The sequence below is a fragment of the Osmerus eperlanus genome, chromosome 1, assembly GCF_963692335.1.
Source record: "Osmerus eperlanus chromosome 1, fOsmEpe2.1, whole genome shotgun sequence".
Lineage (NCBI taxonomy): Eukaryota > Metazoa > Chordata > Actinopteri > Osmeriformes > Osmeridae > Osmerus > Osmerus eperlanus.
The window spans coordinates 18,170,707-18,312,725 of NC_085018.1; the positions used below are offsets into that span (position 1 = coordinate 18,170,707).

Consider the following 142,019-nt stretch of genomic DNA (forward strand, 5'->3'; position numbering starts at 1 on the left):
AAGGGGCAAACGTCACACAGTGGCGCGACAGATCTTGAACTATTGAATTACTGCTTGGAATGCGGTCAATAATACGGAAATCCCCATGGACATTATTTTACCAATTAAACACATTAAAACCTTATTTCATTAGATTTTTTTCCTAAACTAGTTTTTGCAACATTCTTAGAAAACAAGTTACAGATCATCAAAGGTAGACCAAAAAAACAAGCCAACTTGCCATCTACTACCAGCTTTCTTACATTAGGCCCTTGCATTGAATGGACATTAGGGTCATTGCATTGAATGATGAGCTTTGGGATTAGTTTTAATAAATAGGTCTGGCACCGTTTTACATGATGTTACATTAACTACATAGCAATACCATTAGTAATGACATTGGAGTTACATAGGAACTGCTATAGTTACACTTCATTATGGTAGCCTACCAGTTACTACTCGAGTGCCACTTGGTATGGGGGAGGTTGGGCTTATATATGTTTATATTGATCTTGTTTTGGGAACACAACATTCAACTGCCCCTCTGCAAGATCCACCTCCACCCACCCCATGCTGTGCCTTCACACAATTTTCTATTTACCTGTACCACTAATACTTATACTTGATATATACAATTGTATTACACAGCAATTCCTATGCACACTATTTTTACGATGCTGCTTGTTAGTTACATGGAAGGTAATGTAACCATAATGTAGTGTTGCTCAGGTCTTCATCAGTTGGATGCCATCAAGTGTTTTCTCAGGTCAGGGTCTTCGAAACACTGAAACTTGTCTTCCCCTTTGCTTGACTCTGCCTCCCATCAAGACAAGATATGGGACTTTGTTCTTGTCCAGGGGTGCGTTTCCCGAAAGCTTCGTAAGCCTAAATTGATCGTAGAATCCATCGTGGGACGAATCTTAGTTTTACGGGCCGTTCCTAAAGACATCTAAAGTGTCTCTTGAAAATTCGTAACTATTGAAAGTGGCTAGATTAGCCTACTCCTTACGAGCATGTTTGGGAAACGCACGTAAGAAATATCAATGGTTTCGTTTTTTGCTCGATCGTTGCTACGATCCATCGTTATCGGGAAACGCAGGCCAGTCTGATGGGAAGATGGGTTTTGGGGGTGCAAATGCTTGTTACATACATTTACCTGAATAATTGTTGTTTCTAATCAGACAAGTATTTTTTTCAGATAGTTTCCCAGAATGGCAGTGCCTAGTGCTTAGTGTTTACTAAGTAAAGAAATCAAGATAGTTCCACAGTATCACTCCTTCAGTTTAATACAACTTACAATACTTGATTGGCCCTATGTAATAATAAAATATGAACTGTTGCTTTTTTAACGTTAAAAGAAGACCGACCTGACAGCATGTGATGTGGTAACAGATCTAACGCTCTAAGGCTTGTCACCATAGGGATGGAGGTCAGAATTAAGACTAAAGGTAACAAATCATCAGGGTACCTGCTGCCTAATCCGAAGTGACCCGCCATTCCTGTTGTGTCTATGGACAGGACAGTCTTCTCTGTTAAATCCACTTTTCTGCTTATTTAATTATACCAACTACCTTATGCTCCATAGTAAAGGCGAGTGTACTTCCTCATTAGGGGGATGCCACAACCCTACAGATTTCACACATGTCTGGTGGCATTCCCCCTTCACTTCCTGCTCAGTGCGAGCCTTCTCGTTCATTATGGGCCACAATTGGAGTGGCCAGCATAGGAATGAATGCCACTACTCTTTTAGATAAGTGGATAACCACTTCTGTGCATCACATGATAAACATTTAATAACACACATAAATCTGGATCATGGCCACTGGTGACACCTCATCCACTTCTTATTAGCCATGTGAAGCCCTCACCAGTTTACTACCATACTTCCTCTGACAGACACTAATGACTGACAGTACAAGATGAGATGCAAAATATATGACAAACGTAGCAAGCGTTTCCGGGATGGCTTTCTCACACATATTTATTAAAACAGACTTTAAAGAATGGAATGTACATTTAAGAAAAAATATAGATCATATTAGTATCAAAGGCTAACATGAGTATCCTATTAGTACTCTAGAGATTTTCTTTACATAAACACGGCAATCAAACTACAAACCGGCCTCTCATTCGTAGACTGAATAAGAAAACATTCATTCTTGTGCTACAGGCAATATAATATTTATATATATATAACATAAATGATCAGTGCTGAGGGTCTAGATATAAATGAATGTATATAAAATATTAGATTTTCATGACATAATTCAGTGCCAACATATCCAAAAACAGGAAGATTCCATGGTCTTACTTCCGTGTGTGGTGTGCTCCCAATATGTGACTGGACATTTACCACATGCCTTCCTTTAGAGTGACTCCTTAACACTGGTCAAAACACTACAGGCCTACCTAAGACCTTAACCTAGAATCCGTTCTTCATACAGTGCTTGCTTATATGTGAGCCACGCCCCTCACACCATCCTCTGAAGGTTAAGTGACGAAAAGACACTTTATGACACACCATGGCTTCTTTCTGAACTGGAGTGTGACACCACATCTGAACATAAGGTGGAAGGTAAAACTATAAGGGTATTATCATAATGGATAGATGGAGATTTGAGGGTTTAAGGACTCTAACTTTGCTGGCAGCTTCATCACAAAACTCACAGGAGAGGGATGGTACAGTGTTGTTTCATTTATGTATCATTGTTAGCGTAGAAAATATTGAAGATTCATTTTCTTCAGATACATGAGCTCTTGATATGAACGCAAATACCCATTTCTTCATTTTTAGAAATTAACTTCGGGTTAACTGTGGTTTAATCTCTCTTCATACATAAGACATGATGACCTGCTATTTTCCTGACAGATTTTACATTCAAAGCCACCATAAACGTTTCAAGTAACATGACTAAAATCAGATTTCAGCACTGGTGCAACATTGAGGCTTCAAGCTCCCCCAGTTCAAGGCCACTGAATAGGAGCAATCCCTCCTTCACAATGACAGGACTTTGGCACACGTCAAAGCAGTGAATAAGATGAAGAAGAAGGCATTGAGGCTAAAAAGACATCTTACAGTAAGGCATTTGAAAGTCAAGAAGCCAGTACGTGAACTTACAGAACAGGCCACTTCCTCTCATGTCTATGAACAACCACACATCCACACGTTAACGCACACAGTGAGTAACACACTCAGACGCAATGACAATAATTCAATCAAACATACTACTGTGACTGCATTCACACACATTGGCATTCTTCTGTGTACCACATGGACTGTCAGAAGTGTCCAGGCAGTGCAAGGCGGGTCCCTGGTTCATGCAGGTGACTCTGGACCTCACGCAGGCTGCTGGGGGTTGACGTTCATGTGGGGGGGGTGGGGGGGGTGGCCCAGCAGACCTATCCTCTGTTTCTGTTTCCTCTGCTCAGTCATCTTGGGAGGGGGGGGGGGGCAGATAGAGAGGGTGTCTGTGAGTATATCACTATGTTGTGTAGCTCTCAGAAAAGAACAGACCCTGTTCTGGCCCTCTTCCCCACATCCCCGGTGTCAGAAGGCTAAGCTGTGTGTGGTAAGCCGCATGGTGTCCACTCCACTCCATTCTACATTCTTCTTTCCTATACACTCACCCACACTCCCCTGACACAACACCCACCACAAATAAAATGACCAAAAACATACCTGCTCTTTGAGCTCAGTGAGCTGTCCAGACAGGTTGCCCACCAGCCTCATGGCTGACTCCAGCTTCTCCTGCAGGTTCCTGATCTCGTTCTGCTCACCCTCCGCATCACTGCTCACAAGAGACATTGCACGCATCCGAGGGAACCAGTCCAGGTTGTGTTCCTGCATGGCAAGGATGGTTGGAGACACTGAGGTGAGACTTGGGCTAGGTATAGATATTATTTAGAGGGTGTGTGGGGTGCTTGTAACTGGTCCAAGATCTGTGGTTTGGAGATGTTTGTCTGATCGTTAGTTTGGAAAATTCGCTGCATTTACTCTACTTACTTATATAAAAAAATATACAAATAGTTTTCTCTGCCTACTCATATTTCTAAGGTTCCAGGCAGTAAGAGTAGCGTCTCGGGTGTTGGAATCTTTCCTTTTACAGTATTTGTGTTTCTAGGAGACAAGCACTTGAGGCGTTGCAGACTGAACAGACTGCTATGACATCATTGCAACTAAAATAACAACTGAGACAATATGGGAAACTACACACACACACACGCACACACACACATAACCTCCCCCAACCCACACACACACTTAGATCCATTCATTTATAACTGTAGTCAAAGTCTAATCTGTCTGGGCAGTTTGGCAGCGACTAATGCTAATTTCTGCTTCTCTGTCTTCCTGTATGGTTAAATCTGTTGTATCATCAAATGTGTGTGCGTGTTAGTAGTAGGGCGTATTGTATGTGTGAATGTGGTTATTTACATCTGTTCAAGGTGTGGGGGTGACTGACTGAATGAGTGTGCTGCTGTGTGTGTGTGTGTACATTCATATAAGTTCAGTGAGACTAAGCACGTCCGCAAGTCTGAATGTGTCCTGACCCGGCTGAACTCTGACCTTGAGGCAACGTGAAGTTAGACACACACCCTTTATTGGCCAACCTCACACCAGAAAGGCGTTAACGAACAGGCTGGCTGTGCGCAGCCAAGGCACATCCACAGGGCATTTCCAGCAGGTGCTGACAGTAGACACAGGCTCAATGTTCCCTTTCAGTTTAAGTCAACATGTAGTCAAGGGACTTGACTGTATAACTAAACAACACAACTCTGTGGCCCCCCCTCCCGACCTGAAGCTACCCAAGACGACCTACTCTCCTACGTGCAGCCACTACTCTGCCCTTCCAGGTCACATTACCTGTTACATACTGTCCTCTGACATGGGGAGAGGACAGTATGACATTCTCTGTTACACAAGTGAGCAAGTGTGTGTCTGTGTGTCTCACCTTGATCATCTCTGCTACGTAGCTCTCAGGACCTGTGTACTCAGTGGAGTCTTTCACCTTCACCAGGACTATGAAGAACAGATAGTGCCACATGTTGTGTTCCTCTTTGATATGCTCCTCAAACGTCACTGTCTTGTTGTCAAACTTGTCTCTCTCCAAGCCTGTAAACACACACGCCCACACACACAGCTTAGGATCACAAGTAATTCAAGTTAAATGTTACTGTTATAACAGCCATTGCAAAATGTATGTGTCATTGTTGGTTAACTTGCAGTGCTGCTTTGAAACCTTCCAAGAAATGGGGAATGAGCAACTTCCAGGAAAACATGCACTTTTGACCCAGTGAAGGGTTGAGTTTAAGGTAACAATTCAACTCTTGAAGTCTCTGAAATTCCTCCCTTCTATCTCCCTCGGGCGGAAAGAGGTGGAGCACCAGACATGACTTATTGTCTACCCTCCAGTAAGTACTTCCCCCAAATAATGTTACCAGAAATGCCCTATTGTATTGCCAAGTCATGAGCTGGAAGGAGACTCCCTTGTACATTTAAAAAGTATGTTTCATACATTTTATGACACAAACGTTTGTGGACAGTTTGACAATATGTAAAATAATCCTATTCGCTACTTGGTCAACGTCCTTCACCTGACGCCTGTGACCTATACACAGTGACTGCTGGGTATCTTCAATGATGACTGCAGCAGTGTTCAGGTTATAGTTTCTGAGGCTTTTGGTATCAAGTTCTCTTGGATGTAAAACACATTCTTGTATTCAGATTGAATGACTGACTTAACCAGACAGGAATTTGCCACTTTCTGGCCAAGAAAGATTGCTTGGTTGCTCTGGCAGAGTATTTGGGTTCATTGTCTTGCATGAGGATGTAGTGCCAAACAATGATTTTGGAGAAGACCACATTGGAATATGGAAGCCATCCTGCTAGATCATGGGAATTCATTTTTTCATTCAAGTGCTATTGGTGCTCACTGTACATAGCACTTCATGCATGTCAACAAGAACGCATCTCTCTAGGAGCCTTGATCCTTTAGACCTCAACCCAGTATCTCATCTCATACTGCCGGAAACCATGGATACGGCCATTCCCCCTGTGGTCAGGCTTATTCAAGAGGCGAGTCAGAGATGGCCCTCTCTACTCAACCAAGCTTAACACCATCTGCCGCCTACTGGCCCTGACTGCTGGAGTGGCCTGGCACACACACACACACACGCACACATGGCAACACAGGGTATGGGCAGTGGGAGAGAGACAAAACAACACATGCATACAGAAAGCGAAAGAGCGAGATGCACAGAGAGCGAGAGCCAATGGAAGAGAGTTTACGGTAGCCCTAGCTGGAAGGTCAAGCTTTGAGGAAAAGGATGTGGGTCAAGACAAAGAGGGGAAAAGGAAAGGAGATGGGATAGGAATACTGGTCTACTAGTTCACAGCAAGGTCTCTCCACAGTAAAAACAAGAATGCTAATTCAACACCTACAGAGTTAAATTTAACTCTGTTTCAGATAATATTTGGTCCCACTCGAAAATAGTGTTAAATTTACTCTTTGGTCAGTGTTAATTTACTCAAAATTGTGTTAGAATTTACACTGAAATGTGTACACATATTTAACACTGTGGTTTAATTACACTTTTCAGAGTGGATATATCACAAGGAAAGTGTTAAAATTGAAATGTGTACAAAATATTGATTTGTATGATTTTCTTGTATATATACATAGTGTTATTTTAAAACTCAATGGCATGACAGTGTTATTGAATTACTGTAATGTAATGAAGGTAAAAAGCAAACAGATAACCATACCAGTATTTATTGTAACTGTATAGGCTATTTTGACATCAATGAACATCAGAAATCACATGCTCACCAGAGAAAGCAATATGGAACCACAAATAGAGCTGTGTCGTTTGTTCCATATGACATTTGTATGTCAAAGGGCCTATGATAAAGCAAGTTTTCAACATAAAAGTAAAGAAAACCATGTTTTGACCTGGTCACTTCATATGCATGAAAGTTTTCCTGAAAAGCTACAGTAGCTAAAGGCAGAGTGAGCAATAACAATCTTTCATGCATTATCACAACAGATTCAATTTAAAAAAACTGAGGTATTTCAGATTCTATTTTTCCACAGATAACCAGATGTGGGCGATAAACATACCCGTGATATTTAGCCCAATGCACTTTAAGAACCTGAGTGCTACTGGGCAAATGCATTGCCATAGCAATTTCACAACCTCCTTTTACCATGTTTAAAGACACCATTTTCCCTGGACCTATGTCTAAGCAATTAAAAGTTGTTGAAGACTGCCAATGGTGTGCCATATAATTCTGATGTTTTTTTGCCAATGTTTTAGTAAAATTTTTAAACAATTTAATTTGTTTTTTTGAAAAAATTATGCTTGCCTTCATACCGCATACACCAACTATGAAGTACAGGTCCAATTTTTTGTATGCATGCATTTTTGTTTGAACAGTTTATGGTGTTCCACAATCAAATGTTTTAAGTAAACGCATAAACCTTGAGATAACATGGGAGAGAATATAATGTCTACTATTTGAAGTAACAAAATAAGTAGTTCCCAGTGTTGGTCAGTAGAAGTTACCAAATCTCCAAAGATAAGAGCAACATTCTTCAGAAGGCACCATGACTGAACTGCATTCAGTCCCAGATCATTTGATCCTTCACATAAATTCACAGCCACTGGTTTATTGTTTCTCTCCATGAATCCATAATCAAAACTTTGTATTCTTAAATGCAATTCTCCTAATGTTAAATGCTTTTCCTTCAAATACAAAAATAACAACTTCAATTCGTACTGGGCCACCCCTTCTAACACATCATGCATCACATCAACTGAAAAGTTCTCTGTTGTGTGAAAATACTTTAAGGAGTTCAATAAACATGGTCTTTTCACACCAAAAACATAAAGAAGAGATGGATTCCTGGTCATTTCTTGACAGTGAGCAGTATAGTTTTCTTTGGTACGCAACACTATCTTGGAACAATCTTCAGAGAATTCTGTCTGAAAGTCATCTTTTTCTGCTAAACAAAACCTACAACAGTACCTTGCGTTAAAAGATTCCACCAGACCAAACAAACCATGTAAACCCAGTTTATCGCCAGTAACCTGTACTACACTGCCACGTACACGACCACTGTATAAAGGAATCTCAATCCCATCACTCTCCAAAACTTTAATATCTCGAACAATAGGAGCAAGAATTTCACTAAAACTATACCGTTTCAGATCTTGAACATGAAACAAGGCACACAGGTGGATATTAGCCAAACAAGAATTCCATTTTGGAGAGAAGTTCCTTAAAGTAAAATATATACCACCCAATTTATGAATACCTCGCTTGGAGCCCAGAGGGTTTGCAACCTCAAAATCCTCATAAAACATCTGGATCTGCACAGTGTGCCTTTCTGTGGAGAACAGTGGGTGGTTCTTAACAAATGAACCATCACAAATATCTCCAAGTCTTGAGTTGCCAGTTCCTGAGCTTTGCAACATTTCTGCAACATGTTGACTTTTAAAAATTGACTGCAATGTAGATACAATTGGAACATACAGTTAGGTCCATAAATATTTGGACATTGACACAATTTTCATCATTTTGGCTCTGTATACCACCACAATGGATTTGAAATGAAACAATCAAGATGTGCTTTAAGTGCAGACTTTCAGCTTTAATTTCAGGGTATTTACAAATCAGGTGAACGGTGTAGGAATTACAATACATTTTATATGTGGCCCCCCCCTTTTTAAGGGACCAAAAGTAATTGGACAATTAGCTGCACAGCTGTTCCATGGCCAGGTGTATGTTATTCCCTCATGGGAGTTCGTTATTTCATTGACAAGGAGCAGATAAAAGGTCTAGAGTTCATTTCAAGTATGGTATTTGTGTTTGGAATCTGTTGCTGTCAACTCTCAATATGAAGTCCAAAGAGCTGTCACCATCAGTGAAGCAAGCCATCGTTAGGCTGAAAAATCAAAACAAACCTATCAGAGAGATAGCAAAAACATTAGATGTGGCCAAATCAACTGTTTGGTACATTCTTAAAAAGAAAGAACGCACTGGTGAGCTCAGCAACACCAAAAGACCCGGAAGACCACGGAAAACAACTGTGGTGGATGACAGAAGAATTCTTTCCCTGGTGAAGAAAAACCCCTTCACAACAGTTGGCCAGATCAAGAACACTCTCCAGGAGGTAGGCGTATCTGTGTCAAAGTCAAAAATTAAGAAAAGACTTCACCAGAGTAAATACAGAGGGTTCACCACAAGATGTAAACCATTGGTGAGTCTCAAAAACAGGAAGACCAGATTAGAGTTTGCCAAAAAACATCTAAAAGACCCTGTACAGTTCTGGAACAACATCCTATGGACAGATGAGACGAAGATCAACTTGTACCAGAATGATGGGAAGAGAAGAGTATGGAGAAGGGAAGGAACTGCTCATGATCCAAAGCATACCACCTCATCAGTGAAGCATGGTGGAGGTAGTGTTATGGCGTGGGCATGTATGGCTGCCAATGGAACTGGTTCCCTTGTATTTATCGATGATGTGACTGCTGACAAAAGCAGTAGGATGAATTCTGAAGTGTTTCTGGCAATATTATCTGCTCAGATTCAGCCAAATGCTTCAGAACTCATAGGACGGCGCTTCACAGTGCAGATGGACAATGACCCAAAGCATACTGTGAAAGCAACCAAAGTTTTTTAAGGCAAAGAAGTGGAATGTTCTGCAATGGCCAAGTCAATCACCTGACCTAAATCCAATCGAGCATGCATTTCACTTGCTAAAGACAAAACTGAAGGGAAAATGCCCCAAGAACAAGCAGGAACTGAAGACAGTTGCAGTAGAGGCCTGGCAGAGCATCACCAGGGACGAAACCCAGCGTCTGGTGATGTCTATGGGTTCCAGACTTCAGGCTGGCATTGACTGCAAAGGATTTGCAACCAAGTATTAAAAGTGACAATTAGATTTATGATTATGTTAGTTTGTCCAATTATTTTTGGTCCCTTAAAAGGAGGGGGGCCACATATAAAATGTGTTGTAATTCCTACACCGTTCACCTGATTTGGATGTAAATACCCTGAAATTAAAGCTGAAAGTCTGCACTTAAAGCACATCTTGATTGTTTCATTTCAAATCCATTGTGGTGGTATACAGAGCCAAAATGATGTCCAAATATTTATGGACCTAACTGTACATGAATTTATCCTGAACTACTTTCTGATCATATGTTCCAGTCTGTTTGTTTCGTCTTGTGTCAAATCTGGAGCCAATAACAGATTCAACTGGTTCTACCGTTTCCCACTTGTCTGACAAATATTTTGATCGCTTGTATTCTGAATTTAGAACTGTAAAAGGATTCTCTAATTCCTCAAAACATGCCTCAAACTTTTTGCACATTTCAGTTTGTCTTTCATCAGAAAATACATGCTTAATGACAGCTTCTTTAGCATGCTGATGGATATCAGAGATCTCTGCACCCCTTTAAGGTGTCAATCTGGGCTTACTCGTGGGGTTGTGTGCACATTTTAACCACTCTCACATCCATTCAGCAGAAGAGTGCAGGTCACAAACTAGCCATTTTGGACAAATAACCTGTGTGTCCCACCCACCGCAGATGAAGCAGGTCGTCTTCAAGACCTCCTCTTTCTTCTGCTTCTCACTCCTCAGGTCCGCAAAGGTGTCGATGATGACTCCAAAGATGAGGTTGAGGACAATGATGATGACCATGAAGAAGAACAGCAGGTCATAAATGACCCGAGCAGCAAACAGGGGTTCCTGGAGAGGAGAGATGCCATCAAGCTGAGGAGTTCTGTGTGCTCTTCCTGAGCTCACCAATAATGATCCCAAATCATGTGTTTCAATGCATTGTGAACCTTGGGTGGGACACATTACAATAGGTATACTGTTATATCATAAAAATCAACACATTGTTTAGCCTAACCTAATGACATACTTAGAGAAGAGGTCCGCCTGTGGTATCATGGTGGGATAACATAAGAGGATTGGCCTGTTGACGCTGAAGGAGGCCTAAAAGGTCCTAACAGGGCTTAGGTTAATCCACCCTATCACTGGTGTTTATGGGAAATACAAGCACCCAGGTGCAGCACAACAGATGCTACAGTGATAAAGCAGTGCTTACACAACCGCACTCATAACCCAGAATCTCCTCACACACCTCTATAGTACCTGTTAGTCCTGAAGACTAAATACTTTACACATACATTGTAAATACATTGTAATACATTCTATTCAATCTGAGAGGGTTTACCCTGCTTCAGATCCTGTGGTGAGACATATTCAGACCATATCTAGGAAGTAGAGTTAGTCATTCGTTCTGTGTGGCGCTGTGTTGCATCTGATGTGTGTATGACAGAACGGGGGTAGACATTCAAATCCCCTCTGTCATCAGTCCCTGGCTAGGACTGTTTCAGAGGAAGGCTATTTTGGGCCTGACTCCTACTCAGGGAGGAGGTTGTGCAACTGGGGCTGTTTACAAGGAAACCCTCCAAACGTCTGTGGTGTGAGGAGAGGAATAGAGGAGAGGGCAAAGTGCTTCCCATCAACTCACTTGACCCAAACATCCCGCTGGCCCAGGCGTCCTCTTAAACCTCTGCACTGTCACACACACACACACACAATACCTCTTTGGAGGGCTTTCGTAGGACGTCTCCGACCCCCCCTCCACTCCTCAGGCCGTGGCTCAGCACGGTAACGATACACATGAGCAGAGAGTCACATGTCCTCTCCTTGTCGTCATCCTCCCCCTTGTCCACTGAGGAGTCTGAGGACAGGCAGAGGATGAGCCACACGCACACATCCAGTAATACGAGAGCTCACATGGAAAGTCACCTAACCGGTTACATGCAAGCCCAGACCTTGGAAAGGAGATCACATCTGAACCATCTCTTTTACCCGTTTATTTGCAGGTTAAAAGGTGACAACACAGTTGGACAGAAACGGTATATTTCCACCCTGGTTCTGTGTATGGAACCACAGCTGAGAGGCAGAGAGGAAGGGAGGTGAAGCACTCACATTGAGCAGTGGGCCTCTGAGACACAACCCTCAAACCTCTGGGATCTCGCTGCAGGGGGATGTAGAAGAAGACTCTAGAGTGCAGCAGTATAGTACCTTGCTGTAGGACGGCTGTGGTGCAGTTCTCTCCAGTGTCAGGACGACACACACTGCTAGACAGCAGCTCACTGGCCATGCTCCCGCTGTTCTCTACACAGGAAAGAGGCAGCGGACAGAGGCAGCGGACAGAGGCAGAGGACAGAGGACAGAGGCAGCGTTAGGACCTAGACAGACTCTAGCTGAGGGGGGGGGTCAAGGCTTTCATCTTTGTTTTTAGTTCCAAATGTTTTCTTTCAGTTTCAATGTCTTACAAAAACAGGTAGCAGGATATGCCATGGAAATAGAAACACAAGTCACATTTAAAGATATCAAATAACAGCCATTAAGTGCGTGTGTGAATAGGAGACTAAGATCTTGTTGTATGTAGGGCCTTCTGGTGAAGTCAAAGTCCTGTCAGTCTGTAGAGGGTTAACTGGGATGATGATGCGCTGCTGGGTGTGTCCTCACCCAGCGTGGGGGAGGTGGTATTGGGGATGCGGTCCACCTCCAGGATGAAGTCGTCCTTGAAGAAGATGTAGCCCACGATGGAGAAGAGGTAGACCAGGATGAGAGCCAGCACAGCCGTCAGCACGATGGAGCGCCCGTTACGGGTCACACTCTTGATGACGTTTAGCAGGGTCTCCTCCCGGTACACCAGGTCAAACAGCTGGGGGGGGGGGGGGGCGAGAGGCTTCAGATGAACGACTGAGATCCATTCACATGGTGAGACGGCTGGACAAACATTGGTGATAGTTGGTCAAACAGGCCACAGATTGGTTATTTGAAGCGGCAACATACAAACTGTCTGACAAACCTTGAAGGTATGATTCTTTCGTAAAATGTTTGGTACTCATCACTCATCAGAAACAAAACAAAAAAAAATGTTTTTAAACAAATTCAAAAACCCAAAAACATTTCACCTTAATTTTTTGTTTGTTTCAAAAACAAATTTACAAACACAACCATTTTAGTATTTTTTTTTACCTTTCAAAACGTTTTTTTCCAAAACAGATTCACAAACAAGACACTTTGTTATCTATTTATTTTTTAAACCTTTCAAAAAATGTTTTTCGAAACTTTCCACCTTTCGAAACTTTTTGAGGAAAATATTTGTAGATATTTGTAACATACGTAGACTAGCTTACGTTTTTTGTGCGTGATAGCCATGAAATGAAAAAAGGTGCGCAATGACAAGAATTTATATTGATCATGGCACCAAATACAGATCAAAACTAAAGTAATGATCCTGTGTAAATGTAAGAAGTAAAAAAGTACATATATTTGTGTAAAAAATTTAAGGAGTGAAAGTAAAAGTTTGTCAGAAAAATAAATAGTGAAGTACAGTACTGATACCAGAAAAGTACTTTGTTACTTCCCATCTGTGGGTATAGATCCCTTACTGCAGCCTGTATTGAGTCATCGATGACGCTAGTCATAATGGTAGGGAGGTGATGGGGAGGAGCGGTTGACTCCAATTTGTAATTTTGCTTGTATTTTTGCTCATTCAAAAATGTTTGGGGGATAACCCACTTCCTGTAATGTGGACACTCTCAGAGCAACATTTGCGTACGTTCCACAGCTCTTGCTGTTCTATTCAGTTAAAGTGTTTTTCAACCGGATCTCATTTACATGGAAACATCAACAAGAAAACAGACAGTTGCGTCATTTGCACTGGCTGCTTGTAGTCTGAGAAGAGAACGGAAACCATCCTGGCACTTGGAGGTTACATTTTAGAACAACCCAGAAACACATCATCCAACACCTAAACAACTACCCAACAACAACAGAATCAGTCACACACTATATATACCCTGTCCTTGTGTGCACCATTAGGCTGTTCATAGGAAAGACTTTGGAGGAGAGAACATGTGGTTTGGAGAGTGACTCCTCATTCTGCTGACTCAGGAGCAGGTTTTGCCCCCAGGTGTTTCCTGCCAACCCGACCAAAGTCCAGGGTTCCAAGACACTTGTGGGAATCTCCTTTTTACAGTGTTTAAACAAGACGTGTGTGTGTTTAATTTATACTGCTAGCAAGTATACATTGTGTGTGTGTCTCACCAGCAGGCTGTAGAAGAAGACATGGACGAACACCCCGAGGCTGCAGATGATGAGGTAGAGCAGGTGGTAGAGGAACTCCACGTCCAACACCATAGCCTTGTAGCCCCGCGTGAACGTCCCTCGGTTCCCCACAAAACTCATCAGGAAGATGATCTTATTACACACCTGGAAAGTAGTGAGAGACACTCATTATTTAATGTGTGTATGTTCATGGCTGCATGTTAGTAAGCCGTTGCTTAAGAAAACAGGAGGAGGTGAGGCTTGGGTCAGCGTTAGTAGCTCATTATACGGCAGGGTAGGTATGTCCACACTTGTGTGTGTGTGTGTGTGGGGGCGGAGTGTGGGGGTGGAGAAGGACTCATGTGGGCAGGTAAGGACGAGGTCTGGTGTTAGGAGTGTGAAGTCCCAGTTCCAAATCCCTCTTGACGGCTACAGGGGTGGAGTGTGTCAGTATCTAGTGTTCAGTGACGCACTTCACACCCCACCAAGCGCTGTGCCTCTGCCAGGGAGGACTTTTGGTAAACCAGTGGGTGACGCCACTGGCACCCTGGGTACTGGCTGGGAGAGGGAGGAGGTATAGAGTTTGCGAAGACTGCAGAGGGTACAGACACACACACACACAGGGAGGTGTAGTCCCACTCACGTTGAAAGCTCCCAGCAGGAAGAGGGTGGGCTCCAGGCCCACAGAGAAGATGAGGCGGAGGATGGTGGCTAGGATGAGGGCCCGGATGCCCAGGGGCTGGGGCATGACGATGACAATGGATAGCGATACCACCATACCTATCCATAGCAGGGCAGACAGGTGGGGCTCCAGTATACCTAGAAAAGGCACACACACCATCATTAAAAAAAACTTTTCCAAATAGGATACGTCCACATTGCTAAAATTAGCAAGGCTGACAACTCTCCAATGTCCTCTTTAGTGCTAAATATTCATCAAAATCATTCCCCATTATCTTCATGGGAAAGGTTTATCCATAGCAGGGCAGACAGGTGGGGCTCCAGTATACCTAGAAAAGGCACACACACCATCATTAAAAAAAACTTTTCCAAATAGGATACGTCCACATTGCTAAAATTAGCAAGGCTGACAACTCTCCAATGTCCTCTTTAGTGCTAAATATTCATCAAAATCATTCCCCATTATCTTCATGGGAAAGGTTTATCCATAGCAGGGCAGACAGGTGGGGCTCCAGTATACCTAGAAAAGGCACACACACCATCATTAAAAAAAACTTTTCCAAATAGGATACGTCCACATTGCTAAAATTAGCAAGGCTGACAACTCTCCAATGTCCTCTTTAGTGCTAAATATTCATCAAAATCATTCCCCATTATCTTCATGGGAAAGGTTTACCAAGGAGGAAGAATGAGACTGTGAGCTCACTGTTGTTGGCAGAATGACTGTGCAGTTCATAGCTTAGCCCTGGAGATCAGCACACTTCCCACTTTCTAGCAGGCAGGCCCCAGGACTCACATCAGGACTTTCAACTCAGAGAGCAGGTTACATAACTCCCAAAAGTATGCCTGTGTGCGTGCGTGTGTGGGTGTAAGCGTGTGTGCTTGTTCCTGAGCCAAGCTTTAATAAAAGCCTACCTGGCGTCCCCCTTGAACCCAGGGTAAATCCTGTATTAGGGTTACATCAGGGGGTTTCATATGACTGAGTGGCCAACCAGCCCCCAGTTCCCTGGTCCCTGCCCATAACCAGGCCACACAGCCTACTGCTTCTGTTTATAGCCCCATTCCTTAAACAAGGGTTTAATACTGCGTGTGACTCTCTACATGTGCATACTGTGTGTGTGTGAGGGAGGAGAGGGGACTTGGATGAAGAAAAAGTCATCAAGGTAAGATGGGAGTCAGGTGGCTGAGCGGTTAGAGAATTGGGCTAGTAATCAGAAAGTTGCTGGTTTGATTCATGGCCGTGTCAAAATGACGTTGTGTCCTTGGGCAAGGCACTTTACCCTACTTGCCTCGGGGGGAATGTCCCTGGACTTACTGTAAGTTGCTCTGGATAAGAGCGTCTGCTAAATGACTAAATGTAAATGTAAGATGAAAGATAAAACGATAAAGAGGAGAAAATGGGTCGGTGGCAAGGGGAGGAAGGCCATTCTGGTTGAGGGAGAGATAACTGCCCCTCCTTCCCCTTCCTCCTCAATCCTCCACCCATCTCTGTGGAGGTCACATGACAAGTGCCACTTACATAACAGAGCTGCCTCTAAAAATACCCCCGTTGAAAGATTGATGAGGCACACGGGCCCCCTACAGAGGTACGCTTCTGGGGGACTTTTCATGTCTGATGTGTGTGAAGGATCAGAGATGAATTTGCATAAACATCTGTCTTGAATCTAGTTTTGTCCACAAGTGGTGTCATGCGTTTTAGCTTTGTGGCTTCGACCTGCTGCTCATCGACCTGCAGCGGGAGAAACAGAGCCAGTTCCTCTGCTCTAATCTCCTTTCCATCCCTCCTGCTTCAGGAAAGGATGGGAGAGGAGCAGAGGAGGCCGTGTCAGGGGTGCTAAGCCATCTCCATGCTTTTAGAACCACCAGAGGCATGCAGACTGTCACTTTCTTCCCATGTGCACGCACAGATGCGCACACACACACACACACACAGAACAGCGCAACATAGCTGCATTTATACTGAATATTTATAATAGTTTGTTGCAAATGGCTCATTCAAACAACTTCTGCACATCCTCGGTTCCTGAGCAATACACTTGGCAAATTTCAACTTCATACAATGCCCTGTTCCCGAGATAATCGAGCCACAGACATACACAGACACAGACTCCTTAGATGTAGTGAGATAGAGGTATGATCTCCAATGTCAACATGAGAAATGTCACTCTCATAAATACCAGCGCTCATAACCCCAAGATAATGATATAGATTTTCATCGAGCTGATAGACTCCTCGAAACCCACTAGCTGCCTTCTCGATCCCCTCCCTGCTAAACTCTGTAGGGAACTTCTCCCTATTATTGGACCACCCATGCTTAGTATTATTAATGAATCTATTGTAATTGGCCAAGTCCCCAACGATTTCAAACAAGCTATTATTAAGCCCCTTCTTAAAAAAACAAACCTGGATCCAGGTTGTCTTAGGCCAATTTCAAATTTGCCATTTCTTTCCAAAATTTTAGAGAAGGCTGTGGCACAACAGCTCACTGAGCACCTCTCCTCAAATCAGCTTTATGAACCTCTCCAGTCTGGATTTCGTCTCCACCACAGCACTGAAACTGCATTAGCCAAGGTAGTCAATGATCTACTGTTAGCCTCTGACGCGGGTTCTATCTCTGTCCTGGTTCTTCTAGACCTAAGTGCAGCTTTTGACACGGTGGATCATGAGATTCTCTTGGAACGTATGGAGAACTATGTTGGGATTTCTGGTACGTCACTTCAGTGGTTTAGATCGTATCTATCTGATAGATCACAATATGTCCACTATGATGGCTGCTCATCCAGGAGCTCCACTGTAAAATACGGAGTACCACAGGGTTCAGTTCTAGGCCCTCTGTTATTTTCTCTCTATATGCTGCCTTTAGGAAACATAATTAGAAGCTCTGGGGTAAATTTTCACTGTTATGCAGATGATACTCAGCTATATATGTCTATAAAGTCTGGAGAATTTCCACATGCTATGGAAAAATGTGTTTCTAGGTTGAGAGCTTGGATGACTGCAAATTTCCTTCTTCTAAATTCAGATAAAACCGAGGTTCAAATTTTCGGTCCTAAAAAATATAGAAATAATTTTTCCAATCTGACCTTAGACCTAGACGGCGTCAAAGTCTCTCAAAGCCAGCTAGTAAAAAATGTAGGAGTCACAATGGACCCTGACCTTTCGTTTGAGTACCATATTAAGCAAATTACCAGAACTGCATTTTTCCATCTACGTAATACTGCCAAAATACGAAAATTTCTCTCAAAGGATGATGCCGAAAAACTAATACATGCATTTGTTACGTCCCGATTGGACTATTGCAATGTGTTGTTCTCTGGCCTCCCAATTACCCACCTAAAAAATTTACAGCGGGTGCAAAATGCTGCTGCTAGACTATTGACCAGAACAAGAAAGTTTGATCACATAACATCTACTCTTGTCTCTCTACACTGGCTCCCTATCCAAGCCAGAGCTGACTTCAAAGTTCTACTACTAACCTACAAATCTCTGCATGGATTGGCACCACTGTACCTCTCCGGTCTCCTTGCACCCTATTGCCCCGCAAGGACACTTAGATCTCAAGATGCTGGCTATCTGGTGGTTCCCAAAATTAAGAAAAAAACAGCTGGAGGTAGGGCGTTCTCATATAGAGCACCTCTTCTCTGGAACAAATTACCCGTCTCAATTAAGGAGTCTGATACTGTTTCGACATTTAAAATTAGGTTAAAAACGTTATTGTTTAGTAAATTCTACGACTGTTAAAGGTAAGTATGTTACTAGTTGGAGGCAACGGGGGACGGGTTGTTTCCATCCTTATTCTATAAGTCTAACTTATTTTAGAGTTCTCTTCCCCTGGAACAGATTTCATGTTCCAAATGAGGGGGGCTGTCGCTGTCTTGGTGTGTGGGGTTGCATCAAATTCCCCTTTTTTGCTCTGTTAAATTGCTGCACCAGTCCACACTTGACCGGTGGGGATCTCATTCTATTATGACTGTAACTGTTAGCTGCTCCTGGCATTCTCTAATCCCTGCTCTCCTCTCTCTGTCCCCCCCACACACATCCCTTGTGGTGTGGGGGGTTTGAGTTGTCAGCACCTGCCTGGTCGTCGGTCAGCCAACGCTGGACCTGGTCGCGAGTCTCCCGGTCCTGTCCTACATCTATAAAGTTGAACAATGGATTTTGGTGTTTTAAAAACCCATCGACACTGTATGACTATGTTTAGCCTGTGTTCTGCTGCTCTCTCTCACCAACCGTCTCTGGAGGAGGGGATCCCTCTCTGAATTGCTCCTCCAAAGGTTTCTTCCATTTTTTTCTCCTCTTGAGAGTTTTTTGGGAGTTTTTCCTTGTCTTCCTTGAGGGTTTAGGTTGGTTGAGGGGCAGTTCTATGGGCATATGTGAAGCCCTCTGTGACATGCTTGCGTGTAAAAAGGGCTATACAAATAAATTTGATTTGATTTAGATTTTTTGCTAGGTGTTGTGAAATATACAGATACGAAAATGTGTATGAAAAGTCCTTAAAAATACTAAATCATATATTAGTCAATCTAGAAGTTGTTCATATTCTATTGACGGTCATGGGTCAGAGGTTCAAGTTTTAGGACTGGGTTGAGGAGTTGGGTTAGGGTGACTGACCTTCTCTGATGCCCTCCAGAGGGTAGAAGAAAGCCACCAGCAGGTTCATGAGCACGGCCAGATTGAACGACACGTTGCTCCACAGGGACATGTTGCGGGAGCACCAGTACAACACTGGCTGGGCTGGAGGGAGGAGGGGGGGAGGGAGGAGGGGGGGAGGAAGACAGATGGTTGAAGTATTGTCTTAGTACAATGAAATCCTTCTTGTTGTGAGGAAAATAATATAGTACTTCTTCAGCTAGTGATACCATGGTTTTGTAATGTTAATGACTAGTACAACAGCACCCTTTACAAGACGCTTTGATGATAGTGCCTCATCAGGGAACCGGATGAAACAGAGGACATGACCAGGACCTTAGGTTAGTTCACTGTGACCTTGTCTTCACTGTAGCTCCTCTCCCTCTCTCTAACCCAACCCACAGCTGACACCAAGGCCCTGCTCACTGTAGCTATTCTCGGGTCTCTTTCACTCTTGTTTTATCGGGAAAGAGGAAACAGACAAAGGGACTTTTTTGTCTTTGACTGCAACATGAAGTGTGTATGTGTGTGGGCATGTGTTTGTCTGTGTGGATGTGGTGCGTGTGTGTGTGTTTATGTGTGAGTGTGTAAGTATGCCATAGTTCTCAGTTCTGATTCATAAAGATACAGATGCTTCACGGCTCAAAGGATGTGGAAAGCCCCTGCATACTGACAGTGGAAACACATCAAATCACGTAATAGGGCCAAAACACAAACATGCAAAGACCACAAGCACAAGCATACAGCCTGATATACATTATATCAATATAATATATATATATAAAGCCAGATATATATTTCAGTAAAGTAAAGTAGAGAGTACAGTTTAATACCATGACATACCTAGTAAGTCAAACCACTTTGTAGATGCACATTTTTACACATATCTTCTATTTCAGTCAAAAGGTAGTAGAATCCTCTTTTTTTTCTATGTACATGAATATATAACAGAGCCACGATCTACCTCTGAGTTTCTTCTGCCAGTTCATCTCGTTGAAGAGGTCCTCTGCCCTGAGGAAGAAGTCGTTGATCTTGCTACCCTGCTCGTCTCGCTCTGTGGTGTAGTATATTCGCAGCTTGGATTCGCGGGTCAGGAACTCACATATATTGGGTACTGGGAAAACAATCTCCTCCATGGTGCGATCATGGCGCACTATCTGAAGGGGGACATACAGGAGTACAAGTCACACCCAGTCACCTCCCGGGCTGTGGGCCAGACATGGCACCACAGGGTTTAAGTCATGAGGTGTAATAGGGGAGTCAAGTCACAACACTAGACTAGCTACTTCGGCTCCAGGGTAGCACAAGGTCTTCTATTCAGTTGAGGGCAGGTAGAAAAGTCACTATGTTCAATAAACATTTGAGAGGCCCAACATCTTTATTGCAAAGTTGTGTCCTGACCTCTATCTGGGCGGTGTGTTTGGCATAGTACTCCAAGGCCTCGTCTCCCTCAGAGCCTCCTGGCTTCAGCATCACCTGCAGTTCCTTGTTGTGACGTGCCAGCTACATGACCAAGGGCAGAGAACAGGAGGCTGAAAGCACTCGCAAATTACCCAGCAAAGGAAAATAAGACATCTATTTGGGTGACGCGTCCTTGACACAGTCCCTTTAAACCAACCTGATGTGCCAATATGTAGATGTTGTGTCCCACGTTCCTGGGGGAGGCGGCATCGTGTTCCTCCTCCTCCCCAATCTCCTCCTCCTCCTCAGGGTCTTCAAACTCCACCTCGCCTTGGAGGTAGGCCTTTTTTATAACCTCCACCTGCAACCCCATATCATTATAACACGGCATGATTTTAGGTGACTGAGAAAAAAAACTCAAAGAAGGACAGATAAGAAACGGGTCATTATTGGGCTTCTGGAGTGTATTAGGTGGTAAACGGGGAGATCTGCAGAGATATGCTGAGACGGTAGCTTCTCACCAGCTCCTTGGGCCTCATGTTGTAGAGGATCCTCTCAGCGTTCTCACTGTCATGTCGGCTCTCCATGATGGCCAGGAGCAGCTTGGAGGCATTGTTCTAAGAGAGCGGTAACAACAGAGAGAGAGAGAAGGAGTGAGAGAGAGAGAGAGAGAGACAGACACACACACAGAGAGAGAGAGTGAGAGAGACACACAGAGAGAGAAAGAGTGAGAGTGATAACAACAGAGAAAGAGTGAGAGAGACACACATAGAGAGAAAGAGTGAGAGAGAGACACACAGAGAGAGAAAGAGTGAGAGAGAGACACACAGAGAGAGAAAGAGTGAGAGTGATAACAACAGAGAAAGAGTGAGAGAGACACAAACAGAGAGAGAAACATGGTGGGTGGGGGGGGGGGGCAGGAAGAGAAGGAGTATTCATCATGTCTTAGTCATGAGGTACCTCAGACATGAAGATAAAATCTTTTTAAGCGCTTTCTGTTTTTCCTTCCAAAGTAAACAGGCCCAATCCCCGGTGCTAGCGGAAAATGCAGATATTTGGTTTGGCAGGAAAGTTGCTAGCTCAGTAAAGATGAATGACTTGTCCAGTTTTCACAGCAGCAGCACACTGTTTTGGAAATTCCACCCCAGTATAACGTAGCCATGGGTGCCCAGTGTGAAGCCCCAAATCTCAGCCCCTACCCCAGACATGGTCCAAGTCTTAGCCTTAGGTACTGTATACCAATAACTCAGTCACATCTAGCTCCCAAACAACTCAATATCAGCCCTCAGCCCCCAAGCCTAACAACCAGTTTCCAAACCAATCCCATGCCCTAGCCCTCACCTTAAGCTCCAGGACCAGGTCCATTCTCTTCTTTCCAAGAGGGTTGATGTCATTCAGGATCAGGGCGATGATGATGTCAATCCCATTGGACTCATGGGTGGCAATGCAGTTCTAGAAACATGGCAAGTTGACAGTCAAATTGGTTTTCACTCACTGCTTGTGTAGTCCTAGTGGGCTGGAGGACAGGGTGACGTGGTCATTCTACTGACCGATGCCCAAGCTGTGCCTACCTGGTTCTCGTGGCAGGGCCCCTGGCAGTACTCCGTCAGGCTCTCCACAGTCTGGTTGATGAGGGCCACGTTCTTGTCGTTGATGTAGAGCCCCAGCAGCCCCAGGCCTCCGGTGGTGCTGCCACAGATGCAGTCCAGGAACTGCAGCGTCTCACACACCAGGTTATAGTTGTTCTTGTTGTTTTGACAACGCAAAAAGTTCTGAAGGAGAGGAATGAAAAGACTTGAATGGTTTGTCTGTCTGTAAGTCATTTAGTAAATAAATATGTAAGTACACAAAAATGAAGAAAGTCAATACTGTGTTGGCAATTTTTTATTTTTTTGTTCTGGCCTCAACAACACTATTCTATATAGTAGGAACAATTTGTACTGAAATAAGCCATTTGAGATCCGTTTCTGTCCCAGTTTGAATGTGTAAGAGAGAGGCCAGTTTTCCAGTGTCAGACTGAGTGACCGAGAGCAGGGGAATGGAATGGTTGTGAGAAGTTGGCAGATCGCTGAGGACAGTGCAACCCGGACTGCCCTCACCTCTTACACTGTGATGCACACGATTTACTGCATAGGCGTGCGTGTGTGTGTGTGCGTGCGATTTACACGCACACACACGCACGCACGCACGCACACACACACACACACACACTACTAGAACCATATGTAAATGCCACCAGCTACACCAGCTGGAGGGCATTTCTATGACTCTTTCTATGTTCAGTGTAATTAGTAAGGGTTCCTTCTGTAGGTGTAAGGTCTGACCTGCAGGTCACGGTTATGGTTCTCACAGAGCAGCTGGAGGAAGCGCAGGATGGGCTGCATGATGACGATGATGAAGCTCATCTCGCCCTCGTCCTGGGTCTTGTCGCCGGCGGTGAGTTGGCCGTCGGCTGCTGAGAAGTGGTCTTCGGGGTCCGCCTCGCGCCGGTACGAGTTGAAGGCCTTCTTGGTAGCGGAGGAGGCCTCCAGCAGCTGCCCCCTCACGTCCTCCGTCACCACCACTGCTGAGTCTTTGGCTGCTCGTGAGTTGTGTTTGAAGACAACTCAATTGGTTAACTGGCACGATATATCTCTTCCTCGCCAAACAAACCATCAACATCTTGAGCTGAAGTCATTGTGTCGATTTTGATTTGACCCAAGCCTGTTCATTAGTTAATAACCAGGAAGTTACATGACCGTAGGCAAATAACACAAACGGGTTTAGGGTAGACCGCTGACCTTTTTTGCGTACAGGCAAGTCTTTATCCTGGGCATCATCATCCTTCTTCCTGTTACCCAGGTCGCTGGTGTTGACAGTGACGGTGGCCTTGATCTCGAGCTGGGCCAGCTTCATACGGTCATAGAACACCCGGAAGAACTTCTCCGATTTCTTGTCCTCTGTCAGACGACAGAAAAACGAACGCTGGAAGAAGAGGAGAGCAAACACCAAGAGCACGGGCCAGTCAATTCATCTCAACAGAAAGCTACAATATAACCTTCTGTTTTGTCATTAAACAGTATGGACAAAAGCAGTTCTTCATTTTCTTTTAACTTCCTATTACATTCATTTAGAGCAGTAGAGCAGTTTGTTTCAACAGGTGAATACAGGCCAGTTATGTTTAAACAATCCTTTGAGAATCACCACGGAGATGACCTCAAGTTACCAATACAGTCATCTGATAAATGTTGTCTCATCTGCATACTTGACTGCTGGGAGACCATAGAAGACATACAGGCTGTATTGTTCACCAGCTCTGACTCTGCAAGCAGGGACAATGACAAGGACTCTCTTCTATGATCTGTTCTCTATGAGGTCACCATTACCAGAGTTTGAAACAAAAACACCAAAAGAGAAAGACACACACATTTACATTTATTCATTTAGCAGACGCTTTTATCCAAAGCGACTTCCAAGAGAGAGCTTTACAAAGTGCATAGGTCACTGATCATAACAACAAGATAGCCACAAAACATTGCGAGTAGCCAAAACATGAAGCACACATTGTGAACAACCAAAATAAGTGCCAAAGGGAAGAACCATAAGAGCATGTAGTTAAACAAGTTACAATTAAACAACATGAACTGCTATAAGTGCAAGTGTACCTGTGGAAAAAAAGCAAGCAACAATAATAAAACAATATATCACAGCGAGTACAAAAATTTAAGTCAGTTACCACTAACCACAAGAGCAACAAGTCTCTAAGCAAGAGTCATTGTGATCCTTGAGGAAACTAACATCGGGTCAAGCGAACCATTCCTAAGTACCGTTGTACTCCCGGAACAAGTGCGTCTTGAGCCTTTTCTTGAAGGTGGAGAGACAGTCAGTGTCTCTGATGGAAGTGGGGAGTTGATTCCACCACTGGGGGGCCAGACAGGAGAAGAGCTTGTGTTGGGACCGGGCGGTCTTGAGCGGTGGGACCACCAGGCGGTTGTCTGAAGAAGACCGTAGGTGACGGGTGGGGGTGTAGGGCTGCAGGAGAGACTTGATGTAGACGGGTGCAGTCCCGTTCACTGCTCGGAAGGTCAATACCAGGGTCTTGAATCTGATACGGGCCATGATAGGTAGCCAGTGGAGAGAGATGAGGAGCGGGGTAACATGGGAGCGTCTGGGTAGATTGTAGACCAGGCGGGCCGCTGCGTTCTGAATCCTCTGAAGAGGGCGGGTTGCACATGCTGGGAGACCAGCGAGCAGCGAGTTGCAATAGTCCAACTTGGAGAGGACAAGTGCTTGGACTAGCAGCTGGGTGGAGTGCTCAGACAGGTATCTCCTGATCTTCCGGATGTTGTAGAGGGTGAATCTACACGACCGGGAGACCGCAGCAATGTGGGCCGTGAGGGAGAGCTCGTCGTCCATGGTAACCCCAAGGTTCCTGGCAGAGGATGAAGGGGTCACCACACACACACACACTACACACACACACACACACACACACACTAACTCAACATGTGGGACATGTTTTCGTGGTGAGTGTTCTGGCTGTCCTCATCAGAACTGGGTCAGGCCAAATGAGAGTACTTTCTAACCCCTAAGAGGTTGCCATGGATCCTGCTTGTCCCATTTACCTCAAGGCCCCGTGTTTTGATTATGTAAGAGCTGCTGTCTACTCTCTGATGCCTACTACAAGAGGCTTTTCCCTCTCTCTCCCTCTCTTTATCTACCTCTCTCCCTCTCTCCCTCTCTCTCTTTCCCCCACCCTCTCTCTCCCAATAGACACATTCGCAAAACGAGTCCTGTCACACCAGAGGTGAAAAACAAGCGTGAGAGAGGGAGGAGGGAGAAGGCTGGCCTATTTACACAGATAGAAGAAGAGAGGGAGGAAGAAGGGGACAGAGAGAGAGAGAGAAATAGCAGAAAAAGAGTCAGCAATAGGAGGAAACAGAAGGGGGGAAAAAAGAGTGAGAAAAAGAAAGAGAGTGAGTGAGAGAATGATAAGGGAAAACAACAGACAGACTGTTATCAGCTGGTATCTAGGGCAGGTCTGAAAAGCCTGTTGCGTAACCTGCCATGTATCCAGGTTAGACGGGAACCTTGATAATCTGGCCTAGCGTGGGACAGAGTGGCTACCATTCACTCGCCAAAAATGAATGAGCAGCACCACTCCCCCTACCTAAACATGGTTGGACCTTGGCTCTCACAAGACTGGGCTGACACAACACTGGAAGGTGATCACAAACCAGGAACCAAACCGAGGGACACAGTCACAGCACGTGTACACACGTACACTAACGCTAACAGTATGTGTGCACAGAATACAGTAGCACAACACAGTGCCCTCAGAGTTAGCCTCTCTATCCCTCCACTGTATTCTGCCAAACAATGACATAGTTGTGTGCTTGTGCTCCCCCCCCCCCCCCCACCAGTAGATTCCAGAGCCCCCTGCCAGCCCCGCCCTCCTCAGGCACCACTGAGCGGCAGCTCTCTCGCACGTACACATTCTGCCATCAGCGGGGATGAGATGAGGAGACAAGAAAGGGTGGAGTGTGAGACTGTGTGTGTGTGTGCGAGGGGGGGCTGCCAATGAGACTCAGTGTAATAAATAAACTGAAGTTGGATGGTGGTGCAGGAGGGGGGGATTAACTGCACCGCTGGCAACCCACTCACAACCCACTGCAGGGAGGGCTAGCACAGAGAAGGGGGGGGGGCTGCCTCTCTCTCTCTCTCTCTCCCTCTCTCTCCCTCTCTCTCCCTCTCTCTCCCTCTCTCTCCCTCTCTCTCCCTCTCTCTCCCTCTCTCTCCCTCTCTCTCCCTCTCTCTCCCTCTCTCTCCCTCTCTCTCCCTCTCTCTCCCTCTCTCTCCCTCTCTCTCCCTCTCTCTCCCTCTCTCTCCCTCTCCCTCCCTCTCCCCCTCTCTCCCCCTCTCTCCCCCTCTCTCCCCCCCTCCATCCCTCCCTCCCTGCTCACGTAACCCTGTCCTCTGTTAGACAGCTTATGTGTGGGTGGGATGCTGGGGTCTGAAGGGGTAGGGGGGGGGGGGGGGGGGCGCACAGGGCTGGGGGCCAGGATAACACACACACCGATTAGTCTGATCCAACCAGAGACAAGTGCTCTTCTCAGCTCCCCCTTCCTCCCCCTTACACCATGCTCCATTCCTCCACCCGTGGAGATCTGCGTCGCTTACATAACACACACACACACACGGAGACTCAGACATGCCCAGCACAAACACAACACACATACACACCCTGATACATGTACACACGGACAAATACCTATTAGCAAACACACACGCCCACACACACACGCACACACACACACACACACACACACAATCATTATAGCTCTCTCTCTAACACTGGAACAGACCCAACCACACCACTTTTTTCTTATGTAATCATGTCTATGTTCCCCTCCCTACCTGCCTCTCTGCCTTCAGGGGGCTCACTACCAGGAGAGCCCCACCGCTAAACCCACAGCACTCCCTGGACTAAGCTGCCGGTGAGGGCTGGGATAGGCTCCAGGTGCAGGGGTTGGCAGGGCTGCTGGTCGAGGACCAGACTTGGTAACACGAGGCCGGGGCACTAAGCCTTCAAAGCGGTGTGGTTTGGTGTGTAAGCGTGTGTGCGTCATCCAGGAACTAAGCTCTAACTGGAATCACTATGCTACCGTGCAGGGACATTCTGGGCACAGACTACTGTGCTAGCAATGTATATCACAGCATGTACTTGCACCAACAACTTTACTAACTATGACATACAAAATACTGCACACAGCACTGACGTGTCAATTTGTCTAGTAGCTTCACAACCCTAGCCTAGGTCATGTGAGGCCCTCATGATGCAGGGAGGGAGTGTAGATCAGCGTCTCCAACATGGTCTCCACTCTACAGGAAGTCAGCTTCATGGACGTCTGTGTTTGGATGGCACCTACAGATGGAGGGCCGGAGGGATGGAGAATGAAGTGTGATGCTGGGAATGAAGCAACACAAGGGACGGAGTGGAGACTAGACCGTAAAGTGATGGTGGGACCGAGAGAAAGAGAGAGAGAGAAAGAGAGAGAGTGCAAGTGGAGGTTAGAGGAGAGAGGGACAGCGGTCTCTGGCCCCCCTGCAGTGTTGGGTAAACAGAGAGCCTGTCTGTATCCATGGAGACAGCCCCCTAGTGGAATGAGAGAGGGAGCGGGTGAGGGGGGGTGGGGGTGAAAAAACAAGGTCACAGCGCTTTCCCTTCTCTCCTTCCGTTTTGCTACTTGGCATCAACAAAGGGATGTTATATAACAGCTATTTATACCCAAGCAGCCTCCCTCCCTGGCTCTCATTTAGTTTCGTCAGGCAGTGCCACATTTCAGACCAAACTAAGTTTCAGTAATCTTTTCCCTTCTATTGTCTTCTTCTTCTTTCCAACGATGGCTCTCTGTGAGTCAGCCCTCCGCTCTCTCTCTCCCTAGCGGTTACATCACCAGAAATCTAAGTCAATCCGACCTCCAGACCTCGCCTCCCCTGACACTGTGTCTTAACTACTTTCCAGTCTAGTCAGGGCCGATCCTCAGGAGACAAGTCTCTGCTCTCAGCATTGCACCACTCCAGCTCACCCGCCGCGACACCGTTACCGGCCCGAATCAGCCTTCACTGGTGTGGCGTCTCAGGCTCTGAGAGCGGAGGGCAGCATGACGGCTGCTTCCATGCTGATGTGTGACCAGAGAGAATGTCATGAGTTGCCATGTCACAACTTGATTTATAGCCAGTTGGACTCTTCAAGGATGGCTGGAGCAGGAAACAGGCAGGAACACTCCCCTCTGTTACAGCAGTGTGTGTGTGTGTGTGTGTGTGTGTATGTGTGTGTGTCATGTTTTATTTGTGGCCAGTATGTAGGTCATGAGCTAATGGTTAACTATGTTACGTGAGTGCACCAACGCAAAACTGGTGCACACCTCGACATCAAGAAGAGGGGCACACAGACAGAAGCCACCTCACTATGTTCTACGTCTCTCTCGCTCTCTCTCTGTGTGTGTTATAGAGCGAATGGGGAAAAATTAAGAAAAGCAATAAATATTTCACAACAAAAAAGAAAGGTGTTTTAAATATGAAATATACCAGACACATACCATTCCTTCTAGAGTGAGTTGTTCGAGTGAGCATAGTAGGGACTGAATAGACCAAGAAACTTCAGCTCAGCTCATCAGTTTGAGAAGTGAAATACTCTTCGACACACACATGCACTGGCACACACTACCTGTATTTTTGAACTACTGTAACTGTGCTTTTGTTAAGTGACAGGACCAAAAAACAAATATGTAAGTATTTACAAAACTTTTGAACTGGTCTGTGTGTTCCTCAAGAAAGATGTTCTTAATTTATAGTAACGTTTGGTTCTCTTACTGAGAAAAACTTAACTCTAAGCATTCTTTCCAGAACAAATTGTGTCAAAGAGGGAGCTCTAATTTCTCTCTCAGTTCCCCCTACAACCTCCTCTTTCACCACACTCTTCCTCCTCCCCCTTTCTCCCTCACCCTGTCTCCCCACTGCCCCAGTTCCGGAGGCCACCATGACCCAGTTTGGGCTGGGAGAGAGGGAGAAGGAGAAAGGGAGGAGAGAGGGAGGAAAAGGGAGCAGAGAAGAGAAAGAGGCAGGAATGTTTTGGAGCTTGAGACATTCCTCATTGTTCATTCACACAGTCCTTATGTAACACGGGCAGGTCACGTGACAGGGCTCTGCAGCAGAGGCAGCAGGCAGCCCAGCTAGCTGTGGGAAGCCAGGGCATTATCTACGCTACAGCGCCTTCTTCACTCTAATCTGATTATACAAGCTGCCTTCTTATGCAACAGCGTAGACAGATGGGTAGACAGGCAGACAGACGTTTAGACAGGCAGACAGATAGGTAGACAGGTGGGTAGACAGGCAGGCAGACAGACAGACTGGTAGACAGGCGGGTAAAGAGGCAGACAGAGGGGTAGACAGGCAGACAGACGGGTAGACATACAGTGGGGCAGACAAGAAAATAAAATATGTGCAGCTAGGCAAAGAAAAACAGAAAGAGAGCGCACAGAAAATCAGGCACGCACACACAAATATGTACTGACACACACTTATAGACAATTTTCCTTTCCCATCCTTCTGAGGGGTAAGCCACTGGCCTACGTCAATGTTGGTTGCCAAAGCAACCATTTATCAAGGCTGTCTATAAATGATGATGGGAAACTGAAAGCAGAGGAGAGGTGATGATAGTGGTGTGTTGATGGAGTGGCCTGCACACCTACACACACCTACACACACCTACACACACCTCATACATATGAATCAATTCAACCATCACCATCATGTGCTGCCCTACTGTAGAAGAGCACTATTAGAAAGAGACAAACACACACACACACACACACACACTGATAGGTGAGTGTGACTGACCTGGATGGTAGTGTTGCCACCTTCCAGCAGGGCAATGGCCAATAGGATGCTCTCCTGGAAGACACGGTCGCTGGTGGTGTTCATGATGAGGTCAATGACCAGGTCAGATGCGCCCTCCTTGTCCAGGTGACACTGTACCTCTGCCAGGCTCATCTCTCCCCGACTCAGCGCCCCCGGACCACCCAGACCTGGGGTGAAGGCACCTTCATATGGCCATTGCAAGAATAATTTAAGGTATATGGATTGGTATTTTCAGTACATCATTTATATAGTGTAGTGTTAAGCCCTTAGTCACATTCTCATCTGAACAAGCATAGGCTAGTTGTGTGTTGCATGTAGGCCTGCATAGGACCATGCAGACAGACAACATGTAGGCCTGCATGGCCATGCAGACAGTTCTCAGGGTAAGACAAGCTCTAGGACAGGACTTCAACAGGTGCAGCATGAGGCTGCTTACACAGGAAGTAGCAGCCCATCACCTAGCAACAGCTAGAAATGGATCAGAGCGGGAAGGGGGAGACTTCCTGTGGTCTGGCAGCGGGCCAGGCAGTCAGTGCTGGTGCACGAGAAAGTCAACCAGAAACCTTCCCAGGACCAGCCATAGTGCTCCAGCTGTACCAAACTGTATTTGGCATGAGAACCAATAAAAAAAATGCATCTTGACTAACATGATTACACCACACACATGAATATTCAGTGCCGTCTGGTTTTTGTGCAATGTGGCAACAACGCTGAATGGGAATCTACACGGCCATCTGGCCCACACATGACTCCTGTTCATGACTGTTCCACATATATGCTGGCTACTGGGTCAATATGTTATCACTGCATTTCAAACTTCCTAGACTCCTGTTCATAAAAATACTATGAAAATAAGGCTTTAAACACATACTTGAACTATATTTGTGTTCAAATCAAATAAAAGCATACAAACAGAATCTAACAAATTGTTTTCAGATATATTTCTAAAACAGACGCCGTTTTATTTCTGGTGATGAAAGCATTATGGCTAGGTGAGCTGGGTCAGTGTTTTCACTCCTAATAGCAGACAGGTGTGAGACTGAAGGCCTTATCTCCTGTCTGATAACAGCTGTGGTGCGGTGGGAGGGACTGTAGGAGAGCCAGCACACTGGGTGTTTTCCCTCTCAGGGCCTCCTCAGATACTCCACCTGCTTAGTTAAGATAGAACACTAGGAGGATGATCACGCCACAGAGGAAGTCTCGACACACAAACACAGCACTGTGCTGAGGTGGACCCGACCCTGGGACACAGCCCCAGGCAGCAGAAGGGGAATGTGCTGCTGCTGCTGGAGGCTGAACAGCAGGGGACAGGGTCTGATGTCACTAAGATGTTGGAGGTTTGATACTGGGGTTCCCCATACTAGAATGGGGGCTAGCTCCTCTAAGGATTTCTTTTTCCTTGTCACTTTGTGACATGATGATCCACAAGCCAAAGCATATTAACATGATCAAGTACTATTGACTGGATTGAGTTATGATAGTGTGAAGTAGTCAGCTCAAGAGATTATACTTCTGTGGCCTTGCTCCCCCAAGTATGAACCATCATATAAAACCCAACGGTCAGAGAGACAGAAAGGAGGATGATAAAATGGAATCCAATAAACAGCAAACCATACCGTACCCTGACAACAGCAGATTCCCCTCACCTGATTGGCTCTTTCCAGGTCCTACAGGGCTCAGGGGTCCGTTGCTGAAGGCAGTGATGCTGTCCCTCCGCCCACCCCCACTCCGGAAGTTGCCATAGTAACGATTCACCAGAATCTGCCGTAGTGCCTCGCCCTTCAGAGAAAGAGGAGAGAGAGGTCTTGGCTGTCATGATGCCAGACAGAGGAGAGGGCGAGGAGAAGAACCATGTGACTTGGTTTGTCCATATCACTTCCTGTAAAGGCCGAGGCATGAGTCAAGAACACCCCTTTGAATGGAATCGCACTGTTTAGAGTCATTATGTTTTGCAATGCATGGATTTAAAGTGAAGTATCATACTGTAAAGTCTGAAAGTCCGTCTAACAAGACAGCCTCAGATATATCACTCACACAAGACAGCTGTGAAGCTGGTCTCTATCTAGGAGTTGAGGTCCTGTTTTAAGACTGATCAACCTGCGGCCACCCCTCCCACAATGTGACTCATCCTCTGACGCAGGAGAGTCAGCACGACACGGCCATTGCCATGACAACAACGATGGCCCACAGTTACCTGACAGACCACTAATTGTAAAAAGTGAAGGAAGTGGCAGGGTGGGACTTGAAGAAGGAGAATGAAGGAGACGTTATGCAAGTCTTGTTCTTATGGTTACATGTTGATAGTAACAGGACTGCCTTGTCCCAGATAGCCATTGAGAGACCGGTAATTCAGGCTTTCATTGACAGTGGGCCGAAAAGCAGTCATGAGTGTGAGGATAAGCACTGAAGACCTGAACAGGAGAGCACATCCTTGACTTGGGTCCCTGTTTTCCCACTTGAGACTGCAGCTGGTCTGAGCTGTGAAGGTGGAGGCTGTTAGAGAGCCTCATGCTGAGGACAGGCAGCTCAGAGGAAACACAAATGTTCTCCACCTATACTGGGTCCAAGTCAGGTACTGTGGTCTCTCCTCCCTCCCCTCCACCGCCCTGATGATCCAGCTGTGCTTCATGCAGTTGGTGAAGTACAACTGTATTATTTCAACTCAGCTTTGAGGGAATTTCCTCCCAAATTAGGTTAACGGATAAAGAGTCAGATTAGGTTTAGCGTTAAAAAAAAAACTTTCCTAATTTTGGTGAAGCATGACCAAGTATAATTTGAAGCAAAGTTCGGGGCTGACATGTCTGAACTAATCTCTACGGTTGTTGAAGCTGATGAAGTGTGCAGGCCCAGCAGTCAGTGTTGAAGTTAGGGTGAGAGGGGCTTCTGGTTCTGGTGATGTTGAGATCAGTACCTACCCTCCTCTGGTCCTCCAGTAGCTTCTGGGGCTGGTTCTGATCCAGCTCCTGGGTGCAGTGAGGAAGGTTAGCACAGCCAAGCCAGCGGGCCAACAGACACAATCACAGGGTTAGTCATCATGCAACATGGAATTAACAATGTCCATACACACAGAGTTAATATTTACTAGAAATATATTCCTCTATGAATCATAGGATTTAAGCATGCAAAGTGGAAGCTGTTGTAAGCAATGCCATGCCTTTCACCGGGGGTTAGACCTGGGTCATTCCAGGGGGAGGTAAAGGTAAAAAAGAGTTGGGAAGGTTTAGTGGTCGTGACTATCAACCAGGAAGTGAAGGGTGGAGTTACAGGATATGAGCCTGCTTACAAGCAGAGACAAATAACATGCTCAGTTACTATTCCATTGCCTAACTAAGTATTTCCCCCTGATTCCTAGTCAGTAAGTAATTAACATAAATTCCCTGAAACACAGTACCAACTATCCTGTCTGAGTTCCTGTAAACAGTGCCAAGCACAGCAAAGTCTGGCACAGTCTGGAAGCTACACTCCACAAGCAGAGCACAGTCTGGAAGCTACACTCCACAAGCACAGCACAGTCTGGAAGCTACACTCCATTGAAATCCTGTTCATTACATAAACAGGACCAGTAAGGGGGGGAGGGGGATTACATAATGGCCACCAAAACAGTGGCACACAGGAGATTAGAGTGCTCATCTGTCACCTACACAATACAGAGATGGAGAGCGAGAGAGAGAGAGACAGAGAGAGAGGGAGAGATACCAGAATAAACACCAGCTCTGCCAACATGACACACAGGAATCTGGGTCTCTCTGTGTCACGGTCAGAGTCAGAATACAGGACAGTAGAGTAGAGGGTCTAAAACGGACAGAGGTTTGAGGTGCCATAGTGCTCTCCAACAAAGAAACTCATTACAAACAAATATTCTGGATCATTAAGCAGCAATTATGTGCAGTGCAGTCCATAAGTATTTTGACTTGAAATGGATATTGGATTTGGAGGAAACAATTACTATAGGCTAAAGTACATACTGTCAGCTTTGAGGATGTTTACATCCATAAACCATAAACCATGTAGGAGTTACAGCCATTTTACAAACAATTCGCACTTGAGCAGTCACTGTTTAATTTCCAATCTAACGTGCTGGAGCACATATCAAAGACAATCCAGAAGTGTCAGTCCAAGTAGACTGCACTCTGTGTAGTGTGCCCTGTGTGTGTGGTAGAGCAGACACCACTGACAGGTCTAAAGAAGTTGTCTGTGTCAGTCAGCCAGAAAGCTTGAAGAGGCCATACCAGCCCCCCCCCCCCCCCCCCCCCCCACCACATCAAACCCAGCCGGCTGCCTTTAGAAAGGCTGCGAATCTGAGCAGATACGTGCTCCCTGACGCCCCCGGTCTGACCACAGCCACCGCAGAGGAACCCCTGACGGTCACCACATCCGCCTAGTAACTGTTCCACTCAGCTGGAATCTCCCCGTGGCAAGCCCCTGCTCAGACACCTCCGAGACATTTCCATGGCAGAGGAAACAAGCAAGCACGAGCACACGAAAACCTTTTTAGGTGTTTTTCTTCTTCAGAGTGCTCTGTTGGTGCATGTGTTTGTGTTTGAGCAGGCGTTGGCTGACTCATGTTTCGACCATTTGTGACTGAAACAGATCCTGGGGTTCACCAGCCTGTTCTGTCCGAAGCCATAAAGGCGTAAAGGAGGCTAAATTTTACTGTGCTTCTCTGTCATTTTCACTGAATTTGACCCTACTTCTCTCCTCCTCAGACCTGTAAAGTCTCCAAAGTCTGTTCATCAATGATGGTACAAAAGTCCCCAGACACCATCCCTGGAACTCAGTTAAGAACGTGAGAAGTACATTGCAAGCCTGTGAAGTAGTATATAGTCGTCTAAACTCCCCTGTTTCACACTGCTGAGAGAGAGGCAACACTGACCTCAGAGGGTCCAAATAAATCACCCGTCTGACATCAAGCTCCGGCAAAGAATGTCTGCAGCCCTCAATCTCATCTATCACTGTCGAAATGGTACGAGCCTCATGGCAAACTGTATAACAGGCATGCTAGTACATAGCTCCATAACTATATGATCAAATAAAGTGGATCAATGCACTAGATTGTAGTTGAACATATTTTATAGCCAGTTGTTCATGTTGTGTTTTGTAGGTGACCTAGATTCCCAGTTCCACCCAGCCATCCTGCTCCAGAGCACTGTGCTACTGTGGACATATGCAGACAGAGAGGACTGACAGAGGCTGTCTCGAGCTCAACTGTGTTTCTGTCCACGGACAACACACCAGACTGTCTTCACTGGTTGGGAGAGAGAGAATGAGAAACCTTCATGAAGAGAGGAATTTTGTTTCATGTCATGACATTCAAAGGTGGTGGGAGACAGGAAGAAAAAGAGAAACAGTAGGAGAAACTGGCAGAGAGAGATGGAGTAAGAGAGAGAGACAGAGATGAGAGCGAGAGAGAGCGAGAGAGAGCGAGAGAGAGCGAGAGAGAGCGAGAGAGCGAGAGAGCGAGAGAGCGAGAGAGAGAGAGAGAGAGAGAGAGAGAGAGAGAGAGAGAGAGAGAGAAGGAATGATAGAAACGGGAGAGAGTGGGTGAGGTTCCTGCTTCCTTCCTCCTGCCATAATTGTTACATCAGAGCTGGGCTACCTGCAGGGCTGGAGATAGCTCTCAACAGGCACATAATCCACAAACACATCCACACACAATCGCACATGTAAACATTTCAACACACATACACAATCAGACACCAACGAACAGACACACACGGACACACAAACACCCAACGTGAACCCCATCCAGCAGGCCTCTACCCCCGCTTAATTACAACCATGCTGTCAAACAGACACACAGTGCTCACATACGAGCACACACAAACACACACACCTACACTCTCACACACACCACCCACCTAGCACCCCGTCTTCAGCACCCCAACCTGCCCCCTCCCCAGTGAAGGCACAGCCAGTATCTCTGGGTAAACAGCTCCTACACACTTTTATTGGCAATTACTGTTGAAGGTCACACATCAGTGGAGGGGCTGAGTTCCAGGAAAAAACCCAGCCTGGCTCTTATGTAACCACGGCCCGGAGCTGGCAGGGGCCCAGAAATCGTGCAGCTCGCAGGCAAGGAAAACTAGGACACGGCCTCACTGCCTGCCACAGCCCGGTACACACACACACTGACATACACACACACACCGTTACAGTGCCCCCTACCGGCTTTCTCGGGTTACCCCGGGAAACAAGCAGAAACTCGGCTCATTATGGAAAGAAGAGAAGTACAGCGAAGAAAAAATGAATAGTGTGGCAGACGGCAGGGAGAGGTGAGGGGAGTGGTGATTGAGGGCAGGTATCTGGCCGCCCGTTGGATCCACCCCCGAGCCATATAGGGACTTCCTGCTTCAACCAGACAGGCTGTGTCTCGTTGGGAGGTTGATTGTTTGTGGGATGGCCTATAAAATTATGTATGTGACGAATTAAATTGCCTGATACATGGAAAGTGGACTGGGTGTGCTGAAGTCTTATTCAACTTGTTATTGTGGAAACCCCACACCCCTTGACCTGCTACAATGGATGGGGAAAAATACTTTAAAAAGACTTCATGGACATGAAATCAGGAAAATTATGATTGATATTCTTGTCACAAGTCAATGATCTGCAAACTCATTCCCTCCAGATTGAGGTCATACGGTCTCTCAGCTTGGTGAGGTATGCATATTAGAGCAGACATCATCACCCACTGACCAGCACAGCCCTTACAGACACAGAACATGGATACTGGCAACCTGCCCTGCTTACATGTGACTCACCCTGGCTGATATAAAACAGTAATGCTGACACACCACACACACTTTACTTTCATATTACTGATTTTGATGGAAGGAAGAAGGAGCAGGTGTAGATGAGAGAGAGAGAGAGAGAGAGAGAGAGAGAGAGAGAGAGAGAGAGAGAGAGAGAGAGAGAGAGAGAGAGAGAGAGAAGCGCAACTGAACCAAAACTACAGCTCAAACCCTGTTTGTTCCGACAGCACCATTGCACCCCTGCACACTGCTACAACACTAGAACTACAATGCTTCTACAACACACAACTATGGGGACAGGTAAAGCACATTCTGAAATTAAATAACAGATAGAAACAAGGAGATCAAATTTAAAGAAAGAGGGACAACCTCAGGCATATCCATTTCATCATCAAAGGCCCTGAGCTGGAAGAGAAGAGAAGAGAGGAGTGAGGAGTTAGAAGGGGGCGGACACAGGGGTGGAGGTGGAAGCAGAATAGAGGACAACATTACAGAATCACATGTCAGTAAGATCATGCAAGTCCATTAAGACTAAGGTTGGTCTGTTGTTTGAACTTGGAGCACTTAGCAGCACACTGCCAGCTCTACAACTCTCTCTGTTGTGTGTGGAGCTACATGTTTATGGCTGACCTCAGACACTCATGCGTGGTTATAGGCTTGGCCAACAAAGTATGAACCCAGAATGTGTTGCCAGTTCACTCCAGGCTTACACTCAGTCTCTCAATCTCTCTCTGTATGTGTGTGTGTGTGTGTGTGTGAACACCAAGTGTCTCTTTGGCTACCTTCTCTCCATAGCCACGGTCTTTGGTCATCATCTCTCTGAGGGTCTGCAGAACCTTGATGCAAAGGCGCTCCTCGTTCTCCTCCAGCAGCTGCTTGGTGTGCTTGATCAGTCTAAACACACACACACACACACACGGACAAGAGCACAAGAGGAAATGATGAGCCGCGTGTTTGTGTGCGTGAGAGAGACGATGCATATCGTACACGCGCGTGCTTCCATTACAATAGCAGCAGTGAGGTAGAAACTGACTTGCAGATGAAGCCTCCGCTCTCACACTTCCTGCGTGAGTCTGTGTTCTCCGGGAACAGCAGCTCCGGCCGGTGCAGCACGTCCACCAGGACAGACAGCTCAGCCTGGACCAGGGGCCGCAGGCGGTCCTCCAGCGCAGACACGATGTCCTGCAGGGGCCAGAGAGGGAGGCTGTCAACACACCTATACCCCACCCCCCCAAACACACACACACAGTCTCTCTCTCTCCCACCTGCAGTCTCTCGATGATGTTCCTGTAGTCTCGGGATGCGGTGAGGACAGAGTCTCTGCGGGCCGCGTTGCGGGCGGACATCCTCCAGCTCATGGCCGTCTTCTGGACAATGTTGTTGGACTTGACAAACAGGTTGTTCACCTGGCTGTCCAGGTCCACTGGGATAGCTATGGCTCTGCCTTTGGCTGCGGGACACGACATAGCAACTTCCTCAGTCACAATACTATTCACTAGTTCATCGTCACTTGGCCTTAAAGCCTATAAACCTCTTATTACACTAAATGCTACTTGTATTTCATAAGCAGTCATTTTTGGGATCATCTGCTTCTCTGAGGTGCTTTAATTCATGCAGCTAAATGGCTGCTGTTGGTGTCTTCAGTCTGTGTTAGTGTGGTATAATGAGCCATCGTAGTGTTGTAATTATGGTGGAGGGTGGCTCCAAAGTGTCTAGGTCTTGTCCTTACCGACATCAGATAGCACCTTGATACAGCTCTCCACTGAGCCCTTCTGAACAGGTACAAGCCAGTTACAGTGGTAGACCCTGAACACCGCCTGCAAGAGCTGCACAAACACTGGCTGTCTGGTCTGAGAGCACAGGGGGAGAGGAGAGAGCACAGACACCAAACATCTTATTAGGATTATTAGTGTGGGAGACAAGAGAACATTTGTGAAAGTGTTTTTCGTGCTCGGTTAGATGGTGTTCTATTTTGATCCCACTTCCCCAGAGAGTGCTACTGCAAAACCAACACACGGTGGTCCCTTTGGAAACACCTACCCACCCCCCTTCATCCCCAAAAACATTCTGGACACTTCAGCACATATGCAATTGCACGCACACACATGAAATTAAAAAAATCTTTCCCCAGTGAGAACAACCACTCACATTCTTACTGCAACTTAAACAAACATAGGATACAATCCTAGCTCATATTCAGAGCAGCCAGCACCCTTGAGCTGACCAACATTGAAAGTGATATGAAAGTGTGACACACAGGTAAGAAAGGCTATGTTTACACACACACACACACACACACACACACACACACACACGTTAGCGCCTAACCATGTGCAGACCTCAGTCATGTTGAGTTGCTCATTCCAGTAAACATGTTACAAATACCTCTGTGATTTTCCCCAAAACTGAGGCCTGCAGCAGAGGACACAAGCAGTACAAATATACAAATTATCATAACACACTTACAGAAGAAAACCTAATTGATGACTAGCTTTGACACACTAGCACTTGGTCACATGTCCTAAAAAAATGTTCAGAAGAGGAGGGCACTTAAAAAAACGATAAGGGACTTTAGAAGTAGAGTCTGAAGCTTAAAACACACAGAGAATTAAAGATGTTCAGGACCTTACATTATCTGTTGTAAGACAGACAGGCAAATAGAAATAATTTTAGATAGCACTATATATCTCATAGAGGAGGAATCTTTCTGATATACGATGATGTTACTCAGAGGACCCAGCGTAGGCGAGGTTGTGATGAGTTATGTTCTAGATAGGCAGGGGATAAAGAGTTGTTAATGTCCCGGGTCCCATTCAGTAAGATTAGGGAGGGAGAAGGGAAAACACATTTGAGGTGTAACATGAGCCGTCATGGGAGAGGCATGTGTCTGAACTATCTACCATCTGCCTGGCCTCATCCATTACCCAGGACACACCAGGCCTTCTACATCCTCGTTAGGATAGACCCTGTTCTAAGTAGATCTTTGAAGACCGCCCTACGCCCCCCACCCCCACCAGTGGAATTAGACTACAAATGTATCAGTGAGTGGTGGTATGGATTACTGTCATTAAGAGGATGCACAGGCCACATTAGAGTGATGAGTGGGGGAAGGGAGTGTCACTAACAAGAGTGGGGATCAATGGCACCAGATTATGACACAAAAACCGTGTGCTTCTCCGTCCCTCAGTTTTGCGATGTCTGGAAGTGAGTGAAAGGGACTGTGCGGGTCGGTAACCATGCTGTGGGATGCCATGTTTACCTGCAGACTGGTGCTCTGGTCAGAGAAGGGCGAGCTGAAGAAGGTGGTCACGATGCTCATGACCGTCTCGGTCACGTAACGCTCCAGGATGGTGTCAGCATGCTTGCGATCACTCGTGTTGTTGCACACCTGCACACATCCAAATAACTGTTGCAGAACAAGTTCGGACATGTCCCACACTGCTGTTATCGTGTAAAGACGTATGATGCTCCTTACCCTGCATATGTCTACAAGGAAGTTCTCAAAGAGCTTCCACATGTGGTTGCTGGTGTAGATCTCCTTCATCTCCACCTCTGTGTCCACATAGCAGTGGTTCAGGAAGTTGATGTAGGCGATCTTCACCTGAAAAGGTGATAGCAAAAAAAACAAAAAAAAAACAGAATTGCATTAGGCAAGTGAACTCCTGCTGAGATAAGCATAAAGCAGACTCAAAGCGATCTCCTGCCTTTGTCCTGGCAGAGTGGGGTTGTAATGCAGATCTGTCACTCACAAGACATGGTCCTTCTCCATACATGACACGTGGTGCACTGTAAAGCACCGGAACCACAGAAAAGATGTGATTCTCTCCATCATGACAACTTCTCACCTCAGGTATGCAGTCCTCGTGAGTGACCACTCGCACGATGTCGTCCAGGGGCAGCAGGGAGTTGCACTTGATCTCGGTGTAGACGTTCTTGCCCTCGGTGCAGACGGCCAGCAGCTCCACCAGGTGGATGTGGTACATCAGCGGGCTGTTCTCGTCCATGCGGTCGCGCTCTGACCTCATCATCTGGACCAGGGTCTGGAAGGAGGCGCGGTCGTTGTAGAAGACCAGGACGTCCTCGCCAGCGTTCACCAACTACACAGGGAGTCGACAGGTAGGGGCAGCATTAAGCATCGTTTTGTGTGGATAGGAGAAATAGGAACATGAAAACCTACAGTATATTGGATGCAGAGGTACAACCACGGAGCCCAGAATTCTAAGATAAAATGTTAGTAGTACTGTACTAATATGATTTAGATATAGATTGGGCAATATAATGTTTGGGAGGGGCAGTGAGAGAACACTCTGGCGGGACAGAAAGTGACCTCAGCCATGACGATGTCCTGACACTTCTTGATGAACTTGTTCTCGGCCTTGACGATGGTCTGGAGGAACTTGAGGTACTGGACGTTTCTGCCGTGGGTCTCGATGCAGTGGACAAAGTGCTGCACCACGCGCTCGTTGATCTCGCTGCACAGCTGGAAGTTGTTCATGAAGATGTGCTGCATGGTGACCGCCTCCAGGATCTGAGAGAGGAGGAGTCCGGTTACTCATGCAAACACCATCCCTTAGTATTCAGTGTTAGAAGCTTCTAGGTCCAGAGTTAGGATGGTGATGTGGTTTTGGAAGCCTTCGGGTGCAGCTCACCCCAGGGTTGAGGAACAGGTTGATGTGTTTGTGAAGGAGGGCCTGGTTCTGTTGGTTTCCTGCACAGAAGTTCTGCAGGAACTGGTGGGCCAGTTTCATTATCTCCTGCATGCGGATGTCTTCCCCCTGGACAAATACAACAAGGTGGATATTTGCACACACCCTTCACCCCCCCCCCCCCCACACACACACACACACACACACAAACATACACACACAGCCTCTGGTACCTTCTCATAGGGGATCTGCAGGAGCTCCAGGACCACACTGTGGGCCCCCATGTTCCTTAGCAGTCTCTGCTGCTGCTTCTTGCTCTTCCTGCCTGACAGACCCTCCTGGACACACAGCCTGCTGAGACGAAGCAGGATCTGACACACACACACACACACACACACACACACACAGTTACATCTCCAATCAACAATAAGAAGTTCCCCACCATCCGTCCCAGGTGTTGAGTCAGGACCCACCTCCTTCACCACTCTGTAGTTGTAACTGCTGGTGCTTTCTGGTTTCTTGGGTTTGTCTGAGCCCGAGTCTCCCTATAAGACCACACAGGATACAGCCAGTTTGAGCTAAATCATCTTTAGTTTTCGGTCAAATGCTAAAGGACAAATGCTAATGCTCCCAAAGCTCAGAGATTCTAAGCGGCTCGATCTCTCGTGGGGTGACCTTGTGTTTGGAGTCGGTGGAGAGGCCCTCTCCTGCATCCATGCCCTCGTCTGGACCCTGACGCTTATAGACCCACAGCTCAGACTTCTCCACTATGGAGCGTAGCTGATCCAGGTCAGACTTGATCTGCTTGTAGTTCTCCACATCCTGACTGGTCACCAGCAGCTGGACCTGGGTAGGAGGAGGAACAATGTCAGATATGGATAAGGTAGGCACTGTGTGTCTAGACTGCTTTCTAATAGGCATGTGTGTGTGTGTGTGTGTGTGTGTGTGTGTGTGTGTGTGTGTGTGTGTGTGTGTGTGTGTGTGTGTGTGTGTGTGTGTGTGTGTGTGTGTGTGTGTGTGTGTGTGTGTGTGTGTGTGTGTGGAGAACCTGTATGGTTTTGGTAGGTACGGCAGTAAACCAGATGTGTGTACATCATCAACAGGCATGTACCTGCTTGAAGGCCTGAAGAACCTCCTGTCTCTGGCTGAAGTGTCTAAAGAGCAGGTGAAGAGCCCTGGACACCAGGGGAGGGTAGTCATGCATAGTCAGATGGAGCAGGACCCTTAGGAAGGTACGACCACCATGATCATCTAGGTCGAGCGGGGTGTTCTCCTCACTGGGCGGAGGCACAACAACAACATATTGACACAAAACACACACAAACGCATCAGTCCAGGTTTTAAGGCCTCTGTTCTTCCATCTGGCTGTGAGGAGATTGTTACCTTCCACCAAAGATCCCCTCTGCCTGCTCCTCGATGTGCTCAAAATCCAGAGCTCCTGACAAAACACAAGGCCGGAATTGAGAAACAGACACAAACATTTGAGAAACAGACACAAACATCAACGCATACAGTGTCGATTCTCAACTAGGATTATGGGATACCTCCCCTCACCTGGCATGTTGTTGGGTCCCTCTATTGTTCCTGAGAGAGACAATTCAGACTGGGAGTTACTCTCATCAAACTCCCGTTTGAAGATACAGAGCAGACAGGAGATCCGGTAGTCCAGACGCACGTTCAGGATGAACTGCAGACAGAAAGCAACATGAAAATGTTTGGAGAAACAAGATGACCTGTAAGTGCCTGTAAGGTGTGTGTGTGTGTGTCAGTGCTTGTCATCCTTCTCACCTGTAGGATCTCGATGATCTTGAGCTTGGTATCCATCACCAGGATGTCCTGTTTCTCTGGCTCCGTCTGGGTCTTCACCACATCCCCGTTGGGGGGGTTGATGGGGGTGGTGGGAAGGAAGCCCCCCCCTCTCAGGACCACCTGAGTCATCAACTCCCCCACACCATGGATGGACCTCATCACGTTACTGCCTGCAAACAAAGACACACTCACACCAGATAGTTGCCATGGCGTTTCCAATGAGGGTTTTGTCAAGTGGCTCCTACCTTTATTATCATCTCCTTTCTCCAGCTTGTTAACGGGGAAGATGGTGCTGACATGGACACAGTCCAGGATGGCCAACAGGATCTTAGTCAGCCGTAGAAGGTCACTAAAGTTGTAGAACCCAAAGTAGATGAGGTTCCTGGCCAGGTTCACTACCTAGTAGATGGAGAGAGATGGGGACAGATATCCTGGTGATCAGAATCAGCGCTCATCACATCTGCCATTTTCCGAACTGTAACACTCAATAGAAGTTTGCCTAGTTTAGTGTAATCATCTCATGAGGACTGATCATTGTTGCCAAACCTCGAAGGTGAGTTTGTTCTTCTCTTTGTCGGCGAAGGGGAAGCTCTGACACACGACGTCTCTGAGGTAGTTCTCTACAAATTCCATGGTCTGGCAGAAACGCTCCTTGATCTCATCTTTGGACATGCCGTCGTTGTCGTAGCTGGGACACACAGGGCAGGTAAGTAGAGTACCATGAGGCCGCTAGGAGACTTAAATGACAATCTGAGCCTGAGAGAATAAATGTCACCCTGTGGTAGCTGGTTTACAGTAGTTTTGCCGTAGACATTATGGAATATCACTAATATCAGATTATGGAAAAACATTTCAACACACAAGCAATTATTGGAAAGAGCTACTCACTCATCTATGGCAATCTCTGAAGGGATCTCGGACCAGAGGCGGGCGTACTTGACGGGCGTAACCTGCTCTTGTGGGTCCCGATCCACGTGCATGTGCAGCATCATGCGGCAGAAGGACGCACGCAGGTCAAAGGGCAGGTCCTCGTCAGACATGCAGCGCAGGATCAGGTCCACGTCCAGCTGGCCAGAGATCTTGTTGATGGCCAGGTACTGGCGGTCCAGACACATCCTGGCAAACAGGTTCAACTGGTACCTGTAGGGGAACATAAAGAGAACATTGAGTACATTTAACAGATGACCACCTCCTGGTCCTACCTGTAGTAGCTGACCACCTCCTGGTCCTACCTGTAGTAGCTGACCACCTCCTGGTCCTCCTTCTGGCCCTCCTTGGCGTCCTGGGCCAACTCCCTTATGCTCTTGCTGCGGATGTCCTTGCTGCTGTCCTTCCAGAAGAGCCACACCTCCTCCTCGTCCTCCTCGGACTCCACAGAATTCTCCCCAATGGAGGCCCCCTCAATCTCAAATCTAGACAGCACCAGTCTGCAGAAACAGGAAAGGGAGTCAAGTCATTGCTTATTGTCTATTTACTGACATCACCCCCTTACTGAGATGAAGCTAAATAAGAGGTAAATAAGGTGTGCATGGTGGTACACCTTATAACCAACCCATGCAACTTCAAAATGATGCTATTAAAAGTAAATGATGTGTCCGATTTGCGTTAAACTGAATATATGTCTCATGAAGTAATAAAAAATTGTGCCGACTTTGTTGTCATTTATTGTATGTGATACAACAGACATTTCATTTTATGTGAAGACTAACTACCGTAGTGTGGAGTTGAAAGAGTGCAAGTGAGGGAGGAAGGCTCACTTAGTCTCTATGAGGATATCTCCATTGGAAGGGTCTAGAACAGCATTACAGATGAGCTCCTGGGTCACAGGGATGGACTTGTTCATGGACACACACAGGTCCGACAGGTAGTCCAGAAACCTAGGAAGGGCACACACATTGGGTTCATCTCTCACTTTTATAAATCAAGACATATCTTTTCTCCAGGCGCCTGATGAAAAAAAAATCCCCAAGATAAACTCCCCAACCACACGACTTCAATTAAGAGTCCCACAAGAACATACAATCTACCCATACAGCAAACAATACGGCCCTTACATGTCCCGCATTCATACATAGATAAATAACCAGACGTATCAGATCTAACTACACCAATAAGCATGCAGACAAGCAGATACAACACACACACACACACACCTGGGCTCTCGGTTCTTCCTGACCAGGCTGACGAAGGTGTCGATCTCGGCAGCGGTGATGTGTTTCTCCAGAAGCTTGCGGTTGTTGTGGAGCAGGGCTGTGATGGTGTCCTCAGCCAGCACGTCGTAGCCTATCTGCTTCTGCATGAAGCGGAACTGCTTGGCTATGTACTCCTAAGGGACAGACAGAACGGCAAAGTATCTGTCAAACATCACACCATATTGTGTACAATTCTTTTTACAATATAAACCAAACAACACCCCACAGTAACCCTCACATATGAACTTATCATAGACACAATCATGTCAGCAAAACATTCATAGGCCATTCTCTGACTATAATCATTTTGCGATAATGTTCTTGCTGCGCCATCTTCCTAACATAGAGATGCCCGGAGTGTCTGAAAGACGGTGACGCCAAAGGAAAGTCTCAGATTGGGGAACAAAGCATGTCCACAGGTCCACAGAGAACTTCCTGGCTCAGTCAATTGAAACCACCCCTCGAGCAATTACACTAATCTGACATACAGACCTACATCTCTGACAGTAGGAATTTTTTACATTTTTTATTTAATGAACGCAATGCAGTGTTCTGTACATGTTCATATGGGAGACAGTATGTGTGTCCTGTCAGGACCAGGCATATGTTATGTACAAGTTAATGAAAGGGAGCCCCTGATATACAAAACAGGACATTGAATTACATTTTTCATGCCTCTGGCATGGTCGTTACATCCCATAGTAATTGTATCAGCTCTGCATCTCACACGTACTTTCATCTACAGTATGGAACAAGCTAGTCAAGGACACAGCAATGAGAACAGTGATTTAATCCATCTGAGATTCTTCTGGGGGGGTAAGTAGTTTGTGTGTTCTAAGATTAAGTACCATTAACTTGTTTTACTGCAGTACTGTAAGACCATGTGAGTTTGACCATTATATAGGGGTTATGTTCAGTAGAGGTCTAGTAAAAGTCTAATAGAGGTGCAAGAGAGGCCTATTAGAAAATCAGCAGATAGATACATTTATAAGTCCTTTAGAAAATTAATTGATAGCGACCCAGTTTTCTATTAGAGAAGCTTTAGAGAATCATTGAATGACCAGCAAGGATCAGTAAAGGCCCGGTAAGACCAGCAAGGGCTACCTGGTTCTTCCTGTAGTCCTGTTGGGAGTGACGGAGGACTCGGTAACAGAGGCGGCATATGTGTCTGAAGGGGGCGTGGCGCTGGTCAGCCAGCTCCTCCAGCCTCAGCATGGGCCCGTCGCCACTGTCTGTGAAGGGCGCCTGCAGGAGCTTGAAGATCTGCAGAGGACGCCACAGGCAGAGCCACACTGGAACTTTGTCTTTAAGGGGATCACAACTGACGTACCCATCCTCATCCCGTTCGATAGTTATATCTTCCGTGTTAGGTTTTATAGTATTTATAAATAACCGAGAAACAGTTTCTACAGGTTCTAATCCTGAGAAGTGCTGCTGTACCTGTTTGAGAATATTCTGCTCCCTCATCAGTTTCTGTCTCTCCCTGTTGGGCTTGTTCACCATGATCTCCAGAACATCCTGCCCATTGTTGGGGATGTCCACCACGAAGAAGACCAGGTCCTCCAGCAGCTTGGTTACCGCCCTGGCCAGGGAGAGACGAGAGGAAGTGAGGTACACCAGGGGGAGACAGGGGGAGACGAGAGGAAGTGAGGTACACCAGGGGGAGACAAGAGGAAGTGAGGTACACCCTGGGGAGACCAAAATGGCAACTTCACTATCGTCAGCTAATGACTGATTCTTCATTGTGATTTGGGCCCAACTACAGTACATCCTGCTTTCTACCTCCTCTCGTTCTGAGTGATGGTGCCCTTCTCCAGTTTGCCCGCAATTGATGCCAGTACTTTGCTGGCATCGTTGGCAAAGTCCAGGTCTCTGACTTCAGCCGGGGAGACGGGCACAATAGCGAAAGCTTCTTTGTCTTCCTTCAGCGCTGAAGTGCCAATCTGAAATGGATTAAGGACATATAAGGACATCTCATAAAATGGATAATAGGAGTTACGGTTACATTCACCCAGAGATTGGCTGGTTCAGCTGTCACTCACGCGCAGCATGACAGGTTTCTCCTCTTCCTTGTCGATGGGGTGGTTGGTGCTGTGAACCCATGTGTTAGTGCACAGGTGTCGCAGGCGTACGTATGAGTTCCTGAGAAACACCCACACAGATATAAAATACATTGAAAAACATGTTTTATTATGCCTTCAAGTACTGAGGAATATATGGATATAAAGTCTAAAACATTGTAGTTCACATTAGTGAGCTGTAAAAAGCAGAAAAAGCATTCACACCCACATTTACACAAAATGGTCTAGCCAGAAGCAGGGCCATTAGTCTAGCCAGTATGAATCACCCTTATCTGATTTCTCAGTGCAGCGACCAGACTCACCCACAAACAGTTAGCCTCAAACAACAACCAAACTCACACACAGTTCCCAGAAATCTGACGGGAACTGCGCACGTGCACACACACACACATCAAATAAATAAACAAACCACACATAGGGCCAAAAAAGTGATAATTTCCATGCCCATATTTGGCTCAAATATCGTATTCCTCCATATTGATGTGAGGTAAATACATTAATGATGGAAATCCCCTCATTCACATGCTGTGCTTGTTTTGCTGTGAGTCTTGGTGGAAAGAGAGAGGGGACAGGCTACAGCATGAGTCGTGTCCTCTTGAGTATCAGTACAGAACCGGTGGAAGCCAGGTTTGACACGGAAGAGTTGGTTAGGGAGTTTTTGTAAGGGTCTGATGTCTATATGCACATGATTCTACTTGTGCAGAATTTACATTACAACATCTTTATCAGAGGTTACTTAATGTCAGTGGTTTCCTGAAACTTGTTAGTCTGAAAGCACACATTCATCCATAACGTCTGCCTGCAGAAACAATGTGCTGTAGCACTTCCCTCCAAAATCCCTCCCCCCTGAGAATGTATGAATGAATCAGTGGGATGTCTCACTGTACCTGGGCACGAGGGAGTCTCCCCCTCTCAGGGTGGTAGGGTCCAACTCAAAGATGGAAGAGATGTCGTTGCCATCGGGAACAGAGACCAGTGTGTACATGACCTTCTCCTGGGGGATCCGTAGGCGAGCGCGGAGAGCCTCGTGCTCAGAGTCTAACTGTGAAGCGACAACTTCATTACACTCTCATGAGAACACACAAACACACACATAAGACCCCTCAAAGAACCCCATTTAAATCATTGCAGAACAGATCGCTCTCCTGCCAATGTCCCTGATCAGGAGGGAATACTTTCACACCCGGGTGGATAGAGCCATTCACTCTTCTTGCTGCCCTCGGACGAAGGACAGCAGGATGGAAAAATGTAATGTGTGGACACACGAGCGTCTGTGTGTTGGTGTCTCTGCTCCCTGCTCGCGTGTGTTCAGTCACATGACAAATGAAGGTTTCTCCTTCACTCTCATTAAAACACTAACGTGTGCCTGTATGAGTCTTTACAAACTGGCACAGACGACTGCATGCCTACAAAGATGAAATACATATGAAGACAGAAAGCCAACGTTTGATAATGAAGACAATGGAACTGCATTACAGTCAGAGGTCAAGCGGAGAAGTGGGACCCGAGAACGCACATCTCTAGACACTTGTTGATCCTTCCTAAAAAATGAACTCAATATCCAATCAGAAAGCAGAACTGATATCGGCAAGATCAGAGCTGTAAGATTCAAAAACATATTTTCTTTAACCTAAAGACCAGTTTGATCTAATTTCAGATTTTATGATTGAATCTTAAACCATCTTAATTCTGTAGTCTTAATTGAATAAAGGGCAGGGAATGGCAGGAGCTCATGACCTCTTTGAGCTCCTTATGTTGTAACTGGGACAAAGTTGCAATTCATATAGTCATTAATCTAACTATGCATTTGAATATGAGGAAAATTAATCTTAATCACAGAAGAAAAAACAAAAAACACACAAAATGATATCTTAGGACCTCTTTGCACTACATTTCACTGTTTATTACAGGTAGAGAGGCATCGCTCTAGCAGGCCACAGGTTAGTGAGGACCAGACACATGGACACCCATGCATGGAGACAGCTGCATTGCTGTGTCTTTGCTTCGAGCATGCCCACACACGTGTTGACTGATGTCACTACAGCGTGTTGTCTGGCCTGAGAGCTTCAGAGTGTAGAAAGGCTTCTGGTGGAAGGCCACCCTCTGTTGGTTAGACAGACTGCATGCGTGTCTAAGCCGACAGCACCATCTACTGTTGGCTTTGGGAAACGGTTATTTGCAGTGAGATGTATTGCAGATCCGTGCTGTACATTAACATTAGACTAATAGAAGAAAGGTCAACATAATTCCCAGAAAGACCGGTCTCCCTTTGACTTACTGAGGAGCGAAACTCCAGGCACTCCTCCTCATAGTCTGGGTTCACCTGCACAAGACACAACTCAGCGTCAGAAGGAGGGGATCACAGAATGGCCTACATATTGAAGACCTTGAAATGAGCCCAGAGACAGGCTGGTGAAGGGACTGACCTCAGCTGCTAGGTAGTGGCCAGTGGCCAGGTGTTTAAACCTGAAGAGACTGTTCCAGTAGCCAGCCCCGCCCCGACACGGGTCATGTTGGACCACCTTGATTCACATAACATTCATTATCATAACAAGTTAGAGGTTAGAAGGCATTTGATACAAAACAGATGTCTGTACACTTATTGATGGCCCCAAAATAGAAGCGGTTTCATTTGAATGAGTCAGTGATGCTCACTGACAGCTTCCTTTTTTGAGAACAGATGTAGCTATTCATGTGTGGCCATCCAACTGCACACCATCTCCCCTCTACTTAATCAGTATGAGAATTAGATCCAATCGGCCCCATGCAAAGGGAGAGAAAAATCACTTCCTGCTCACCTCCACCTCCCATAAGGCTTTGCTGCTGGTCGCTGAGGTAGCTGACTGGCGTCCTGTGGTGCGGAGGAAGACATATTGTTTTTTCCGGTGGTCGTCACAGGTGAGGAACTTCTCCTGCTCAGCGTGGAACAGCCGCACTACATCGCCCTGGCAACAGACCAGATGACAGTTTCAGTGTTTTCTGCCTTAGCTGGTTTACTACAGGTTATACCAGGCTGCACCTCAACCAACCGAATGCCTCGGATGTTGCTTTAATTCCTGTTCACTGAACTTTTCCGTATTATATTTCAGTATAAGGTAAGGGAAAGTGTCCCATGCCAGAAAAGAGAGCGTGAGAGTGACCTGGAAAAAGAGCATGTTTCTGCTAACACAAGGAGAAAGTGGGCTGACTGGTGGAATGACAGGTTCTGTGAGACAAACCCCTTTCAGAATGATTTCCTGGTTATCACTCCATTTCATAAACAGGACTATCTTCCAGCTGGTGTTACAGTTGACCGAGTTCACCTGAAACAATGACAGTAAAACAGAATTGTATGAGATTTTAGGCTAAATTCCCAAACCAGACACACAGAAGAGGATTACAGTAGTCAGGTAAGCTGCACGGCTATATGCAAAACACATACAAATGTGGCGGACTGAGGTACAATGCAGTAGTGTTTAATAACCTGCAGTTGGGCTCTAATACACCCCCCCCCCCCCCCCCCAGAGAGAGGGATAGTCCCACCTCGTTGCACCCTGGGTTATCCACCAGCTGATGTGTGCTGGCGTGGAGAGGCTGTCCAGCATTCACAGGGTTCAGGACCACCTTGTCTCCAATAACCACCTGGCGACAAAGACACAACCATTGAGATGAAATAATGTATTCAATATAAACTATCTTTGGACCTATTCTCTGAGGATCAGGCATGACACACACACACACACACAAACTGGGGCCATGCTCATGTTTCTGAGCTGGCCTGGCCTGTACCCATACAACCAAAGTAGTTTTGCTTTTGTTTGAGTCTTAACCACCAGCAGGTTAGGGACTCACGCTATCTCCAATGGAGCGCAGCTTGTAGAAGGGCTGGATGTAGAACCAGGAGCCCTCGTTCCCGGCCGTGTCCAGCATCACCCTCATGGCGTTCTTCTCCAGCAGGGCCGGCAGACGCTTGTTCACCGTCAGGTACTTGTTACTCTTCAGGTGCAGCAGCTGAGGAACAAAGCTTTTAAGGTGCGCCAACACTGGGGGCATGTCCAGGACATCCACACACAAGAGCCCCCTGATGGAGGCAGTGCAGGCTAAGGGGGATTACAGTAAGGGGGATTACAGTGATGATAGTGTGTCTCTGTGTTTAAACATGGATGGATGATGGCTGGGTGGGATGCGGATGATAAAGTTATTAATGGTCTCTATGAATCCTAACTGAACGTGACTGAGCCAGTGGCCCGCTGAGAGGAGAGCAGTTGTGTTAGAAATTATGGTAAGGTTACAGCTGGAATCACAGAGCGGAGAACTGCTTCAGAATAGCATTCAGGCGTTTCAGAACAGTTTTCAGATCCTCCCACTTCCCTGATCTATTTATGAACACACACAAACCACATGAACGCATTGAGTAGGCAGAACTGTGTCTCACTTCTCTCCAAGTTTGGAATGGTCCCCTCATCTAGGGAACAAAGCCTCCCAAAGTCGGCATAATCCTGAATTCATGAGTGGCTATGATGTGGGTACATATTTCAGTCTGTATTTGGTCTGACATATTCGGTGAGAGTAGATGTGTGAGTTGTTGTTAAACATTGTGACAGGGATTATCTCCACTGATGACATGGCTCTCAACAGAGAACTTACAAACACATACCAGCAATAAGGTACAAGGAATGTTCTTGGGCCTTTTATCCTGCATAACTAATTACTACACACACTGTACTGAACACACACAAACCAACCTGAATGACGTTCCCATATTGAATCACTGTTCCCAGTAGCTTCTTATTTTCAGAATCATTTTGCTTCTTTTCCAAATCTGCAGCATGCTATGCAAGAAAGGGAGAAGGGGCAGGAAGGACTGTCAGTATTAACACAGCCACATGATGCATGAACAACTTGGCTGGGAGAGTAGGGATTTCTAAGTGTGCAACGACAACAATATGTGTGTTGTTAGCAGTGAAACCTGTCAACTCCTTCAGCAGCATCACCATGGTAACACGAGAGTGATCTCAATCTATGGTTCTCACTGTAGTCAGATACCAGACAGCTTTAAATATTGTGTTAGATCAGAGAAAGAGAGAGAGAAAAAACTGAGATAAAGAGAGAGGGGGGAAGAGAGAGAGAAAGGTGGGACGGCAGAGAGTAGACAAACTTCAGTAAACTGCAGAAATGTCTATAAAAGGACTTGAACCCTTCACTACCTCTGCTAATATCTAATCCCCCATTACAAAACCCCTTAAACGTGAGTGGGAGCAAAATGTCTTCTCCCTTGGAAACCCCCCCCAGTACCATAAGAGCAATGTGTTTACCAGAGTCTGTTACATATGGAGTTCTGGGATGACAAAAAGCTGCACAATAAAGACAAAAACTTAGGCTGATTGTTTATTATGCAGCATTGCAGTGAGTCATGTTTAGGTGTGGGCGGCCGGGAGTTGCTGTGGTACGTGTACTGGTGGAGATGAAGTGAAGGGTTTTAGGTGTGGATGATGTCACTTACGTGGAGCTTGTTGAGCAGGACTGTGTCTGTGGTGCTGTTCCCTCCGGGCTTTGCTGCCTTCCAGAACTGCTTCTGGGCAGAGTAGCGATTCATAGGACACAGCCTGAACAAACAGTCTGGGGAGAGAGAGAAAGAGAATTTTCTAATTTATATCAATTCATGTTTGGTGTGAACTAATGCGCAAGATAACAAAGAGTTGTGGCCAAACCCAGATGAGTTGACAGCAGAGAGGGCACACAGGAGGTTGTAAGAAGGCCAGTGAATATGAAGACACCATCATTATAGATCACAAAAATTCATTGTTCATATAATGAATGAAATTCACCACACTGTGGTTGATACAGTAAGTGACACGTGTTTGCACACATGATTTGCATCAGGTCACCATCACGATAAGTCTGAGATCAAAGGACACAAGACAGGCAGTGGTGGAAGAGTGATGCAGCTAGTCATCTCAGCATGTACAGAAAGCACAGGGTGTGTGTGTATGTGTGTTAGCTACAGTTAGGATCCGGTTCCTGAAAGGGATAGAAAGTAGTAAAGTGTGTGCTATCAGTGACTGCAGTACTGTGTTGAGATTGAGTCAGGCTGTGAGATGAGAGGTGAGTGCTTGGGTGTGAGCTCAGGCCTGTGCTGTGTCGACAGGATTGTGCTTGTGCCAGTCATTTCCATAGAGACAATAGGCTGTAGACTGGCCTGGGAGTAACAGTCTCTTACACTGTGGTGCATTTGCATGTGGTTTCCCAGAGTTCCTCTTATGAAATGTTCAACTAGCTGTTCACGCATGCTGTTGCTGGAACACCAAGATCAACTAATGCAACCACCGATTCAGAACTGATCTAGAATAGCTGGCCAGCTATACTGTTACTGTTACTGTGATCTTCTGAGGAGTAGTGAAGTACTGCCCACCCATGGGCCCCTCTACCTCCCCACTCTTCAAGGCCTGGCTTTTCTCTCTGACCTCAGATCAGATCTCTCCTCTGAAAAAAAAAAAGAAAAAGAAAAGATGTGTCCATCCTCCCCCTTCCTCTCTCCTCCAGCAGCAGAGGCAGCTACGTGACCAAATAAGGGCAGCCAGAACAGGGGAGTGGGATGACGGCGCAAAGGAGGGAGAGAGAGAGAAGGAAAGAGAGAGAGACAGAGAAGGAAAGGGAGAGAGACAGAGAGAGAGAGAGAGAGAGAGAGAGAGAACGAGAGAGAGAGGGGACTCCCTGTCATCCATTCCCCCTTTAGGCTTTTTGCAATCCCATGTTATTCTCTTTTCTCCCTCTGCTCTCTCTACAAACTATGAAGAATTTCTTATCCTTCTTGCCTTAATTCTTCAAGTCATTCAGTTCCCAAAACAGAAGCAAGCTCATATGCAGGCTGAGAGAGAATGAGAGAATGCAAGATAGAAAAGGGAAGAGGAAGAAATGAAACAAGCCAGGGGGGATCAGTGATCTACAGTATCTCCTCCAGCTTTGTTCTCTTTCAGTGTGTGTGTGTGTGTGTGTGTGTGTGTGTGTGTGTGTGTGTGTGTGTGTGTGTGTGTGTGGTGTGGGTTTGTGTGTGTGTGTCTCCAGAGGAATTTCCATTCTTGGAGATGGGGCTGATAAACTGTCTACCAGGATCTGATCAAACTATTTGGTGTCATGAAGTCAAAGCCAATGGAATGCAGAATGTAGAAGAACACTCCTGCCCCCCCCAGATCCCCCCCCCCCCCCCCACACACACACACACACGTCTTTTTTGTTGTTACAGATTGTGTATTACCTATAATTAGAACATATAGAAGAGTACAATCACGGTCAGAAACAGTGAGAGCCATGCATGGTGTGTGTGACAGGTAAACAGTCTGTGCTGAAGGCTGGGCTTTGGGAGAGCCTCTCATGAGAGGCCTCTTTTCGCCAGTCAGCTGCAAAAGACAACAAGGAATTCTGTGAGGACTGAAGAATTCCCACTCTTATTCCAAAACCAGAAAGGAAGACTTGAGAATAAGATGGATATAAATGCACATATCCACGCACACATATTCTCCCATATAAAATCCCATACAACACAGTGTGTTACATATATTTAAGAGAGAGAATAGGAGACATAAAAACATAGTTATCTGGTTTGACATACTAAACTGGTCCAGTGAATGATTACAAACATGAACACATTAGCTTAGCATTTCTGCTGCTTCTCCAGGATATTCAGCACATGGGAAAAGTCAGCATATTGGAACAGGACTATGACCTACTGACTGTCAAATCAGGAAGCCAGGATTACAACCCAGTCAATCAACCCGGAACAGTCAAACTAAGCGAACCCCACGCATCACACCAGCACCATGACAACCATGTCAGTGCTCCTCCCACACACACAACATAGAACTTGTAGAGTGGGTAGGGTAGAAAATGGTCCTGCTTGTTGAACTGCATAGATTTTATTTTAAAGCATGCAAGACAGTGTAAGGCATTGGACAATCTGAATGAGCAAAATCTAAACAATAAACAGCCACTTAGTCTAAGTAATGCAATTACAGTGTGTCACTAACGGATACACTTTTCTCTGTAAAAACTGTGTGAGAGAAAACGGTGGTATTGGAAACCAACAGGACTGAAGTCATGAGGAAATAAGAACTTTACTACTGTACAGAACAAGAATCAATCAAAACTAGAGAGGGTACAATTTCTGGGGAAATTGTAGGGTGTGCTTGCTTGCGTCGGTTGCACAGGGGTCCGTTTTTGAATGACATTTTTACAACTGATATTTCTGTATATTTTATATAAAAATGCATACTTATTTATAAAGATTACATAGATTTAAAAGCATTTTTTTTTTGCTGCTCATTTACAACTGAAAATACGAGTGAAGTGTAGAATGAAATAGATGTCTTATTTCCCCTGCAAGAGGCTGCCTCATCGTTGAATCAAAACGAATACATTTGGCAGACCGGTGTAAAAATTGACCTAATCTCTATGACTTAAACGTCATTTTAAGTTTTCCCTTCTCGTGATATTTTCAGGCATTTAGCCTACTCATTGCATTCATTCATTAATAAAGAACCCCCTTTGAAGATTATTCTACGACTAACACGGCAGTAGAAGATGGAATCGCGATTCAAACAGTACCATCTGCTAACTGAAAATATGCCCCCCAAAACGTAAATAAGCTTGACATTTATTTAGTGGAAAATCGCTCATTCATAAAAAGCTCACTGGTAGCGATCATTGTCAGTAACTGTGTGGAAAAGCTGCCCCGGTAAATTGTACTACTACGGTACAGTACTAGACTACTGCTGTGTTCGTCTTGGTAGCGATTGCGTTGTTTGAATTGGATTTAACGTTCCGTTGTACGGTTTAGGCTGAAATTAATTATTTTCATGAACAGATTGACAACGTTTAGGCTGTGGCAATGAAGTTCAGGTTAGTAGTTAGATAGACTTTTGATTTAAGTAAGGGGAGTGCCGAACATGTTCTGTCGCCGTTTGACTTCCTAAACAGCTGTGTAGATGTTTTTGTAGTGTCTCGCGTAGGCTACAGCGTTGCAGTGAGCTACAGTACACTGGTTTGAAACCACAGGCAATGGTAATTTCACCAACAAATCGTTTACTAATGTCATAATAAATCCTACAACGAAAATGTATATGTGAGGAATGTTTATTTTAACGATTGAAAACAGATAACGCTACATCATAGACCACTGTAGTATGTGTTGCCCGGGCAACACAGGCTAATGTCATGATGCTAATACTTCAGTGAAATAGTAGACTACTGTTTCCGAAAATAGATGTACTTCCTTAATAATATCAGCTTATATTGTACATTACACATCACAATTGTGTGTCATATCACAAAGTAAAATGAGTAAATAGTTATCACCCTGGCCTCTTTGCTTGTGGCGTTTCTGCAGCTGCCTTGCAGTAAAGCTATAGTTAGCCTAGCTATCCCCCAAGTTAACAGATGCGAAACCAATGTTCTGCCAAAGGTAGTCACGCGTGTTTTCGTGACGTTAGTAACGTCAGTGACTGTGGCTAGCAAATTAGCCACCGTTAGCTTCACTTTTCGCCACAAAAACGTAACTTGAGCCTAAACCATGCAACGGAACGTAAATCCCAATAGAAGCAACTCAATCGCTACCAAGACGAAACTTTTGACACCTAGGTTGTCTATGTAGGCTAAATATTGACTGAGTTTTAGGGGGGCAAAAAGAATAATAATAATATTTATGTGAGAGAACAAAGGTTGTGCTCTCGCCGAAGGCTTGAGCACACCCAATAACTATTTCATAGAAACGACTGATACCCAGCAGCTACCACGGTCAGCTATAGCACTGAGGACATGCCTCTCAGAACAGAGGTCCTCAGGACTCCCACATCACAACAAACACCGCCTGAAGAACCAATCAAAGACGAGGTATATCAAAGACCTGGCAGCGATAGACACAACACAGCACGTCCTATGTGTTGTGTTTGTGCACCTGTACCAGAAACACATACAGTTCAGAGCATCTGACTGCCTTAGCAGAGCCAGAGGATGCACAGGAGTGAGGCCCCACTAGCTCAGCAAGACAATGGACACAGGATGTTCAAGATGAAAGTCCTCATCAATGAAAACCTAATCAGGGGTTCTGTGGGAAAGGTAACCAGAGGAGGAAGATATATGGCATTGTACATATTCAACCATCTTCTACAACAGAAAGTTCCAGAAAATAAACATTACCATAATAGGGTCTCTTCAAAACCACTGCTTCTGAAAGCAGGTGTAGGTCAGATGAAGTGTGTCTACAGACCATGTGCTTCTAATGCCAATGTGACTTTGTTACCTTGGAACTATGTAATGACCCGGTGCACACTCACGTAAATAACTTGAAAGTGAAAGAAGGAGATGCAGAAGAAGACAACAGACAATAATGACATTATAAACAACAACTCTTAATGCTTATGTCTCTCACATGCTTTTCATATTTACAACAAACAATGAATGTCCTCTATCCAACCCCTTTCTCTACAAGTTCAACATTTCATTTTCACACAGATAATTTTTTGCCCCCATTACATTTTATTAATCTAGCAGACACTTTCATCCAAAGTGATGCGTGAATAGTGTATGAAGAAAGTGCAGCAGAAAATCGACAATCAGGATAGCAGTGTTCAATAGTCAAAGGGATGAATCCTCCTGTCATGCAGGCAGTGTTTTTCCAGGTTGTCATGGCGCACGATGCCTGGGTTTCCTGCAGAGTGAGAGGCTGCTACAGTATGCTGGTGATGAAGAGCTTCTGTGCCGGGGAGGATCTGGCAAGGATGAAGATTAGCTCTGTCTTGTTGGGATTCAGCTTCAGGTGGGGGGAGGACATTCATAATGAAACATTGTTTGATAGAAAACAAACTCATTGTCTAGCCCTTTGGCATGGATACGCTGGGCCAACGTCTGACACAGATCTGACCAAGACAGAGGCCTCGGAGATTACTGGAGAACTGAACAAGATGGCTGGAGCAACAGGTCACTGGGTTGTTAAGTTGGTACATAGAAGACATCCCTGTACTGTCCAGAGACTCACTGGGCATTAAGGTAACAGGACCTGCTCAAACTGAGGATTTGCTTTGGAGGTGAATTTAGATTTTGTCACTATTGGTGATATTAACAAAGATTATGCATTAAGAAGCTAGTGTGTTTGTGTGTGTGCGCGTGTGTGTGCGCATTGATGCACGCATGAAGTGCTTGTGCTTACATTTGGAGGAAATGGTAAGCATACCTCTGCTGTAAGGCATGCTGGACAAGACCAGTCCGGCTGTGAGCCAGAGGCCTCAACTGTGGAGGATTATTTTGCTGTGTCCAGGCCCAGAAACCTGCAGCAGCAGCAACACCGCACCAGCCTGGGACTGGACTCACCCCCAGGGGACTCCAAAATGGAGGGGGGGGGGGGGGGGGGGGAGGGGGCGGGCACCAGGATGTCTCAAATAAGCACTTCCTAAACCCACTTGGACAGAAAAAAAACTTGTGGAAGCAGCACTGTAAGCTAAATAGTTTTCAATATTTAGTTAGTGTTTAAATAAATAGGATGGTTTCTGGTTTGTTTCGTAAAAAAAAAACATCCTCCCAAGAGATCATATCATGTCTAGGTAGAGAGAGCATGTCTTAATGAAACTCAAGTGAGTGTTGTGGCAATTACAGCATATTTTATGCAGTAGCATGTATGCCTGTTCCCAGCATTACAGGTGACATTGTCGAACATGAGGGAGCCCTGTTCATTAATAACCCTAAAAGACTTGTGCGGATCTAAAAAGGATTGGAAAAGGATGTATATTTGTAGCAGGCCCACTCTGCCCTCTGATCAACCATGCTTTTCATCAGCTAGCAGCTGGGTTCCACATTCAAACCTCAGACGTGTTTCAAGACGAGGGTTGTTTCTGGACATGACTCAAGTCTCCAAATCAACTACGAAAGAAGTTCCTCAACTACCCTGAAGCTGCAAAAGGTAACATTATAAGATACATCTAAATATGAGAAACAGCACCCCCCCCCCATTCTTGTCTTAAGCTTTTCTCCAGCTCAAGTTTGATTAACATCCACCCCGGCCATTCATTGACTTTATCCCACGCATGCATGCACACATGTACAGACAGACAGGCACAGACATAGACATGTGGAATGACGAGTCTTTTATGAAGTTCTGATGCCATTCAGTATTACTGAACACTCTTCTTCCCACTGCAGTATGTTTTACAAAACAAGGACTTCAGACAGGTTCACAGCCAGAGCTATGACAGGTTCACAGCCAGAGCTATGCCTGTATGAACACACAGCAGCCCCACACAAAATGATCAGCTGTGATGTCAACATGACTTTCCCCGAGGACACCAATCTCTGAACTGGGTCAGCTGACTCCTACTTCCTGTACTAAGGGTAACGTCAACAACTGCAGCAAATGTCCAAGTCATAGGTGTACTCAGACAAACATACTTGTACACATGCATGCATGCATGCACACATTGAATCAGAAACGCATGGACAAAGGAACACACACACACACACACACACGCTTCAGCATCAAAGAGAGCAGTACTGTTTGAAGTCCAACAGATTGTGGGCTATCTCCAGAGAAACACAACATAATACATTCAGACATCTTCACAGAGCCCACTATGTAACAGGCTGGCTTTACACAGATGACGTCGAGCTCATCGAAGGCCATATCCACTGTTTGTGTGTGTCCATCTCCTTACCTCGGAACTTCTTAGGAGGGTTGTTGAGGTCCCCAGTGTCAGGCTGGACCACACAGCGGTCATCCACCAAGCTGTAGGTGGGGCACACAAAGCTGGCTGTCAACCATAGGCAGAGAACTGCATACACTATAAATGCATTAACCCTCGTGCTGCCTTCGGGTCACATGACCCAAAGGTTCACAACGAACCATCGTTGTGTTTACCCAATTTCACCCAATACAAAAACAAATAAAAATAATTTTCTTTTAACCATTGCAATGTGGGGGGTCTGAGACAGCCCGACAGTTAAAAGAAAATGCTTCACTTTGTTTTTGTATGAGGTAAATTTGTCGCAATACGACAGTGGGTCACAATGACTGATGGGTCAGAATGACCCGAAGATAACACAAGGGTTAAAGGAAATTAAACTATCCTACCAACAAAACTGTAAACTATAGTGTATCTGTTTAATGTAGGATGTAGGCTACTTCAGGTCTAAAACTATAACAGTACGTATGTATGTGTGTGTACGTGTACGTGTGTGTGTGTGTGCATGATGATGAAGGCCTGGCCAAGTTGTTTGTTTTCTTTTTTTAGAAATGACCTAACCCCGTGAGACAGCTGGATTCGCAAGATCAAGACCATGCAAGAATCCATCTTGTCAAGCTCCATGTTATTCGTTTGTGCCCAAACCACAGTGGTTTGGACCAATCAGGGTCCAATGGAGGAACTACTGGCAGCTATGGGCATGGTTGAAGTTAGCTCATGATAGATGGTGATAGGCAGATAGTTCATCCAATCACCTGCCAAGAAGTGCCTGCCAAACCAAACCCTATTCCAAATAGTTTCCAAGGAAGACTTCCCAGGTGGTTATGTGTAACAAACCATCTGGCATGTCAGGTTACAAAAGAACCCCCATCAAACAAAGTGTACTTGGACATTGTGAAGCCAAGCAACAAAACACAATTTATACAAAATTACATTCATGCATTACTGTTTTCATACCATTGGACAGCACAGTTGACCCAGACTCCCTTAAACCATTCACCCACACACATAATAATGGAATCAGTCAGGGTTAGGTAGCTAGAAAAAAGCCAAGCATTTTTGGAGACAAATTTAGCTTTCACTGATTTAGAATAACATTGGTGTGTAACCTGGCCAGATCCCACATCTATTTTTGCAGTTTCCTATGGAATGCCCACATGGATGTGTCTGCACTGTCTATGATCCACCTAGAACAACTTCACTGGACAGGCACACTCTGGAATGTACACTGTCATTTTATTCAACCGTGTGTGTGTGTGTGTGTGTGTGTGTTAAAATGCCCCTGTTGATACTGTGTATCCACTTAATTCTATTAGTAACTTATCTGGACTGTAAACACCCAATTTAAAAGCTGATCCCTCTGGTCATACAACCCATTAAAACATACTTCAAAGACCAATGCAACTACATTGTTCACATTTCTGACCTTTGCTTTGCCCACAAGCTCATCTCCAGTTACTGGGGGTGGAAGAATGCTGCTAAGATAGAGATTTGGAGACCAGTACACCCCAGGGAAGATGCCACAGTCCTATTTGTGCCTACTCAAGCCATGTTTTGTTGCTGGGATGTAGATAATGCTGTCATTTACAGCATAATGCCCTCAGTTAAAGCTTTGAAAGTGAATGCCTCTGTGATTGTCAAGTATGTGCAATACATTGTGTTTCATATTTTGTGTCTGTGTGTGTGTGGGCAACAGTGGAAAGGCCACAAGGTCCATTTTGTGACTCAGCTTGAGCTGTGGGTCGATCCATTTTTCATGAGCTGGGGGGGTCTGGGACACTGAGCAGATAACCATGCTAGCATAGCATTACCATCTCTCATCCACCTGATTCACTATCTACCTCCTCCCACAGCATTAACTCAGAACCCTGTGTGTCTTGAACTAATACACTTGTATTATGCAATGTTACTGTGTCGAGCATGTCCCATCTGCCAGTGTCGTTACTTCCCAGGAACCTAGTATAGAGGCACAGAGCCTAATCAATAAAAGGCTGTTTTATTAAGATCAATCTAAATTTATCTTAACTGATCCAATGATGCTTCTCAAGTCAGGAGGCATTGGTACACAACACAATGTAATTCAGTGTACTCAAATTATCTTACTGAAAGGGTTGTGTGTTGCTAAGTGAGCAAACTGCAAAATACAATTTGACCCATGTGAGTACCCCTCCCCCTCCTCAGACACACACTCTACACCTACGCTAGCCCTGCATGCCATGAAACACTTCCCAAATAAAGACTTCACCCAAAGACTTAAGACACTAGGTATGATGTCAGTGTCCAGCAGGGTTTTGACTGTACTAGTAGTGGTCTTGTGGGAAGTGCTTGTTGGAAGGTGAACGTACCCCAGGGTGCTGATGAAGCCATTGGTGGAACCTTCTGCATACATGGAGCAGATGTCCCCGATGTGCAGAAAACTGGACATCTTATCGGACATGTCTCACACACTGGTGTACACCTGGAGGAGAGAGGCCAGATCAATGTTTCGACACACAGAAAAAAATCTGTGAAAAAAAAGTGACTATTCTACTGTAGATTTCTCCAGTAGAACTGTGTAAGAGCAAACCTACAAACACATTTAGCTCAATGATAAGGTCATTAACACAAAGACTGAGTCAAAAGATCTGTAGCATGCCTATTACACAAATGTAGTGTGATTTCGGAATTCTATTCTAGGCATCTATGACAAATGTTTTGGCAAAACAGCGACACATGACATTTCATATTTCCCTCCAGTGTTCCATGGGCCGCACAACACAATTCCAGTTCCCTAGCGCAATGGAATCCCATACAGATAACAGTCTGAAACATTTGTATGTAGCTAGGTGGGCTAAAGAGTTAATGATTATGGGAGGTAGAGAAAAAGGAGGGTCATGCACCTGCACGAGGTCTGACAGTAAGTGCTGAAATTATATTGTGACTGAACCTAGATAGGCCTACTATAACTTACTACATTATTCCATGCATTATGCATGTGGTCTTAAAATGACCCATGTCTCTGCTATAGGTTGCATGCAGGGCTTTGTAGTATTATTCAACTCTGGTCCTGACATGGGCCTAATTTTGATGTGGCCACACTATCACACCTGAATCAAATAATCATTTTAGCCTGCTAGAATCTCTTGTGATTATATTAGGACCAAACCTCAATAGCCTCCGGGACCAGGGTAAAGTTATATTAATGTAGTCCTAGATACCCTATTCAACACACCCAAATGAAGTAGGCTAAATGGTCTTACAGGGGGCAACAGATTAATTAAAAGTATACATCAATCCCTAAACTGGTCAGGGATGAACCAGCTGTCAATGTCTGGTTGCAATATGAAATAAAAACATTTCAGCATTCATTTTCAGACGAGTTTTCCTGTGGTGGGTACTTTGTTCACAGCCGACGCACAAAAGAAAACAAATAATCCCCGAAGTCTGGAAATGTTATTTAACAGTGGCTACAGTGCAACATTCTCCGTTAACAGCAACATTGCCTAGGGTACATAATGAAAAATGTTCAACTGCAAAGAGTTTCGTTAAACTTTACCTTCGCTGAGATGGGTGCGTGGACACGTTATATATGCACTGGGTCAAAAGGAGAACATTGCCGCAATTTTTCTTTCACCTAATCCATGATTTGGGACCTCTTCCACGAATTGAGTCCAATTTGTTGACAGCTCAATCACCGTGCCCTGTACGAAAGCCTTGCGCTCGGCAGCATACTAAAGCGCTCAGAACCCCGTACCTTCACAGATGATCAAGCCTGCCAGCATTGCTGTATGGGAAATGCCGTTCATGAAGTAGAGCCGCCCTCGATGAACTCCAAGTGAAGTGGTCTTGCGTGACTACAATTCCCAGCTACATTCTTTTTGGTTTGTTGCGCTAAGAACAAACTTCAAACTTCTGAACGTTCCCTAACTAAATTAGATGTAGCCTAAGCAAGTGCCACTTTAGTGTAATGAGTGGTGGTAAAATCACAATGGAAAACGGAGGCAAATGAAACGAAAACGTTGTAAGTCCTATACAGTCTCAAAACACAAAAGCATCACTGAATTAAATATAAAACATTTTCAGCAAAGAAAAATTCAGACTTACATTTTCTGTAAAATGTTTTCCTTAAAAATCACACTACAATAATTTAACAGCTGCGTTGTTGCAGCATGACTAATCACGTGACAATGCCGATTGCGGAAGTAGATGCGATCTAAGTCTACTGCAAAAAATGTTATGCTATGTTGCGTTTCATGCGTTTTTTTTTATGATTTGTACAGCTTCTGTTCAGGTTGTTGAAGTAAGATCGAATGATGCAACCCCGACAGAACCGGAGGCACAGAGCTGTGGCTGTCACAACCTGAAGAGAGATGTGCTTGTGACAACTGACAGTCAAGCATCTGAAGACCCTGCTGTCAAATACTTACAAACCACAAATGAGAAGCCAACACTCAGTACTAAAGGTGGAGAAAAATCAGTTTCTGACCGTCAGGTATGATGAATAAATGCTGTACAGTATGGTCCAACATGAACGTGATTTGATTTAGCAACTGAATGCTAGCAGCCATAGGCTACTGGTCTGCCAGTTAATCAGTGACTAGATTATACCCACAACGACAATCATAGAAAATGATGAAAGAAGTTTGCATCCATGCTGAGATTTAGTTCTGCAACTATCGTACATTCACTACACTCTGTAGTCATTTGATAGATGTTTTGAGGTTCAGTTTATGATTTGTTGTCTGTGACATGTCTGTGAGCTTAGATCATCTCTGTCTATTGTCTGTAGATGGTCCTGATTTCTGGAGGAGAGTTCCTGATGGGCACAGACAACCCTGGCATCCCGCCGGATGGGGAAGGACCCCAGCGCAGTGTCAACCTGGAGCCTTTCTTCATGGACATCCATGAAGTCACAAACCACCAGTTCAAGAGTTTTATCAATGCCACAGGCTATGTCACTGAGGTACATTGTCCCTTGCATATTTCAACTTTTCATACCTACCCTGAGATCATTTTTAGAAGTTAATTAGTTTCTATGACAGCAGGTTAACAGTGTTAACACGACAGGTAAGGAGTTAATACATTAAATTGCTAATTGAATGTGTAACAGGTAGACTGTAAATATGACTGACTGTTCTGTTCATCTCTCAAACTGTCTTTTAAACAGGCAGAGACATTTGGAGACTCATTTGTTTTCGATGGAGTGTTAAGTGAGGCAACCAAAAGCCAAATCTCACAAGCTGTAAGTTCTTTGTAAGATAATATGTCAAACAAGATGTTCACCCCAGCACTCTAAACACGCTTCACTCTGAAGAGATCAGTTCAGTGATGTCATTGAGTGTATATTTGCATCATGGGTTGTGTGTGTGCTGTAGTCCTTAGGGCCTGTGGGAGAGGGAGGATATTGGGACACATATTACCCTGTAATCACTCACAGATGGACGTCCACTCTTGGCCGTTGCCATGGAGACTGAGCGAACTGGGGGCCGGGGAGAAAAGTTCACATGCTTTGTTTTTGTTCTACAAGTTGGACTTGGTTTCTACTTCCTGTTCTAGCCTAGGGTTTTTTAAACAGTTCCTTTTATCTTTTACTGCAGCACATCTATTGAGTTATCAATGATGCCTTTGTGATTGTTTGTGAACATTGTCTATTCAAAATACCTAGTTTTAGGTTTAGTGAAGTCCAAGTACAAATGGCCTTGGATGATGCCTGGACATATTTATTTGATAACACACTACCTTTGACATCACAGGCTTTTAACTGTGTGAGAATGAAAACAAGAGCAAACTAAAACTTAACACCCCCATAAGGATGGTTGTTGGTTTAAGCCACATTGCAACAGCTACCAATCGGTGCCTGCTAATTTCCTGTGTGTATATCCCTTCTTACAAACATACCCCGTGGCCTAGTCAGTTGTGCAATGTGTAAATGTTTTAAATACTCTAGGGATATATTGTGAACAAAGAGCGGGGCATACATTTTGCCTGAGGGTGGGGAATTCAAAAGAAGGAATAAGAGACAGAGAGATAAGCTGATGTAAGACAGTTAGAGGGACACGGTGGCCGTCTCAGAATGGGGGTGTGTGAGAGATTCGAATGTAAACATTTTAGTCTCAGGAATGTGACTCTGGTCCCCCGTTTACACAAGTGTAGGAGTTGTGTGTGTGTCTCTCACCGCATCGTGATGTCCTGCAAAGTTATGTTTGCTTCTGCAGTGTACTGTATGTATTGCACTGTAGCTGGACATATGCTCTCCCCGTCGCCAGGTTGCTGCTGCCCCCTGGTGGTTGCCTGTCAAAGGGGCAGACTGGAAGCACCCTGAGGGCCCAGACTCCAGCATCACAGACAGGTGAGAGGTGACAGCTGGGAACAAGGGAAGCCCATTAGCACAATCCCACATCTAGTCTTATCCTCAAATTAGAGTAGAAATGTTGGATTTGAATGTTGCATATGCAGTAGAAATGTAACCTGGTGGTCACACATGCCAGTTATTCTGTTCATGGTACCGTTCTGGACAGTGAATCTGGTTGTGGGTCTAGGACGGACCACCCTGTACTGCATGTGTCATGGAGGGATGCTGTGGCGTACTGCTCCTGGGCCCAGAAGAGACTGCCCACAGAGGCAGAGTGGGAACACGCATGCAGGGGTGGCCTGAAGGACAGGTAGGTTGTCTTCATTGTGTGCATGTGTCTCTGTTTGCTTGTTCTGACCCCCTCTTCCTGTTTTTAGATTGTATCCTTGGGGAAACAAGCTGACACCTAAAGGGCAACACTATTCAAACCTCTGGCAGGGAGACTTCCCCACACACAACTCTGGAGAGGATGGTTACATTAAAACCTCACCGGTAAGAATACAAGATGGAGGGACATGAGAGGGATTAAGGGAAGAGAGGAGAGGTGGGGAGGGGGCTTTTACCCAGAGGCTATAGTGGTGAAGCAGGAAGTTGACCTCCAATTCATCCACATCCAGAAGTTAATGGTGATGGAGATTTGAATAGAAATCTGGAGTTCATGATAATGTGTCAAAACCAGCTCATAGCCGTACTAGATCCAGTGAATTACATTGAGATAACATTATAGTAACATTCTTCAATGGGTGCAAATACTGACAGCTACAGTATGTTGTAGAATTTATCCCACTAAGGTCTAAGCACACTTTCAGCTGTGTGACTCCTCCTGCAGGTGATGTCATTTCCTGCCAATGGCTATGGCCTATACGACATGGTGGGAAATGCCTGGGAGTGGACATCTGACTGGTGGTCTGTACACCACACTGCAGACAGACAGCACAACCCAGTAAGACACACACACAGTTCATGTCCCATCCATTTGATGAAGGTGTTCTCATGTCACCTCTTTCTTTTGTAGAAAGGCCCACCATCAGGCACAGACAAGGTGAAGAAGGGAGGCTCGTACATGTGCCACAAGGTGAACGTGGCCGTCATTCACACTGTTTAGTAGATAGCAACACACTACACTGTTACTGTGTACTGGTATGTGGTTCAGATATTTCCAGTCTCTGTAAGATCAATTACATACTAGGATATTAATGTGTCAACCGCTTTTTTTCTGACCAACTGTTGTTTTGTGATGTACTAAATCAGCAGTGTTATAGGCTTATATAGTTATGTCCCCCCCCTCCCTCCTTTCCTCCTCCCTCCCTCTGTCCACAGTCCTACTGCTACAGATACAGGTGTGCAGCCCGGAGCCAAAACACCCCAGACAGCTCTGCTTCCAACCTGGGGTTTCGCTGTGTCTCCCAGGAACCACCCTGACCACACGTCTTTGACCTTTCACTGACAGAATGGTGCAATGCTCTTGACCCCTCAAACATCATGGGGTTCAGGGAAGTTACTCTCAACACTGGCTTGTCCCTGGGACAAGTCTAGCCAATTCAACGTGAAATAAAAACATATTTGTACATTTGTAAATTGTGTTGACATATTTTTCAAGTCTCACAAAAACATCTTGTGATACCAGGTGTTGTTGTGAAAAGAAACTTAAAGTTGCACAAATACAAAATTGAGTTTCAAATGCCAAATAGCCCCACTCCAACACAAAAATGGTTCACCGTTTCTGATGTGACCAGTGTGACAAGACAAGAAGAAAAGCAGCGCCCAAAGTCCAAAAGAGTTGTACAAATGGACCTGGGAATGCCTTACTCACATAAGGACAGATTGGAGGATTTTGAATCAATAAACCTGAACATTCGCTTTGACCCGACCCCTGGTGGCAGCTGCCAATTTGCTGCTATTTCTGATCAATTGGCCACTATTGGAATGTTCTGCTCTGCAGAAACATTGCGTGGAGAAGTAGTTGCTGACCTAACATTTCATCCAAATGGAATGGATGAGACACCCCTTTCGGAGTATGTTGAGGAAGCATGGGAGGATTATATACAGAGGATGGCACACCATAGCACATATGTAGGTGACCACCTAACTCTCCAGAGAGCATCACAAATGTTCAATGTTCAGTTCCTTATTGTGTCGACTCTTGGTTTGGATGCCACCTCTGTCATATCACCGTCTGGTTATTACTGTGAAGGCTTGCCTCTTTTGGTTCTTGGACGTGTGCCTCCAAAAAATGTTACCAGTCGAGGCGACTGAGACCAATGGAGACAGCAGGGCTGTCATTGGTCAGATCAGTGTTTCCCAACCGGGGTGCAGCGGCACCCTGGGGTGCCGTCTGATGATAGCAGGGGTGCCGTGTAAAGGTCCTTCAACCAGTAGCGTACTGGCCATCGGGAGCACTCCGGGCTGCACACCTGTATCTTGAAGGATTCAAAATCTTTGTGTCTATTCCAATATGTAATGATTGTATTCAATGACACAAACCTGTGTTCTAGAAAGAGTGGTCTGGAGTCGCAGAGATCCGATAATATCAGCTTTAATGCAGCAGTTGGAAATCAACAAGTAAAGAGCTCTGGGGTTGTCTACGTTTCCCTACCCGCAACAGAGTTTGGGCTGGTTCACAAAGTCCAACTGGCTATCTTTCCCTGCCCCAGCATATAATATACAGTGCAATTAAAACACAAGTATGAAAAGAGGGTTGAGCTTGTTCTCTCGTGCATCAGGGATTTGTTCTTGCCTACGCGTCCCACCTGCTCGGGTGCCATCCACCCGGTTTCAAGGTTGTTTCTGAAAATGCAGAGATAGAGACACAAATAACAGCCTGCTTCCCACACTCAGTGTGAGACCCAATGTTTAACCCTTGTGTTATCTTCGGGTCATTCTGACCCATCAGTCATTGTGACCCACCGTCATATTGCGACAACTTTACCGCCTACAAAAACAAAGTGAAGCATTTTCTTTTAACCGTTGGGCTGTCTCAGACCCCCCACATTGCGAAGGTTAAAAGAAAATTATTTTTATTTGTTTTTGTATTGGGTAAAATTGAGTAAACACAACGATGGTTCGTTATGAACCTTTGGGTCATGTGACCCGAAGGCAGCACAAGGGTTATGCCTGACCACACTTCTAAGTTCATAAGACAGAACTTTAATAAGCACAATGCATAACTTTACTAAGCACAATATATTCTTTAATCTGTAGCAGTAGGACTGTGGACAGAGGGAGGGAGGAGGAAAGGAGGGAGGGGGGAGGGAGGGACATAACTATATAAGCCTATGACACTGCTGATTTAGTAAAAAAAATTTAACTACCAATAAAATGTCGGCAGAAGATTGAGCGACACGGTTGGCCGTCCCCCATTTCCACAATGCCGGTTGGTCTATTCCAAATGAACGTCTGTGCAGCCATTACCGCGCCCCCTTTGTCTCGCTTACACTCGACAGTGACACTGAGATCGAAAGCTAGCTAGTAGAGACTATATAACGATCGAAAACCAGGCTAAGAAACGTAAGGGGCTGAAACAAAAAAACTCTTCACTAGACAACGTTTTAACAATTGAAAAAACCATCCATCCATCATCTTCCGCTTGTCCGGGGGTCGGGTCGCGGGGGCAGTAACCTAAGCAGGGAGGCCCAGACTTTCCTCTCCCCGGCCACTTCCACCAGCTCTTCCTGGGGGACCCCGAGGCGTTCCCAGGCCAGCCGAGAGACATAGTCCCTCCAGCATGTCCTGGGTCTTCCCCGGGGCCTCTTCCCAGTGGGACGTGCCCAGAACACCTCACCAGGGAGGCGTCCAGGAGGCATCCTTATCAGATGCCCGAGCCACCTCAACTGGCCCCTCTCGACGCGGAGGAGCAGCGGTTCTACTCTGAGCCCCTCCCGGATGACCGAGCTTCTCACCCTATCTGAAAGGGAGAGCCCGGACACCCTGCGGAGAAAACTCATTTCGGCCTCTTGTATTCACGATCTCGTTCTTTCGGTCACTACCCACAGTTCGTGACCATAGGTGAGGGTAGGAACGTATAGATCGACTGGTAAATAGAGAGCTTCGCCTTTCGACTCAGCTCCTTCTTCACCACGACGGACCGATGCAGAGCCCGCATCACTGCGGACGCCGCACCGATCCGCCTGTCGATCTCGCGCTCCATCCTTCCCTCACTCGTGAACAAGACCCCGAGATACTTGAACTCCTCCGCTTGGGACAAGATCTCCTCCCCGACCCGGAGATTGCACTCCACCTTTTTACGGTTGATAACCATGGCCTCAGATTTACATTTACATTACATTTACATTTAGTCATTTAGCAGACGCTCTTATCCAGAGCGACTTACAGTAAGTACAGGGACATTCTCCCTGAGGCAAGTATGGTAAAATGCCTTGCCCAAGGACACAATGTCATTTTGCGTGGCCGGGAATTGAACCAACAACCTTCTGATTAATAGCCCGACTCCCTAACCGCTCAGCCATCTGACCCCTGACCCCCCAGATTTGGAGGTGCTGATTCCCATCCCAGCCGCTTCGCATTCAGTTGCGAACCGCTCCAGTGAGAGCTGGAGGTCACGGCCCGATGAAGCCAACAGGACCACATCATCCGCAAAAAGCAGCAACCCGATCCTGAGGTCACCAAACCGGACCCCTCAACGCCCTGGCTGCGCCTAGAAATTCTGTCCATATAAGTTATGAACAGAATCGGTGACAAAGGGCAGCCCTGGCGGAGTCCAACCCTCACCGGGAACAAGTTTGACTTACTACCGGCAATGCGGACCAAACTCTGGCACCGGTCGTACAGGGACCGAACAGCCCCGATCAGGGAGTCCGGTACCCCGTACTCCCGGAGCACCCCCCACATGAGCCCCCGAGGGACACGGTCGAACGCCTTTTCCAAATCCACAAAACATGTGTAGACTGGTTGGACGATCTCCCATGCACCCTCCAGAACCCTGCCGAGGGTATAGAGCTGGTCCACAGTTCCACGGCCAGGATGAAAACCACATGGCTCCTCCTGAATCCGAGGTTCGACAATCCGACGGACCCTCCTCTCCAGCACCCCTGAATAGACTTTCCCAGGGAGGCTGAGGAGTGTGATCCCCCTAAAGTTGGAGCACACCCTCCGGTCCCCCTTTTTAAAGAGAGGAACCACCACCCCGGTCTGCCAGTCCAGAGGCACTGTCCCCGATGTCCACGCGATGTTGCAGAGTCGTGTCAACCAAGACAGCCCTACAACATCCAGAGCCTTAAGGAACTCCGGGCGGACCTCATCCACCCCAGGGGCCTTGCCACCGCGGAGCTTTTCAACCACCTCGGCGACCTCAGCCCCAGAGATAGAAGGGCCCCCCCCAATGTCCCCAGACTCTACCTCCACGTCGGAACGCGTGTTGGTGGGATTAAGGAGGTCTTCAAAGTATTCCTTCCACCGATCCAGGACATCCCCCATCGAGGTCAGCAGCGCACCATCCCCACCATATACAGCGGTGACAGTGCACTGCTTCCCCCTCCTGAGTCGCCGGATGGTGGTCCAGAACCTTTTCGAAGCCGTTCGGAAGTAATTCTCCATGGCCTCGCCGAACTCCTCCCACGCCCGGGTTTTTGCCTCCGCGACCGCCAAAGCCGCATTCCACTTGGCCTGCCGGTACACATCAGCTGCCTCTGGAGTCCTACCAGCCAACAAAGTCCGATAGGCCTCCTTCTTCAGCTTGACGGCTTCCCTCACCTCCGGCGTCCACCACCGGGTCCGAGGGTTGCCGCCACGACATGCACCGACCGCCTTGCATCCGCAGCTCCGGTCAGCCGCCTCAACAATGGAGGCCCGGAACATGGCCCATTCGGACTCAATGTCCCCGGCCTCCCCCGAGACATGATCGAAGCTCTCCCGGAGGTGGGAGTTGAAGCTCCTTCTGACACGGGATTCTGCCAGCCGTTCCCAGCAGACCCTCACATTACGTTTGGGCCTGCCAGGCCTGACCGGCGTCTTCCCCCACCATCGTAGCCAACTCACCACCAGGTGGTGATCAGTTGACAGCTCCGCCCCTCTCCTCACCCGAGTGTCCAAGACATTCGGCCTCAGATCCGACGACACGACTACAAAGTCTATCATCGAACTGAGACCTCGGGTGTCCTGGTGCCAAGTGCACATATGGACACCCTTATGCTTGAACATGGTGTTTGTTATGGACAAGCCATGTCTAGCACAGAAGTCCAACAACAAAACACCGCTCGGGTTTAAGATTGGGGGGGCCGTTCCTCCCAATCACGCCCCTCCAGGTTTCACTGTCATTGCCCACATGAGCATTGAAGTCCCCCAGGAGGACGAGGGAATCTCCGGGAGGAGCGCTTTCCAGCACCCCTCCCAGAGACTCCAAAAAGGGTGGGTACTCTGCACTGCCATTTGGTGCATAAGCACAAACAACAGTGAGGACCCGTCCCCCCACCCGAAGGCGGAGGGAGGCTACCCTCTCGTCCACCGGGGTGAACCCCAACGTACAGGCGCCGAACCAAGGGGAAACAAGTATTCCCACCCCAGCTCGACGCCTCTCACCGAGGGCAACTCCAGAGTGGAAGAGAGTCCAGCCCCTCTCAAGGAGACTGGTTCCGGAGCCGATGCTGTGCGTCGAGGCGAGGCCGACTATATCTAGCCGGAACTTCTCTACCTCGCGCACCAGCTCCGGCTCCTTTCCCGCCAGCGAGGTGACGTTCCACGTCCCTAGAGCTAGCTTCTGCAGCCGAGGATCGGACCGCCAAGGCCCCCGCCTTCGGCCGCCGCCCGTCTCGCACTGCACCCGACCCCCATGACCCCTCCTGCGGATGGTGAGCCCACTGGAAGGGGGTCCCACGTTGTCTCTTCGGGCTGTGCCCGACCGGGCCCCATGGGAAAAGGCCCGGCCACCAGGCGCTCGCCATCGTGCCCCACCCCCGGGCCTGGCTCCAGGGGGGGGGGCCCCTTTGAAAAACGGCTATGTGTATTTTACATAAAGCTCAAAAAACTATTTTGCGCTCAAATAAAGGCCAACATTTTTTTCCTTGTAGCTGGATGACTGACATTAGTGGGCACGCACGCTCAGCTCCTGGCAAATGTTCGATTCGTAGATGGCGACAGCATATGAGAAACTTTTTTATTTTGTAAATCAATGCCTGACAAAACAACGGGAGAATAAATATATTGTGCGACAACAGAGTATCTTGAACAGGGGGGGGTTGAATTGACTGTCACAGTTCATGTACTGATGGGGCCGCTGCCATGACGGGGAGCACGAAGGGCTTCATTTGCAGAGTCAGAGCGCAAAACCTACATGTGAAAGCCACTCACTGCTTTTTACATAGGTAGGCACTGGTACCAAAGACGCTCCCGAAGGAACTCTGATGTACTGGAAAGAACAGTAGATATAGGCCTAGTTAATTTCATGAAGGCACACCCACTGAAGAGCCGACTATTTTCGATTTTATGCGAGGAAATGGGAGCGGAACATCAGAGCTTGTTATTACATACGGCCGTTCGATGGTTATCACGCGGCAAGGTTTTGTCACGACTCTACGAACGGGGGGGGGGGGGGGGGGTGCCACAAAATGTTGAAACTTTTCTAAGGGTGCCATGACTGAAAAAAGGTTGGGAAACACTGGGTCAGATAACGACTCATTCCCGCAGCCCCGTTCAGGCGGTGAATTGCAAAACCATACTGAAAACTGCAACGCAGAACTTAAAGACTCACGACTCCGTCAAAGCGCCTGCATGGTCAAAGAGTTGGATACACGGAGTACTAGAACCCTAAAGGTGAGATATAAATACAAATTGACTCTTAATTGCTCCTTAGGGCCTCCTGTGGAGGGGGGTTTGAGGGTGGAGGGGTATCTGTAAGGTCGGATATTTAAGCATCTGTTGCAAGATGCAATATTAAGGCTATGAGTGACACTTTCTCTCCAGAAATTGAAGATAAAATAAAGTGATACCTCAGTTATTACATTATTGGCTCATATTACATAGGCCTATTACATATTACAAGGCCAATAACGTAATAACCAGCCAATAACGTAATAGGCCTAAGTTATTACATTATCGGCTCAGGAACTTTATTACATTATTGGCAATTTATTGGTGTTATACATATATAAGTTATGCTAGCAAGATTCATAGACAAGAACATTGTGTACGGTTGACAACCGTAAATATAATTTGACAATATGTTTGACAAGAAGACTAGCTAGCTAACAAGCCATGTCATTGTCCCCAAATCAATATCAAGGTTTTCACGAACAAGGTATCGGCCATATACTAGCTAGTAGCCTACTAGGCTACAGTACGGCCGCAGCATGTGTAGCGGGTTGAATAGCAAATGGATGTGAGATGATTGTATCAAAGTTGACATATTCTCCAAACAGTCATTATAATTTGACAGTATGTTTAACAACAAGACTAGCCAGCAATCTAGCCATGTCATTGTCCCCAAATCAAATCAAGATTTTTATGTGTTGGCCGCAGTCTGAAGTAGAGCTAGGTTGACTAGCGAGGTGAATCGAATGGGATGTGAGATGAGCGGTTACGTGACACTGACTGACACAGTAAATTCAGAAAAGTAACATTTTCCAAATAGGTTAAAATAAATATTGAAGTCACTCATTGTTGTAATTACATGTTAGCTTGGTAAAGTTTCTCAAAATTGTAAACGGAGGTTTTGACTGCGTGACTGCGTCCCTGATGTTATTGTTACTTATTTCAGACACTTTGTACAGGCTCATACCAAGGAAAGATGTTCTTTGCTCATACAATGTAGCCAGCTCAATAATTTAGAACGGTGAACAGTTTTGCTGGAACTACTTGGCTGATTGGCTGCAGCCAATCAGAATCGAGTATTCACCCAGACCATGGTATAATAACTTAAAAAAATGTTTTGTCATTGGGGAACATTTAGTCATTGAATCGTTAATTCCGGAGATTCGTTCAAAAATGCTGATTCATCCACGAAACAAGTGAAGTATTTGAGTAGTTGAATCATGCATTCTATATCATTTTTTTTATAATTCAGATTGATTAAACATTTTAAATAGATTTCAGCAATTAACATAAATTATGTTATGTTGTTTAGTTGTTTTGTTCAGAATCGTGATCTATATTTTATTCTCAATTTATCCAGAATCGTGCAGCTCTAAATACATATAGCTTGTGTATGTATCATTTTGTTCTATTTAAAGTCATGTATAGTTGGTAGGGCCCGAAAATGACCCAAGCCCAGGGGCCCCCACCGCCCTTAGTCTTCCATTTTTGTTAGTTAATTGCATTTTCTCCAATTGTCTGTTAATATGGCTTGGTTATTGCTCACCTGGTTTGATTTTTGAATCCTTGGGCCTATAAGGCCTCTTGGGCATATGTTGTTATATGCACTTACAAAATAGAATATATTGACTCCTTCAGTATGTTGTTGTAATTTCTTTATTTGTTACCGTGATTACTCATATCCTCCAGCCCCTGACTTTGCCTCAGTTTCAAGAACCGGCCCCAGCTCCAAACTAATTGAAGAGCCCTGGTCTAAACGCTAGCGGATCCAGTTTTTTCACAAGTCTTTGTAGCGTTTAGCTACTTTTGTAGATAATTGTAAGAAAGGCTGATGGGAGACCGACTGTCAACAGACTTTTATCAGTTACAGTCATTAGAAATGACGGTTGGTCTTTTACAGTAATACAGTACCGCAGTAAGTTTTCCTTTTATGCTCGCAGTGAGCAATCTTTAATTTAGCAATATGGTGCGTTCATTATAAAGTAAATGGTTTGGTTGCTGTTCTTAATCCTGTGATTGTTATAGGTGACCAGATTTGAGTTTGTGGAAAAAAGAGGACACTGTCGCGGCGGGGGGTGGGGGGGAGGTGGTGAGGTGCAAGGGGTGGGGCCTCGACCTTGTCAAATTACGATCATAAACGAAACTTAAGCTATACTCACTTAACGACCAGTTTATAAGAAAGGTGGACAAGTCAACATAGTTTGTGTCGGCGTCACCACTATTTGAAGCACTTTGAGGCCAATGACCAGTAAGGTAAGACCATGGTCTTTTCACTAAGGTGTGGTAAAAATAAAAGTATTAGTTTAGGGGCTTTCTGGCCATGGTAATTACAATATTGTTGTATTTTTCTTAGCTTTTGGCTCTTAATTGTACAGCACCAGCAATGGGGAGGGGGGGGGGGGTAGTGGTAGTGGTGTATGTGAAATGTTAAGTTTCGTTCGTGGTCGGATTTTATTCATGTTAATAGTGCGTATAATATTTGTTTAATTATGAGCATTGGTATTTGTGGTATATTCTGTATATGCTGTGGCGGGAGTGTGATGTTAATTGTCTACGTTCTGTGTTGTTTCAGAACCACTGCCACACTCATTCCTACATTCCTACGAAAACTCAACAAAAGAAAGCCGTGTCCAAGAGTTGTGTTCTAACAGACACCCCGGCAGCGAACACAACATACCAACCAGCTAACTAACCCTAGTTATTTAATTTCTCACCTACATCTATCAAAATAAGTATCACAGGTAGTGTCATTTATTTCGCCAGCACTTCCTGGGATTCTAAAGTAAATCAAAGGCTCTTGTCAATAGAGAATGAAGCGCACCAATGCCAGGAGGGTGAAAGAAACGTACTTCTATGGGGAACACAAGACCATAGACGCAATGCGAGATCGGGAGGATCTTCCTTGTTGTTTCAGCATCATAAATAACTTTCCCCAGCTCCCAGAAATAGAGTTTCATATTTCCAAAGTAGTACATGTCACCACTAAGTCTGGCTTGGAAGGAATCTTGAAATCAGGGGGGTTTCAGGGATTTAAGGGGGGGTTTCATGGACATGATCCACATCTCCTATGGTGGGGTTTGGCTATTGAAGATGCGGACATCCAAATTGCAGAGGACCGATTCCTGGAAAAGAAAGCCTTGCAGAAGAGCATGCAGGAACCCTTCCTAACCAAATTCACTACCTCACCAGCATTCCAGATGGACAAATCTCGTTATGGGAACTTTAAGTTTACTTTCAGTCTGGGGGACATGTTGCAGATGTACAGGGAGCAGATTTGTGGTGGAGATGGGCCGGTAATGAGAGTTTATGGGACTACTGTTTACAAACAAGAGATCATGTACACTGTGATTGTCCACAGCCCCAGTGTGACGGAGTTTGACCAGTACCCAGATCTTAACGAATGTGGGAATGATGCTGTTTGTATATTTAACAACAACAACATTGTTTGGCGGGCACAAGCATTGTCAGAAACTCATTATTTTAAGCCTGTAACTCACGACGAAAGGCCAGACATTATAGAAGCAGAGGAGATTGTTCATTTGCAAGGAAGGGCAGTTGTCTGGGACCATGTGAACGTGGCGTTTCATGTGCCACAAGGCCAAACACTGAGACTAGACAAGAAGAGCCTTATCCAAAACCTCACTGCCTGTGAGGCTGCTGACCCATTCATTGGGCGGTGGTGTGCAAACAAATACCTAAGACGTCCATGCACGTGTTGTCCTTGTACCCTCCAAGAGGCCCAAAGTATAGTTGCGCAGTTAAAAGTAGAGTAAAGACAGGAACAAACAAGTTAAATCAGTCAGATCATTTACCGTAAAATGATATACTTTGTACTATGAGTCAACAAATGAAATCAATCAAAATACAGTGTAGATGTTTTATTCAATTCAATCTTGCATTTTCCATTTAACCTCCTTCTGATACAATGTGTTTTTGATTCAACCTTGGAACTAATTAGTTGTTACATATTGACAGACATGACGAGCATGGTTTAATCAGCTGAAAATCATGTGTCTTATCGATGTTAAAGTAGACATTTATAGCCATTATAAAAGCTAATAATCCTTTACTGAGCTGAGCCCTTCTCTGGATATCATGTACAGTGTTTGTATATTGCTGCTTTATTGCTGCTGTATGAGCACCAACCAGGAGGTCAGACATGAAGCATACAATGTACTTTACTGCACGCCCACAGATGGTCACTAGGTTGTGGTTTATTCTCATTATTCAGCACAAGTTCTTTTGGTACCACTAGGGTGCAACAAAGCTCCAAATACGTTTATACAAGACACATTGAATGATCTATCTTCAAGTTACCACAATGTCTATTTCCTTTACATAGACATTCACCACCTTTCCATCTTGATTCCTACTCAGCCCTTTCAGCTAGTCACCTTTGAAGAGGTCTGTCCTTAAACCACTGATCGGTTAACAATAAGATAATGATGACTTTATTACTTTTATTCTGTTTGTAATGTTCTGAATATAATAAACAATGTTTGATCTATACCTTGCTATATTAAGTTGATGAGCACATAACCCTTGGTTATGTCCAGGAGAGAAATATGCCTATCTATTAATTATGTTTTTTTGTATCATTGATAAACTGTCATTATGCTGTTTTCTTATGCCTGCATAGCCATAAGTTAGTTCTTTGTAAGGTGTGACTAGGAAAGGCCTGTGTCACTAATGTAAGTCAGAGGTCACAATATTGCCAAAGTGTATAATGCCATGCAACTTTGAATGAGGAAAATAGAAGGAACATCAAGGCCATTTCTAGGAGCCCTATCTAAAGACCTAAACAAAAGCTATCTAGAACACAGTCCTTTTTCAGTGCCTGTGAATGCTATGCTAATCATTTTGTATCCTCTCATATTGTGATACCATATACTCCCTTGATTTGCTGTATTCATGGTGCAGTCCTCTGAGATGCTCAACTTGAGTGTATCAGACAGCTGCACCTTACAGATCTGTAATAAATACGTTGATTTTGTCTTGAACTTGTCTTAACTATTCCCTTCATTGACTCGGTACTTTCAGAGCAATTGGGTATTATCAGAGATGTGTTCACCTTTTTGCCCAATCCTGAACTCCACTGCTCCACCATGACGTAGGCCATTCATTACCCCCTCTTTAATTTGAGTATGAGTGTAATAACAATGTAAATATGTTGACCAAAGAACTGAATGTTGAACTTTCTCTGATCAGATGATAAGGCTCATGGAAGCAGCTTGGAGTGAGCTGATTATCGGTCTGAGAGTCAACAGTGAAGGGTCACTGAGCTCGCTTTCTGTTAATACATCATGGGTATTGTTGTACCTACTAAATAAAAAATAGACAAATATGTAAATCACCAAAACAGAATGATGGAGACATAATTTTAAAAAGAAAAAAAGTTTTTTATTTCAACTTTCTCATCCATATACAACATTTTGAGTGTTAAAATCACAAAAGTAAGTAGTCAGTGACTGATTCTAGCAATATCGGAAAGAGCAAATGAGACTAAATTATAAAGCTACTACTATAACTCATAACGGTATGTTATCATAACATTCACGTTTCTAAAAAGCACGATTATCAACCGATTAATTCCTAATATTTCCAATTACAATTACGAAAGTCTCAAATTATAGTTGATACAACATTACTGTACAATCGCTAACATTATTCAGTAGGCAGACTAGCATGTCTAAATCCCTCAGTCAGCTTGTAATTAGAGTCAACTCAGTAAAGGAAACTCTGCTACCTTTCAGTGCACAACAGATTACCTGTCTTACAAAACGAGAGAAAGACACATTTATCTCTACCATTACTGCAAGAGGAACAGTAGTCCCAACCTGCATAATAGACCCTAAAAAACCCAGAGTCCAGAAGAATAAATTGAAAAGCTGTGCTATCAAAATGCATCACAGAAATAGAGCACAGCAACTAATAAGACATACGACCTGGAAGCTAAGCACAGCTGCCATCTTGGAAAGTCCAAAACCTTAAAGACCTACGGAGAGAATCAAACAAAGGCGATACGCTATACTAATAAAAACCCAGTCCTTATTCACTCTGCCTCTTATTAGCAAAGCTGAAGATACAAAAAACATTTGCAACTTTATATGACTTTTGCACCAAAATGGCAAAAGTGTGTCTGTGTGTGCTGCTGTGGGGAGCTCCAGGGTCTGGCCTGGTAAGGTCTCCTCACCACATGTAGTAGCTACGAGTGGTGTCCACAGGAGAAGGTTTGCCCTCCACACAGCCCTCCTTGTCCTTCTCACTGTCTGCCTCCCACAGGTTGATTAGAGGTGGGTAGAGCTCATTGAGGGGAATGGAGGATGTCTTCTGCATGTACTTCTTCAAGGAATGGTGGTAGTTCTTCCTCTTCCATCGGCGGGCAATGTAGATGCCCACCGTGGCCAAGCTGAGGAAGGCCAGCATGGTGGCCATAACAGCCAGAAGAGCGACGCTGGGACGCTGGTCAGAAACATCCAGAGCGAAGGTGACACTGCGGGTTGTCACGTTGACACATGACTTGTGGGTCTGCAGGTGGACGTTGGAGACGGTGAGACACACCTCGTACTCGGTGGCGGGTTGCAGGTGTGTGAGGTTGTATTCGTGGACGTCCACAGGGACACGTGCAGTGTACGTGATGTGGGGGTTGTCGATCTTCATCGTTGCCGAGGCCCATTTTAGGTTGGAGGTCATGACATTGGAGTTGACCTTCCAGGAGACCAGGATGGAGTGGGACTCGGTCTGCTTGACGTACATTTTCATGACCTCGGCACTGTCCAGTAGGGTTCCGTTGACACGGATGGTAGTGACGCGGGTGTCCGCTCCCTCTGAGTTCTGGGCCACACAGGTGTAGCGGCCAGAATCCTCCACCTGTACATGAGACAGCCTCAGGGTCCCCTCGCTGCTCAGGTGGTAGCGATCTAACACGGTGTCCATGGTGATCTTGGTCCCCAGAGGGGAGACCCAGTAGATCTCGGGCTCGGGCTCGGCCATGGCCCGGCAGTCCAGGCTGACACTCATGCCCAGCTCCAGGCTCAGGTGGCTGGGGAAGGTGTCGTGGGAGATGAGGGGCAGACACTGTTCTGGAGAGTCCTGGAGCTTCACCTCTCTGACATGCTGGCCCCGAAACTCGAGTGGAGAATCACAAAGCATGGCGAGGGGCTCCATGAAACGCACTGTGGTTCGGTTGGAGGTCATCCACTGTAAGACGCAGTCGCAACGCAAAGGATTGCTGTGGAGGCTGATCTCCCTTAGATTGGGCAGAACCTCCACAGTGCGCTGGTAAATCGAATTGAGGGCATTGTTGTTAAGCATCAGGCTCTCGAGAGAGGGCACGTCCCTGAAGGCCAGTCGGTGGATGTAGGAAAGTTTGGGGTTGGGGCTATCTCGTTGTTATGATCAGTGACCTATGCACTTTTGTAAAGCTCTCTCGTGGAAGTCGCTTTGGATAAAAGCATCTGCTAAAGGCATAAATGTAAATATTTTGGACAAATAGGTCACATTAGACAAAAACTTTTTTTATATATAGTTTGTAAATCCATATGCTGTAAACACTCTTCATTATCAGCCATCCCTCCTGTTGAGACATGATTAATCCCATGGCTCAATATCACAGCATAATGAAATAGATTCCTCAAGACAGTCTCATCCACATAATACCTTTCCTAATGTTAAGACATCTTGCATGGCTGCCTCTTTTGCTGCCACATCTGCTTTAGTATTCCCCAGAAAAATGGAATCAGTTTTATCAGTGTGAGCTACACATTTACAGATGACATCCTTTTTAGGAATGAACACTACTTCTAGTAGAGCAAAAATAAGATTTTCATAATTGATATCTTTCCAGGTGATCATTCCCTTATTTATCCATTGTTGAGCAAACACATGTATAACAAGACATCCATCCATCATCTTCCGCTTTTCCGGCGGTCGGGTCGCGGGGGCAGCAACCTAAGCAGGGAGGCCCAGACTTCCCTCTCCCCGGCCACTTCCACCAGCTCTTCCTGGGGGACCCCCAGGCGTTCCCAGGCCAGCCGAGAGACATAGTCCCTCCAGCGTGTCCTGGGTCTTCCCCGGGGCCTCTTCCCAGTGGGACGTGCCCAGAACACCTCACCAGGGAGGCGTCCAGGAGGCATCCTTATCAGATGCCCGAGCCACCTCAACTGGCCCCTCTCGACGCAAAGGAGCAGCGGTTCTACTCTGAGCCTCTCCCGGATGACCGAGCTTCTCACCCTATCTCTAATAGGGTGAGAAGCTCATATGATAATGTATCATAACAAACTGTCATGATACATTATTTTAATGCAGGAATTCCCCCCCCCCCCCCGTTGAAATGAACGAATGACTCGAAAAAAGATTTGTTCATTTTACTGAACGAGATTCAAAGAACCCGAATCAGTAAAATGATCCGAACTTCCCATCACTAATGCAGAGCCCGCCTCACTGCGGACGCCGCACCGATCCGCCTGTCGATATATAACAAGACAATACATCATAATTTGATATCCAACTCCTACATTACTCACGCCTAGAAATGACATAATCTGTTTCTTTGTTCCCTTTTGTGAACAAAATCAACTGTTCATCTCTTATTACCTTCACACACCATGCTCCATGCATCATTCTAGGCACATACTGTTGGGACAGACAGGTACATTTTATGTACCTGTAAATTTTAACTGGTTAAACTGATGTCAGTTTTTTTATTAAGTCTCTTGAGCTCTGAGAAAAGAAACCAAAGAGAATTGCAATGGGAGATAATCCGAATACATTTGTTTAAAGGCCAGTGCTATGCACCAGGAAGCAGTCTCTTAGTCAAATAAAAGCAATGCAAATTATTTACAAACAAGACTGATACACAGCATATCAGAAAACTGAAAACACATGTCATTTTTCAGCTTTTAAAAACACCCACCGTGCAGCACTCCTCACCCCTCCTCTTCCTTCTCCTTGTGGAGCATTTCTACAAGGGCATTGGCTGTTGTGCCAATGGCCATCCAACACCTTTGTTGGATGGCCATTGGCACATCAAACACATTTGGAACATCAAACACATCAGGCACATTTGTGTTTTCAGTTTTCTGATAGGCTGTGTATCAGTCTTGTTTGTAAATCATTTGCATTGCTTTTTTTATAAAGTCTCTTGAGCTCTGAAAAAAGAAACCAACGAGAATTGCAATGGGAGATAATCCAAAAAAAGGGACATTTTCAGTCAGATTGTTTGATAACGTTGCTAATATAAATTTGTTTAAAGGCCAGTGCTATGCACCAGGAAGCAGTCTCTTAGTCAAATATAAGCAATGCAAATTATTTACAAACAAGACTGATACACAGCATATCAGAAAACTGAAAACTAAGGTTACATAAAATGTCTATTTGTGCTTGTACTTTGGTATTATCTCAGTTAAATGTGCATTATTTGATATTGTTTTTATTATCTCCTTATTACTCAGAAATAAACCATATGTATAAGTTAACCTAGTTTGCCTTATAAAGGTAATGTGCCCCCTATCTCTCGTACAGACACTAAACTGGGAGGATTTGTTTGCTGTACTGTAATATTGTTAGAGTTTGGCTATTGAAGATGCGGACATCCAAATTGGAGAGGACCGATTCCTGGAAAAGAAAGCTTTGCAGAAGAGCTGATGTTCATGATGGTTTATTCAACTCAATTCAATCTTGCATTTTCCAGTTAACCTTCTATTACAATGTTTTTTGGTTCAACCTTGCAACTAATTAGTTTACATTTACATTTAGTCATTTAGCAAACACTCTTATCCAGAGTGACTTACAGTAAGTACAGGGACATTCTCCCCGAGGCAAGTAGGGTGAAGTGCCTTGCCCAAGGACACAACGTCATTTAGCATGGCCGGGAATCGAACAAACAACTTTCTGACAAACAACTTTCTTTCGAAAGCTGTTTCCACAGCTGCTGACACCAGGTATAATACAGTGGCGCTGGCGTTGAAACACAGGCCCTGCATGTGTGTGTGGGTATGTGTACGTGTGTGTGTGTGTGTTTGTGTGTGTGTGTTTGTAAAGGAAGGAAGTGGGGACAGAAGGACTTAACATGAGTACATAATGGAGTCAGCCATAACTGTGAAAAGATTGTCACTGTGTGTGTTTGTGTGCATGCACTTGTACACATGTGTGTTTGTGTGCACAGGTGTGTGAGAGTGCGTGATGTTCACTGCAGTACTAATGTGGGATTTCTGATCTTGGTCTCAGTCAGGCCGGCGAGGAGGAGGACGACAGTGAGGACCCAGTACATCACAGCCACGAACATCACCCAGCCAAAGCCTGGGATGAGAGAGTAATCAGATCCTCCTGACAGAGTCCACAGCAGCAAGCCAAAGACCTGAGGAGAGGAGAGGAAAAGAAAGGAGAGGGTGCGAGGGTAGGGGAGAGAATGAGAGAGGAGAGGAAAACACAACCTTATCAAATTGTATTTAGCATAATCTTTTACCTACTTTTTTTACATGCTCTCCCTGCTACAAACATTTAGAAAATGACAGCACCACCAGAATATAATACAATAAATTACTTACAAATGACTCAAGAGGATATTTATCAAAATGTCTGAACAAAAAAGAACAAAAAGAGAACAAAAAGAGAACAAAAAGAGAACCAAAGAGAAGTAATGGAACAATAGGAGGGTTCCTCTTGGTTGGTTTGTTGCCCTGCTGGTTAATAAAGCAAGTGCTGACCTGGAGTAAAGCCTTCATCACAGACAGCCAGAGATTATGTAGAGAAACTAGAAAGTACTGTTTTCTTCTGAAAAGGCATGAACCTGTTGCATAATATCTGACCGGTATTTAAAATGTAAATTATTGAGGTAAAACAACACCCACTATCATCAAGATGTGAAATGTGACAAAATAAATTGTCTTCCACCTGTTAAAATGAGTTTAGGCTTGATGTATAGGCTCAGCAACAATACCTGCATGAAATATTTTTGCAGGAAATAAGGGCCCCGCTTTGGAGACATCGATACGTGCTAGATGCCGTAACCGTAACCAAGTGGCGTCTCATTTCTTAGGGGTATGTAGCCCTTACCCCTCAGTTTAGAGGGCCAAGGGCTAGGGGTGAACTAAAGGCTAGGGGTAAGGGGTAGAGGTAGTATTGGGATTCGGCCTAAATTATAAAGCTACTACTATAACTCATAACGGCTTTAAAATATGTATTTTCTATGGCTCTGGTAGGAATATGCCTGGTGCCACAATGGCATTGCAATTCCACCAAGCTCCATCATTGGGCCCTTTGCTTCATGCTGAGGAGCAAGGGGTGGAGCCTCGACCTCAAATTACAATCAGAAACGAAACTTAGCAGAGCTACTTAACGACCAGTTTATAAGAAAGGTGGACAAGTCAAAATAGTTTGTGTCGGCGTCAGCACTATTTGAAGCTCTTTGAGGCCAATGACCAGCAAGGTAGGATCTTTTCACTTCTCACAAGGTTTGGTAAAAATACAAATATTAGTTTCTGGGCTTTCTGGCCTATGGCAATTACAATATTGTTGTATTTTTCTTAGCTTTTGGCTCTTAATTGTACAGCACCAGCAAAATGTCTAAACGCTAGCGGATTCAGTTTTTCCACAAGTCTTTGTAGCATTTAGCTACGTTTGTAGATCATTGTAAGAAGGCTGATGGGAGACCGACTGTCAACAGACTTTTATCAGTTAAAGTCATTAGAAATGACGGTTGGTCTTTTACGGTAATACAGTACCGCACTAAGTTTTCCTTTTATGCTGGCAGTGAGCAATCTTTAATTTAGCAATATGGTGCGTTCATGATAAAGTAAGTTGTTTGGTTGTTGTTCTTAATCCTGTGATTGTTAGGGTGACCAGATTTGAGTTTGTGAAAAAAGAGGACACTTAAATTTGTCGCGGCGGGGGGTGGGGGGGAGGTGGTGAGGTGCAAGGGGTGGGGCCTCGACCTTGTCAAATTACGATCATAAACGAAACTTAAGCTATACTCACTTAACGACCAGTTTATAAGAAAGGTGGAACAGAAAGGAAGAAAGGAAGTCATCACAGTTTGTGGCGGCGTCAGCACTATTTGAAGCTCTTGAGGACCAGTAAAGTATGGTCTTTTCACTTCTGACAAGGTGTGGTAACAATAAAAATATTAGTTTAGGGGCTTTCTGGCCATGGTTATTACAATATTGTTGTATTTTTCTTGGCTTTTGGCTCTTAATTGTACAGCACCAGCAATGGGGGGGGGGGGGGGGGGGGGGGTAGTGGTAGTGGTGTATGTGAAATGTTAAGTTTCGTTCGTGGTCGGATTTTATTAATGTTAATAGTGCGTATAATATTTGTTTAAATATAACATATTATTTGTGGTATATTCTGTATGCTGTGTCGGCAGTGTGATGTTAATTGTCTACGTTCTGTGTTGTTTCAGCACCACCACCACACTCATTCCTACATGTAAGAAACGGACAACTCCGTTAATTTCCTAGCAATAAATCAACAAGAGAAAGCCGTGTCCAAGAGTTGTGTTCTAACAGACACCCCTGGAGCGAACACAACACACCAACCAGATATCTAGTTATTTAATTTCTCACCTACATCTATCAAAAATCATCTATCACATCTATCAAAAATCTATCAAAATAAGTCACAGGTAGTGTCTTATTTGCCCATTTCGAAAAACATTGCATTTCTTTCGCCATCACTTTCTGAAATTCTAAAGTAAATCAAAGGCTCTTGTCAATAGAGAATGAGGCGCACCAATGCCAGGGGGATAGAAGATAGGCACTTCGGTGGGGAACACAAGACCATAAACACAATGCGAGATCTGGAGGATCTTCCTTGTCGTATCAGCATCATAAAAGACATCCCCCAGCTCCCAGAAATAGAGTTTCATATTTCTAAATTAGTACATGTCACCACTAAGTCTGGCTTGGAAGGAATCTTGAAATCAGGGGGGTTTCAGGGATTTAAGGGGGGGTTTCAGGGACATGATCCACATCTCCTATGGTGGGGTTTGGCTATTGAAGATGCGGACATCCAAATTGCAGAGGACCGATTCCTGGAAAAGAAAGCCTTGCAGAAGAGCATGCAGGAACCCTTCCTAACCAAATTCACTACCTCACCAGCATTCCAGATGGACAAATCTCGTTATGGGAACTTTAAGTTTACTTTCAGTCTGGGGGACATGTTGCAGATGTACAGGGAGCAGATTTGTGGTGGAGATGGGCCGGTAATGAGAGTTTATGGGACTACTGTTTACAAACAAGAGATCATGTACACTGTGATTGTCCACAGCCCCAGTGTGACGGAGTTTGACCAGTACCCAGATCTTAACAAATGTGGAGATGATCCTGTTTGTATATTTAACAACAACAACATTGTTTGGCGGGCACAAGCATTGTCAAAAACTCATAATTTTAGGCCTGTAATTCACAACGAAAGGCCAAACATTATAGAAGTAGAGCAGTTTGTTCCTTTGCAAGAAAAGGATAAGTGGTTTGTCTGGGACAATGTGACCGTGGCGTTTCATGTGCCAGAAGGCCAAACACTGAGACTAAGCAGGGAGAGGCTGATCCAAAACCTCACTGCCTGTGAGGCTGCTGACCCATTCATTGGGAATGGGCATCGTTTTCCCCTCCCAGAGGCCCAAAGTATAGTTGCGCAGTTAAAAGTAGAGTTAAAGACAGGAACAAACAAGTTAAATCAGTCAGATCATTTACCGTAAAATGATATACTTTGTACTATGAGTCAACAAATGTTTGTTGACTCATAGTATGTGTTTTTGATTCAACCTTGGAACTAATTAGTTACATATTGACAGACATGACGAGCATGGTTTAATCAGCTGAAAATCATGTGTCTTATCGATGTTATAGTAGACATTTATAGCCATTATAAAAGCTAATAATCCTTTACTGAGCTGAGCCCTTCTCTGGATATCATGTACAGTGTTTGTATATTGCTGCTTTATTGCTGCTGTATGAGCACCAACCAGGAGGTCAGACATGAAGCATACAATGTACTTTACTGCACGCCCACAGATGGTCACTAGGTTGTGGTTTATTCTCATTATTCAGCACAAGTTCTTTTGGTACCACTAGGGTGCAACAAAGCTCCAAATACGTTTATACAAGACACATTGAATGATCTATCTTCAAGTTACCACAATGTCTATTTCCTTTACATAGACATTCACCACCTCTCCATCTTGATTCCTACTCAGCCCTTTCAGCTAGTCACCTTTGAAGAGGTCTGTCCTTAAACCACTGATCGGTTAACAATAAGATAATGATGACTTTATTACTTTTATTCTGTTTGTAATGTTCTGAATATAATAAACAATGTTTGATCTATACCTTGCTATATTAAGTTGATGAGCACATAACCCTTGGTTATGTCCAGGAGAGAAATATGCCTATCTATTAATTATGTTTTTTTGTATCATTGATAAACTGTCATTATGCTGTTTTCTTATGCCTGCAAAGCCATAAGTTAGTTCTTTGTAAGGTGTGACTAGGAAAGGCCTGTGTCACTAATGTAAGTCAGAGGTCACAATATTGCCAAAGTGTATAATGCCATGCAACTTTGAATGAGGAAAATAGAAGGAACATCAAGGCCATTTCTAGGAGCCCTATCTAAAGACCTAAACAAAAGCTATCTAGAACACAGTCCTTTTTCAGTGCCTGTGAATGCTATGCTAATCATTTTGTATCCTCTCATATTGTGATACCATATACTCCCTTGATTTGCTGTATTCATGGTGCAGTCCTCTGAGATGCTCAACTTGAGTGTATCAGACAGCTGCACCTTACAGATCTGTAATAAATACGTTGATTTTGTCTTGAACTTGTCTTAACTATTCCCTTCATTGACTCGGTACTTTCAGAGCAATTGGGTATTATCAGAGATGTGTTCACCTTTTTGCCCAATCCTGAACTCCACTGCTCCACCATGACGTAGGCCATTCATTACCCCCTCTTTAATTTGAGTATGAGTGTAATAACAATGTAAATATGTTGACCAAAGAACTGAATGTTGAACTTTCTCTGATCAGATGATAAGGCTCATGGAAGCAGCTTGGAGTGAGCTGATTATCGGTCTGAGAGTCAACAGTGAAGGGTCACTGAGCTCGCTTTCTGTTAATACATCATGGGTATTGTTGTACCTACTAAATAAAAAATAGACAAATATGTAAATCACCAAAACAGAATGATGGAGACATAATTTTAAAAAGAAAAAATTTCAACTTTCTCATCCATATACAACATTTTGAGTGTTAAAATCACAAAAGTAAGTAGTCAGTGACTGATTCTAGCAATATCGGAAAGAGCAAATGAGACTAAATTATAAAGCTACTACTATAACTCATAACGGTATGTTATCATAACATTCACGTTTCTAAAAAGCACGATTATCAACCGATTAATTCCTAATATTTCCAATTACAATTACGAAAGTCTCAAATTATAGTTGATACAACATTACTGTACAATCGCTAACATTATTCAGTAGGCAGACTAGCATGTCTAAATCCCTCAGTCAGCTTGTAATTAGAGTCAACTCAGTAAAGGAAACTCTGCTACCTTTCAGTGCACAACAGATTACCTGTCTTACAAAACGAGAGAAAGACACATTTATCTCTACCATTACTGCAAGAGGAACAGTAGTCCCAACCTGCATAATAGACCCTAAAAAACCCAGAGTCCAGAAGAATAAATTGAAAAGCTGTGCTATCAAAATGCATCACAGAAATAGAGCACAGCAACTAATAAGACATACGACCTGGAAGCTAAGCACAGCTGCCATCTTGGAAAGTCCAAAACCTTAAAGACCTACGGAGAGAATCAAACAAAGGCGATACGCTATACTAATAAAAACCCAGTCCTTATTCACTCTGCCTCTTATTAGCAAAGCTGAAGATACAAAAAACATTTGCAACTTTATATGACTTTTGCACCAAAATGGCAAAAGTGTGTCTGTGTGTGCTGCTGTGGGGAGCTCCAGGGTCTGGCCTGGTAAGGTCTCCTCACCACATGTAGTAGCTACGAGTGGTGTCCACAGGAGAAGGTTTGCCCTCCACACAGCCCTCCTTGTCCTTCTCACTGTCTGCCTCCCACAGGTTGATTAGAGGTGGGTAGAGCTCATTGAGGGGAATGGAGGATGTCTTCTGCATGTACTTCTTCAAGGAATGGTGGTAGTTCTTCCTCTTCCATCGGCGGGCAATGTAGATGCCCACCGTGGCCAAGCTGAGGAAGGCCAGCATGGTGGCCATAACAGCCAGAAGAGCGACGCTGGGACGCTGGTCAGAAACATCCAGAGCGAAGGTGACACTGCGGGTTGTCACGTTGACGCATGACTTGTGGGTCTGCAGGTGGACGTTGGAGACGGTGAGACACACCTCGTACTCGGTGGCGGGTTGCAGGTGTGTGAGGTTGTATTCGTGGACGTCCACAGGGACACGTGCAGTGTACGTGATGTGGGGGTTGTCGATCTTCATCGTTGCCGAGGCCCATTTTAGGTTGGAGGTCATGACATTGGAGTTGACCTTCCAGGAGACCAGGATGGAGTGGGACTCGGTCTGCTTGACGTACATTTTCATGACCTCGGCACTGTCCAGTAGGGTTCCGTTGACACGGATGGTAGTGACGCGGGTGTCCGCTCCCTCTGAGTTCTGGGCCACACAGGTGTAGCGGCCAGAATCCTCCACCTGTACATGAGACAGCCTCAGGGTCCCCTCGCTGCTCAGGTGGTAGCGATCTAACACGGTGTCCATGGTGATCTTGGTCCCCAGAGGGGAGACCCAGTAGATCTCGGGCTCGGGCTCGGCCATGGCCCGGCAGTCCAGGCTGACACTCATGCCCAGCTCCAGGCTCAGGTGGCTGGGGAAGGTGTCGTGGGAGATGAGGGGCAGACACTGTTCTGGAGAGTCCTGGAGCTTCACCTCTCTGACATGCTGGCCCCGAAACTCGAGTGGAGAATCACAAAGCATGGCGAGGGGCTCCATGAAACCCACTGTGGTTCGGTTGGAGGTCATCCACTGTAAGACGCAGTCGCAACGCAAAGGATTGCTGTGGAGGCTGATCTCCCTTAGATTGGGCAGAACCTCCACAGTGCGCTGGTAAATCGAATTGAGGGCATTGTTGTTAAGCATCAGGCTCTCGAGAGAGGGCACGTCCCTGAAGGCCAGTCGGTGGATGTAGGAAAGTTTGGGGTTGGGGCTATCTCGTTGTTATGATCAGTGACCTATGCACTTTTGTAAAGCTCTCTCGTGGAAGTCGCTTTGGATAAAAGCATCTGCTAAAGGCATAAATGTAAATATTTTGGACAAATAGGTCACATTAGACAAAAACTTTTTTTATATATAGTTTGTAAATCCATATGCTGTAAACACTCTTCATTATCAGCCATCCCTCCTGTTGAGACATGATTAATCCCATGGCTCAATATCACAGCATAATGAAATAGATTCCTCAAGACAGTCTCATCCACATAATACCTTTCCTAATGTTAAGACATCTTGCATGGCTGCCTCTTTTGCTGCCACATCTGCTTTAGTATTCCCCAGAAAAATGGAATCAGTTTTATCAGTGTGAGCTACACATTTACAGATGACATCCTTTTTAGGAATGAACACTACTTCTAGTAGAGCAAAAATAAGATTTTCATAATTGATATCTTTCCAGGTGATCATTCCCTTATTTATCCATTGTTGAGCAAACACATGTATAACAAGACATCCATCCATCATCTTCCGCTTTTCCGGCGGTCGGGTCGCGGGGGCAGCAACCTAAGCAGGGAGGCCCAGACTTCCCTCTCCCCGGCCACTTCCACCAGCTCTTCCTGGGGGACCCCCAGGCGTTCCCAGGCCAGCCGAGAGACATAGTCCCTCCAGCGTGTCCTGGGTCTTCCCCGGGGCCTCTTCCCAGTGGGACGTGCCCAGAACACCTCACCAGGGAGGCGTCCAGGAGGCATCCTTATCAGATGCCCGAGCCACCTCAACTGGCCCCTCTCGACGCAAAGGAGCAGCGGTTCTACTCTGAGCCTCTCCCGGATGACCGAGCTTCTCACCCTATCTCTAATAGGGTGAGAAGCTCATATGATAATGTATCATAACAAACTGTCATGATACATTATTTTAATGCAGGAATTCCCCCCCCCCCCCCCCCCCCCGTTGAAATGAACGAATGACTCGAAAAAAGATTTGTTCATTTTACTGAACGAGATTCAAAGAACCCGAATCAGTAAAATGATCCGAACTTCCCATCACTAATGCAGAGCCCGCCTCACTGCGGACGCCGCACCGATCCGCCTGTCGATATATAACAAGACAATACATCATAATTTGATATCCAACTCCTACATTACTCACGCCTAGAAATGACATAATCTGTTTCTTTGTTCCCTTTTGTGAACAAAATCAACTGTTCATCTCTTATTACCTTCACACACCATGCTCCATGCATCATTCTAGGCACATACTGTTGGGACAGACAGGTACATTTTATGTACCTGTAAATTTTAACTGGTTAAACTGATGTCAGTTTTTTTATTAAGTCTCTTGAGCTCTGAGAAAAGAAACCAAAGAGAATTGCAATGGGAGATAATCCGAATACATTTGTTTAAAGGCCAGTGCTATGCACCAGGAAGCAGTCTCTTAGTCAAATAAAAGCAATGCAAATTATTTACAAACAAGACTGATACACAGCATATCAGAAAACTGAAAACACATGTCATTTTTCAGCTTTTAAAAACACCCACCGTGCAGCACTCCTCACCCCTCCTCTTCCTTCTCCTTGTGGAGCATTTCTACAAGGGCATTGGCTGTTGTGCCAATGGCCATCCAACACCTTTGTTGGATGGCCATTGGCACATCAAACACATTTGGAACATCAAACACATCAGGCACATTTGTGTTTTCAGTTTTCTGATAGGCTGTGTATCAGTCTTGTTTGTAAATCATTTGCATTGCTTTTTTTATAAAGTCTCTTGAGCTCTGAAAAAAGAAACCAACGAGAATTGCAATGGGAGATAATCCAAAAAAAGGGACATTTTCAGTCAGATTGTTTGATAACGTTGCTAATATAAATTTGTTTAAAGGCCAGTGCTATGCACCAGGAAGCAGTCTCTTAGTCAAATATAAGCAATGCAAATTATTTACAAACAAGACTGATACACAGCATATCAGAAAACTGAAAACTAAGGTTACATAAAATGTCTATTTGTGCTTGTACTTTGGTATTATCTCAGTTAAATGTGCATTATTTGATATTGTTTTTATTATCTCCTTATTACTCAGAAATAAACCATATGTATAAGTTAACCTAGTTTGCCTTATAAAGGTAATGTGCCCCCTATCTCTCGTACAGACACTAAACTGGGAGGATTTGTTTGCTGTACTGTAATATTGTTAGAGTTTGGCTATTGAAGATGCGGACATCCAAATTGGAGAGGACCGATTCCTGGAAAAGAAAGCTTTGCAGAAGAGCTGATGTTCATGATGGTTTATTCAACTCAATTCAATCTTGCATTTTCCAGTTAACCTTCTATTACAATGTTTTTTGGTTCAACCTTGCAACTAATTAGTTTACATTTACATTTAGTCATTTAGCAAACACTCTTATCCAGAGTGACTTACAGTAAGTACAGGGACATTCTCCCCGAGGCAAGTAGGGTGAAGTGCCTTGCCCAAGGACACAACGTCATTTAGCATGGCCGGGAATCGAACAAACAACTTTCTGACAAACAACTTTCTTTCGAAAGCTGTTTCCACAGCTGCTGACACCAGGTATAATACAGTGGCGCTGGCGTTGAAACACAGGCCCTGCATGTGTGTGTGGGTATGTGTACGTGTGTGTGTGTGTGTTTGTGTGTGTGTGTTTGTAAAGGAAGGAAGTGGGGACAGAAGGACTTAACATGAGTACATAATGGAGTCAGCCATAACTGTGAAAAGATTGTCACTGTGTGTGTTTGTGTGCATGCACTTGTACACATGTGTGTTTGTGTGCACAGGTGTGTGAGAGTGCGTGATGTTCACTGCAGTACTAATGTGGGATTTCTGATCTTGGTCTCAGTCAGGCCGGCGAGGAGGAGGACGACAGTGAGGACCCAGTACATCACAGCCACGAACATCACCCAGCCAAAGCCTGGGATGAGAGAGTAATCAGATCCTCCTGACAGAGTCCACAGCAGCAAGCCAAAGACCTGAGGAGAGGAGAGGAAAAGAAAGGAGAGGGTGCGAGGGTAGGGGAGAGAATGAGAGAGGAGAGGAAAACACAACCTTATCAAATTGTATTTAGCATAATCTTTTACCTACTTTTTTTACATGCTCTCCCTGCTACAAACATTTAGAAAATGACAGCACCACCAGAATATAATACAATAAATTACTTACAAATGACTCAAGAGGATATTTATCAAAATGTCTGAACAAAAAAGAACAAAAAGAGAACAAAAAGAGAACAAAAAGAGAACCAAAGAGAAGTAATGGAACAATAGGAGGGTTCCTCTTGGTTGGTTTGTTGCCCTGCTGGTTAATAAAGCAAGTGCTGACCTGGAGTAAAGCCTTCATCACAGACAGCCAGAGATTATGTAGAGAAACTAGAAAGTACTGTTTTCTTCTGAAAAGGCATGAACCTGTTGCATAATATCTGACCGGTATTTAAAATGTAAATTATTGAGGTAAAACAACACCCACTATCATCAAGATGTGAAATGTGACAAAATAAATTGTCTTCCACCTGTTAAAATGAGTTTAGGCTTGATGTATAGGCTCAGCAACAATACCTGCATGAAATATTTTTGCAGGAAATAAGGGCCCCGCTTTGGAGACATCGATACGTGCTAGATGCCGTAACCGTAACCAAGTGGCGTCTCATTTCTTAGGGGTATGTAGCCCTTACCCCTCAGTTTAGAGGGCCAAGGGCTAGGGGTGAACTAAAGGCTAGGGGTAAGGGGTAGAGGTAGTATTGGGATTCGGCCTAAATTATAAAGCTACTACTATAACTCATAACGGCTTTAAAATATGTATTTTCTATGGCTCTGGTAGGAATATGCCTGGTGCCACAATGGCATTGCAATTCCACCAAGCTCCATCATTGGGCCCTTTGCTTCATGCTGAGGAGCAAGGGGTGGAGCCTCGACCTCAAATTACAATCAGAAACGAAACTTAGCAGAGCTACTTAACGACCAGTTTATAAGAAAGGTGGACAAGTCAAAATAGTTTGTGTCGGCGTCAGCACTATTTGAAGCTCTTTGAGGCCAATGACCAGCAAGGTAGGATCTTTTCACTTCTCACAAGCTTTGGTAAAAATACAAATATTAGTTTCTGGGCTTTCTGGCCTATGGCAATTACAATATTGTTGTATTTTTCTTAGCTTTTGGCTCTTAATTGTACAGCACCAGCAAAATGTCTAAACGCTAGCGGATTCAGTTTTTCCACAAGTCTTTGTAGCATTTAGCTACGTTTGTAGATAATTGTAAGAAGGCTGATGGGAGACCGACTGTCAACAGACTTTTATCAGTTAAAGTCATTAGAAATGACGGTTGGTCTTTTACGGTAATACAGTACCGCACTAAGTTTTCCTTTTATGCTGGCAGTGAGCAATCTTTAATTTAGCAATATGGTGCGTTCATGATAAAGTAAGTTGTTTGGTTGTTGTTCTTAATCCTGTGATTGTTAGGGTGACCAGATTTGAGTTTGTGAAAAAAGAGGACACTTAAATTTGTCGCGGCGGGGGGTGGGGGGGAGGTGGTGAGGTGCAAGGGGTGGGGCCTCGACCTTGTCAAATTACGATCATAAACGAAACTTAAGCTATACTCACTTAACGACCAGTTTATAAGAAAGGTGGAACAGAAAGGAAGAAAGGAAGTCATCACAGTTTGTGGCGGCGTCAGCACTATTTGAAGCTCTTGAGGACCAGTAAAGTATGGTCTTTTCACTTCTGACAAGGTGTGGTAACAATAAAAATATTAGTTTAGGGGCTTTCTGGCCATGGTTATTACAATATTGTTGTATTTTTCTTAGCTTTTGGCTCTTAATTGTACAGCACCAGCAATGGGGGGGGGGGGGGGGGGGGGTAGTGGTAGTGGTGTATGTGAAATGTTAAGTTTCGTTCGTGGTCGGATTTTATTAATGTTAATAGTGCGTATAATATTTGTTTAAATATAACATATTATTTGTGGTATATTCTGTATGCTGTGTCGGCAGTGTGATGTTAATTGTCTACGTTCTGTGTTGTTTCAGCACCACCACCACACTCATTCCTACATGTAAGAAACGGACAACTCCGCTAATTTCCTAGCAATAAATCAACAAGAGAAAGCCGTGTCCAAGAGTTGTGTTCTAACAGACACCCCTGGAGCGAACACAACACACCAACCAGATATCTAGTTATTTAATTTCTCACCTACATCTATCAAAAATCATCTATCACATCTATCAAAAATCTATCAAAATAAGTCACAGGTAGTGTCTTATTTGCCCATTTCGAAAAACATTGCATTTCTTTCGCCATCACTTTCTGAAATTCTAAAGTAAATCAAAGGCTCTTGTCAATAGAGAATGAGGCGCACCAATGCCAGGGGGATAGAAGATAGGCACTTCGGTGGGGAACACAAGACCATAAACACAATGCGAGATCTGGAGGATCTTCCTTGTCGTATCAGCATCATAAAAGACATCCCCCAGCTCCCAGAAATAGAGTTTCATATTTCTAAATTAGTACATGTCACCACTAAGTCTGGCTTGGAAGGAATCTTGAAATCAGGGGGGTTTCAGGGATTTAAGGGGGGGTTTCAGGGACATGATCCACATCTCCTATGGTGGGGTTTGGCTATTGAAGATGCGGACATCCAAATTGCAGAGGACCGATTCCTGGAAAAGAAAGCCTTGCAGAAGAGCATGCAGGAACCCTTCCTAACCAAATTCACTACCTCACCAGCATTCCAGATGGACAAATCTCGTTATGGGAACTTTAAGTTTACTTTCAGTCTGGGGGACATGTTGCAGATGTACAGGGAGCAGATTTGTGGTGGAGATGGGCCGGTAATGAGAGTTTATGGGACTACTGTTTACAAACAAGAGATCATGTACACTGTGATTGTCCACAGCCCCAGTGTGACGGAGTTTGACCAGTACCCAGATCTTAACAAATGTGGAGATGATCCTGTTTGTATATTTAACAACAACAACATTGTTTGGCGGGCACAAGCATTGTCAAAAACTCATAATTTTAGGCCTGTAATTCACAACGAAAGGCCAAACATTATAGAAGTAGAGCAGTTTGTTCCTTTGCAAGAAAAGGATAAGTGGTTTGTCTGGGACAATGTGACCGTGGCGTTTCATGTGCCAGAAGGCCAAACACTGAGACTAAGCAGGGAGAGGCTGATCCAAAACCTCACTGCCTGTGAGGCTGCTGACCCATTCATTGGGAATGGGCATCGTTTTCCCCTCCCAGAGGCCCAAAGTATAGTTGCGCAGTTAAAAGTAGAGTTAAAGACAGGAACAAACAAGTTAAATCAGTCAGATCATTTACCGTAAAATGATATACTTTGTACTATGAGTCAACAAATGTTTGTTGACTCATAGTATGTGTTTTTGATTCAACCTTGGAACTAATTAGTTACATATTGACAGACATGACGAGCATGGTTTAATCAGCTGAAAATCATGTGTCTTATCGATGTTATAGTAGACATTTATAGCCATTATAAAAGCTAATAATCCTTTACTGAGCTGAGCCCTTCTCTGGATATCATGTACAGTGTTTGTATATTGCTGCTTTATTGCTGCTGTATGAGCACCAACCAGGAGGTCAGACATGAAGCATACAATGTACTTTACTGCACGCCCACAGATGGTCACTAGGTTGTGGTTTATTCTCATTATTCAGCACAAGTTCTTTTGGTACCACTAGGGTGCAACAAAGCTCCAAATACGTTTATACAAGACACATTGAATGATCTATCTTCAAGTTACCACAATGTCTATTTCCTTTACATAGACATTCACCACCTCTCCATCTTGATTCCTACTCAGCCCTTTCAGCTAGTCACCTTTGAAGAGGTCTGTCCTTAAACCACTGATCGGTTAACAATAAGATAATGATGACTTTATTACTTTTATTCTGTTTGTAATGTTCTGAATATAATAAACAATGTTTGATCTATACCTTGCTATATTAAGTTGATGAGCACATAACCCTTGGTTATGTCCAGGAGAGAAATATGCCTATCTATTAATTATGTTTTTTTGTATCATTGATAAACTGTCATTATGCTGTTTTCTTATGCCTGCATAGCCATAAGTTAGTTCTTTGTAAGGTGTGACTAGGAAAGGCCTGTGTCACTAATGTAAGTCAGAGGTCACAATATTGCCAAAGTGTATAATGCCATGCAACTTTGAATGAGGAAAATAGAAGGAACATCAAGGCCATTTCTAGGAGCCCTATCTAAAGACCTAAACAAAAGCTATCTAGAACACAGTCCTTTTTCAGTGCCTGTGAATGCTATGCTAATCATTTTGTATCCTCTCATATTGTGATACCATATACTCCCTTGATTTGCTGTATTCATGGTGCAGTCCTCTGAGATGCTCAACTTGAGTGTATCAGACAGCTGCACCTTACAGATCTGTAATAAATACGTTGATTTTGTCTTGAACTTGTCTTAACTATTCCCTTCATTGACTCGGTACTTTCAGAGCAATTGGGTATTATCAGAGATGTGTTCACCTTTTTGCCCAATCCTGAACTCCACTGCTCCACCATGACGTAGGCCATTCATTACCCCCTCTTTAATTTGAGTATGAGTGTAATAACAATGTAAATATGTTGACCAAAGAACTGAATGTTGAACTTTCTCTGATCAGATGATAAGGCTCATGGAAGCAGCTTGGAGTGAGCTGATTATCGGTCTGAGAGTCAACAGTGAAGGGTCACTGAGCTCGCTTTCTGTTAATACATCATGGGTATTGTTGTACCTACTAAATAAAAAATAGACAAATATGTAAATCACCAAAACAGAATGATGGAGACATAATTTTAAAAAGAAAAAAAGTTTTTTATTTCAACTTTCTCATCCATATACAACATTTTGAGTGTTAAAATCACAAAAGTAAGTAGTCAGTGACTGATTCTAGCAATATCGGAAAGAGCAAATGAGACTAAATTATAAAGCTACTACTATAACTCATAACGGTATGTTATCATAACATTCACGTTTCTAAAAAGCACGATTATCAACCGATTAATTCCTAATATTTCCAATTACAATTACGAAAGTCTCAAATTATAGTTGATACAACATTACTGTACAATCGCTAACATTATTCAGTAGGCAGACTAGCATGTCTAAATCCCTCAGTCAGCTTGTAATTAGAGTCAACTCAGTAAAGGAAACTCTGCTACCTTTCAGTGCACAACAGATTACCTGTCTTACAAAACGAGAGAAAGACACATTTATCTCTACCATTACTGCAAGAGGAACAGTAGTCCCAACCTGCATAATAGACCCTAAAAAACCCAGAGTCCAGAAGAATAAATTGAAAAGCTGTGCTATCAAAATGCATCACAGAAATAGAGCACAGCAACTAATAAGACATACGACCTGGAAGCTAAGCACAGCTGCCATCTTGGAAAGTCCAAAACCTTAAAGACCTACGGAGAGAATCAAACAAAGGCGATACGCTATACTAATAAAAACCCAGTCCTTATTCACTCTGCCTCTTATTAGCAAAGCTGAAGATACAAAAAACATTTGCAACTTTATATGACTTTTGCACCAAAATGGCAAAAGTGTGTCTGTGTGTGCTGCTGTGGGGAGCTCCAGGGTCTGGCCTGGTAAGGTCTCCTCACCACATGTAGTAGCTACGAGTGGTGTCCACAGGAGAAGGTTTGCCCTCCACACAGCCCTCCTTGTCCTTCTCACTGTCTGCCTCCCACAGGTTGATTAGAGGTGGGTAGAGCTCATTGAGGGGAATGGAGGATGTCTTCTGCATGTACTTCTTCAAGGAATGGTGGTAGTTCTTCCTCTTCCATCGGCGGGCAATGTAGATGCCCACCGTGGCCAAGCTGAGGAAGGCCAGCATGGTGGCCATAACAGCCAGAAGAGCGACGCTGGGACGCTGGTCAGAAACATCCAGAGCGAAGGTGACACTGCGGGTTGTCACGTTGACGCATGACTTGTGGGTCTGCAGGTGGACGTTGGAGACGGTGAGACACACCTCGTACTCGGTGGCGGGTTGCAGGTGTGTGAGGTTGTATTCGTGGACGTCCACAGGGACACGTGCAGTGTACGTGATGTGGGGGTTGTCGATCTTCATCGTTGCCGAGGCCCATTTTAGGTTGGAGGTCATGACATTGGAGTTGACCTTCCAGGAGACCAGGATGGAGTGGGACTCGGTCTGCTTGACGTACATTTTCATGACCTCGGCACTGTCCAGTAGGGTTCCGTTGACACGGATGGTAGTGACGCGGGTGTCCGCTCCCTCTGAGTTCTGGGCCACACAGGTGTAGCGGCCAGAATCCTCCACCTGTACATGAGACAGCCTCAGGGTCCCCTCGCTGCTCAGGTGGTAGCGATCTAACACGGTGTCCATGGTGATCTTGGTCCCCAGAGGGGAGACCCAGTAGATCTCGGGCTCGGGCTCGGCCATGGCCCGGCAGTCCAGGCTGACACTCATGCCCAGCTCCAGGCTCAGGTGGCTGGGGAAGGTGTCGTGGGAGATGAGGGGCAGACACTGTTCTGGAGAGTCCTGGAGCTTCACCTCTCTGACATGCTGGCCCCGAAACTCGAGTGGAGAATCACAAAGCATGGCGAGGGGCTCCATGAAACGCACTGTGGTTCGGTTGGAGGTCATCCACTGTAAGACGCAGTCGCAACGCAAAGGATTGCTGTGGAGGCTGATCTCCCTTAGATTGGGCAGAACCTCCACAGTGCGCTGGTAAATCGAATTGAGGGCATTGTTGTTAAGCATCAGGCTCTCGAGAGAGGGCACGTCCCTGAAGGCCAGTCGGTGGATGTAGGAAAGTTTGGGGTTGTTGGTTGCCTCCAGCTTGGTAAGTTCAGGTAGGTTGTCTAGTGCGTAACGGTCAAAGGATACCAGCTCCACCATGTTGTTGATGCCCAACTCCTTCAGACGCAGCATGTTCCTGAAGTCTCCCTCCTGGATCTTGTGAACAGGGTTTTTGTTTAGATCTAGGAATTTCAGATTGGGAACCTTCTGCAGAGCCAGCTGAGGGATTCGGACCAGCTTGTTGTCATAGAAGGATAAACTCTCCAGGTTGTCTAAACCCACTAGAGCATTACTGGGAACGTCGGTGAGATCCATACCAGCCAGCACCAGACTCCGCAGAGTCCCTAGAGGTTTGAAATTCATGTCCAGGAGACCAATGACTGGGTTCTCTCCAATCATGAGGATCTCCAGGTTGGGGGTGGCCTCGAACCAGCGGCTATCAATGACCCGGAGCTTGTTTGAGTTGAGGTGGAGGCGCAGAAGGCTGCGCAGGCCAGAGAAGGCCCCAGGAGTGATGGAGCTGATTTGGTTGTGGTTGATGTAGAGCTCTTGCAGGTTAGACAGGTCCTGCAGACAGTGGTCTGGCAGCTGACTGATCTGGTTCTCCTCCAAGTGCAGGGTTGTCAGTTGGTTCATGTTGGTCAGGCCCACCGCCTCCACACTGCTGAAGTTGTTTTGGGAAAGGTCCAGCTCCGTCAGGTTGTACAGGACCTCCAGCTCACCGGTCGTGTGGGAAATGGAGTTGCTCTGGAGCAGCAGAACCTGGGTGTCCGCTGACAGGTTGGTGGGGATGCGAGTTAGCCTCAGATCATTACAGTCCACAGTGGTGGCCTCCCTGTAGGTGGACTGAGGAGTAAACCAGGGCCGGATCTCACACACACATAGTCGAGGGCATTCCCCAGACTGCACCAGGGGCAGATTCAGTACCACACACATCCAAGCCAACAGGGGCCATGGGAGAGAGGTGAGAGCCATGCTGTCTGCTCTCTGTCTGGTTACTCTGGGCCGAGAGGAGAGGCAGGGATCCTGAAGAGGGCCTGGAGGAAAGCTTTGAGATGGGACATCAACCACCAGTGATCAAGAGCATCAGTGTCTTCCCTCTGCAGATAACTGGTGGGCTTCTGTTTACCGAGCAGTGTTGTCCCAGCCTGTGGAAAAGCCTATTTGAGGAAAGGAGGCCAGGGGATGGTCAGGGCCCTTTCCTTCTTCCACTGGGGGCTTATTTTCTTCTCTCTTCCCGCAATTCAGCAGAACAAGTCTGAAAGACACAGAAACCAGGTCAGGAATTAAAGCAATGCAATACGGATAAACAGCTTACATTATATTCATCACAATTTCACAGATTTAGATCATGTGAAGAGGGAGGGAAAATGAGAGAGATTAGAACTTAAATACTTTCAGAATATATGTATGAAAAGTCAAACTAAAGCTAGCATCTGCCATGGCTAGACTGAATCTTGACATTTTCACATTTCTCTAGAGGAAAGATGCCTGTCTCCCCAGCACCAGCAACCCCCCAGACCTTTAGAGTCGTTATTAGATATGCATATCAGGGCAGAATCAATCTGTGAAATTATTTGTTGCTATTGTGCTGAGTTCATTTATATCTCTTAATGGCCTTTACACACAGTTACGGGCAATTCAAAAACAGGTGAACAAGCCAGCCTTGTACTTTCGAGTTCAAATGGATCAGTTAGATTGTCTGTAAAAATCTGATAACACTCGACCCGGCTCTAGTCTGCTACTGTAGTTAAAAGAAAAAATGTTTTTAGAAACCAAATACTGAACTCATAGATGTGAGACACATTTCAGAATGGTATGACTATTTATTACATTCTCTATGTTCTGAAAATGAAATAGACATCACAGCCAGTTATTTTAATGACTGAATGTGTGAGTGAATTCAGTTACATCTCCAATAAAAGTTTCCCCCAAAATACAATTTTCATTACAGTTTTGTGCAAAAGTTTGTAAAACATCAAATGAAGATGATTGTTTGCACAGAGTAGAATCAATTAGTTGCAAGAGTATACATGAGAGAAGAGGTAAGCTATTAGAAGATTAGAATGTTGCCTTTTTAGATATGTACGCATCCCTGTCTGAGGTGAGGTGTTGTGTGAATATTAGCACTGCTGCTCTCATGTTCACTGTGTCTGTCTCCTCAGAGATAACACACTCCCTCCACCCAGTGGAGATTATCTACATATGCTATGCACAGTTAAAAAGGTCCTTTGGTGTGACCAGCTCTGGCGGTGAGGCCATTACACAATAGGCCTAATCCGCTAGGGCAGCTGGGGAATAAAAAAAACTCTGAACGTTGTTGACGGCTGGTCTTCAGTGCAAAACATGTCTCTAGAAGCAGTAGCACAGTCAGCACACATGCAGGTTTAAACTAGCCTATTAACCAGCCGGAAAGAAATGGTCGGTGGTGATGCCAGGTCTGGGCCAGAACGGGTCTGGGGTGCAGGTAGGTGACAAAGGACAGGCAAGCTAGTGGGATGAACCCCCAGGGGAGAGGAGAGCGTTCAGCACCACAACACTCCACACATCCAGGGGAGAGGAGAGCGTTCAGCACCACAACACTCCACACATCCAGGGGAGAGGAGAGCGTTCAGCACCACAACACTCCACACATCCAGGGGAGAGGAGAGCGTTCAGCACCACAACACTCCACACATCCAGGGGAGAGGAGAGCGTTCAGCACCACAACACTCCACACATCCAGGGGAGAGGAGAGCGTTCTGCACCACAACACTCCACACATCCAGGGGAGAGGAGAGCGTTCTGCACCACAACACTCCACACATCCAGGGGAGAGGAGAGCGTTCAGCACCACAACACTCCACACATCCAGGGGAGAGGAGAGCGTTCAGCACCACAACACTCCACACATCCAGGGGAGAGGAGAGCGTTCAGCACCACAACACTCCACACGTCCAGGGGAGAGGAGAGCGTTCTGCACCACAACACTCCACACATCCAGGGGAGAGGAGAGCGTTCTGCACCACAACACTCCACACATCCAGGGGAGAGGAGAGCGTTCAGCACCACAGGACTCCACACATCCAGGGGAGAGGAGAGCGTTCAGCACCACAACACTCCACACATCCAGGGGAGAGGAGAGCGTTCTGCACCACAACACTCCACACATCCAGGGGAGAGGAGAGCGTTCAGCACCACAACACTCCACACATCCAGGGGAGAGGAGAGCGTTCAGCACCACAACACTCCACACATCCAGGGGAGAGGAGAGCGTTCAGCACCACAGGACTCCACACATCCAGGGGAGAGGAGAGCGTTCAGCACCACAACACTCCACACATCCAGGGGAGAGGAGAGCGTTCAGCACCACAGGACTCCACACATCCAGGGGAGAGGAGAGCGTTCAGCACCACAACACTCCACACATCCAGGGGAGAGGAGAGCGTTCAGCATCACAACACTCCACACATCCAGGGGAGAGGAGAGCGTTCAGCACCACAACACTCCACACATCCAGGGGAGAGGAGAGCGTTCAGCACCACAACACTCCACACATCCAGGGGAGAGGAGAGCGTTCTGCACTGTTGAGTCGGTCGGTTTCCCTCCACATTTATGAGACCCAATTATAGAAATCAAACATGAACTTTTAGTCTTCCTCTTCGTTTAAGTCGCCGATAGCGGATCTTAAATGCCTGTCATGGGGGAATATGGTTTTCCTCTACAGTACATACAGTACTGTTAAAATACTGTCAAACATGTGTTTGTTCCCCCGCCTAGAGCCAGGCATGCTGACTGATACATGATGACTGTCTTGACTGTGATTGAGAGTTTGCCTTATTTTGTATAACACTTGATTTTTTGGGGCCGGTGTTTCTCTTTCTCCACTTAGCTGTTATAAATGTTATACTCCAGAACCGAGACTGAAGTCACACAGACTTTTTTCCCCACACTATTCAATTTGTACATGGCTTCACCTGGTTACCGGAGCTGACATGCAGAGCCCACAGCCCCCTGTCTCAGCATCCAGCCTCAAACTCACATGCTTTTTAAACAGCAGGTATTCTTTTGTACTTACTTTTTACATGTTCTAGATACTGAGAAACAGACGTATGTGTCTGTATGTGTTCCTCTGCCTGTGTTTTGTTTCACATGAAGATATGACAATTCAGTCAGAATTCTTACCAAAGAGGCAATATTAACATAGAATCCAGTAGCTGTAGTTTGATTTCTCTCTCCTTTCATCTTTAAAACAGCAAACTGGCAGTAGAACAGAAAGCAGGGATGCGTGACTGACAGTCTCACAGCTTTGATTAAGCATCTACTAGCATAATATTTATAGCAACTCGACAAAATGGGACTTTATTAAGTTCAAAAACACTGCCAGTGCTTTGTTTTCTGCCAGCATCATTATAATAACATGCAGGTGCATCTTGTAATGTACATGGTACAATTTTCTACCCCACATGAAGTACAGTATGAACTAATGGATTTTATGACAGTGAAACATCTCTGATTTATAATAAAATAGTCCACCAAGGGGCCAAATTACAATTGCATCAGAATACAAATCAATTATGTTACTGTACAGGATTATTTTATGTGCTGAAACATTCAGTGAGTTTCATTATTCTAGTAATATATAACTCACAGTACTTTGTGTGCTGACCAGACTACTCAACTTAATTGACTTTTAACAGATGTTGAATCTGTTAAAAACATGATATTTGTATTTTTATGTCATGATTTGGCTTCTATATTTGTAGATATATTGTTATACATCCTTGCAAGCTAAGGGAAGTTAGTTTTCAGTGTGGCAGGCTTTTAGCAAATTAGCAGAGGATGTCACAGTGGACATCAGCACATCAAGGATGATTTCAGAATTCTAGTTTTGGTAACTTGAGGGAGTAAGGTTGAATGTACTGTGTCTCAAATGATTGTGTCATGACAACCCTGACGATATCATGACACAGAGGTATCACATCTCACTTTCTGCTGCCCTCTCCTTTTCCCTGTCTTCATTAATCCATCTTTAAACTCACTGCTGTTTAGTGTTCCATCAGTCTGATTGTCTGTCAATGCACTGTATCTTGATATCTATCCATGTACAGTAAAATGCAATCTATTTACCTCTCATCTCTCCCTCTCCTTTTCTCCACTGCTGCCTACTCTTAAATTGGAGGAGACATGCGAGGTAATCACTGCTTTCATGCTGAGGCTATAAAACTCAGACACCTGGCACCCGGCTCCTGGAGGGCTGTCAGCGCTGTGTGTGTGGGGGGGGGGGGGGCAGAGGAGGTGGAGGGGACCCATCCGCTCTGACCCATATCATAGGGTGATTGTGTGTGTGTGTGAGTGTGTGACTTTTTCTGAGCAGTGCTGCTGGTGTTGGTGGGAGGATTCACACGCCCAGAAAATACGAAACCAACCATGGAAGCTCAGATGCAATCTCAGAAATACTGCCAATAGTCAGATAACAGTGAGTATGTGTAGTTAGTGTAATGGTCGCTCAGTGGACACAGCAATGATCAAATGGGGGCTAGACAGATGTTGTTTTTTATCCTCTGACACAGCACCAGTCTGACGGTGTCGGCTTACAAACACACTTTCCCTAGGCTCTGCTGATGCCCATAGAAGCCAAGCGCTTTATACCATCATGGAGTAAACTGTGGCTGCACAAACTGATCACACAGTTTTGTCAGGCAGACTTCCATAGCCTTGCCCCTGAAGTGGATGTGGAGATTATCTTATTCTCTGGTCTTAGGTCATTTAAGATGACATAAAATGTGTGCCTTACATAAGATGGGCCTTACATAAAGTGTCTGGAATGCTGGTTTCCTGGGCTTGTTAGATCATTTTCCTTGTTGACGGAGTTGGATCCAAGAAGCTAATCTCAAAGCCTGCAGAACTACTGCATCCAGCAGTACACAATTTATGCTGAGAATACACATGCACACCCTCTCTTTTTCAGTCCCTCCCTCCCCCTTTCACTTTGTCTATCTACACACAAGAACTACAAATACACTGAGCATTATCTAGCTGGTTTGGTATGAATTAAAGCAGAGCAACAGGCCTCGGGCAGATGTCTCTCTCTCAATTCACTCTGCCATGTAATATATATATAATAGCTATTTTATTTTGACAAAAACAAACACACACCACGCTTATATATATTTTAACAGATACATGGATGTTCTCTGTTCTAAGAGCCTACCCTGAGAGAAACATACCCCCAAGGTTCAAAGCAAGCAAGTGAGGCGAGATATAATTCAGAGATGTAATCAGCTGTCTGTTTGCTGCCAAGGACTCATTAATGCATTTATAACCCTGTATTTCCAGACAGCATAGGGACTAATGAAGCTCATCTGAGCCCGTGAGAAAGCACATCCAGGCTGACCTATCCAGGAGAGCCTAGTCTTTTGCCCAAAGCTGGCCTAGGGAGTCTCTCTTTACTCAAGATTAGGTTACAAGATCAGGGGACAGGTTTATGGATGGGGGTTTCAGATCAACTTTGTAAGTTTTCCTTTAAATAGTACTTTTTCCTAAAATGTTTCAAAACCTACAGCCGTCTCAGGTACTAGGCTATATAACTTGGGTACTGGGCACTAAGGTAAGCAGTGTTGTTTTGTGGATTTTCTGGTTAGTGACTTAGTGACCCTGGCCATTCAGACACACCACCAAGTTCTCCTAGGCTGGCCCTGCCAAGAGGAAATCACTCTAATGACAAAATGATTGCACTTTTCACTGGGAAGAGAAATGTCTTTCCCCTCTTTCACTCTGCCTCTTTTCATTTGGTGTAAATGTGAACAGTGTTTCCCAATCAGCAGCCACACAACAGGCTCACATTCATGCCGTCACCATGGCGACGGCTATGGCATCGGCACGTCTGTTTCATACCCAAATGAGGAGCTGTGTGTGCCATTAGGCGGCCAGCAAGCAACACCGAGATGATCGCAACCAAGCACATCCATAGATACAGGTGTACTGTGCCAGCAAACTTTGACATCATCAGATATCACTAACATCATGTAGGAGAAGGCATCATGAATAACATGTCTTCTCTCCACAGCTATATAATCCAGGTCCATATGCACTGTCAAATGGCAACATATGCATTTGTTTGTTATCGACAGAAGCTGCCAATGCACCACAACTTGATTTCTTCACCTGTCGGAGGCAAACAACCTTTTTCTGGAGCCACTACAGAACACCCACCACATCATGTGAAACCACAGCACAGCCACCATGCACACAGCTTCTGATTCACTCCTCCCACTATCACTAGAATGGGGCTAGCAGTCATTAGAAGACAATCAGAACCAAACACATGTTTTGTTTTCCTGATGGACTGCTGGGGTGGCATAGAGCTGTCTGCTGTTCTGTGTCCTTGCTGCATTGGCCTGAGAAGGCAGTCTGTTCCTGCTCCATTAGTATGCAGGAGTAACATTCACACAGGGCTCTGGTGCAGCTGCTAGAGCTGGTGGAGGAAGGAGGAGGAGAAGAGGAGAGTTTGAGAGACAAGACGAGAGGGTGCTGGAAAGGAGTGACACACTGCTCTGGATATGGACACTGGATTCTGCATGCTGAATAACGTACAGCTCCTCCCCAGAATCCTCTGGTCTGACTGTCTGAGTTAGGCTATTTAGATCACAGATCACACTTGTTTCACATGCGCATGCTTAATTTCCTAATGAATAAAACATAGTGCTAAGAGCATGGTATTTTCTGTCTCTAATTCCTACGCTCTTTCTTCCTACATACAGTACACTCTCTATCACGTGCTCACTGCTCTCCCCTTCCTGGCTTCATTCATACCCCTCCCTTTTCCTCTCCGGTTCCAACTGCAATGGCGGTGAAAAACCAATAGGTTGTCATCTGAGCATGGATCAATCATGCTGACTTTGGCAGTCCTGAAACACTGCAGCAATGGACGGAAAAGCTGAGATATCTCAACAAATAGCCCATATTGGAAAAAGCACAAAAATATAATTGCTGGTAAGACATGGAGAGGATAAGTAATGGAGAGTAATTCCTCATATTAGATGTCTTACTTTACAAAACATTTGGCATGTTGATGGAGTAACTCAAGTACTACATCTAAACTAGTCCATTTCCTCATCATCCACAATCATTCTCTCCCTCAGTCATTGACAAGAAATGCATATTTATTCCTGTGTATGTACAGCCTAGTGCTAGACAAACAGCTGCGTTGGTCAGAAACGTCTTTACAAAGCCTCACAATGGGGTGACATGTTCCCCTGCTTCCCTAGACCACAGTCACAATGGGAGGGGGTCGCGCTGGTACACCCCTCAAACACCCAGCGACCCCAAACACTGGAACCCAGCGCAGAGTCAGTCTCAGGCCCTCTCAATGGGTCTTGAAGACATGTGTTGCACACCACACACACCATGTCGAACCCTGTCTTTGTGTTGACTGGTTCTCACGACTCCTGAACTACGTGCAAAGGATAGTTACAGCTTGTGTGTGGGGTGGGTGGGAGTGCTCTGAGTGCCACACACACACACACACACACACACACACACACACACACACACACACACACACACACACACACACACACACATACCACTGTCTCAGGACATCTGTGTCAGTTTTGTCAATATCTTGATATTCCCAAGACAAAGTTCCAATGCAAAGGACAAGGGAACAGATGCTAAGGCCACTGAATCTCAAACTCTGACTCAAAGCCTATGGTTTGAAAACATTAAAAAGGCATTTACAAAGGGGATACACAATTTGTCTATAAAACAATCCTGCCATGGCTGGAAAAAAAAATAAAAAATAAATGTGTCTGAACACAGAACTGGAAAAATACACCTGAGTACTAAATGAGTTCTCAGTTTAGCACATCTACAGTCTAGGATTTTCCTCTCATGTAATGCAGGTTGGAACTCTCTCTCTCTCTGGTCTAAAGCTCAGTAACAGGTGTGACTGTACAGCTGCTGCAGCAACGAACGGATGTACAACTTCAACACAAAGATTGATAATTTAATACAAAGTCACTGCCCCCACCGGTTGTCAGACTGGTTTAAGCCTTGATAGTTTTTCCTTTTTCGGATGAATATTGTCGAATTTCTTCACAGAGCAATCAAGAAATCTGTCGGAATGACACCATAGATTCCTAGTGCCACTCAGCTATTCCAAATACAACCGTGTGGTTTTGGAACGTTGCGATGTGTCGCCCTCACTAACTCAGCTGAGGAAAACCTCAAGAAGCCTTCGTTCAGATCACATTTTTGGGACACAAAGAGGCCCCTGGTGATCCTTTAATTTCAGAACAATTATACTTAGTGTAGTAGTTTCAGTAATCAGTTCCGGGTGTATCTTACTGATTAACCTGCTGCAATTAGCCTATATGATGCAACACATCAGCGTATTAGGAATATTTTATATTCTGAACAAAATAGGGATTTTCATTTTTAATGCTGCGTATAACAGATGATACAGGAGCCTAGCATAATCAAAACACACAAAAGGCAAGTTACTTATTTTGAAACACATGTGGACTCCAGAATGCAAAATTGAGCACCGTCGTGGCAAAACCAATTAGATTGCACTCGCTGTAATGTTTGCGTCCATCTATCCTAACTACAAAATGCGCAAGGGTTTGGACACTGCACATCAGAAATAAATATTATTGCAATCTGTGCACTTTAAAACATTTTATTTTATTTTGGTCTTTACAGTCGGATTCTACTATAGCCTACTTGTAAAAGCCACGTAGAAAGTAGAATTTAGTGTACTATTCTAAATCTGCATCTCAAAAATCGTGAACATCTTTGAACAGTAGCCTATCTGTTAATTTAATTAGGCTATCGTTCACTGATTAACACTTTAGTTTGTGATTCATTTTCACAAATAGGCTATAGTATTATAATCCTAGCTGAAAGATGATTATTTCTTTTGGAAATGTGAAATAATGAATGAAGCTGTAAATATCTCTCACCTACGAAAAAAATGTTCTGTTCCATCAACACTCCGATGATTGACCAATAGCCTCCGCGAACAATACCTTTAGAATTTTTTTAATCGTCGTATTCAAAATGTAAGCAATTTATTGACTAATAAAAATCATTTGTCCGACCTAGCCTATATCTCACTGATCTATCCGGTTGACACTAGAGGTCTGTTTCTATTTGTCTTTGGCTATCACCTCACAGCGCTTCAGATTGCGCATCTCTGAGCTCGTGCCCTCCTCCAACGACCACCTGGCTCTGTCTGTTCGGTGAGAGTGAACTGGTTTGAAACAAGATATTGGTCGCGCGGCAGGGTCTGCCACCGGTGCCAAGGGCAGCACGACCATCTGCTTGCATCGATGGGAACGGAGTAATTTGACAGAGTACCGAATGACTCGACCAATGGCAATGCTTATAGACCATGTATTATTCTTGATGACGTTGTCATCTTTTAGAACTTGCAGTTTGATTGTTGCATTCATGCAGGTATCCTGTTGTTGTCTTCCCCAAATTCAGTACACACACACACGTGGAGTTTAGAGATCGAAGCTTTACACTTGCTATGTTGTCTGCATTCCTTTGTGCTGTCTCTCCCTCTCTTTTCCTAGGATCACATTAAAGTGACAATCATCATTCCATCTGTGTTGGAGAGGCTGTTTTGAGAGCTGCTTCCATGGTTCTACCTAAATTGCTGCAATGAGACTGGTGGAACCAACCTGTAATAAGTGTCACTATCACCTCGGCATGATAAAGAGATTACATTAATCTGTTTGACAGATGTTGGATGAGTTTTGTGCAATAGGTTATAATGTTTAAGGTATTGTACTGTAAGTCAGTACAAGTCTTTTCCCAATCAATTATTAATTTCCTCTATGAGTAGTTGTATATTATCCCCAATGTGATTAATTAACATAAGAGTCTGATGTGGTTTCGATATTTTCAATGCTGACATGGTCTAAATATCTCTTTCAGCCAATGTTCACAGTGCAAATGAAAATCCATGCAGTAGAGTGTATTCTGAAGGACTCGTGTCGAGTAGACGGAAGATACATTTTTGGCCAATGAAAGACATATTGATTGAAACATAAATATAGTACTTCCTCCCAAAACTGTGCAAAATTTGGCAGATGACATTTGTTTTTTGTATTAGCCAATTCAGTTCACAGAAAGCTGAATGCTGATTCCATGACCACCTGGTGATTGCTGACCTTTGGTCCGCAAAGGTCGAATCAACCAATCATAATTTCCAGCCATTAACCTGCCTGTGGCATGGTCTCCATGGCTACAGTTCCCTCACAGGAAAGGCGTTGCAGCGTATCCTCTGGTTTATTAGATCTCAGATAACAGAGCTGACTTCAGCAGCCCCCTGGGAAAACAGCACAGGCAAACGTGGTGTGCATTTCAGTTCTTGTCTTTTAGTCTGTCTCTCCATCCCTCCATTCTCTTTTTTAAGATGAGAAGCTTATGGGATAATTTGTGGATTCAGTGAGGAGGCAGGAGACAGATCTTTTGACAGACATTTAGATTTGACCAATTTTCTTTGACAGATATAATTTGACGTTCCATTTTGCAACATTACTGTCTGAAAGATGATGGCGCAATGGGCCACCATTCACTCAGAATATAGAGCAGAATACAATCTCATCATGCTTTGTCATTCAATAAGTCTGTCTCATTTGTGCAAATGATTCTCAGGGAATCTGAATCTTACTGGGTTTCTTTCTAATGGCTTGGGTCATTACATTGTGTAATGCAAAATCGAGGAACTTACTGCCAATATGCTAATTTCTGTAATCTTTTGTAAATATAACAAATATTGCTCCTTGATGTATCATAATTAGGCACTAATGTGAAACAGTCTGATGGTGCTATCAACAGTAACCGAAGCAGATGCCTCCTCCCACATTTAGCACATTTGCCACCTTGTTGTGACACACTGTCACATACATGCCTCCCTCCCCCACGCTAGTAGCAACACATCTGACGGATGTCTGATGTCATTATACACACACACACAAAGTCCTAAAAAAACCAGTTTGAGAGAAGTTGCTGTTTTTTAGATTGTTTCATTAGATAGAACAGTTTTAAACTCCCTCCTGGTGTGATAGGACAAGGAGGGTCAAGAAAGTGTGGGTGATCTACTGGAGGTGAGCCAGAAGAAGACCTGGCACTTGTCTTTGTGTGTGTAAATGTATACACAGATGTTTGCATGCCCACATATGTGTTTCATTGTAAGCTTTCAGTGTAATATACTGCTTACACAAAGTCAGTGAGGTCTTTGCCAGTATTGACTTGAATGAATGTGTTGACACAGTCCTCCACAGTGTTGAGGTGAGCATCAATGTGACCTGTCCCAGGAGATTGGTGTTAATGGCCGTTTAGGTGTTCCTCCAGTCATTATGTATTAAGTTAGTCTTCACATTAGACCCTGCCAATCTGCAACCAATCACATTCCCTTAACAAGAAAATCAACAGATCCCTTTATAATTGGGCCTGAGAAAAGCAATTTAGCTATGCACTTGGGAATGGAATTTCATTTGGTTTTGTCAAACATATGGCTGTGCTTGATTTGTTTTAGTCCAAAAACAAATTGAAATTGTTTTTAAAGCTCTCACACAGACATGTTACGCTAAACTGGCTATCTGCTACTTGTTTACTCGATGCAAATAAATTCAATTAAGGTAACTGTAGAAGATGAGATATCTGGGCACATTAGAATAATAGTGTAAGTTTGCCAAATATTCATCCAGTTGAGGAGCCTCCCTTTCAGATAAATAAAGAGAGATTAGTCAGATTGTTTTTTGTTCTATTCGTTCAAAATAATCAGTGTAGTAACAGCAGCCTTTTCTGCACTGTTTCATACTCACCCTTAAACTAGTCTGGTCTGTTCAGGACATAAACACAGTTTTCAACCAAGATGACCTTGTAGATGTTGGCTAGGATAAGAAGAGACTGACTGTTTGACTGTGGTGGTGTTGGCTGCTGGTTATCCCAGACACTGACCTTGAAGTCTACACAATAGGTGTCTCTGTGACTTACTCTCAGCTGAAGGGTGCAGCACCTACATGGCAAAGTCACATAGAGATATTACACAATGTGCTGTTCCACAACCCTATTCTGCGTCAGAGCTTCCAGTGACAGGCATCACCACCTCAGTAGGAGAGGGATTCAAAGTGATGGAGGGATGTCTAGTATACTGACAGGCAGTAAGTAGCAAAGAAGGAAAAATGAACTTCTGTTCCTCAGCTCTTTCTTTGTGCTGGCATTTCACTCTCCCCATCCTCCATCCGTATCCATCCTTATTCCCCACTCCCTTGCACCAACACAGGGAACAAAGGCTGCACTTCTTTTGTTAGCTGCAGGCTCTATCTTTACTATTTGATTGTCTCCGTGCTGAATGGGAGTGTTTGGTGGTGGTGCTGCGTAGCCTGTGTGTGTCTGTCTGTTTCTGTCTGTCCATCGAAATATCTCAGTGCTTCTAGGCAGACGTCTGTAGTCTGTGAAGGTAAAGGTGTGGTTTGCTTCAGGTAAAATGGTACTGTAGCTATACTCCTCACATTAGGCTGGATTAAGGATAGGGGGGTGGGGGTGGATGATGGGTAGCAGGCATGACATGAGAGGATAATGAAGGTAGGGATGAGTTATGAGATGATGGGGGAAAAGGGGTTGAAAATACAGAGAATGGTAGAATGTCATCATCAAGCACCATCTTTCTCTTCAGTTCCAGTATGTTCTCCTGTCTTTCTCTAGACAGTAAATGGTTGCTGGGTAGATTTGATATGCGGATTGGAGTTGTGGTATGGTTAGTCTGTTTCCCAGGGGGTTTATGAATGGTGAGGGGTGAAGGGGGAGGGGTGCCCTCCCTTGTTTGTCTGCTTTCTAGCAACAAACTCTTTATTCTTTCTTTTCTCTTTGTCCCTGTCTTACCTCATGGAAACGCTGTTCGGATTTCATCTTGAAAGAAGAAATTACTTCAACTGAAAATCATGTACTTTTCTCATTTAAATATTGGAGTATGTAAAACAATATATGTCACCTGGCTACATCCATATATGTTTAATGTCTGTAATTTAATTGCTGTACTTTTGTATGTGTGTGTGTTTTGTGGTTTCTTAGAGCGGTCTGCTTCAGCTGTTAAAGCTATGGATCAGCAGGTGAGTGTGATCATTTAGCTCAATTTCCTTATGTGGCTAATATCAATAGAGCGTGATGGAGAGTTAAAGAGCGTGAAGAAAGAGAAAGTGGTAGGCCATCAGCCACCATAAATCACACTGATTCTAAAGAGAACGGGATGGAAAGAGAGGGAGAGAGAGAGAGAGAAAGAGAAAGAGAAAGAGGGAACCCAAGATATATATATTTCCGGCAGAGACTTTATGATAAACTTACTTTTAAACAAAGACAGGATGACCCATCCAATAACAGTCACACCTGTTATCTATAATGATATCCACACTTTGTCTGAATTAGGTTAGACTTAATCTACCTCCTAATCTCATAGCATAAATACATTGATATTTGTATTTATTATTTCAATCTTGCTGTGAGTTGTGTGAGCGATGACTCACTCTGTAGCATACTCCTCCACATACAGTTCTACAGTCGAGGGCCTAATTGTGGCTATATGGAGTGGAGTGCAGTGATTGGAATGCAAGTGGGGCTTGGAAAAAAAATGCATAGTTAAGATAAATCAATAGGACTTGGTCTTCAAAGACAGAGACTCTACTGACGCCAGTGTAAAAACTCCTCGGAGCTTGGCTTAATTTGCATAAACATTGAATATTAGTTTCCACAACAAGGCACAGCCAACAAGGGGGCAGGTTCCTCCACCAGGGCACACATGCTGCATTTTGATGCTCTTTGATGCACTTCACTAGTCAACTATCGCTAGCTGCTTTAAAGTAGTTAAAAAGGTCTAGATATAATTACAGCACATGTGATCAAACTTTGCCCTGGAACAGTGTGTTGTTGGCACTCCAGGAGGCCACTGTTTCTACATCCTTTACATGGCTGTTCTTGTTAGTTGAAAATGCTGCCCTACTTTTCAGCAGCCCACTGGTGGGTCTGATGAGGTTACTGATGAACACAGATGCTGCACCACGCCTGCAAACATCCCCCTAACAGAACACCACATGCCCTCCTTCCCACTCTGCCCTCTGGCTTCCTCTCCGCTAGTACAGAGGTTTTGATCACTCAGCAAAACAAGGGGAACATACATTCTAAATATTTACCAACGTCTCTGCTCTGGAAATGACCTTCGCTCTGAGACGGGCAGGAAGGGGGCTGGAGGTGTCACATCACACACAACTTGTGACAAGATAGATAAGATAGTATTTTGAGAGAAACCTAAACATGATATGAAAGTGAGGGTCATAAAAAAAGCATTGACCTAAATATATGGAAAATTGGTCATAAAAAAAGAATAATATAATAAAGATATTGTGTCCATAATCATACTGAAAGTGTAGACGTTGTTAGGTGAAGAGTCATGTGCTGCTTGTGCTGATCCAGCAGACCAGCAGACCTGAGTTTATGATAATCCATGCTTCTAGCTTCACCAGCTATTTAATTACAGTCTCCAAATTCCTGATGGCAGATTGAACAAGGACTGCATGCAGCTGCACCATGAACACTACCACTAACCTTGGCTCTCTCCTTTCAGGCCACCAGGAGCAAAGCTCAGCAGAACGTAAGGACACCCAGTGACACAGCACAAGGGAGGAAGAGAGATAAGAGTAAAGAGAGGCAAAAAAGAGACACTACAGGAGACAGAGTTTGGTGGAATGAAAGACCAGATGGTGCTGTGAGGAAGAGTCAGAGGAATAAATATATAATAAAATGTTTTTCCAAGTATTAAATTAAACCATTGTAGTTGGCATAATAAGTCTAGGAAGGTTCATAATAGGGTTCTTATGGATTACTGTGCTAGACCTTCCACAAGGAACCACCCAGAGCTATGAGGGAACACCAGAGAGATTTCCATCTCAGTTCGTTTGACCTAGTGCCAACAATAATGTAGTCATGGATTCCCCCTGTCAGTGCTCTGTAAAAATTGTCACATTATACAGTACTCCTACTCACAAACCTGAACGCAGCACACACGCACGCACGCGCACACACACACACACACACACACACCCACACACACACACACACACCCACACAGGGAGCAGAAGTCGCCCAACCACTCCCTGCTGTTCAGATCATGTAGATGAGGCTGTGTGTGTGTGCAGGGTGGATCTGATTCCCTGAGGAGGGTAGCGGTTCCATTTTCTATTTAAATGGGTCAAACTGTGGTGATTTATTCATACTCTGGATCCTTAGTGCCACTCAGCCTGGCAAGCTGACTCTGAACCCTCTATCCCCCACCCCACCACACCACACCACTCCACACCACACCACACCACTCCACCCCATCTCACACCCACACCCCTTTTCTCCCCTCCCCCATCTTGCTTCACTCTGCTATACCAGCAATGTGCTTTGTGGCTGGCACATTGTAGTATGTGTAGAATGATGTATCACATTCTAAAATAGCATGTGAGGGATGACTGCAAAGTTTCAGCACCAAGGACAGAGCTAAGGATGAGCTCCATCTGTATGCACACTATAGACATGAGTGTGGTGACCTACATTACATTATAGTTCTCAAACTGCACCCCACCCACAGTCAGGCACACTCAAAACACACATGGGAATGTATCTTTCCAAAGAAAAACAGAAAACCAACATGTCCAACAAACATATATCTGCAATCTAACGGAGACTGGCACTCCTATCAACAGCAATGCTGCATATCTAGGGTAAGCCACGCATCACTTCCTCTATCTTTCACTTTTTCTCTTTAATTTTTCTCTTTTCTTTTCTCTGTTTTTTTCCTACTATCTATTTTCGTTCTTTCTCTCTGTCTCTCTTTCTCAAAACCAAAAACCTATGATGTTACAATAGCTATTCGGAGTTCTGTCCCCATGACAGATGCAGGCTGGATGAAGTAATCCAGCTGACTTGTCTATATCCAAGCTCCACACCAGAAGATCTGGCTCACTGTTAGACGGGTGTTGAAAACCCAGAGATGATGGAAAGGACAGAAAGACAACAAGGACTCATCTTTCATCAGTATTCCACTGTCCTCAGATGTTTTCCAGGGGTCCAGGGATCTTGCTACAAGCACCAGGACGACAGACACCAAGACACAAACAACATCAGAGTCACTACAGCCCTTAAAGTCAAAACTACCAACCAAATGCTCTACAGTAGTTCCATAAATTAGTAAGCCATTGATCTTGAATATTTATGTGCTCCACCACTAACGTAGGAAAGCTTTTACATTTCAGTCCGTTCCTAACCTCATCTACTTGTGCTAAATGATTACCCTATTCCTCTGCTTGACTGATGCAGTACACCCGTAGACCTATTTGTTTCTGGTGCTGGCATGCTTTCAGACAACTCTCTCAGATGTAAGAGTCACTCAGATCCAAAGGCAGCGCGGCACTCGCTCTCCTTTCCCTTTGAAATGCTCTACCTCTCCAGCGCTGTAGATTACAGTCAGTGAACTCACACGCTCCTAGGGCCACCTGCACCAATGAACAAAGGGTGAGAAAGAGGGCTTTGTTTCCTGCCACACTTCAAACACACGCAGCTTGGACACATGCAAGCGTACCAGACACACCCGTCACTGAGTGCTGTGCAGAGAATATCTTGAAACTGCACTCCTCTCCCCTCTCTGACAGCAGGAGCTTTGACTTTTTTCTCCCTACTGCATCTTTTTGTCCTCTCTGGGAGAGGGTGCAATGTGTCTGTAACCCACTCCTGAAGGGGGTTTCTTACTTTTTCTAAGAAAAGAAATGAAAGCAGAGAATAGAGAGAAGAAAGAGAGAAGGAGAGGATAAAAGAAGGAGAGAGGTAGAGAGAAGAGAGAGGGTTTGGAAGAGAGAGGGAGAGGAGATAAAAGAGAGGTAGGGAGGTGACAGAGGGAGTAGAGAGTGCTAGGAAGAAGTGAGAGGGACAGGGAAAGAGGGCATAGCTTCATGCAGGCTTACCCAACACATTTGCCTCCGGAAAGAGGCACCACAAAGACCTCCCCCTGATGCGGCAAACAGCTCGAGATCCTTATCAAGGTCACCAGACAGTCAGCCAGATTGCTTTTTTCACCCATATACACTCATAGCTCCATAGTCTCCTTGCTCTGTGGAATAACCTCTCACAGTGATATTTTCCATTGTCCCGTACAGTAAAACGCTATTTTTAGGACTGACTAAAGAGCTACTAGTATATGCAGTCTATTTTGTCAAAATCACTCTTAGAACCCTGTGTTTTGATCTCTCGTTACATACATGCAGAAGTGCTGTTACTTGTCTCATAAGCCTACAATGACAACGTTCCGTGCAACAATTCCTTTCTGCATGTACTGTGGGAAACCCTCAGTAATCAGACTACAGCTACTACACCCCCCTCCGCATGCTCATTTATTTGGTTCCTGACACAGCAGGCCAGATGGTCCCCTGAGCCCAGCCCTCCTCCATATTCATCAAGCCAGGGCGACCCCTGACCTGTAGAGGGCTCCCCTCTGCCCTCTGCCTCTTTATAGTGTCAATAGATATGGAAGGGTCACCGGGGTGGAGCCTTCCCTTTACACCGACCCCCACCCCAGGTCCCACAGCAATGTGCTTTACCCCTCCAGACTGAAGGCATCTAAAGAGGCAGTGTGAACGCCTGGGTAAGCCCAGACTTGTCATGCCTTCACTGGGGTTCCCAGGCTCTGCTGAGGCCTCTGTGGAAGTGAACATCTGCCCTGACCAGGAAAGTATTCCTGGACGGAGGGAGGAGGTGAATGCATCGATGTCTCAAGGGATGGATGGGGATTTGAGGGAACAGATAAAGTGACTAGAACACACCAATGGTCAGATCATGACAATGACACTGGAAAATGTGACTTGAGTCTTCCTCTCTCCCAAGTTTTGGTGAGAGAGCAAAACTGAGATGTTATTGATGGATATCCTGTATAATTCTTTTTAGTGACTCTACCTAATCTTGATCATTGTAACGTAATGGATTCTGTACATGACATGTGAGTCATGACATGATAAGAGTAAGTGTGCTTAAGAAACAATGCTTAAAATTAACAAAGAATTGGTAGACTTATTAACACTATCTGAATGATCATCCAGTCCAAATACTACTCTCCATCTGTATGCAGACTTGGTCTAGACTTTGGACCATCTGGCTAATTAAACAAAGGAGCTTCACATGAAGACTCCATCTCAGGGTCTCTGAAAGCAAACAAAAAAACCAACAACTCGAACCCTACCCCACCCCCCAAAGACTCACAACCACCACAACCCCCAATCAGACAATCCCACCCTACCCAGCGAACACTAACATCCACTGCAACTAACAAAGACAGGACCACTTAAACTTATAAAACGAGTTAGTGTTAGGTACAGGTTGTTTGTCTGTAGGGCTTGTGCATAACATATTTTGTATTGTGCTGGGAAGATTAGATGGGAAATGTAGATAGATCATAAACAACATGACCAAGGTATGTGTATATGAACAGTTGAAACAATGGGGACAGAATCAGAGACTAAGACAGGACCAGAGCCAATAGCGTGAGTCTCAGCAGGTGTTAAACAGTAAGGTAAGAGGAGCGAAGTGAGAATATTCTAATTAAGGTTGGCAGCTCAATGGTCTAAATGGCCTCAAATGTGTGGGAATGTGTAATTGGTGTCTGGGCTTCAGAGCCATGCTGCTCGATCCACTGGAGGGGTGTTGAAGGGACTGATTAAAGCACAGAGAAGCCAAGGCCTAGAGAGAGGGGAGGGGCTAGCGTTGCTCTGCAGTCATCTCTACTGCCCACATCTCAACTGTTACAAAGGCAGAAGCATCAGCATGGTTGGTTCTTTATTACTGATCTTATCTTGCTTTGTCTTCCACTCCAGTCTTTTACAGGAGCTTCTATTAGAGGAACAGGGGCGGGATAACCCTCCTTATCCATCACTCTAATTGGCTCGACACTGCAGAGAACAAACGCAGGCTCAGATTTATAAGGGATCTAAATGGGGATTCTGGGTGCATAATAGAGACATCCTACTGGCTTAAGACTCAATCAGTTTGGAAGATAGAGGTTATTGGCCAATCAGCTGTGGTTTTTGAATGAGGCTTTGTGACAGTAATCAAATCAAATCAAATTTATTTGTATAGCCCTTTTTACACGCAAGCATGTCACAGAGGGCTTCACATATGCCCATAGAACTGCCCCTCAACCAACCTAAACCCTCAAGGAAGACAAGGAAAAACTCCCAAAAAACTCTCAACAGGAGAAAAAAAAAAAATGGAAGAAACCTTGGGAGGAGCAATTCAGAGAGGGATCCCCTCCTCCAGAGACGGTTGGTGGGAGAGAGGAGCAGAACACAGGCTAAACATAGTCATACAGTGTCGATGGGTTTTTAAAACACCAAAATCCATTATTCAACTTTATAGATGTAGGACAGGACCGGGAGACTCACGACCAGGTCCAGCGTTGGCTGACCGACGACCAGGCAGGTGCTGACAACTCAAACCCCCCACACCACAAGGGATGTGTGTGGGGGGGGACAGAGAGAGGAGAGCAGGGATTAGAGAATGCCAGGAGCAGCTAACAGTTACAGTAAATGACAATATTTTCAGTTTGCAATAAAATGGTCCATTATCACCCCCCCCACCCCTCCCCAAAGCATCATTCAGCACTATTTCAGCTAACCATGTTTTATGCACTAATTACATGCACTTACCTGCACAACGGCAGCTCATTAGCCATTGCATTTATAATTTACAGTTTGTGTTCAGCTGTGGTTGAGCTTACTTGGGGTTTGTAAAGAGGAGGCTGCAGACTGCACCACACCACGCAGAGACACACGCACACACCTGTAGGGGTATAGAATATCTCGCAATACAACCTTGCAATACTGCCTCCATTTATCGTTACCTCAGATCACATGTGTGACTTTGAGATTTAACATGTGTTGCTGTGTGTGACTGACTGTTTGTCCTGATGACGACCTGATGACTCTTGCTGCAGGCTGGTGCAGCTTTCTGCTTTGGTAATCAGTTATTTTCCTATAAACATCATGCTGTTTTGACACTCAGAAGGCTGCCATTTAATGTGCTGTATTTTGTATAAAAGAAAGTGTTAATGTCACTGCGTGTAAGGGAAGGATAATTAGATCACAGTAAGTGCAGGCTTTCTCCAAGTGTGGCTTTGCACCTCTCCTCCCACAAGGACATCTGCCATGACACCTCCCCCGTTGTTTGTGGCCAAGAGAACATCCCTTTTCTGTGGGACTGTGTTACTGTGAAGCATCAGGTCATTTCAAGCACTAAAGCCATTCAGTTTCCTCAGGAAGCAGCTTCCTCCTCTACCTCTGCGTATGTGTTGTGAGTGAGTGAGTGAGTGAGTGAGTGAGTGAGTGTAGACACTGCTGTTTGTGACTGCCTGTCCTCTGGCACTGAGCAGGCTGTGGAAGCAAAGTGCTCATAGGACACAGATAGAAAAGAGCTGTGATCCGTCCCGGGTCGGTTGGTTGGCGCTCTTTCTCTGGACTCATTACTGGGAACTGGGAGCCTGGGATAATGGAGGGAAATGAGCAGTTAGGAGGCAGTAAACGACCCCTTGACAGCAGAAACAGGAAACGCTGCATTAGTCCAGTAATGAAGCAGGTACAGAGTAGCAGTGAGGCCTCTCTGAGGCTGCCAGCAGCCCACAGGAAGCACGCCATCTGAGCGGGAACACTTCTTATGACCGGTTCTGGTTCTTACAATAGAGAAACACAGCAGTGCTGTGCAGATCAAGGCAGGCTTTTCCAAGGAGAATGACTCCAGTGTATTCATAAAAATGTACTCAGTTATTGGCAGGTGACTGATGAAAACAACTTTCAAACTTCAATGAATCATCCAGGGACATAAAAAGACCATAACAAGTTTGAATAAACACATAATGGTAATTGGCAGAGTATTCTATTTGTGGGTGGTTTAATCCCCTTGGAAACATGGATCATGGTTTTATGACACTTTCTGACCTGAGTTGACCTTTGACCTCAGCCTAACTGTTTCATCAATACCTCTGTCATGTGATCCACATGCCCCATTAAAGATGGGAGGTTGTTTTAATCAGCTTAATGACACGGAGCTCTTTAGACGTTGTTGGTTGTGTGATTCATCATCTCGATACACAATGATATCATCAGTCTGGTACCACTCATGTATTTAACAGAGGGATTTGCCTTCAACACAACGTACATGTTCACTGTGCAACAATAAGCACACATTTATCATGACACACAAACACTCACACATATCATTTATCTTTCAAACAGCCTTTTATAGTTTTTTGTGTATTCAGATATTCTCAGATTTTCTTTCTGTTTGTCTCACCTGGATTTGAACACAGACACATGCACACAAACACACACACACACACACACACACACATGGACAAACACGCACACACTTTATTTCATTCACACATATACTCTGCTTGATGAAGGACCTGTCCGTCATTCCACAGCTGTATTCTGATTGATTAGTTCCACTCAGTGGCCCCACACCATCACTCAGAAGGAGGAGAGACCGCCCGCATCAATATTCATCATCCTCATCTATATTCACCACTTATTCATATTCATCAGTGGTTACACAGCATATATTAGAAAGCTCTGTGTGTATGTCCATAGATCATAATTTGATGCGCAGATTATGGAACTCAGGAAGTACATCTAAGTCCGCCCCCAGCTGAAGTATTCTCAACTTCTTTTGACCCTTAATGTCAAACATTTTTACTTTACTAGACACTTCACTGAATAGAACTTGTTGATTACTGTAAGAACAAGGAACATTGTCTATGAAAGACAATGATCCCGTGTGACAATAAGTGCTCTTGTGAGTTGACTCATGAAGAAAAGTTCACCATGTTCTTCATGCCAAGAGCTATCCTGATGGACCCTGTAGAAGAATGTGCTGGATAAAAATCTGTCCAGATAGCCATGGCACCAATGAATCATCTAAGAAGATGGGTCCTCAATTGGATGACATCTAGTCTCATTTGTAACCCAACAGAGTTTCAGACCTCTGCTTTATATTGGCTATTGATTAGCCTGCTGCAGAGACAAATGTCGTCTCCTCAACATTAGATTAAGCCTGATGAAATAGTTTAGTAATGATTGTGAATAGGTCACAAATTGCCCATGTCTGCATGTTCTGTGGCCTGGGTTGAGTCCTTCGCACCACAATAAGATTATTCCTAATTATTCCTAGATGTAGGCAACTTTCTGTGTCAACAGCAAGACCCATGAACTTTTTTATTCAAATTACATTTTATATTTTTAAAAGAATTGACATATAACATACAGTAAGAGACAACTTTTACTTACAAAGAGTCTTTGTTAAAAGACAAAAAAGAGCAGTCAGTATTGGATGAACCCTTCCACTCCCCAAAAGAGGATGTTACAGCACACATCAACTACCATCTCTTTCAGCAATGATCAAGAATATTTGAACTGTTATCATAAACACCATACATAACAGTCATTTTATGCTATTGTCATTGTATTACTGTAATCCTCCACAGCTCACAGCACCGGTTCCAGAGACAGTGTGAGGGTTAGTATCGGCAATCCACAGAGGTCTTTCAGACAAGGCAGGATCTCTCTCTCCCCCCCCCCCCCCTCTCTCTCTCTCTCTCTCTCTCTCTCTCTCTCTCTCTCTCTCTCTCTCTCTCTCTCTCTCTCTCTCTCTCTATCTCTCTGTCTCTCTCTGTCTCTCTCTCTCTCTCTCTCTCTCTCTCTCTCTCTCTCTCTCTCACTCTTCATTATCAGCTCCACAGACTCGCTCACTCAGCTTTCTTTATTTTTTCCTCTCATCACAGTAATAATGCCACTGCTGTGTGGAAAGAAAGACCTGGATTCTATGAACATAACCCAATTACTGTAGTTGCACTTTTCATAAAACATAGACTCTGTGTGTATGTGTGTGGTAAGTGTGTGGGGGGGTGTTTGTGTCTGTGCTTGTGTGTATCCCTCTGCTGTTCTACAATGTGAGTTATGAACCACATTCTCTCCTTGCAGCGTTCCCTTCTCTCCCCAATCAGCCCGTAATTGGCTGTTCCCTGCTGTGCAGGGGACATAGAGAGACAGAGGAGAGAGAGAGAGAGAGAGAGAGAGAGAGAGAGAGAGAGAGAGAGAGAGAGAGAGAGAGAGAGAGAGAGAGAGAAAGAGAGAGAGGGGGGGAGGGAGGGAGGGAAAGAGATAGAGAGAAAAAGGGAGGGTGAGAGAGAGAGAGAGAGAGAGAGAGAGAGAGAGAGAGAGAGAGAGAGAGAGAGAGAGAGAGAGAGAGAGAGAGAGAGAGAGAGAGAGAGAGAGAGAGAGGAGTACAGGTTCAATCCTGCTCTAAGTCAAGTACAAACTGTGTGTAGGTCTTTCATCACTTGTTACCAGATACATGTCTGCTGCAAAGAAATGTTGTGTGTTTGTTCCCACATTGTGAAGGATTCTACTGCTAATTATTTCCTCCCCAGTGAGTTTTGTTTTGTCTCATGAACATGAAACACAGCATCATTCTGAATACAAGGATGGTTATCAACAGTACATATTAGTTTTCATTCATCACTTTTCAGGTGTGTGTGTTTGCATGTGTGTGAATGTACGTCAAGGGGTGGTGTTGGCTGAAACTGCCTGATGAGAAGGTGGGCTCTCAGGGCCAATGGACAACGGACAACTCCCTCACCAGGGATGTAGTCAGTGTTGCATAATAACATCAATCGGGATGGGAAAGAGAGTTTCTGGGTGTAACCATGGCCTTTAAATCAGGACAAATTAGACGGCAATTATTCTCTCCTAGACATGAACATCGCGACCCTGACAGCAAATTAAGAGCATGCACGTACGCATACACACACAAACACAAACACAAACACACACACCTTACAGACCCCAGTTCCTCCACAGACTATGGGGTGAGCAGAAGGAAACACCTAGCTGGTAGTTTTCTTCAGTCGTAAGTCATGTAAGTGGACACAGTGATAAATCACTGTGAAACTTCCTGAGACAGCGCTCCCCTGGACCTCTCCTCTCAGCCTGGAAAAGACCAAGTGTGTCCTTATGTTCAGTTTACTGTGAACACACACACACAAACACATACAAGATCTTTTTATGGACATGCACAAACACCAATCTCATAAACGTTTGAGAACGTACGCTAAAACATTTTGATGATAGAAATATTTACATTTATATTACAGCACACTTTTCTACACTATTTGCAAGATGTACAGTAGTTTAGGTACAGTACGGGTATATTATTGTCTGACCATGAAGCATATCTGTAATAGATGGGGTGGCTTTTTTATTATTCACCCATATCATGTGATGGTCACCTAGATCATGAATTGTGTTAAATGTCCTCAAGCCGTTTCCCAAGCAGGTCTAGTAGTAGTGATATAAAACCTGTCACTCTTTAATGGAACACAGAAGGACAAACATGTCAGCTATGTATTGGAGAAACATGCGTCTGACATGCTTTTAGTCAACACTGATGACAAATGCTACCCCCTGTGACAATATATAGGACAGCATTCTGCTTCAACAGAGGAGGCTTTGACATTCACATGGTGTGTGGGTTGGAGAGATGTGTGGCTCTGCAAGTTTACAGGCTGTGAGTACTGCTCGAGGGTGGATAGGAACCTTGCAATGTTCTGCATCGTTTTCAAAATGAGATGTGTACTGATAAGAAAACAGATATTATGTTGATGGATTTCTTATTTTCCTAGTCCATTCATTTCTGCGTCGCTCAAATATTTATCGAGGTCCACTTCCCACATAGCAGTATAAAACTAGAGACAACAATCTTATTTCATATCCGTCCTCCTATACTGAAAACAAAACATACGTTGTTCCATTCTGTCCTCTGAGTTAAAGTAAATGTTGTTGCTTGCTCAGCTTGTTGCCTCTCGCATTTCGTTTCTCCTTTACTTGGGAGGAATCTGATTAAAGCACAATCGCCACAGTGGCCAGCCCTGTGCCTTCTAATCAAAACATAATGAGAGTTTAACATGTATTATCTCAGAGTGGGATTTAATGAGACTTTAACATGCCTGATCTCAGAGTGAATTTTTATAGCAGCTTCCATCCAGAGCCATTCCATAATAATGACCCCATCTCCTTCTTCACCACCAATGTCAGGGGAGACATACACCAGAATGTGATGCTGCACAGTGGATGGACTGGGTTCAGCTTATCTGTTGTTATAGTTGTATTTTTTTTACATCTGGGTTCAAACCATTCTGGTGCTGTTGATACAAAATAAATTCATAAATTCATTCTAACTGTCAATCATCAAATCAGCTAAGAAGAGGGTCATGCTATGGTAATTGTTTGGTTATACATTGTTTTTGTTAAGCTTATTTCAACCTGTTCCAACAAGCTACTGCATCAACCTTCTAAATAAGGTGTCTCAGGTTTTATGTGCAGGTTTGATTGTGTGACAAGTCAAATACATCTATCAAATTGACGTCTCAAAAGGACAGGAAATAGCCCAGACAAAGCACCAACACAAGCCAACCACTCTTTGTAGTTCTGCCAGCTGAAATACACCTGTTTCTTTTCATTCTTTCTGCTCTCCTGTTTGTTTGCTATTGTCAATGGCTTATCTCTCCCTCTTTGATTTCTTCCTCAGAGAGACATCTGGCTAGTCTTTAGAGAGGGCACACAGAAACAGCAATATGACAGCTACAGAGACCAGGACTTGATCAGGGCCTGAATGTCAGGACCCAGCCACATATAATATAGCACTGGAGATAGAAGCTATGACTGAAGATTAGTAACATGTAACTAAGGTATGACAGTTGGATACATGTGCTGTTAGTGTATCAATGTGGTGAGGCAAATACCTTTGGAATAAAACGCTGCTTGAATGACAAGGAATATGTGTGGTGTTAATAGAAGTGACTAGTCACTGCATTGTCTTGGAAGCCAAAAACTTGAATTCCATTCATCCATACTGTATGAAGAGCTGTGATGTTGTTGTCCTGCTGCCCAGACAGAAGAGAGGACAGCAGTTGAAACATTGATAAATAACACTTGTCCCTCTTTTCAATGGTTTTCTTTTAGTACTGTACATCAAGTTAAACTGAGCCAGAATGAGTGACAGAAGAAGCAGGGAGACCAACAGAGAGATGGCTGTGGGGGGGGGGCATTAGCATTTAAACAGTGTGACCTTTCCTATCACTGGGTTATTGTATCTCTCTCTCTCTGTTTTAATGAGTCATAATTTGTGTACGTCAGTGATTAGACTTAATGAGGACTCAACAACCTTGGACTGACAAAACTCCTGAGCTGCAACTTTACAAGGAACAGAAGGAGCAGGCCAGCAGGCCAGGAGGCCAGGAGGCCAGGAGGCCAGGAGGCCAGGAGGCCAGGAGGCCAGCAGGCCAGGAGGCCAGGAGGCCAGGAGGCCAGCAGGCCAGGAGGCCAGGAGGCCAGGAGGCCAGGAGGCCAGGAGTCCCCAGAACAGAGAATCCCCAAGGCCTTATCCTCTCTGCATAACCCTCCTGTCCCATCCCAGGTTAGCATTTGTAATCATATCTGAGGCTTGAGAGGCCTTTGTTGCAGTATTGAGGAATTACAGGTTCCACAATTCCACTAGAAACCTACCATGCAGATGAGCAGGCAGATATTAAATACACAATAAGGTATAGGCTTGCCTATCAAATTAAATCTATATGTGGTCTTATCCTCATAAATATTCATTTGTCCTTGCTTGAGAACCCAAATCAAAACGCGAAACCTTCATCAAGCCGTGTGTGTTGCTGTGGGATGAAAGTCCCTGAGTGTTGGAGGAGGCTGTGGGAAGGAGGGTCCTGTAAATCCCCAGGTGTCGATTTACAACTTCACATCACCAGTGTGAAGGAAACAGACACACATAAACCATCTCCATTGTAAAGACCCTGATTAAAGTGCTGGAGCTCTCAGCTCATCTTCCACACCTCCATCTCATCACACGAGAACACCTCACTGTCTGATACCATGTGCACCAATATATACACCAGTATGTACAAGAGGATCTTACACGCTTGATAGAATTGAGAACAACTACTCTTTTGTCATATTAAGACTACTTTAATTAATTACTACTAGATGTCCTGCTGTCCTCTCTTGCCTGGCATTACAAGACTTAGCCCAGTTTGAGCTGGTATAGTTGTGGTATCTGGTATTGAGTTCCTTGGTTTGGCTCAGCCCGGTGGGTCTGGTCCGTAAGCTCTGTCAAAACAAGAGCCCTTCATTCCTCTGGGTGTTTAGACAGGTCACTGACTTCATTTAGCAGCTAAACACGCCTGGCCGCAGTGCTGGACCCTGACTGCTGCCTCTCCATCAGTAATAATGAGCCACTTTAGTAAATGAGCCTTAAGAGCATGTTTTCACACACACACAAATACATACTGTATGCACATAGGCCAGGAATGTGTGTGATTTGTGCCTCTGCTTGGTCATGCTCTCAGCAATCAAGACCTCATCACTGCCTGGTGTGTGTGTGTGTGTGTATGTGCCACACAAGGTGTGAGGTTCTTATTGATACCAGAGTTTAAATTCTCTTGCCACTGTTAAAAAGGAGGGCACCAGCGCTGGGTAACTCGCTTTATTGCTATCTAAAATGTACTAGTAAAATAGACATGTTTAAAATACACTGTTAAAATATAAGGAGAAAGTCCGAAACGTTTCTAATGTCTTTAAAGCTAGATCCTTGTGAAAATGGTGACTTCAGGGGTAGCGGAAACGTAGGCGTTGAAGGTGGTCTCTGCCGACCAAACACCGGCCAGTTGCGCTCTCCTTCTCTCGCTCTGGAAGACCTGGCGTATCGATCTCGCTGCTGCTGCCGCCGCCGCTGGCCAGGCCGTCCCTCCCTCCCTCCCTCCCTTTTCTCTGTCCCAATGCGCTTAAAGCTTAAAATATATCAAATGCACCATAATTAAATAATAATCAAACACATGGACAGTTGGAATCAATGTCCCACTTTTGACATATGTGCATGTACATGTGTGTCTGTAAGCATTTCCATCATGTTGGTACTGTGGCCTTCAGAATGTTCCATCATGTTGGTACTGTAAAGGCCTTCAGAATGTTCCATCATGTTGGTACTGTAAAGGCCTTCAGAATGGCAACAATACAAACTAGAGAGGGTACAATTTCTGGGGAAATTGTAGGATGTGCTTGCTTGCATCTCTTGCAGATGGGTCCGTTTATTAACTGTGACATTTACAACTGATAGTTCTGTATATTTTATATAAAAATGCGTACTTATTATTCATGAAGATTGCATAGGTTTAAAAGCATACATTTGTTTCTGCTCATTTAATATTCAAAATACAAAAAGTGAAGTGTAGAATGAAACGGTTGTCTTCTCATGTCCCCTGCCAGAGGGAATAGTGAGAAGCTATAGCAGCCTCAGTTAGCAGCCTCAGTTAGCAGCCTCAGTTGAAGCTATAGCAGCCTCAGTTAGCAGCCTCAGTTAGCAGCCTCAGTTAGCAGCCTCAGTTGAAGCTATAGCATCCTCAGTTAGCAGCCTCAGTTAGCAGCCTCAGTTGAAGCTATAGCAGCCTCAGTTAGCAGCCTCAGTTAGTAGCCTCAGTTAGCAGCCTCAGTTAGCAGCCTCAGTTAGCAGCCTCAGCTGAAGCTATAGCAGCCTCAGTTAGCAGCCTCAGTTGAAGCTATAGCAGCCTCAGTTAGCAGCCTCAGTTGAAGCTATAGCAGCCTCAGTTAGCAGCCTCAGTTGAAGCTATAGCAGCCTCAGTTAGCAGCCTCAGTTGAAGCTATAGCAGCCTCAGTTAGCAGCCTCAGTTGAAGCTATAGCAGCCTCAGTTAGCAATGAGACCACACCTGGGAACCTCTCTCTCCTCCTATCACACCTCACTGAGAAGAATCAGGGATTTCATAGGTGCAGAATGCGAAATGCACAGTTCAGAGACTTTTTCCTATGTGTTCAAGGTAATACACTACATCAGTTTAGTGTTTGAGTTAAAACAAACAGAACTATACTATTTATAACAAGTATTCCATGATATATTGTGACACCTATGGAGTAACTCCATATTACGTAATGCCAACGGCTTTTAAATGGGTAAATGTTCATATAGCTGTGATGGTCAGTTGTCCACATTCTCTTGGCCATGTGGTGTACTGTATGTAAGTCATAACTGACAGTAAAACTACCTTGGAGAATATTGGAAAACTATTAAACTATTTTACTTTATTTATTTTTTCATACAGTGTGCCAATATTAATTTGATCATGTATCATGTTATTCCTTTATACAATGGGTTGTACATTTATCTGTAAAGAAGACATGTATGAAACAATATTTTGTCTGTGGATGGTAAAAAAAACACAGGTTCTAAGATGCGTGTGAAAACATTGTATGCATCCAAACAATAATGCTTGCAACCAATTGCAATCTTCAGGTAACCATTTATGTCTATGAATGGGAAATAACTCTTATGATTGCATGCATCCAAACAATATAATATAATGATTGTTACTGTTCTGTTTTACTTCAGGCTGTACTCTGTCTGGGCAGCAGAAGACCCCTATAGAGATCACTGTGTCTTCAGGTCAGTCTGTCCTCCTGCCCTGCTCCTGTACTGACCTTCAGACCAGACCTGCAAGCTTCATATGGGAGTTCCTTGAACAACACACTTCAGCTTGGGTACCAGTAACTCAGAGTGATCTCTACAGAGGCAGAATTGAGCTGTTTAATGAGACCACACCTGGGAACCTCTCTCTCCTCCTATCACACCTCACTGAGAAGAATCAGGGATTTCATAGGTGCAGAATGCGAAATGCACAGTTCAGAGACTTTTTCCTATGTGTTCAAGGTAATACACTACATCAGTTTAGTGTTTGGATTCAGTTATATTTATTTTAGCACCTGTTTGTATAAAATCAAGCAGTAAATGGTAACAATTACAGTGTACATTCAGGCTTCATAGTGATCAGAAGTGTGTGTTTGCCTTCTGCAGTCACTCCTCCATGTCTCTGAAAGCCTGCAGGTGCTGGCTGTAGAGGGAGGAGCTTTCCCTGGCTGTATGAAGCTGCTTCTCACACCACAAGGTCAGAGCCCGGCGCAACATCATCACACGAGTGGCCTGGAAGCGGCCAATCTGCAACCACAAGAACACAGAAACACACACACACAACATTGAAGAAATATGGACTGTACACTTGAGCTTATATGGAAAATGTAATGACCAAATCTGGAAATAGAAAGTCCAGGTTACCTCCTGTTTGGCTACACCAGATATGTTATCGAACTCCTTCTCAACTGTGTTCTTCACCTCCTCCATCTGTACCAGGAACACAAACATTCAATCATGCAGTTGCTCGGGTTCATGTTCAGCAAATCCACTGGCAGCATTATTAAGCAACGGCTCCCATTTTGAGCCCATTTAAGTATTGTGCTGGGCTACTGACACCTGTTGGACATCTGAAGAACTGCAATAGTCCATCTCAGTGTCTTGCTCATGACTTACAGTGGCTTTCTTTACAGGTTTGGCTTTTTCTGCATTCCGGCTGGCTGTCTCCAACTCCACCAGTTTACAGGTCCTCCTGAATAGCATCTCCTAGACAAACACAGACACAAACACACAAACATGTCTGTCTGGGTATAAAACTCTGGTCAACTGAGGAGTGATGACGGTTTAGAAGTGACAGTCTAACCTTCTCAGCCTCCTGGTAGCGAGAATCCAGGTCCAGACCCAGACCCAGGGTGCTCATGTCGTTCTCAGCTACATTGTCCAGGTTTTTCTAACCAAACACACACTCTGAGTTGAAGATACACACCATGGATATGACTGTAAAGGAAATACTAGAATAATACCCTTTACCTTCATTGAATCAATGACCTCAGACAGTTTAACACATATCCTGTGAGGAGAAATAGACTGTCAGTCAGTACATTTCTAAACTGTTATTATGTACATATAAGATGCAAGTTGTGCCATATACTGTAAACCATTATGGTAATCTGAGATTCTCACTTTGAGAAGGCCAGGGCCACGGAGTCATCCTGATGTTCTACACAAAGATGCAGCGAGGCAGAGAAGTGTCCACAGGCTACAGAGATTTCTGAAGACAGTAGAAGTACAGTATGAATGAAGTACAGTGGAACTGGTCAATTAAGACAACACAGAAATACACAATAAATACAGAAGTAAACTGTCTATGTCACAAACAAATTCATTACACAGTCAAAAAGTCAATAAATAGAACAGATATCATTCTTAGGATCTTGCCTCAAATATGCCACATTGAAACTCCTTAAACAAACCTTTTTCTGTCACTTTCTAATTATGTTCTCTGACTCACATTGCATTATGGGAAGCAAAGATGATCTCTTACTTTGTTCAGTCATCACCAAATCAAGGAACTTCTGAAGAAAGACAACAAGATCAGCACAAATTTAAATAAGTGACTTTGTGTGTGTGTGTGTGTGTGTGTGTTTGTGTGTGTGTGTGTGTGTGTGTGTGTGTGTGTGTGTGTGCGTGTGTGCGTGTGAGGGCAGAGTACTTGCCTCCATGGCAGACTTGGAGCAGCCAGTGAGGGTCAGGTTGTTATCACGCTCAGTCTGAAAAAACTCATCCACATCCTGGAAAGAGAGAAACAGATGACATTTACAAATCCCTCCAGTGTGGTGTGAGTGTGGTGCAGAGTATCAGAGTATGATGATGTTAGAACTGAGGTACCTTGTGGCTTTCTTTCCTTATTCCCTCCATGGCATGGCTGAGACGGTTGAAGATCCCCTTCCTCACCCTCTGACGGCCTGGAGGCTGGAGCACACAGGCTTATCTTATCAGTGTTTTACGGGTTTTGTCGAGGTGTTTGCTGCTTGTCATTACGTCATGTTTGTGAGAAACAACATTATTTTTAGAAAAGGAGAAATGATGAAATTACAGTTGGTCGATGTGGTTTGAGAACTGAAAAACGCAACAGGGATGTTGAAACAAGATCCATAATTTTCTGTCTCTCTTTATAATTCACTACACTAACTTAGTCCAGCAGTGATTCTCCTGGATCAACACAAGGATACAGCTACTATGTGGTTCTCTGTTTGTCTGGTCAACTTGATCCTGCTAACGGGCAGTGAAGGTAAGTCTAACAACAATTTTGTTTAACATTAGATTTACAATTATGAGACTCAGTGATATGGTTTAGCAAGAATCTTCAATGAGGCAGTCGCTTGCCCTTACAAACCCTTACAAACACTACGCCATTAATAAATGTTGTCATGTGATTATTTTATGTTTTATTTATACAATGGATTATACAGTACATTTATTTGTAACCTTTTATGTCTATAATAATGTTGTGTTTCAACAGCATGCAGATTGCCCGGCACTCTACAGACAATTGTTAAATCAGCGGGTCAGTCTGTCCTCCTACTCTGCTCCTGTACTGACCCTCACACCAGACCAGCCAGCCTCATATGGGAGTTCAGTGCATCAGGCTCTGGACCCTGGGTGCCTGTAACTCAGAGTGATCTCTACAGAAACAGACTGGAGTTTAATGAAACCAAACTACTCCTCTCACATCTCACTGAGGAGGATCGGGGATTTTATAGGTGCAGAATTCGAAATCAACAGTTCAGAGACTTTTCACTAAGTGTTCAAGGTAATACACAACTTCAGTTTAGTGTTTGAGTTAAAACAAACAGAACTATACTATTTATAACAAGTATTTCATGACATATTGTGACACCTATGGAGTAACTCCATATTAATGCCTATGGTTTTTAAATGGGTAAATGTTCATATACTAGCTGTGATGGTCAATTGTCCACATACTCTTGGCCATGTGATATTCTGAGATGAGTGTGAAAACATTGTATGCATCCAAACAATATAATATAATGATTGTTACTGTTCTGTTTTACTTCAGGCTGTACTCTGTCTGGGCAGCAGGAGACCCCTATAGAGATCACTGTGTCTTCAGGTCAGTCTGTCCTCCTGCCCTGCTCCTGTACTGACCTTCAGACCAGACCTGCAAGCTTCACATGGAGGTTCAATGAAGAACACACTTCAGCTTGGGTACCAGTAACTCAGAGTGATCTCTACAGAGGCAGAATGGAGCTGTTTAATGAGACCACACCTGGGAACCTCTCTCTCCTCCTATCACACCTCACTGAGAAGGATCAGGGATATTATAGGTGCGGAATCCGGAGTGGACAGGTCAGAGACATTCACCTCACTGTTCGTGGTAAGAGATGCTGCTAGCATCACTGTTTTGTTGTGTGACTGGAGCATTCTTAATGATCATAGCTTTGTAGTTTTACTTGACAATCCTACATTTGAGGCATTCCAGCACGTACCATGAACAATAATTTTGTGTTTCAACAGCATGCACATTGCCCAGCACTCAACAGAGCATTGTTAAATCACCGGGTCAGTCAGTTTAGTGATTGAGTTTTAACATACAGCACTATACTATTTAAAACAATAAGTATTCCATGAAATATTGTTCCTATTAGATATTTAGATATATAAATACAATTTGCTTCATTAAAATGTATTCCCATAGGAACTCTTGACACAACTAGTAAACATAAGTACAAGTTAAATACATGTTAGTACATACAGTAATGTACAGGTACTTCTAAAGGAACCCCAGTTGTGACTGAATAAGAGGTACAGTATAGTGTACTGCAAATATAGTTGTTCATTCTCTAGTTCCTGTTAACAAATATAAATTAGGCTCATCACAAATCATAAGGGGACTACTTATATCCCACTAAATTGCAAAAAGAGCTCCTCTTAAACACTAATGCCAAGCTGATGGGTACATCCTTTGATATAGTATACCACTCTCTCCAAGAGAAATGCAAAGAACTGATTAATTCATAAATATGTCACAGTCATTGTAAAAATGTCAGTGTCTGTTTGAGCTCTCATATTCAAGTTGTCATCTGTTTGATCCTCTTTAACAGGTGAAAACACAGGAGGCACATCCAAATATACTCCACCTCCATCAAATCTCATCTTTGTGGGCCTTCCTCTAATACTTATTATCACTGGAGTGGCTGTGTGTTTGTACATGAAAAACAAAGGTGTTTACCAAACTTAAGAAATTATATATTGCACATCCATAAGTCCACTAGGATGCCCTGTTTAAAACCGCAGTAATTACTATGTATGCAGCTTCTTGTTGAATTGAATTGTGAATCTCAGGTAGAAAGAAAACAGTGGATGAAGATGGTGTGAGCAAAACAGGAGAAGGAGAGAGAAAAGAGGTAACAAAGCTCCAGAGGATCTGTTGACCCGAGACAGGACCTGATCTCAGAGGCAAAACTATGTTTAAAGAAACAATACATCCTCTATTAGTGATTGTGATTATTGTGTGTGCTGTTCCATCATGTCTGTTTAGGATAATCAATCTGTCAATGACACAACCGCTCACAATGACTCAGATACTAGGATGGCTGCACCCCTCACTGAAAAAGTAAGATAACAATTAAATTAGGCTATATGTTCAAGAGATAGAAATAGCAAATAGGTAAACACTTTGTTCTCTGACTTTAACATGGTATGCAATTTTGTCTCCCTTGGAAGGAGGACATTTTGACATATTCCACCATCGTCCACATTGAAGGTGGAAAGAGAGCAGCAGGGAGAATGATGGACCAGAAGGGAGACACAGAGTATGCCACTGTCAAGATGGGCAGAACCTCCTAGAACCAGTGGTCCTCTCTGTCTCACAGCCTCTTCTAGGTACAATGTTTCTACCCAGCATGCTTGTACACTGCATTTCTGACAGCATATTTAGCAACAGAAAAACACACCAAAAAAAACATGTAATATGTATATATTCCTTCTGCTGTCAGACATCAGGTGTCACATGTCAGTTGTTAAGTGTCAATTTTTTATTGTACCTATTTCTTAATTATATTAATGAAAGTTTTCTGAAGGACTTATACTTTCTATTGAGTGTTGTTGGTTACATTGGTTAAACATTATAAATAGACTATACTTAAAACAAAATAAATGTACAACTAATGTGCTAGAAATATATGTAATCATTTTACTTTAGTATTGCCAACACTTTCTGTTACATTCAGTGTTGTTGAGCAAATACAATTACAAAGGCCTTTTAGGCAACAACTCAGTCCCTTCCTTTTTCTTAAAGTATGCTATGCAAGTACATGAAGCACCATTGAAACAAAGTGAACTAGTTAGTTATGAGGAGCCTGATAAGTCGTTGCATACGTAGTCACCCACTGTACTCTGCCAGGGGGTTGGAGTGGACTGGTTTAAACTACCTACCTACAAGCCAACCTCACTGTACCTCTGAGCTGGTGAGGAAGACCTCCAGGTTCGGGTTCTTGTTGAGAGTAGTGTGGGCTGCCACCTGCTGGAGGTAGGTCTCTAGTGCCATGCAGTATATCTGCCAATCCTTCCCCATGGCAAGGAAACCTACAGGGTAAAACTGTTATCAGACACTGCCAGAAGTGCTGGCTTGTTTTTACAGAAGAAGTGCTGGCTTGTTCTTACGTTTATGTTCTAACTATAGTAGGTGGGTTTAGGCGTATGCAAATCTCAGATGTTTTTCAGAAATACATACCAAGTTGTTTTAGTACTTTGGCTGGTGCATTCACCTGTGGCTTTGTTGGAAGAGGAGGAAACTGGAAGAAGAAATCACATGTTTCTTTATATGAGACGGTGTCTTATCTGTTATGTTTCACATCAGACTACTGTGTGGAAGATGGGTGGATGGTTTATAGGTTTATGAGTCCAGTTGTTAAGCCAGGAAAGTCCCACTCACAATAACTCCCTGTATTCCAGGGACACCCTCTGGACAGAACAGGCTCTGCTGCAGCCACTCAAAGTCGTCATATGTCCTGTCCACATGGTACTCCCCAGTACCAGACAACTGGAGGGATGGGGTGAGACAGAGAGAGAGACAGAGACAGAGAGGGGGGCGGGAGAGTGAAATAGAGTGAGAAAAGAAGTACTGTACGTGTGTGCGTGAGTGTGTGTGTACAACATAGATAGCACAGTTGTCACAGCTTTTACATGATCAGTGGGAAAAAAGCAGCTGCAGTTTTGGTAAACTCCAGTATATGATCCCTCACTCACCTTCTGAGATATGACAATGAAGATGACCGTGTCCCCATCTCTCACTGCCTCAGTGACCCTGATGCTGTGGGTGCTCACACTCAACCCAGATGACCTCGCCTCATTAGCCTCTTCCTGAAACAATTAACATCCCTGAATGTTAGGCACCAAACAAGGTCAGTAAGCAGGCTGATCATCGGGTGCGATGTTGTACTCATAAAGCCATCAAGCTGACTTGAGAGGGAGCTGGTTTTGCATTCATGACTATTGTATAGAAACAATATCTACAGAGAAAATGTTGTATGAGTACACATTGGACACTGTATATTGTAGCCACTCAATTCTGTTAAACCTACAGGCATAGGAGGAATCATGATGTGGCTGAGATTGGCATGCAGCCCATCACATGACATTCAGGAGCAGTAGAACTTCGAAGCCTTATCAGTAGTACACTAAATCCCACTTACCATCATTTTCAGAAGGCAGGCTACCGTGATGTGCAGTCCTTTTCCCTGAATGGTAAAACACTTTGTTTGATAAAAGTATAAAAGCAGGGGTATTTTGTCTCCTATAAGCAGTAGAGAATTCACACAATCCCACTGTGCTGATGAGGCACAGGATATCCTTCAGTTCAAAGTGCACACTGGTCCTGTGAGCGAGTGAGGGAAATAGAGCCCAAACTAAAGTGCTGTTGCAGGCAAAAAAGAGGGCAGTGAATTATGTGTTACTCAGTAACTCCACAGCCACACCCACACAGGAATGAGTACAGAACAGTCCAAATCATTCCTCTGAGACAGCCGCAAAGGCATGTACACTTGCAGTGATTTCATACCAAGCAAAAGCAGTGCCACTATTTTTAGTAGTGAATCCACTGACAGCTCACTTCTACTTGAGATAATATGATAATATGAGATAATATGAGACATTTCAATGAACCTTAGATATAGAGTAAAGAATACGCTATCAGCGGTTACATTGGGTGGGGGATGGGGGGTCTATTACTTAGGGTTAGAGTTCTAGACTTCTGTGACCTTTACCGTTGATCTGGCCCTGCTACCAGACCTCCCCCGATCACTAGTGTAGGGATAAATAAAAAATAAAAAACATATATATTAATCTTTCTAAAAAAAAAAAAGTTAAACCTTTTGGAGAAAAAAAAAATCTACTTGACAACAGCTATCCAAATATGGGACCTTTTGTGCCAAGACACAGACCCACTGCAAAATGTTACTATTGGCCGATATTCGTCAGCACCTGGGATCGAACACTCCACCTTCCACATCTCAAGCACTACCACTATTAGCTACCCTAACTGAAAGCTAGCTGGGTACTGGCCAGGATTTACAGAACAGCAAATTTAGGGGGCGTGCATTTCTGGGCAGGGCTATGTTGGGCCTTGCTAGGAATTGCACCCCCTGCTAAATTTGACTAGGAAAGTGTGAGATGCCTGAAACCTGCTGTGGTTACTCATAGTAGTCCTCTCAATATACAGTAAGAATCATTTGATGCTAGGATATACAGAACAGAAATTAATTCCCTCACTCTCCTCAGCCTGTTTCTCCCCTTCCTCCTCCTCCTTCTCACCTTGACAGATATTGCCCCAGTATGATTGCCCCGCCCCCGTCATGTTATTCCCACAATGGTAGTCCTGTTCCTGCACCCATAAGGAGTCCTCTTCCTCATCTTCATTCTGGAACAGGTCCTCCAACTTGAGATGGAAGAAGTTCATCCACTCTTTGGCCTCAGAGTCAGGGTCCTCTTCGACCTCATTCAGGAATGCCTTATGGCCCAAAGGACCGTTTTCAACTGTTCAACAAAGGCCTATTAATACCTAGGAATTCATAATAATCTTGCTTATTCTCTGTGTCCGCCTTTTCAGAGTTCACCTTAAAAGCTTTCTCCAGAACAGCGTCCTGCGGAGAAAAAACATATTTTTTTCTGCCAAGCAGGGAGAACAGTCAAGTCTGAAACTGGAAAAATATTAAGACTTCTAAAAACTGTAGCCTTCATGCGGATCTATATATTGCACACATTGCAGCATACATCCTGATGCAACATGTTAGCACTTGGCATTCCAATGATGAAAGGACAGTTAGCAGTATTATTAATCACTGATAAGCATCAGTAGGTTGAAGCCATTGATTGTAGATACCATACAATGACCAAGATGTGTAAAAATCTCAAACCAAGTCGTAAATAGGCTACTTGTTACTTGTCAACCAGTAGGAGGCAGCATAACAGCAAAACGGAAGAACTAAGGTTTTCCAAACCAGCAATGTGGTTATGAGACACTTATTTTAGACTATATACCAGGGCCTAGATTAATGATAGTAAAATATTACGCTAATCTCACGTTCACAAAATATCTAAAATTCCATAATCATCTACGGAAAGTCATAGTTCTCTCTGCGTGAATGGCTAAATAGCTACGTATTGGTAAGTCTTCTTTGGCTAGAAGGGCTAGTCAAGCTTGTCCGATAGCTAGTGCTAGCTAGTGTGAGCTAACTTAGACTTTGAGATAGCCCAGAGAAAAAGCTAGCACTTGGTAAATTCGCTGCAACTGCTTGCATTACTAAACTTGCAGTTTTAGTTTTGTAAACCTCTTTATTTTACTGCAGTGTAATAATGCCACGAGTCTATAATATTTCCAGCACGTAAAACTTCAGGTACAGTATTGGACAGGTATTTATTAGCTAGCTAAGATAGCTAGATAATATTGTGGCTAGTTTGTGATAGCATTTGGGATACTATAGTACAGTATTGGCTAACTAGCTAGGATGGAAGATAACATTGCCCCTGTCATCCGAAATTTTGTTTAGTATCAAGAGGACCCAAGCCTTGTAGCTAGCATGCTAGCTAGCTAGTTTACCTTGTTTCTGAACTTGACATAGCTATGCAAAAAAACTGTGCTGACTGCAGTGCTAAATTAGATTGCTGGTTAAATTATTGTTCATGGTTCTGAAACGCTAAATTGAAAGTTTAGTTTAAAAACTTGTTTTGAATTGTTTTGCAGATGCCTCGATAGAAGATTACAGTGGCCCAATGAATCTTTCTTGTAAACCATATATAAAAGATTTTCAGATGCAGTCCTCTCCCACACACACATGAGTGCTGCGTTTCCCTGGCACTGGGCAGAGTGGCATGCCTGACCGGGACAGCTCCTACCTGTCAGGTGGTGGTGGGAACAGCAGCAGTGTGGGGGAGGAAGGGGGGCCAGGTTTGGGGGGCACAGGAGAGGGCAGAGGGGTATCAGCTGGGGGCAGTGGGTCTGGTGGTATGGGTGGAGGAGGTGCTCTAGGGAATGGGAGTTGTGGGGGGAGCGGAGCTGGGGGTCTGGGTTCAGGAGTTCCCCCTGATGGTGTCTGCAGGGACTTTTTGCGAAATGTGTGCAAGAGGGGCAAACGCTGCCGCTTTAGACATCCAGACTTTAATGAGGTGCCAGACTT

The 142,019-nt window shown here is 44.6% G+C and overlaps 12 protein-coding genes and 1 long non-coding RNA gene across 15 annotated transcripts in view; 7 read left to right on the plus strand and 6 right to left on the minus strand.

The window, feature by feature from the left end:
* Window positions 1–1,942: 1,942 nt before the first annotated feature.
* LOC134023779 (inositol 1,4,5-trisphosphate receptor type 1-like) lies at window positions 1,943–64,115 on the minus strand. The gene is made up of 60 exons (XM_062466144.1): window positions 63,959–64,115; window positions 62,769–62,881; window positions 60,397–60,467; window positions 53,205–53,320; window positions 52,447–52,533; window positions 51,554–51,712; window positions 51,245–51,343; window positions 50,941–51,024; window positions 50,521–50,667; window positions 50,149–50,244; window positions 50,001–50,045; window positions 48,610–48,764; window positions 47,684–47,783; window positions 47,424–47,584; window positions 47,082–47,223; window positions 46,746–46,904; window positions 45,603–45,775; window positions 45,207–45,326; window positions 44,682–44,876; window positions 44,338–44,589; window positions 43,996–44,137; window positions 43,695–43,848; window positions 43,429–43,619; window positions 43,195–43,327; window positions 43,024–43,078; window positions 42,752–42,917; window positions 42,316–42,486; window positions 42,114–42,185; window positions 41,874–42,011; window positions 41,644–41,769; window positions 41,322–41,522; window positions 40,840–41,091; window positions 40,470–40,595; window positions 40,254–40,382; window positions 38,724–38,844; window positions 38,260–38,444; window positions 38,028–38,176; window positions 37,777–37,888; window positions 37,364–37,399; window positions 33,161–33,208; window positions 31,892–32,024; window positions 30,225–30,427; window positions 23,624–23,807; window positions 23,168–23,421; window positions 22,415–22,615; window positions 22,185–22,295; window positions 21,365–21,460; window positions 21,061–21,204; window positions 20,844–20,945; window positions 20,407–20,599; window positions 19,425–19,547; window positions 14,776–14,951; window positions 14,133–14,297; window positions 12,543–12,741; window positions 12,093–12,185; window positions 11,606–11,745; window positions 10,574–10,739; window positions 4,932–5,092; window positions 3,659–3,820; window positions 1,943–3,412 (listed from the first exon to the last, which is right to left on the minus strand). Exons 2-60 carry the CDS (start codon window positions 62,858–62,860, stop codon window positions 3,317–3,319), a joined length of 8,262 nt encoding a protein of 2,753 aa, XP_062322128.1. The 5' UTR covers window positions 62,861–62,881; window positions 63,959–64,115; the 3' UTR covers window positions 1,943–3,316.
* A 456-nt stretch (window positions 64,116–64,571) lies between these two features.
* On the plus strand, window positions 64,572–68,332 carry sumf1 (sulfatase modifying factor 1). Of its 2 annotated transcripts, none has more exons than XM_062466155.1 (9): window positions 64,572–64,894; window positions 65,192–65,365; window positions 65,570–65,644; window positions 66,669–66,751; window positions 66,921–67,064; window positions 67,132–67,246; window positions 67,584–67,697; window positions 67,770–67,829; window positions 68,075–68,332. In XM_062466155.1, exons 1-9 carry the CDS (start codon window positions 64,634–64,636, stop codon window positions 68,174–68,176), a joined length of 1,128 nt encoding a protein of 375 aa, XP_062322139.1. In that variant the 5' UTR covers window positions 64,572–64,633; the 3' UTR covers window positions 68,177–68,332. The 2 variants fall into 2 exon arrangements, with proteins under 2 accessions (XP_062322139.1, XP_062322147.1); XM_062466163.1 differs by having other exon boundaries at window positions 66,942–67,064.
* Window positions 68,333–77,117: 8,785 nt separating this feature from the next.
* On the plus strand, window positions 77,118–79,515 carry LOC134023807 (uncharacterized). The gene has a single exon (XM_062466171.1). The coding sequence runs from the start codon at window positions 77,326–77,328 to the stop codon at window positions 78,286–78,288; it is 963 nt and encodes a 320-aa protein (XP_062322155.1). The 5' UTR covers window positions 77,118–77,325; the 3' UTR covers window positions 78,289–79,515.
* A 378-nt stretch (window positions 79,516–79,893) lies between these two features.
* Window positions 79,894–81,887, minus strand: LOC134023816 (leucine-rich repeat neuronal protein 1-like). Its single transcript, XM_062466179.1, has one exon. The coding sequence runs from the start codon at window positions 81,827–81,829 to the stop codon at window positions 80,705–80,707; it is 1,125 nt and encodes a 374-aa protein (XP_062322163.1). The 5' UTR covers window positions 81,830–81,887; the 3' UTR covers window positions 79,894–80,704.
* Window positions 81,888–83,442: 1,555 nt separating this feature from the next.
* Window positions 83,443–85,502, minus strand: LOC134017651 (CKLF-like MARVEL transmembrane domain-containing protein 8). Its single transcript, XM_062457586.1, has 4 exons — window positions 85,455–85,502; window positions 84,714–84,980; window positions 84,416–84,501; window positions 83,443–83,518 (listed from the first exon to the last, which is right to left on the minus strand). The coding sequence occupies exons 1-4, from the start codon at window positions 85,500–85,502 to the stop codon at window positions 83,443–83,445; spliced, it is 477 nt and encodes a 158-aa protein (XP_062313570.1).
* Window positions 85,503–85,847: 345 nt separating this feature from the next.
* On the plus strand, window positions 85,848–89,332 carry LOC134023825 (uncharacterized). The gene is made up of 2 exons (XM_062466184.1): window positions 85,848–85,943; window positions 86,916–89,332. The coding sequence occupies exon 2, from the start codon at window positions 87,234–87,236 to the stop codon at window positions 88,209–88,211; it is 978 nt and encodes a 325-aa protein (XP_062322168.1). The 5' UTR covers window positions 85,848–85,943; window positions 86,916–87,233; the 3' UTR covers window positions 88,212–89,332.
* A 401-nt stretch (window positions 89,333–89,733) lies between these two features.
* Window positions 89,734–91,695, minus strand: LOC134023834 (leucine-rich repeat neuronal protein 1-like). The gene has a single exon (XM_062466195.1). The coding sequence runs from the start codon at window positions 91,635–91,637 to the stop codon at window positions 90,513–90,515; it is 1,125 nt and encodes a 374-aa protein (XP_062322179.1). The 5' UTR covers window positions 91,638–91,695; the 3' UTR covers window positions 89,734–90,512.
* Window positions 91,696–95,662: 3,967 nt separating this feature from the next.
* Window positions 95,663–99,145, plus strand: LOC134023845 (uncharacterized). Of its 2 annotated transcripts, none has more exons than XM_062466206.1 (2): window positions 95,663–95,758; window positions 96,729–99,145. In XM_062466206.1, the coding sequence occupies exon 2, from the start codon at window positions 97,047–97,049 to the stop codon at window positions 98,022–98,024; it is 978 nt and encodes a 325-aa protein (XP_062322190.1). In that variant the 5' UTR covers window positions 95,663–95,758; window positions 96,729–97,046; the 3' UTR covers window positions 98,025–99,145. The 2 variants fall into 2 exon arrangements, with proteins under 2 accessions (XP_062322190.1, XP_062322197.1); XM_062466213.1 differs by lacking the exon at window positions 95,663–95,758 and adding an exon at window positions 96,347–96,434.
* Window positions 99,146–99,523: 378 nt separating this feature from the next.
* Window positions 99,524–111,825, minus strand: LOC134023861 (leucine-rich repeat neuronal protein 1-like). The gene is made up of 2 exons (XM_062466223.1): window positions 111,446–111,825; window positions 99,524–102,756 (listed from the first exon to the last, which is right to left on the minus strand). Exon 2 carries the CDS (start codon window positions 102,471–102,473, stop codon window positions 100,335–100,337), a length of 2,139 nt encoding a protein of 712 aa, XP_062322207.1. The 5' UTR covers window positions 102,474–102,756; window positions 111,446–111,825; the 3' UTR covers window positions 99,524–100,334.
* A 20,553-nt stretch (window positions 111,826–132,378) lies between these two features.
* On the minus strand, window positions 132,379–139,251 carry si:dkey-28n18.9 (sorting nexin-5). Its single transcript, XM_062474044.1, has 14 exons — window positions 139,041–139,251; window positions 138,595–138,708; window positions 138,281–138,388; window positions 138,080–138,140; window positions 137,804–137,931; window positions 134,212–134,295; window positions 134,040–134,114; window positions 133,868–133,898; window positions 133,507–133,594; window positions 133,354–133,393; window positions 133,187–133,273; window positions 133,000–133,089; window positions 132,748–132,813; window positions 132,379–132,630 (listed from the first exon to the last, which is right to left on the minus strand). Exons 1-14 carry the CDS (start codon window positions 139,044–139,046, stop codon window positions 132,490–132,492), a joined length of 1,119 nt encoding a protein of 372 aa, XP_062330028.1. The 5' UTR covers window positions 139,047–139,251; the 3' UTR covers window positions 132,379–132,489.
* LOC134030804 (uncharacterized) lies at window positions 134,079–135,861 on the plus strand. The gene is made up of 3 exons (XM_062474169.1): window positions 134,079–134,614; window positions 134,846–135,136; window positions 135,404–135,861. The coding sequence occupies exons 1-3, from the start codon at window positions 134,563–134,565 to the stop codon at window positions 135,736–135,738; spliced, it is 678 nt and encodes a 225-aa protein (XP_062330153.1). The 5' UTR covers window positions 134,079–134,562; the 3' UTR covers window positions 135,739–135,861.
* LOC134030594 (uncharacterized) lies at window positions 136,523–137,333 on the plus strand. The gene is made up of 4 exons (XR_009931713.1): window positions 136,523–136,568; window positions 136,690–136,751; window positions 136,886–136,960; window positions 137,071–137,333. It is a non-coding gene; the product is annotated as an uncharacterized LOC134030594 (long non-coding RNA).
* A 1,567-nt stretch (window positions 139,252–140,818) lies between the features above and the next one.
* The window catches only part of zc3h10 (zinc finger CCCH-type containing 10), a 3,406-nt gene continuing 2,205 nt past the window's right edge, over window positions 140,819–142,019 (plus strand). The window contains exons 1-2 of the mRNA XM_062466233.1: window positions 140,819–141,009; window positions 141,587–142,019. The exon at window positions 141,587–142,019 is cut by the window's right edge and continues 814 nt beyond it. Of these exons, the coding sequence (XP_062322217.1) occupies window positions 141,715–142,019 (305 nt within the window). The 5' untranslated portion in view covers window positions 140,819–141,009; window positions 141,587–141,714. The remainder of the gene's footprint in view (window positions 141,010–141,586) is intronic.

Coding starts and splice junctions, on each gene's coding strand:
- LOC134023834 (XM_062466195.1), bottom strand. CDS start 91,637: ATGCTTAACAACAATGCCCTCAATTCGATTTACCAGCGCACTGTGGAG.
- LOC134023825 (XM_062466184.1), top strand. CDS start 87,234: ATGAGGCGCACCAATGCCAGGGGGATAGAAGATAGGCACTTCGGTGGG.
- si:dkey-28n18.9 (XM_062474044.1), bottom strand. Junction 133,394..133,506: donor GTGGCCCTGGCCTTCTCAAA/GTGAGAATCTCA, acceptor TTCTCCTCACAG/GATATGTGTTAAACTGTCTG. Junction 132,814..132,999: donor AACCTGTAAAGAAAGCCACT/GTAAGTCATGAG, acceptor TTCCTGGTACAG/ATGGAGGAGGTGAAGAACAC.
- sumf1 (XM_062466155.1), top strand. CDS start 64,634: ATGTTATGCTATGTTGCGTTTCATGCGTTTTTTTTTATGATTTGTACA. Junction 64,895..65,191: donor AATCAGTTTCTGACCGTCAG/GTATGATGAATA, acceptor TATTGTCTGTAG/ATGGTCCTGATTTCTGGAGG. Junction 65,366..65,569: donor CCACAGGCTATGTCACTGAG/GTACATTGTCCC, acceptor TCTTTTAAACAG/GCAGAGACATTTGGAGACTC.
- LOC134023816 (XM_062466179.1), bottom strand. CDS start 81,829: ATGCTTAACAACAATGCCCTCAATTCGATTTACCAGCGCACTGTGGAG.
- LOC134023807 (XM_062466171.1), top strand. CDS start 77,326: ATGAAGCGCACCAATGCCAGGAGGGTGAAAGAAACGTACTTCTATGGG.
- LOC134017651 (XM_062457586.1), bottom strand. CDS start 85,502: ATGTCTCCAAAGCGGGGCCCTTATTTCCTGCAAAAATATTTCATGCAG. Junction 84,981..85,454: donor TGCAAAAATATTTCATGCAG/GTATTGTTGCTG, acceptor TAAAAAAAGTAG/GTAAAAGATTATGCTAAATA. Junction 83,519..84,415: donor ACAGCTTTCGAAAGAAAGTT/GTTTGTCAGAAA, acceptor CATCCAACAAAG/GTGTTGGATGGCCATTGGCA.
- LOC134023845 (XM_062466206.1), top strand. CDS start 97,047: ATGAGGCGCACCAATGCCAGGGGGATAGAAGATAGGCACTTCGGTGGG.
- LOC134030804 (XM_062474169.1), top strand. CDS start 134,563: ATGTGGTTCTCTGTTTGTCTGGTCAACTTGATCCTGCTAACGGGCAGT. Junction 134,615..134,845: donor CCTGCTAACGGGCAGTGAAG/GTAAGTCTAACA, acceptor GTGTTTCAACAG/CATGCAGATTGCCCGGCACT. Junction 135,137..135,403: donor CTTTTCACTAAGTGTTCAAG/GTAATACACAAC, acceptor GTTTTACTTCAG/GCTGTACTCTGTCTGGGCAG.
- LOC134023779 (XM_062466144.1), bottom strand. CDS start 62,860: ATGTCCGATAAGATGTCCAGTTTTCTGCACATCGGGGACATCTGCTCC. Junction 45,327..45,602: donor AGGAAGAACCGAGAGCCCAG/GTGTGTGTGTGT, acceptor TGCCCTTCCTAG/GTTTCTGGACTACCTGTCGG. Junction 41,770..41,873: donor TGCAGATCCCCTATGAGAAG/GTACCAGAGGCT, acceptor GTATTTGTCCAG/GGGGAAGACATCCGCATGCA.
- LOC134023861 (XM_062466223.1), bottom strand. CDS start 102,473: ATGGCTCTCACCTCTCTCCCATGGCCCCTGTTGGCTTGGATGTGTGTG.